Consider the following 144,179-nt stretch of genomic DNA (forward strand, 5'->3'; position numbering starts at 1 on the left):
CTTTATTTCAGGTGAATTTATTATTTTTTAACTAAATAATTCTTGAAATCGGCAACATGTAATGAAATATTTTCTTTTCAGTTAAGAAAATCTGATAAAAACAACTGCTGTAATTATATTGTGAGAAAAAAAAAATTTGGATATAAGGCATCACCTCATTTTAACTATCCGCCACACAATACACGGACATAACTTTGAATTTAAATAAGGTTAAGACTTCGGAAAACTGAAAAATAAAAAATTAAGATGCAAACATTCATATGTTTGTTTAATATACATTTAGATAATGTATATATTTTATTGTTCATGCAAATTAATATATGTACAATTTTATTGCAAACAAGAAATTTAAAACAGGCAAATTCAATGAATTGTGGTCCCCCGCTTTTGGGTCTTGGTGGTTTGGATGCAATGATTTTATGGCATATTATAATCTCCTGTTTATGTGTCCTTCAAACTTATAAAACAGGCCATGAATTAAAAAATGAGAGGCGTTGTCATAGTAAATGTACATGTAAAATATGAAAGCCCTATCTTCTCTCATTCAAAAGTTCTTGGCAATGTAACAAAAAAAAAAAAAGAAAAAGAAAAAAAAAGACTGTAGGTTAAATGTCATTTGAAGTCACGAGGTCGATAACCGAGTACATTCAGAAAGGTTCTGAAACAGGTAATGCAAGTGACATACCTTCTCTCATTAAAAAAATCAGCAGTGTTGAAATTTTAGAAACCTAGGTCACTCTTAAAGGTCAGGGTAATGGGGATAAAATTCACATTACATTTGGAAAGGTCTTGTTACAGGTAATGCACTTGTTAAATAAGTATGCCCTATATTCTCTCTTTCAAAAGTTAGCAGCAATGATAAAAGTTTTGAAAATTGGGTCAAACTTGAAGGTCAAGGTCACAGAGTCAATATCATGGCATATTCGGAGATTTCTTGACATGAGTAATGCACTTGTCAAATTATCTTGTCTCATTCAAAAGTTTTTATTTTACCTATGTTAAAAAACTGTTGAAAAGTAGGTCAAACTTCAAGGTCAAGTTACGGGGTCAAAATTCATGTTACATTTGGAAAGGTCTTGTCACAGATACAGTTACTGTAATGTACATGTGAAATATGGAATCCCTATCTCTTCTCAATCAAAAGTTATGACAAACGTAAAAGTTATATTTAAATTTTTTGAAAAGTATCTCAAACTTCAAGGTCCAGGTCACAGGTTCAAAAATCATAGTATATTTGAAAAGGTTTTGTCACTGGTAATGTACATGTAAAATGTAAAAGACCCGTCTTTTTTCCATTCAAAAGTTATGACCAATATTAAATTTTTTTAAAGTAGGTCAAACTTCAAGGTCAAGGGCCAAAAATCATGGTACATTTGGAAAGGTCTATTCGCAAGTGATGTACATATGAAATATATAAGCTTTCTAGATTGAGAATAGAAAACAAAAATTCCAGCGTTCGAATTCTTTCATGTACGATCTCAAGCTTGATTGACTAATTTTAAGTACAACTACTTGAATTCCTGCTAATCATAAAAACGTTTTTAAGACATAAGTTTCGTATTGAAATTCAAAGAAGTAGTTTGACTTTGAAGCTCAGAAAGAAAAAAAAAATACAATTTCAGAATTTGCGGCTTAGTAGTTAGTTTGCCAAGATTTGGCAAACCGTTATGAAATAGGAGACCAAAAACTTCTGTATTTTGCGATGGAAGTAGTGTATACCTGTAGTGATGAGTCGCACAGCAATGTCAAAGACTGGATTTCAGAGGAGAAGTGTTGCACCTCATTATCAAGCCAAAACGTGCTGGCAGTCAGCAGACAGAAAACAGCTTCACATAAAAAGAAAAGGTTGGCTTAATTTAATCCAAAGTTCATCTCGTAGTCTTTTCAAAGTAAAGAGATAAAAGACAAAATTTAAGGAACATAAAACACTTCAATCTCTCCAGTTTTAAAATTCTGCATGTCATCAATAAGTTGATCTGTGAAATAAGAACCTAATTTAAATTAAATCTTTCACAAAAATTTGATCGATCATTATGTACATGTAGATGCCAATTCAATTTTACTCTACTTCTGTCATCTTTTAATCTACAATAATGGTGAAGATAACAGTGATACATAATAAGAGTGAAACATAATAATATTAATAAACATAATAATAATAATCAATCTCAAACAATCTACCAACAATACAGATCTGTGAACAGGGCACAAAACATGGACCCCTTGAAATTCCAGAGATGGGATCAGTAGCCCTTTTCACAAAAAAATCTTACCATTAATTTTCATTGTAGAGAAATCTTACTATTTTATTCCATTTCACAAAAATTGTTATGAGATACTTATGTGACTTTGTCATAACTTTACAAGAACTCTAACCATCTGGTAGTATCTTATAGTCAATTTTGATTTTAAAGTATAACAGATAAAACCCAAATAGATATTTAACAGAACTTTTTATGCATCATATAATCATGATAATAGCATTTCATATTATTTTACAATTATTGTCAAAAACTTAATTACCCAGTTAAAATGAAATATACTCAAAATATTTACAATGGCAATTTCTCTCTTAAGATCTTCGTATGACCTACTTTTATGTCAGACTTGTCATTATGACATCAGATTTCAAACTTCCAATTACGCTGGACTTTTTAAGCATAATATTTGTTTCACTAACAAGTGTTGAAAACTTTACTTCATTTTTAATCTTATCCTTTTTTTTAAGGATTATAAAGCATATTGAGATTGTTGCTAGGAAAGAAGTCTGTCATAAGTAAAAATCTTAAGTTCAACCTGCTACAAAATTAATGTTTTTGTGAAAAGCACTCGAGATTTTTCGTAAGAGATTCTTAAGTTAAAATCTTATGTGAAAATGGCCACAGTTGCCTTGGAGGAGTAAGCATCCCCTGTTGACCAGTCACACCGGCTGTGTAGATATCATTATATAACTAATGCACAACATGATCATGATGCTTAACTTCATATTATTCCAGGGGACATGAAACTAGCATGACTTATGAGATTGGTGTGTTTGATCTGGATAAACCATGGGAATGGTTCACTGTTACAACTTGTCCGGCTATGGTTACCAATCTACAGTGGGACAAAACTGGAACCAGGTTATTAATCACAGATTCCTCTGGTTTATGTCAAGTGTGGCAAATGCAGGTATATTGTACAATAGGATATGGTAAATAATGTGTCACAATATTTTAAATCTATCAAAAAAAAGATTAATTGATTGATTGTATGTTTTATGTCTCATTCAAGAATTTTTCACTCATATAGAGACGTCACCATAATACTGGTGAAGGGCTTCAAATTTAGACCTTTACTTGGCATTCAGGGCCATTGAGCAGTGAGGGTTTTTTATTGTGCTAATGCCTACCCTGACACGGGGCCTCATTTTTTTTAAGGTCTCATCCAAAGGACCTGCAACTTTCCCTTCAAAGTGCCAAGCGCTTAGCGAAGGAACAGTTGCTACCTATTTTTTATGGACTTAGGTTAGTGGCTGCTGTGTTTGGAACACATGACCTTCCGATCTTGGATCAAGCGCTCTACAAAAAAGAAAATGAAAGATTTATATATGTGTATTTTAAAAATACACATGTACTGTATATAGCTCTGATTTTGCTTCAGTTTCGTTCTTGATCTGGTTTAAGTAGGCCAAACGGGCAAAGTATAGAAATTAACACTGCTGTAGTTCAATAGAAGAAATAAAGCAAATGTTGATATTTATATGGATGACCTCAGATTCAAAAACAAAAAATTACATTTACTTGAGCAGGACTTTTTGGCAGATGTATTACTTAACGTTTAAATTATGTTTACTTGAAGGACTTTCTTGTGAATAAATGGGAGTGTATGGGATCATCCTCACTTCCAGGAGAAGATATTTTGGCTGTTGCTTGGTTCCACACTGGTGTTCAGGTGGGTATTTCAGTGTTTTAAAACAGATTATTTTATAACAATTAATAGAAGTGCATGGATATACAGATTTGAAGGAAATGCTTTAGCCTTACATTGTGATTCTTACTGATATCTTAATATAATTGGTACTTGTTAGTTTAGTATCCTAACAAAAGTGGTAAACATGACAGTCACTGTCGTGATATTCAGAATCCTGGATTTCAAAAATGCTATAAATATAAGTCTTTAATTTTTTCCAGGTTTTATTCAGCCCAGAAAAGAAAGATGCTGCCACTTATGATGACAAGTTCATCAGAGAACGGTATCAGCCATCCGTGTCACAGTTTGGAGGAAAACCTGTAGATGGATGGATAGTGGTTACAGCCAGTGGACTGGTATGTCTTTAATATAGACATATGGGCAAGATTTGACACTAACCTAAGTTCAATAGTCACAGACTAAAACTTTTTTAATTCAGACCAGTAAAATCTATGGTTAATTAGTGCATATGGACCAATAAATAATGTAAATAAATTATCGATGTCAGATTGTAGACAACGTTTACTGGGAAATCCTAAATGTTTGTTTTTGCTTTTTAGCTTTACAATGCATAAATTAATAACATTTGGCTCTGGCACCATACTTCTAAAAAAGATTATTTTTAAGATTAACTTGATATCAAAATATCTTTGTAATTCCCTTGTTTATGATTTTAACAAGTGTACTGTAAACCAACTAATATTCACGACATTTTTTATTCACGATTCTTAAGTTAAGAATACATCTGCGACTACATAATTTTTGCTACTGAGGCAGCTTTCTACATAAATACAAAGGTGAATAATTGGTTCGCGATGATAAATAGTCGCGAGTAAAAGAAGATCGCAAAAATCACAAATATTTCTCGCTCGCGAATAAAAGTTGGTTTACAGTATTTTTTGAAACAAAGCAAATCTGCATTTCATAATTTAATGTTCATCAACCCTCTGTTCATATAAAATTTTGCTTCATTTGCACATATGATTTTCAAAAAGAAATCTCATTTGTAATTAAATACACACAACTTCAGCATATATTGTGGTGCAAAAATTGGCAGTTCAATCTGACAATTTTACAAAGGAACAATAGTCGAACAAGTTATCTCTCTTGTCAGAGGGTCAATGAACCAAAAAACATATTGGAAAAAATACCATCATCATATTTTTCGTAGATTATCATAACCAATTTTCTTTTTCATGAAATTTATTGAGAATTGGGATGAGTATTTTATTAATGGTTTTTACAATCAGGCATGGGGTAATCGTAATCAAGTAATCATAATCGATTGTAATGATTACTTATTTTCAAGTAATCAACAGTAATCTGTAATCTGAGATATTTTCGATTACTTGTAATTTAATCGATTGCAGGCCCCGAGACCATAAACTGAGAACATACTTAAGTCAAAATTATGATTTTGAATATCTTGAGTTTTATTCAACATGCATACTTAAAAAATTGCTGGTTTGTATAATATTTCAATGTAAACATATGATGAAAATTTTGTTCCATTATCAAAATTATTTCAAAAGTTATATTGATTTGAAATTTTGACTTAAGTCTGTTCTCAGTTTATGGTCTTGGGGCCAGGTAAAATTTTCAGAGTAATTATAATTACTTTTTCGATTACTTTCAATTACTTTATACATATATGATTGTTATTTTGGAGAATTGTTTCCAGTTATAGTCGCATGTAAATATCAAGTACAAACCACCAGTTCATAACTTTTATTATGTGGTAAATAAACTACTTGGAAAAATAAAATGGAAATTATACTTCATTCATTTCTGGTAATGTTCAAGCAACTTCAAAGTTAATTTTTACTTACTTCAAAATTTGCAAATCATTTTCATGTTTTCATTCATAACTGTGTCAGTCACTGAGAAGTTATGTCTATATAAAGAGGGGTATAAGTGTATGTTTATCTTGGCTAATTGATTGGGACATCCCTGACTGCAGATAATGAGGTGTGAACTGTGAACTAGATAGTGTTCAACTCTTATAATTGATAGCTCCAATGAAGATTAAACAATATTATTAGAACAATTAATAACTCTCAGAACACTTGTTTCAGCACAGAAAGTAATTGCTGCAATTAGTTTTACTTGGTAAGTAGAGGAATGTATTATGTGTACTGACAATATGCAGCAGCCCAAATACTTTTAAAGAACAACAAAAAATTAAAATAATTTCTGCAACAAAAGTCTATGAATATGGATGTTCAGATCCAAAGTCGAAAGGAATAATGAATTCCTTGTAGCATTTCATTGTAGGAACCATGTCTCCACTCTTCATGGTAGAGAATCCCTCATTAAAGCATAACTGTATTTTAATTGTCATCATTTTAGGTCAAAAGTAAGAAATTAAACCAGTAAAAACCTTATGCACTGAAACTGTACACAATGAGTACATTCAAACTTCAGTGGATATCATTCCATTTAAATATTTTTCTGCTTTGATATTTGAGGAAAAAAATGCTTGGAAGTAATTATATTTCCCTAATTACAATCGATTACAGGACAAAAATGATTGTAATCGATTTAATAATAATCGATTACACAAAATTTCTCTAAGTAATCGATTATTAATCAATTACATTTTCAAGTAATTGTGTCCATCCCTGTTTACAATGAGAATTCAGTGCATTAAATCAACTGCACTGTGTCCATTTCAATTAACATGTAAAGCTAATAATCACAAATCTTTGATACAGAATTTTTTCTTCCTCACAAATGAATATGAAAGGTAGTTCAAAAATGGATGACTATTTTGTTTTCCAGTGTTCTTATCTACAAAGCTTTACAATTGCACAATTTGATTGTGTTCATAAATTGCATTTTATTTTGTCTCGCAAGAATCTTTACATAATCACACTCATCAGTTTCAAATATAACAAAATATGTATATTTCAGGTGGATTGCTGTGTGATAAACAGACAAGAACCTTTCATCACATCCTCTCACAAATCCCTGTCTCTCACCCCACAACGACTCAGTCTAGCCGCCATAGCTTACTCCAACATGGGGGGTATCGTCATTGCCACCAGTGATGGTCAGCTCTCCTCACTGGTCCAGTGCTTCCATGTGACCATACAACTGACCACAGAAGGCATCCAAATCACGAGCAAACCTACCTCCAGTTTGCATATGAAGAGTCGCATGGAATATTCTACCAATGACAGTCAGCAGATGACTGTAATCAATTTAACCTTTATGAACCCTGAGTCATGTGACACACTTATTGTTAGTTGTGGTTGCCATGGTTATAGTTCTATGGAGATTTGGCAACTTGTAGAACAACATACAACTCTTCACCAGCTTTGCCAGTCTGGCCAAGGGATTGATAATGGATTCAAAATTCACAAATGGATGCATCATTCGACTATTCAGCACACATCATACCTGTCCTGCATAGCAACATCAAATCTCCCTGTCAAACATGTAATGGAGACAGGCTTTTCACCATACATAGCAGCAGCTTATAAAGATGGGTCCATCAAACTTATTCATCGACATAATCACCAAGTTCTGCACACATCAACTGATGTATTACGTATGCATGCAGTCAGCAGTTCTCCAGCAAAGAAGTCCAAAAAATCGGTCAATATTACCAACCTTGTACAGACATTTTGTGGGTGTGGCCTTGTTGCAGTGCATGATGGGAAAGTGTCAGTTCTTAAAGTTTACAATGTTAAAGATGGTGCTATTTCTTTGTCTGCTCTCTTAGTCTGCCTATTATTTGAGTACGCTTTAGTCACTGGTAATGACTGGTGGGGAATTCTGCTGGCAGTCAAGCCAGGTAAGTTAAAATTTATCATTGTAGTACTGCACTCATACTTAAAAAAACTTTATGACTAAACTGTAAATATAGATATTATAATGATGACTTGAATCTACATTTCATTATAAGTTTTTAATTTCTTAATACAAAATAATTAAGTATACCAGCAGATATTTACATGTTTCATTTTAAAATCATGCTGTACACAAAAAGTTTCTGTAGTATTTTCTTGTGTTTTTAGCTCACCTGAGCCGAAGGCTCAAGTGAGCTTTTCTGATCAAAATTTGTCCATTGTCTGTCGTCGTCATCGGAGTCCTCTGCGTTGTTGTTTTCGTAAACTTTTCACATTTTCATCTTCTTCTCCAGAACTACTGGGCCAATTTCAATCAAACTTGGCACAAAGTATCCTTGGGTGAAGGGGTTTCAAGTTTGTTCAAATGAAGGGCCACGCCCTCCTCCAAGGGGAGATAATTATGAAATAGCAAAAAATTAATGGCATTATTGAAAAATCTTCTTCTCAAGAACCAGTGGGCCAGGAAAGATGAAACTCATGTGGAATTATTGTCAGGTAGTGTAGATTCAAATTTGTTCAATTGTCCAATATATAGGAAAAATCTTTAAAAATCTCAAGAACAGCAAAGCCACGGTTTGTCATATTTATACGGAAGCATCCTCAGATAGTGTAGATTCAAGTTTGTTCAAATCATGACCCCCACTCCCTTTTTAGGGGTATGTTGGGATCACTTATGCATTTAAGCTTTTCAATACTAAACTGATTTTTCCTTTTTTCCTAGCCACAATGCTCAGGTGAGCAATGTGGCCCTTGGGCCTCTTGTTAATGTTATTGTAAATAGAAAGTTTATATGAATCATTACATTCCAGGAAATATTGAAGCAATTTGCCAGAAGCTGATTGACAATTTTTTTAAACAGTCTTCTGCAATGCAGGAGGCTGTTGCCATGCGACTCCAGGCCCTCAAAGTAGCTCTGTACAGTACAAATTTTTCCAGTCGGGAGAAAGCCTCAGACTGTCATACCAGGCTAGTTTTACAGGCCATCAATGCTTTGTTCAGGGGCCTTCTGAGACCAAAGGTTATTACTTCACAGGATAAGGTGGGTTTATAATTCACATGTGTTTGCATGTTCATGCATGGCTCTTGTACATAATGTGTAAAACATAGTGGAATCTAGCACAAGATTCTTGTTTGTGATGAATTCATAGTGGGCATCGTAATGATTTGGCTTTATCTGTGTTAATTAATTAATGAATCACTGTCTAGTTAGTAGAATATGCCAGGGCATCAACGATAGTTGGAAACGTGGGATAATTTGCATAACGGGCAAAGCCCTGGCATATTCTACTAGCTAGACAGTGATTCCTTATATTTCCATTTTATTGTGAAATAAAATTGTAAATTTAGATTTTAAAAATGTAGACTAATAGATTTAAATTACACGAAGCCTCCCATGTCAATTTCAATAGTCCCCACCCACTGACGTCAAACACAAGACAGCCGCATGAGATTTACACGCATATTAGGCCTCCTCAGCGTCAGACACAAAGAGAGCCGCACGAGAATTACATGCATATTAGGCCTTCTTAGCTCCTGACCTTTCACTTGGTGAAATTTACATTCTGGTAGATGATCAAGAAATCAACTGAACTAACTTTCAAAGAAAAGAAATAGAAATGGAAATATTATGTAATCAATTATTAGATCTTCAGTGGAAATGGAAAGTTATGGAGCTACATGTAGTTTTATAATGAATTAATCACCGTTTTTTTTTGTGTACATGTTAAGCAAGTTTTTTCTGTATTATGGGATGAAAACTCATAAATTTAACAGTAATAAAGATTAATAATTATAATCAAACAATATTTGTTCTTGTGAGAGGATGCTCTGCTTGACCATGCTGTTTTAGTATTAAGCTCATTTTCCCAACTACATTTAAAAGTCTTTCAAACAGATAAATCTTAGTTGGTCCTGTGAGTCTTTATTCTTAGAAAAAGATTACAACCACACATTTTCCAATTTTTGGGCTACATTGTATATCATTTTTAGGAGGAATATGTGGATAATTCACTCATACATGAAAAAAAAATTCTTACACAGAAACATGTATACATGGTTTAGAAAAAATATCTTATGATCTTTACCCTTTTTTAGCTCACCTGAGCTGAAGGCTCAAGTGAGCTTTTCTGATCACATTTTGTCTGTAGTCCGTCTGTCCGTCTGTCTGTCTGTCCGTCCGTCTGTCTGTAAACTTTTCACATTTTCGACTTCTTCTCAAGAACCACTGGGCCAATTTCAACCAAACTTGCCACAAAGTATCCTTGGGTGAAGGGGATTCAAGTTTGTTCAAATGAAGGGCCACACCCTCTTTCAAGGGGAGATAAAAAAGAATTAGTGAAAAATTAATAGCATCTTTTAAAAATCTTCTTCTCAAGAACCACAAAGCCAGGGAAGATGAAACTCATGTGGAAGCATCCTCAGGTAGTGTAGATTCAAGTTTGTTCAAATCATGACCCCCGGGGGTAGGGCGGGGTCACAGTGGAGGATCAAAGTTTTACATAGAAATATATAGGAAAAACCTTTAAAAATCTTCTTCTCAATAACAGCAAAGCCATGATGAGTCATATTTATATGGGAGCATCCTCAGGTAGTGTAGATTCAAGTTTGCTCAAATCATGACCCCCGGGGGTAGGGCGGGACCACAATAGAGGATCAAAGTTTTACATAGAAATATATAGGAAAAATCTTTAAAAATCTTCTTCTCAATAACAGCAAAGCCATGATGAGTCATATTTATATGGAAGCATCCTCAGGTAGTGTAGATTCAAGTTTCTTCAAATCATGACCCCTGGGGGTAGGGCGGGGCCACAATGGAGGATCAAAGTTTTACATAGAAATATATAGGAAAAAATCTTTAAAAATCTTCTTCTCAAGAACCACAAAGCCCTAATTGGTCATATTTATATGGAAGCATCCTCAGGTAGTGTAGATTCAAATTTGTTCAAATCATGACCCCCGGGGGTAGGGCGGGGCCACAATGGAGGATCAAAGTTTTACATAGAAATATATAGGTAAAATCTTTAAAAATCTTCTTCTCAGGAACAGCAAAGCCCTGATTGATCATATTTATGTGGAAGTATCCTCAGGTAGTGTAGATTCAAGTTTGTTCAAATCATGACCCCCTGGGGTAGGGGGGACCACAATGGAGGATAAAACTCTGAAATAGAAATATATAGGAAGATGTCTTCTGATGAAGAACTGCAAAGCCATGATTAGTCATTTTGATATGGAAGCATCCTCAGGTAGTGTAGATTCAAGTTTGTTAATATGATGACCCCAGGGGATAGGGATGGGCCATACTGGGGGATCAAAAATTTTACATAGGAACATATAGGAAAATATCTTCTTCTCAAGAACTGAAAAACATGTTTAGTCATTTTGATATGGAAGCATCCTCAGGTAGTGTAAATTCAATTTTGTTCAAATGATGACCCCCGAGGGTAGGGTGGGGCCCAATAGAGGGATTGAAAGTTTTACATAAGAACATATAAAAAAAAATGTCTTCTCAAGAACAGAAAAGCTGTGTTTGGTCATATTGATATGGAAGCATCCTCAGGTTGTGTAGATTCAAGTTTGTTCAAATGATGACCCCTGGGATAGGGAGGAGCCACTATGGGGGATCAAATTTTTACAAAGGAATGTATGGGAAATTTTTTTAAAATCTTCTCAAGTACAACAAAGCCATTTCTTGTATTGACATGGAAGCATCATCAGGTAGTTTAAAATTCAACCCCCCCCCCCCCCCACCCCTAATCTTTTCAATACTAAACTGATTTGTGCTTTTGCCATGCCAATGTGCTCAGGTGAGCGATGTGGCCCATGGGCCTCTTGTTCTATTTATATCTGTTTTAAAAATCTTATGACAATTTCAGTTACTTTAATCTCTGGAGTCCTGGAGAGAGCTGAGTGTTATATAATATGAAATTTTCAGTAAACTCTGAGTGCTCTATTCTTTGGCATTTTTTCAGTAACCTCTGATTTTTTAGAGTCCAGGAGAGAAGCTGAGTGCTCTCTGTGTAAAATCTACTGATGGTGACCTTGACAAAGTTCTGTATGGCCTTGACAAGGACGAGTTTCAGGTGGACACAAAACGAAGAGATAAAGCTGGAGATGGTAAGATTTGGACTCAGACGTTATCATGATCATATAAGATCTATGCAATATTCAGTAATTCTCCTTCAAAAACTTTTTCTATTTTGTATAGAAGAATGAAAATCTTTTTCATGATAAAGACATGATTTTGTGTGCTATATGCATGGGTTCAATTCAGTAGTATGTTTCCGACAAGGGACAAGTTTCTTCTATGGATACACATATATAATTTTCATTTGTTTCCTTGTCTGTTTCAGTAGTGATGATGCAGTCGTTAAAACCTCTGATCCAGTGGATTGCTGATTTCTGTCTACATCTGCTAGCCTCCATTCCTCTGTACCAGTCCTACCCTACGTTTCCCGGCTCCTCTCTACTGAGCGACAGCTCCCTTCTGAGGACACTGCGAGAACTTCTGGTCATCATTCGGATCTGGAGCACCACATCACCCAGTGTGGCACCTGTGTTCACCACCACATCAAATGTGGACTGCTTAGCTCACCTCTATAAAGTTCTTACTAAAGCTTGGTTATGTTGCAAGGATGGCACAAAGCTAGAATATGATGAAACTCTGCTTGATGAGTGCTGTGTTCTTCCAAGTAAGCTGCTAGTGCCTGCTATGAACCAGAGTTTCAGGCTTTACAGCTCTGGCTATACAGTTTTTGGACAGTCATTTCCTGTCAGCTTTGTTTGGGGCGAATTTCCAGAATATCTTTACAGTCAGAAGAAGTCAAAGTTGATGTATGTATCAGATGTATTGACTGAAAATCAACAACATCATGATATCATCAGGCAGATTCACCTTGGAGTGAATCTGTCTGAGAATGTCCGTCAGTGCTGCCGATGTGGAGGGTTTTCACTGCTTACAAGTGTAACCAAGTCATCCATTATGAAAGCTTGGGAAAAAAGATGGCAGAGACACTGTCTGTGTGCAGCTCACTGGAAGCTATTCACTGAGAAAGAATGACCCCCCCCCCCCCCCCCCCAGTTTTTCATGAGATGCATTGTTATATATTCACAGTTCATGTTTGATTTTAAGCATTTAAGTAGAATCTCAGATTGTGAATAAATTTCAACAAAATATTAACTCGCTTTTGTAAATACACAGCAGAAGTAATTTTTTTATTGTTCACCACTAAAGCACAATAATTGGATTGGCTGCATCTATCAGTCAGTCAGTAAAACTCTTTCAGCAATGTTCAGGCCAGGGGTCTGCAATTTGATAATCAACTTTATGATCATCTTTAATTGAAGTAAAGAAATAATACATTAATTTTTAGCTCACCTCAACGAAGTCGAGATGAGTTAATGCTATACCCCTGGCATTGACTTAAGCCTCGACGTCTCTGTCACTTAGTGTTAGGAGCAAGTCCAGTTCCAAGTAACTATAACTCCATCCTGGGCCAACCTTGCATGGACGATGCATCTAGGGATGGACACTATCAAACTTGCTTCAGATGCTGGATCTGACCTACATTTTCCAGATGAGTGACAAGATTAAAAGTTTTTGGAGTAGGTCCATTTCCAGGTAACTATAACCATAACCCTACCGGGACCAAACTTGCAAGGATGATGCATCTAGGGATGGACAATACCAGACTTGCTTCGAATGCTGGATCTGACCTACATTTTTCAGATGAGTGAATAAGTTAAAGTTTTTGAAGCAAGTCCATTCTTAAGTAACTATAAGCCCTACCTTTACCAAACTTCAATGGATGGTGCATCTGGAGATGGACTTTACATGTACCAGACTTGCTTTGCATGCTCGTTCTGACTTACATTTTTAGCTCACCTGAGCTGAAAGCTCAAGTGAGCTTTTCTGATCACATTTTGTCCGTAGTCCATCTGTCGTCTGTCCATCTGTAAACTTTTCACATTTTCGACTTCTTCTCCACTGGGCCAATTTCAACCAAACTTGCCACAAAGCATCCTTGGGTGAAGGGGGTTTAAGTTTGTTCAAATGAAGGGCCACACCCTCTTCCAAGGGGAGATAATTAAGAATTGGGGAAAATTTGGTGTCATCTTTTAAAAATCTTCTTTTCAAGAACCATTGGGCCAGAAAAGTTGAAACTTATGTGAAGCCTTCATTACATAATGTAGATTCAAATTTTTTCAAATCATGACCCCCGGGGGTAGCGTGGGGCCACAATGAGTGGTCAAAGTTTTACGTAGAAATATATAGGAAAATTCTTTAAAAATCTTCTTCTCAAGAACAACAAAGCCACAATTAGTCATATTGATATGGAATCATCCTCAGGTAGTGTAGATTCAAGTTTGTTAAAATCATGACCCCCGGGGGTAGGGTGGGGCCACAATGGGGGATCCAAGTTTTACATAGGAATATATAGGAAAATTCTTTAAAAAATCTTCTTCTCAAGAAAAACAAAGCCACAATTAGTCATATTGATATGGAATCATCCTCAGGTAGTGTAGATTCAAGTTTGTTGAAATCATGACCCCCGGGGGAAAGGTAGGGCCTCAATGAGGATCAAAGTTTTACATAGGAATATATAGAAAAAATCTTTTCAAGAACAGGAAAGCCATGATTAGTCATACTGATATTGAAGCACCCCCAAGTATTGTAGATTCAAGTTTGTTCAAGGCATCCTCCAGTAGTAGGGTGGGGCCATAATGGGGGATCAAATTTTAACAAAAGAATATACTGTACAGGAAATGTCTTTAAAAATCTTCTTCTCAGGAACAATAAAGCCATGATTAGTCATATCGATATGGAAGCATCCTCAGGTAGTGTAATTCAAGTTTGTTCAAATCATGACACCTCCCTCCCCCCCCCCCAGGGTAGAGTGGCAGACATCTTTAAAATTCCATTTTCAAGAACAGCATCCTGGGGTAGTGTAGATTGTAAATTGTTCAAATCATGACCCCCGGGGTTAGGGCGGGGCCACAATAGGGAATCCAAGTTTTACATTGAAATATATAGGAAAAATCTTTAAAAATCTTCTTCTCAAGAACCAATGGGCCAGAAAAGCTGAAACTTATGTGAAAGCATCCTGGGGTAGTGTAGATTCTAAATTGTTCAAATCATGACCCCCGGGGGTAGGGTGGGGCCACAATAGGGAATCCAAGTTTTACATTGAAATATCTAGAAAATATCTTTAAAAATCTTCTTCTCAAGAACCACTGAGCCAGAAAAGCTGAAACTTATATGGAAGCATCCTGGGGTAGTGTAGATTGTAAATTGTTCAAATCATGACCCCCGGGGGTAGGGCGGGGCCACAATAGAGAATCCAAGTTTTACATTGAAATATATAGGAAAAATCTTCTCAAGAACAACTGGGCCAGAAAAGCTGAAACATATGTGGAAGCATCCTTGGGTAGTGTAGATTCTAAATTGTTCATATCATGACCCCCAGGGTAAGGCGGGGCCACAATAGGAAATCCAAGTTTTACATTGAAATATGAAGAAAATATCGTTAAAAATCTTCTCAAGAACCACTGGGCCAGAAAAGCTGAAACTTATATGGAAGCATCCTGGGGTAATGTAGATTGTAAATTGTTCAAATCATGACCCCTGGGGGTAGGGTGGGGCCACAATAGGGAATCCAAGTTTTACATTGAAATATATAGGAAAAATCTTCTCAAGAACAACTGGGCCAGAAAAGCTGAAACATATGTGGAAGCATCCTTGGGTAGTGTAGATTCTAAATTGTTCATATCATGACCCCCAGGGTAAGGCGGGGCCACAATAGGAAATCCAAGTTTTACATTGAAATATGTAGTAAAAATCTTTAAAAATCTACTTCTCAAGAACCACTGGGACAGAAAAGCTGGAACTTATGTGGAAGCATCCTGGGGTAGCGTAGATTCTAAATTATTCATATCATGACCACAGGGGGTAGGGCGGGGCCACAAATGGTATAACAACATAGGAAATCAGGTGAAGAACAGCAGGGCCAATTACTCAGGTGAGCGTTATGGCCCATGGGCCTCTTGTTTTAACTCCTTGCCTTGACTGCAAATGTGATTTATATTTCAAAATCCCTTTATTATCCTTCAGGTAAGTTACAATTAATGGAAGAGTCATTGCAACAGCTGCTGTTCAATGTGAGCGTGAATTTTGATCACGTATTACGGAGAAATAACTTCCATATCCACCTACAAAACTTTGCTTTTTCCATTTACATATTAAATTTTCTTTGATTTTCCCTTTGACTGTGACATCTGATGATAGTTGAGCAGTTGAGACATAGCTATAAAGCCAACTTTAAAACATTATTTGTCCTCTCCTGACTCAGGATGAAAAAAATGGGTCATTAGGTAGGTAAGGAATATTTTCCTCAGGATGTTTCGCATATATCTATATCAGTCTTTCAATAAAAAAAAATCAGCAAAAGTATCTGTTCTTTGATGAGAACTTAGCTTTAAGTACTGTTATCAGAATATATTCTGTTTATCCTTCTTGGTGCTTATCTGCATCACTCTTAAAATTTACACTCATCAGTCAAACACGAGAGTTCTCTTTTTTTCAATCTTTCATATACCCAAACTAGGCGTTGCATAAAATAATCAATAACAATGAAAAAATTTGTTGAAAAATTCTTTGACATTATTACTGCATTGTTAATTTAGATTCGTATGAAAGAGAACAATCATATAAGAAAATGTGAATGAAAATATTCCATCCAGTCTGTTTTTCAAAAACTTTTTAAAAAATAAAAATACATGTATATTAGAAAATATGTTAATTTACACCTTATTTTCAATACCATAACGTAAAACAAAAATGGACTTCATTTTATTGAATGACATTGCATTGTAGTGCAGTGCAATAAAATGCAGTTAGATTCTTATTATGGTAAACAGTATAAATTCTCTTGCAAACAAGAACACCCACTCATCAGTCAAAAAGGAGTGTTCATTTCTTTTGGATCTTTTATGCATACTCAAACTAGTCATTCAATAAAAAAAAAAACCCAGTAACACGTAACTTTGCAAAAGTCCTTCAACTTAATTACTGATTGTTAATTTTGATTCATATCAAAGAAAACAAATATTTAAGAATATGAGAATAAAAGAAATTCTCTCTAGTCTGTTTTTGAAACCTTTTTCTTTCAAAGCATAAAATGAAAAAAAAACGTGTGTGTATTCAATCAGTTTTTAAATTCAATTAAGAAAAAAAAATGACGAAGTTAATTTTGATTGGACAATTTGGCAGGCATCACAATGTATCGCATTGTATTGCAGCAGAGTGCAGTATGGTACAATTCTACTTGTTTTTATACAAGCACAATTATTTTACTTGTCAATGTATTAGAAACATTCCCCACCATCCACCCTCCAAAGACAGCTTTTATATACAATTTGTCCTTGTGATTGAATGTTTATTTGGAAATTTGCATAATGTAAGTTTTGTTTCAAAGTTCGATAACTCAAATTATGTCCCTTTGAACAACGTAGATAAAACGATCATTGATTTCTCTTTTATATTATGTAAATGTTTAAGCAATGCTAACGAGTAACAGGCTTGTATACTATATATAAGACGTTAGAGAGATATTCACAAATGACCATGTGTTAAAGTCAGAGTAAATAACGGTTACGGGTAATGTCGCGTGTAAAGGACTTAGTGTGAGCGTATCTCACTAAACAAGTACTGCTATGCAGTATTGAAAAGCGTCTTTGATTGTTCTACAGTCATCGGCGCTTTGTTTGAGGCTCAAAATATTCACTCATCAGTCAAACAGGAAATTTTTTTTTCTCCACTGTTTTGCCTAATTATAAAAATTGATCAAGTATGTTTTAATTAGACAACACATCAAGCATTACAATGCAATGTATTGTAGGACAGTTATATTTTTATTTAAAAGCAAAATTAATTAGCTTGCAATTAAAGATCTTCATTCGACATTCCAATTTGCCTCGGGATGTTTCGCATATATCCATATCAGTCTTTCAATAAAAAAAAAAAATCAGCAAAAGTAACTGTTCTTTGATGAGAACTTAGCTTTAAGTACTGTTATCAGAATATATTCTGTTTATCCTTCCTGGTGCTTATCTGCATCACTCTTAAAATTTACACTCATCAGTCAAACACGGGAGTTCTCTCTTTTTCAATCTTTCCATTACCCAAACTAGGCGTTGCATAAAATAATCAATAACAATGAAAAAATTTGTTGAAAAATCCTTCGACATTATTACTGCATTGTTAATTTAGATTCGTATGAAAGAGAACAATCATATAAGAAAATGTGAATGAAAATATTCCATCCAGTCTGTTTTTCAAAAACTTTTTAAAAAATAAAAATACATGTATATTGGAAAATATGTTAATTTACACCTTATTTTTCAATACCATAACGTAAAACAAAAATGGACTTCATTTTATTGAATGACACTGCGTTGTGGTGCAGTGCAATAAAATGCAGTTAAATTCTTATTATGGTAAACAGTATAAACTCTCTTGCAAACAAAAACATCCACTCATCAGTCAAAAAGGAGTGTTCATTTCTTTTGGATCTTTTACGCATACTCAAACTAGACATTTGATAAAGAAACCCCAGTAACACGTAACTTTGCAAAAGTCCTTCGACTTAATAACTGATTGTTAATTTTGATTCATATCATAGAAAACAAATATTTAAGAATATGAGAATAAAAGAAGTGCTCTCTAGTCTGTTTTTGAAACCTTATTCTTACAAAGCATAAAATGAAAAAAAAAAACGTGTGTGTATTCAATCAGTTTTTAAATTCAATAAAAAAAAAATAGACGAAGTTAATTTTGATTGGACAATTTGGCAGGCATCACAATGTATCGCATTGTATTGCAGCAGAGTGCAGTATGGTACAATTCTACTTGTTTTTATACAAGCACAATTATTTTACTTGTCAATGTATTAGAAACATTCCCCACCATCCACCCTCCAAAGACAGCTTTTATATACAATTTGTCCTTGTGATTGAATGTTTATTTGGAAATTTGCATAATGTAAGTTTTGTTTCAAAGTTCGATAACTCAATTATGTCCCTTTGAACAACGTAGATAAAACGATCATTGATTTCTCTTTTATATTATGTAAATGTTTAAGCAATGCCAACGAGTAACAGGCTTGTATACTATATATAAGACGTTAGAGAGATATTCACAAATGACCATGTGTTAAAGTCAGAGTAAATAACGGTTACGGGTAGTGTCGCGTGTAAAGGACTTAGTGTGAGCGTATCTCACTAAACAAGTACTGCTATGCAGTATTGAAAAGCGTCTTTGATTGTTCTACAGTCATCGGCGCTTTGTTTGAGGCTCAAAATATTCACTCATCAGTCAAACAGGAAATTTTTTTTTCTCCACTGTTTTGCCTAATTATAAAAATTGATCAAGTATGTTTTAATTAGACAACACATCAAGCATTACAATGCAATGTATTGTAGGACAGTTATATTTTTATTTAAAAGCAAAATTAATTAGCTTGCAATTAAAGATCTTCATTCTACATTCCAATTTTCCTCGGGATGTTTCGCATATATCCATATCAGTCTTTCAATAAAAAAAAATCAGCAAAAGTAACTGTTCTTTGATGAGAACTTAGCTTTAAGTACTGTTATCAGAATATATTCTGTTTATCCTTCCTGGTGCTTATCTGCATCACTCTTAAAATTTACACTCATCAGTCAAACACGGGAGTTCTCTCTTTTTCAATCTTTCATATACCCAAACTAGGCGTTGCATAAGATAATCAATAACAATGAAAAAATTTGTCGAAATATCCTTCGACATTATTACTGCATTGTTAATTTAGATTCGTATGAAAAAGAACAATCATATAAGAAAATGTGAATGAAAATATTCCATCCAGTCTGTTTTTCAAAAACTTTTTAAAAAATAAAAATACATGTATATTAGAAAATATGTTAATTTACACCTTATTTTTCAATACCATAACGTAAAACAAAAATGGACTTCATTTTATTGAATGACACTGCGTTGTGGTGCAGTGCAGTAAAATGCAGTTAAATTCTTATTATGGTAAACAGTATAAATTCTCTTGCAAACAAAAACATCCACTCATCAGTCAAAAAGGAGTGTTCATTTCTTTTGGATCTTTTACGCATACTCAAACTAGTCATTTGATAAAGAAACCCCAGTAACACGTAACTTTGCAAAAGTCCTTCGACTTAATTACTGATTGTTAATTTTGATTCATATCATAGAAAACAAATATTTAAGAATATGAGAATAAAAGAAGTGCTCTCTAGTCTGTTTTTGAAACCTTATTCTTACAAAGCATAAAATGAAAAAAAAAACGTGTGTGTATTCAATCAGTTTTTAAATTCAATGAAAAAAAATAGACGAAGTTAATTTTGATTGGACAATATGGCAGGCATCACAATGTATTCCATTGTATTGCAGCAGAGTGCAGTATGGTACAATTCTACTTGTTTTTATACAAGCACAATTATTATACAAGCACAATTATTTTACTTGTCAATGTATTAGAAACATTCCCCACCATCCACCCTTCAAAGACAGCTTTTATATACAATTTGTCCTTGTGATTGAATGTTTATTTGGAAATTTGCATAATATAAGTTTTGTTTCAAAGTTCGATAACTCAAATTATGTCCCTTTGAACAACGTAGATAAAACGATCATTGATTTCTCTTTTATATTATGTAAATGTTTAAGCAATGCCAACGAGTAACAGGCTTGTATACTATATATAAGACGTTAGAGAGATATTCACAAATGACCATGTGTTAAAGTCAGAGTAAATAACGGTTACGGGTAATGTCGCGTGTAAAGGACTTAGTGTGAGCGTATCTCACTAAACAAGTACTGCTATGCAGTATTGAAAAGCGTCTTTGATTGTTCTACAGTCATCGGCGCTTTGTTTGAGGCTCAAAATATTCACTCATCAGTCAAACAGGAAATTTTTTTTCTCCACTGTTTTGCCTAATTATAAAAATTGATCAAGTATGTTTTAATTAGACAACACATCAAGCATTACAATGCAATGTATTGTAGGACAGTTATATTTTTATTTAAAAGCAAAATTAATTAGCTTGCAATTAAAGATCTTCATTCGACATTCCAATTTTCCTCGGGATGTTTCGCATATATCCATATCAGTCTTTCAATAAAAATAAAATCAGCAAAAGTAACTGTTCTTTGATGAGAACTTAGCTTTAAGTACTGTTATCAGAATATATTCTGTTTATCCTTCCTGGTGCTTATCTGCATCACTCTTAAAATTTACACTCATCAGTCAAACACGAGATTTCTCTCTTTTTCAATCTGTCATTATGGACAGAGTAATGAGCCCGGAAACATGGAGAATTATAACTCCACTTAGAGACTGTAGGGCATAGTATTTGTCAGTCAATATCTCCAAAATAAGGTCAGAAACCTAATGATATAACCGCTTTAAGATATGTGGGACATACTAAATTAGAAATACACAAAATATGAAAAAAATTGAATGACAAATATTTTTTTAGCTCAAGGTCCTTCTCCTCCTTAAATACTATGTATAAGATTCATCATAATTTAGTTCCTGATTATCTCTGCGATATAACGCTTCCACTTATACAACAAGAAACTCTCAAAATTATAACATACCCATGTGTAGACTGCAAACTTATAAATCAACATTTGTTCCAACTGTAGTTAATGAATGGAACTCATTATCACTAGAAACTAGAAACTCGAGCTATCTTTTTGTCTTTAAAAGAACGATTTCACAAAAAATAGCAGTAGCTCCACCTTATTTCAGTTTTGGAAAAAGGCGTAATAATGTACTGCACACCAGACTTCGACATAACTGTGCATTAAATATTGATCTCTATAGGTGTAACATTATATCAAGTCCATTATGTTCATGTGGAAAAGTAGAAGACACGCATCATTATTTTTTCTCTTGTTCTAATTATACTAAGGCCAGGAAAGATTTTTTCGATAAGTTTTTGATATTTGATAATGTTCATATTGTTGACACCCATACTTTACTGTGGGGGGATACTTCATTAAGTGTTGCTGAAAATGAATATCTTTTTTCCATTGTGCATTCATATATTCAGCACTCTGGCAGATTTAAATAATTTATTGTAATTGTTTATGTATTGCATTTGTACATCACAAATTTTCTTGCAGTTTATAAATTCATGTTATGAGTTTATCAAATTTATTTCTAAAACTGTGTAACACATACTTTATAGACTTCTCATGTAGGGAGAGGGCGAAATAAGTTTTAAGAACTTGTGCCCAATCCCATTGTATATATATTGCAATAAAATATGTTCATTTCAATGTCTTCTTATACGGAATTATAGTAGGATTTTTTTTATCAATAAAGAAAAATATTTAAAACGTCAATTAAGTACCTGTACTGGGTGGTTTGTTGCTTAGCGGCGTTAAAGTATTGATAAACGACCATGGTTTTCATAAGATATTCAGTGGACGTTTAATATACGAGTTAAAGACATCTCGAGCGCTCCGTATATACACAATTCACGGGACAAAAAACGAAAGTGGATCAGATACGAAATAGTGTATGTGGAAGGAACTGGAATAAAATAAGGTAAGTCTTGGATATTGGAACTCGACGTTGCTCATTTCGTCCAAAATAGAAATCCGTGGACTAAGTGGTGCTTAGTGTAACCAGGTAACGTTACAAAAGCGTAGAAAATATAGACTATTGGATTTAAGGACCAATGGATAGATCTTTGAACATAGTTCCTAGATTCTAGTAACACTGAATTTTTTTTTTTTTTAAAAACTTTTTAAAAAAAAATTGGCAAAGATCGCATAAATCAAACAATACTAAAGATTTGTTATGGAGAGCAGACTGGGCTATAACAGCTGATCGATCATGGCATACACCAAGTTTGCAACAACGATTTGACCCTATAAACGACTTGGGGTAGAACTTGTTTTAAATAAATGAGTAAGTACAGTACGAAAGATAGGAGAGAATTTAAGAAAAATAAACGGAGATTGTCTCGATAACTTCCCAAGAAAATAATTCTAAGCTGTCTGATAATTTGTTTTACCAGAGTTAACGAGGCCGAGTCTAATTAATTATTTCTACCCTAGATATTTTGATAAAGTTTCTTGAATGAATTTTTACTATTATATTAATTATTTTAAGATAAAAATATCAAATGTTTACCATCTAAGAGGGTCATCTTAAAAGTTGTCAAATTCTACTATTGGACCGTACGGGAATTTGCTGGAAAAGCGCCAAATTATCACATTTTCTCCATATTTTTTGCATTTCTGATCTAGGGATTTCGTTTTCAGTCAAATACATGAAAGTTATTGTAAAAAGTCAACAAATTGTGAAATTTCAAAAAAGTTGACCATCTGGTTTGGTCTAGAAATTATTACAAAGTTTATTTTTTCCCAATGCCCAATACCTCTAAATTTGCCATATTGCGGCATACATTTTGTATATATCGGCGCAGATGAATTATTTTGGTAAAAAATAACGTTTAGATTGCTGGTATGTTTCTTTTGATGTTCTGTCAACAGTGTTTAATAAAATGTCCATGGACGTCCTGAATACTCAAGCGAGTCAAGCGTCATTCTTCAGCGTCATGCATTGCTTACAGAAGCGGAAAACAGTGACGTCGTGAAAGCCATTTCAGCATTTATTCGTAAATATTGTCTTAAAAGCACATTTTAAGACCCATAAACGTTACAGATAAAGTTCATTTTGTGTTATAATTACAATACTTGGATAGGTGTTATGTTGCAGATACGACTGCATGAAACTAAAAAGCTGCGCACTGGAATTAGACTCGGCCTCGTTAAGCAATGAGGACAATTATAGAGTCAATTCATTCAAATTTATGTCACACTATTGCCTTCTATTTCCTTTTACCAATTGATATTTTTAATACTTAATAGTAACCATTAACATTTGACCTTAAACATTTGCAGTTCTGCACCCAGTTCGATTTGTATTGTTTCAATCGACTTGAGTTTGATTACTGTTCATTATCTCCATACTTCATAAATACGCAATTGTAAGAGATAACTAAGTTAAAATCTATAAAGGTGTTTTTTATAACAGATAATTTTACATGCGCGAATCCATAAATTTTTTTCAGGGGGGGGGGGGGGGGCTAGCGTGCGTTCGATCAGCGTTCGCCCACCGTTCACTCTTCGTTCGCTCTTCGTTCAAGTGAGAATTAAAGTAGAACGTTTCAGGGACGGTTCAGCACAGTGGTTTCAAGAGTTTACAGTACCCGGCTGATGAAGATCCCGGCAGGGGTTACATTTTTTTCTTCCACAATTTTACACTAAAATGCTTTTTTTTTTTAGCGAAAAGCACATTTTGTATGTATTCAAAGAGTATCATATTTATCTTAGACTTCCCATATATTAAATTTTTTACTTGCAAAGTACATACGTTACAACGTATACCTCCTTAAAAGCATATGTTTGCAGTATAATCAAATTAATATGGTGGGCTTTAGGAATTTTTTTCTGTGTGTTTTTTTCGTGGGTTTGGGGGTTGCGTCTGCAAGCACCTGTCGTTTCTGTGTAGGTCCATTGAATGTATAAACTAAAAGATAATTCAAAGTACCCTTTTTATGAAGCTATATATTTAACTGCAATATCCGAATAACTTAAGCTTTTCTCATTTTATCTACTGATTTTTTTCCTCACAAACCAACATGTCCAAAGCAGAATACAAAAACTATTCAGTTAACAAATTGTAAAAAAAAAAAAAAAAATGATATGGTAATTGAAATATTTTCATATTAATACTTTTCCTAATAATTTTTACCAAAATACATTCAGATACCAACATGGCTAGCGGACTGGAGGAGAAGGTGCCTATCAGTGGACTGGAAGAAAGGGTGCCCCGAAAGGCTGTCCATGGCAGAATAGAAGAAGACAAGAAAGACAGCCAGCGAGACAGCAGAATAGTTATTGCTGCCATAGATTTTGGAACAACATATTCAGGCTATGCTTATGCATTTAAAGATGAACTTGATAAGACCAAAAGTACCAAAGAAATGTGCAACGTTTTATCGAAAACATGGCAAAGCGGAAGTGACGCAGGGCTTATTTCTCACAAAACTCCGACTTGTCTCCTTCTCAATCCAGAAGGAAACTTCGACTCGTTTGGGTTTCAAGCAGAGGAAAAGTACAATAATCTAACTAACGATAATGCCCATGATGGCTGGCGGTTTTTCAGGAGGTTCAAAATGATTCTTCTAAATGAAAAGGTAAATTCGCTTTTAACTGTAAACGATTTTTGATTTTGATTTTTTTTTCATTTAAGATTAAATTTGGTTAATGGGATTTATTAGGGGCCACAGAGCTAGACTGTCCCATTACCTGATGGGAAATTAAGTTTTACAGGCCTCTATATTTATGCTGAGCTGCACAGATCAGTTTAACAAATGTCACATTTTGCATAAAATGGGATATGCAGTTTCGAAATTTGTATCAATTTGCGCACCGGATACGTATTATATAAGCAAATATATAGCAAGCACAATGATTTTGAGAAATAAAGGACTCAAAAACAGAAAATATTTTAGGTTAAATTTTTAATTTGTTTCAATGTAAAAATTCACTGCAAAGTGATACTGATACATGTAAATGTCCAATTATAAAAAGAGAACTTCATTCAGATATTGTAATATATATTTGTAGCATCTTAACAAAGACACTGTGATATCCGATGATCAAAACCAGAATTTGGAAGCTGTAACTGTTTTTGCGCATAGCATAAAGTACATTAAAAACGAATTGTGGAAACAGCTCTCAAAGACAGGATACAGTATTGAAGAAAAAGAGATTCAATGGGTACTAACAATACCAGCCATATGGAACCCAAGGTCCAAGCAGTTCATGAGATTTGCAGCAGAGCAGGTAGGGAAAGGAATACGAGACAGTTTTTAAATGGAATCTCATTTTTTTTCACATCTAAATCAAAGGAAGTCGGCTAATTCAAATACTTAAACAAGTCAAAACTTCACTTCTGCAGTTGATCAAAAGACCTTATGTCTTTAAAAGATTTTTACGTAGTTCACTTTACTAAATATTCACTATATAAGTTTTTATTGAACATTCATGATCTTTCAAACTTCACATATGTATACTTTCACCTTGACCCTTTCACCTTGACCTTGGAGCTTGACCTACTTTTGCAAAACTTTAACCTTGGCCATAACTTTGAACGGTTAGTGCTAGGGCTTTCAAACTTCACATATGTAATCCTTGTGACAAGACCTTCCTTTGGATACCAACAACTTTACCCTTTGACCTTGACTTTGGAGTTTGACCTACTTTTGCAAAACTTTAACCTTGGCCATTACTTCTGAATAGTTGTTGCTAGGGCTTTCATACTTCACAATCCTTGTGACAAGACCTTACTTTGGATACCAACAACTTTGACCCTTTGACCTTGGAGTTTGACCTACCCTTGAAAAACATTAACCTTGGCCATAACCTTTGAATAATTGGTGCTAGGGCTTTCATATTTCACATGTGTATTTCTTGTGATAAGGCTTTTCCTTGGGTATCACTAATTTTGACCATTTGAACTTGACCTTGATGGTTGACTTACTTTTGAAAAACTTTAACCTTTTCCATATCTATTCAATGGTTGCTTCTAGGGTTTTCCTATTTCACAGGTATATTCCTCGAGACAAGACCTTACTTTGAGTACCAACATATTTAATTTGCATTTGAGAAAGTTTAACCTTTGTTATTAGTTGCCATACGGGGGCATCAGTGTTTCACAAACACATCTTGTTTAGAACAAGAAAACATGTGTACAAAGCATCAAATTTTAAATGATTATTAGTACATGTATATCATGTTATAAACTTGGATTCGTATATCTAGATAAATCTACTTCTTTCAAAATGTGACATGGAAATAAACGTCCATTTTTAGCAAATGTGTAAATGAATATAGCAAAAAGAAACCCCGACATTTTGGAGCTAATGTTCACTTCAAGTTGTTTCTTGTCATATCCCATACTTACATTTGCACCAGGCTGGAATACCCGGAAACCAGTTGGAGTTTGCCTTGGAACCAGAGGCGGCAGCTGTCTATGTCAAAGAAACTAAAGTGGCCAAAGAATCCTTGTCAGCTGATGAGCACCAGCTAGTTCCATTTAAACCTGGAACACAGTTTATGGTGCTGGATCTAGGAGGTATGTTTTGATTAAAATACATGGGTATAAACGATGAAGTATTTGGATATCAAGCTTAAAAGAAAAAAATCTTTTTCTTAGAGTCTTATTAGTTTAATATCATGAATGCAGAGGTTAAGATATTTAGGAATTAATAAAATTTATGACGTATTTTAAAGGAGGTACAGTTGACATCAGCGTGAAGGAGGTTCTCAAAGACAGAACATTAAGAGAATTGCACCGAGCTTGTGGAAACGGAATGGGAGGGGAATCAGTTAACATCAGATTCTTCGAGTTTTTTGAGAGTGTATTTGGAAAAGATTCCATGTCTACCTTTAAAAACGAAAATAAATGCAAAGCAGCATTTTACGACCTAGAAACAGAGATAGAGCAAAAGAAACGGACTCTTAAATTCGACAGCAAGGACAGTTTGAAAATAAATTTACCTGCAGATTTGATTGAAATCTTCACCAACAATGATAATAATTTCGAGGAACATATCAGTAGTTTGAAAGGTCTGCGCTATAAATCTGGGAAATTGTATATTGATAAAGAGATAGTTAAGAATGTATTTCAACCCTCTGTCACAAGTATTGTAAAGCTAGTGCGCGAAATTTTAGCGGATCGTCGCGTCGATCATGTGAGCGACATCATGATGGTAGGAGGATTTTCTCAAAGTTCTATTGTCTCTAAAACTATAAAAGACGTATTTAAAGACATAAATGTTATTGTTCCGAACGATCCAGACATGGCTGTACTACAAGGAGCTGTTATTTATCGCCATTGGCCGGAAGTAGTACGCACGCGCAGATCACCGTTCACTTATGGTTCTCGTTTAATGCGATTATGGCTCGAAGGTGATGACGTCACCAAAAAGGTAAAACGAGGAAAAGAAGTACTGTGTGGGGATCATTTCGAAAAGTTTGTTACCATCAACGACGAATTTGAAGTGGAAGAACCAGCAACACTTCCTGTTTTTCCCTTGGCAGCCGATACAACTGAAATGGCGATTGATATTTACACATCAACAGAAGAAAATCCGCGGTACACAACTGACCTTGGTTGTGAAAGGCTTGGACGTTTAGTAGTGCAGATGGCCGACACGAAAGGGGGACTCGATCGGCAAGTGGACGTTACCATGACAATGGGGAGCACGGAAATTACGGTAGAGGGCAAAATGATGCCGAATGGAAAACCAACTAAAGTTGTTTTTGATATGCTAAGTTCAAAGTAGTTTTTGCCACAGTGCTGAAGATATCGGATGCTTAAATATATCCGAAAATATGATTTATATAATACTATCCTATTTAACATATTTATTACATTTTCAAGTGAAATACTGTATAAAAGTGAAATTTTGTCACAATGCGAAAGAATATTGGAAGTGCGTCAAAGCTCTCAGTTTTCCCTACCTTTACAAGAGTGTTGTAAAAAAAAATAATCCTTGACCTGTTATAAGATAGGGAAAGTAAACCATCCTGACAGAGACTAAACTGCCAAAGTTTCTCCAAATACGATGAAAAATATTCAATGGCGCTGTGCTAAGTAGTAAAAGACGACTCTAGGAAAAAGTTAATTCAAATAAAATGTAATTGACAGGAAAATCGATGTTTAGTAGTTGGATATGGAATTTATTTCACTCGTGAGACAGGATGATTTGATATTTTCACTCGTGCTTCGCACTCGGGGAAAATATCAAATCATCCTGTCCCAATTGTGAAATAAATTCCATAGCCAAGTACAAAACATTGAATATCCTTTATCTATTTAATTATTTATTGTTTCATTTTTTCCATCCAATTTTTCTCAGTATAAATGTTTATAGAATTTTCCAAAAAGGAAAATTACTCTTTATTAATTTATTTTTTACTAATTCATATTTGAAATATACATACATGTTTATCTTTAAAAGAGTAAATACGCTTTATTTTACTATGCTGCGCGAAGTATTGCGCAATGAAAACCCCAGTCGGCTCCCTTAAATTAATTTTGTCTGTTGAACTTTATTTACGCTGAAGGACTATTCTCTATAAGGCCGTTTTGCGGCCTACAATGACCTTAAATTTTCAAGTAGTATTTTTCCTTTAAAAACTGCATGAATCAGTAGGCTAATGATCCAATTTAATGATAATTGTTGATTGGTTAATGATGCTATAGTATTTGTTATGAAATTCGTCCGTATTAGCATTAGGGTAATGGGAAAACTCAAGAGGGTGGGTGTGTTAGGCAACTCCTACACATGTCATAACCACTTTAAACCAACACCAAAATTTACATGTTAACCTCTTATAAACATAAAAAGTAACTTCATGTTTACTATATTGCAGAAAAATCTAATAAATGGAAGTGAAGGCTATCAGCTTATGTACATGTATATTATTTCATATTCTAAACTTTCAGTTAAAGCACGTGTTTCTTTTGAATAAATACACACAAAAAAAAACGTTTAAGCTATATCCAAATAGTTTGGGTTACCTGAGTGTTGAGAGGACTCAATCTAATTGAATTTCAGGAAGCAACACACATCTTTAGTAGCATTATTAGCTACAGGAACAGCAGCCTTGTCTTAAAAAATGAAATGCCAAGGGTGAGAGGAATTTCCTAAGGTTACATGTGATTGATAATTGAGTGTTGCTTTACGCCATTTTAGAATTATTCACCCAAATAAAGAGCTTATCCGCTTTAGGTGAAGTATCACAATTTTGATTTATGCACGGTATCATTATTTATGCGACCTCCTTTTTAAAGGTAATATCCAAAAGACCCATGACTTTTACTTTTAACGCCGAAAACTTAGCAAAGGCAGTCACTAAATGCCTTAGATTTTGACGCGGCATTGGATTAAAAATTGAATCCTCGGACCTCAAGAGTTCTTCTAAGCGAGCGTCTAACCCTTATGGCCCATTTCGTACATGATTGTTAGTCCATGGATATACTAAAACTTTTGATATGCATAGTGAAAGGAGCTGTTGAAAATCATCCCCGTTTTTATGGAATGCCATTAAAAGGGGGCAGAGACTTGACTTTTATATATACATTTGTGTATTATATTTTAGATAACATTTTTAATTTGATATATATTGTTATACATGCGAAATAAAATGAAATCAAAGCAATTCTTACGATGTTTATTCAATTTACGTACCAGTATATATTTTTGATACATTCAAGCCGAGCATTTGGCTGTCAGAGGTCAGAGAGGCCCGAGAGGTTGCGGTGGTTACTCGGTGGTTGCGCAAGACTTTTGGTTACATGACATAAAGCGTAAAACAGCGACATCTGCTGAAATAAATATGTACAGTATATTCAGGATCTCTCTCCCCCCCCCCCCTCTCTCTCTGTATATGTAGTAAAATTCCCTGTTTAAGGCCTGTTTGCTCATTATTTTCCCTAAAGCCTAGTATTAGTAATCGATTGGTCTATTAAATTGTAATGATAGAAACGCCATCTTAATATGTAAAGAATGCATTGTCTAACCTTAGAGGCAATGTTAATCCCCTTGACATTTAAAATTGTGTCTGAATGAATATTTCCAATAGGCAATTGTTAAATAAAAAATAAACAACTTTGGTCATAAAAATTTGTTTTATTTTCAGAAGCTATCAAAAGCACGAGCCATGATGTGATTCAGTACATATCTATAGCTGTCTCTTTCATCGTTATTTTATTTGCATAAGATTATATCGGTACATGAAACCTTCAAACAATTCTTCTCCGAATTTTTCGTTGAACATGGAGAAAATAAACTCGAGCTTCAATTTCAATCCGTCATTTTGAACTGCAGCTTTGTCAACGGTGCATATTCTATACGTGATGTCCTCTGGTGACGTCATTTCCTCGGTCTGTGTAAAGTAGTCGGATGTTAAAATCCAAGTATCCCTAATTTTCCTCGTCATATTCAGATAACAATATGGAACACTATTGCAATTTTTTAACATGATCTTGAAAATTACTTTTCCCTCGGGATCTTGCTTTTGTTGAACTCCAAACTGACATGAATTTCCATTAAATCTGATTTGGCTTTCTTGGGATGAGATTTCGTTCATTTGGAACGAAAATTCATCGTTGCCAGCCGAGAGCCAGATTTTAGGTATTCTGTATCCCGGCACTGACACGCTGTTGTTCAGTGTTGCTTCAAACCGCGAAACGCCATTTACTGGGCCCTCGGATACTACGAACAGATATAAAGACGTCATTGTAAAATATAAAACATAGGTGATCAAAGATTACAAAGCTCACCTAGACGAATGTATCCCTAGAATGCTTTATCCATGCAATTTTGGTCCAGGTTGGGCTTATATAGTTACTTTAGAATAGGCTTGCTCCAAAAACTTTAACTTGGTCACTCATCTGGTAAATGTAGGTCAGATCCAGCATCTGAAGCAAGTCTGGATGTGTCCATCCCTAGATGCATCATAGTGCCGAGCTTATAGTTAAATGGGAATGGACTTAACTGCTCCAAAACTAATCTAATTACTCATCTGGAAAATGCAGGTCAGATCCAGCATCCGAAGCATGTCTTGTAGTGTCCATCCCAAGATATATTATCCATGCAAGTTTGGTCCAGGTAGGGCTTATAGCTACTTAGGAATGGACTTGCTCCTCAAACCCATACCTGTACGCCAACGCCAAGGACATAGCGTAAGCTCATCTCGACTTCGTCGAGAAAATTATATAACAGTTTGACGAAAGAAAATAAAATTTCATCATTCTATACGCTAGTTTCATTTCACTATAAATTTATTGACTATAGTTATTCCCCCTATTATAAACTTACATTTGCGCCATGTCACTCTGTCGTCACTTTGAGCGGGAGAGGCATTATTTGGTGCCTGCATCAGGATAGTAAAGAAAGCTTTCTTGCCTCCATCTGGCAATCCCTTTATTGTTCGGGTGATTGAATCAAACTTGTACTCCATGTCTCTCGTCGGTCGAAGTGTTGTCCATTCACCCTGATAATGCCATATTCAAAAGATTATATTTGTGAATTTAAAAAAACATTATTGACATACTGCGTCATTTGCAAATTAAAATAATAGTAGAAAACTAGATCATTTCCTGTCGCAAGCAGCAGTGTATGTCACCCCGAACGGACCTTTCTCTGTTTCCAGTTGAAAGTATGCAATTATGGAATAGATATGAAAAAAGAGAAATATTCAGTATGATATAAATGGACAATTATAGAATAGAAATGAAAAAGATTGAATATTGCTAAGTTTAATACGCAATACACGCACTTTGTTGAGTGGGGAGGATGATTGTTCTTGCAAGTTGATGTTTTGCATGTCACAGAACTTGCCATACAAATGTCATTAAAATAAAATGATGGCATATCAAACGTTGCAATATTCGATCTTTTCCATTGTATAACTATATAATATTTTTTTGTATTGTAAAATTTTCCGTTTGTATATTGTATAATTTTCATTTTTACTGTAAAAAAAATCATTTATATTGTATAATCTTTCATTTGTTTGGTATACAGTAAAACAGGCTTATAACGAAGTGCCAGGGAAGGACGATTTTACTTCGTTATAATGTAATTCATTATACCCCTTCAGTTTACAATATACATTTAAAGTCATGGGGAATGAAAATTGCTTTGCTGTAAGAGTCAATTCATTATAAACGAGTTCGCTATAAGCGTGTTTTACTGTTTTGTATTGTTAAAAATGCAAAATGAACATTTCGATTAATACCCGCTGGTCAGCACTGCATCATTCTAAATCATTCGAATTGAAGCATATGTTGCAATTAATTTTAAAATTCATACCATTGAATTGTAACTTGGGCTATAATGAACAGAAAAAGTTTATGAACCTGCAGTAAAAACTTGATGACAGATCTTGGTTCAGAGTGTTATCATAAATACCAACAGGAAAATTATGTCATCGTCTGTATTTTTCTGAACAATAACATTTCATTGAGGATAACAACATGTGCTGCCTCTAACTACCAAATGTTGAAATGTAAGACTTTAGTAGAAGGCAAACCTCGATACTATCAAAGTTGGTATTTATTACATATAATCGAAATTTATTGTTCATTAATATTATCAATTAATTCATTTCCTGTCTACAATAATATTTTTAGTTCTGCTTTTTGTAAGTTATTGCTGGCATTTGAATTGAACATATTTTATCGACAAAAAGACACAAGTTTGTGATCAGATACAATTATTTGATATAATGTCTTCTCAAACACAACATTCTGTAAATTGCCATAATATAAATACATGTAAATACATGCAGTATCAAAAACTGAAATCAATTTCTTGTTTAATGTAAAAGAGAATTGTTTTTTTAAAACTAAGATTTATGTTTTTAAAGGAAAAAAAGACCGTTTTTGTTATGATGAGCTACATTTACATACAGACTTTATTTCTACCAAACAGTGAAAAGTCAGCTTGTATACATGGTAAATGTTCGGCTTACGTTTTGAATATTAACTGTAACGAAACTAATTTGTACATGATTGATACTAGTGCTTTACATCATGTGCGGGTTTAGATGGAATAGAGTGGGTCCAGACCTTCCCGAAATTTTCAAAATTATTACATCATTATACATGTAGTATCAAGGCTTTTTTTTTTTTTGGTTTATCAATATTTTTATAATATTCTTTTGTTCCATCATTCCAAAATTTCTGAAACGGCCACGTAAAGGTTTTTCGGATTTTGACTAGTTGTTTATGGTTTTGTTATCTTTGTTCTTTTTTTTAAGTTGCATTGTTTTGATTTTCAACAATTCTGAGTCGGATTTTTGGGGGTGGGTAGGTTTTGAACCCCCTGAGAAAAAATCCTGGATATGCGCGTGTATATTGTAATATAATAAAAATATGAAGACTTCATGCGCGGATTCAGAATTTTTTTCCAGGAGAGAGGGACTCACTCCCACTCCAAAAATAAATAAATAAAATTAATAAAAAAAAAAAATAATCAAAACAACGAAAACAAAACACCAAAAAATAAATCAGAAGTTTTTGGTCAAGCAAAAAATAAAAACAAACACATTAACAAACAAACAAAAAGAAAAGATAAACAAATTGTCTGTATTCGAAAAACCTATTTAATGGGGCTGGGGCGTTTGGGAATGTAGAACACGTAGTATAGAATAATAATCAACCCTTGGATCCCACTAATAGATACATGTATTAAGAAATATTACAAGTTAACTCATAAAAAGTGAAGTAAATTCGTACCTTAACAAGAAGACAGGAGGCTAGAAATACCACCAACGCACTCAAGTTTTTCCAAGAGAGAGTTTCTATGCTTTTCATGGTGAGGGTCTTTAACACAGAATGATGATGAATGTCAAAAACAGCATTATATATAACATACAGAGTATAATTTGATGGATTATTCCTAAACTTAATGATCAATTAAATGTGCAGTACAGTGATGGGGATTTTCTGTGAAATTATATGTGTACGTTATTTCATTTGCCATTTATTGCTGCTGAATTTTATAATACTGTAATTTACTTAAACTTTATAATACTGTAATTTACTTAAACAATTGGTAAGTAATTTCTACGTTATTTCTCTAAAAATTTATGCTAAAATTTTAACAGTAACACTCACATGGAATCGCACTACTGAGAACATGCAGGCCTGTAGAACGCGGGGGTGGGGGTGGAATATTCTCTTTAGAGAAGTGGACAGGCTTTCGCCTAAAAGCCTGTCCACTTCTCTAAAGAGAATAGGGATGGAAAGGAAGGCTCAGTCCCACTTTTTTCTGAGTATAGTATTTTGCTCTACTAAATTTTCATTTAGATGCTGCTCCCCTACTTTTTTTTTTTATTATATTACTAGTATATTATTTTATTCTTTTGCTTGTCAGATTTTTAGCTTCTTATCTGGAACCGCTGAGTCAATTTCAACCAATTTGGGTAATAGCATCTATGGACAAAAGGGGGAAAAAAATATCGATTTCATTGTCTATGTCCCCTGGAAACTGAGGGATGGGGCAAAACCATCAAAACTAATGCAATCTTCAAAAATCTTTAATTTTCTTTTCATGTGAAATTTGTGGTCCCTGGGTCTGGAGTTCTGAAGTTTAAGGGCGGGGAACTATTGGTCATATAGTGGAAATGCATTTTTTTTTAATCTTAGAATTTCTCTGCTCCTGGGTATTTAGCAAACAAACTAAGTGCATGATTATGACGAACAAGAGGGCTTCTTCCAAAATTATGAAATTCATGGTTCTTGGGTCAGGGATTCTGGTTGGGGCTTTGTTATGATCATGCACGGAAAGAAAAGAAGTTACCTTTTACTATTTACATATTTTAATTAATCACTGCAGGTATAGTGTAGTTAATAGGCATATTGCATTAAAAAAATTATACGAAAATCTTTAATGCATAATAGGACAGTTTTTAAAAAGTGGTATGTAAACATGTAAATAATAAATATTAAATTAACTTACCACAAAAAAATATCTTAATTATATATTTGTACATTGAATATTATTCTAAAACCAAAAGAGGCCAGCGGTATAGGGAATCTGCTGGTCTACAATATGTAACTATATATGTGAATATGTAGTATTGCACGAGCACTGTTGTGTTGTTGAGTTTGGTTAGCACTGGCAGATACAGACAAGCAAACAGACCTCCTTTCTGATCAAGCTGTTGCTGTTTTTCCAGACTAACTATCTTGTTGATCTCAGATCATATCCTATATTTCTCTTGTTTTGAGCAGCATATCTCAATCAGTTTAATTTATTTTGTATGATTTATAATTGAGTGTATTGCCTGTTCCATTGATCCTTTACAATTAAGTTTGTATTATGCTCATTTGATCATTAAAGCCATTAAGGGCCTATTGTATTTCATATACACTGTAGATTTATATTTATGTTCTTTTCCTGTTCGTGGCGTAACATGTACCTGTTTCTGTATTTAAAACGAAAGTAGATATTTAATAACCCTTTGCGTATGGCTGTGTTACACCGTGTATATGGCTTAATTATTAACTTATCAAAGGCTCTTTGAAATAATTAATGGTACGTATTTTGGTATTGTAAGATTTTAGTGAATCATACATATGTTAGATTATTCATTTATTGTGTACATTTTTACCCCACTTTCATTATAGAAATCAGTTGCCACAATCTATTTTCGTTTTATAAATGATTCTGTTGAAAAGCACTGACCCTTTCAGAAATCATATCGTTGCCATAAAGCAGATTATACATATCAAAGCTATTATTTTTACAAGGGCATACTGATACTAATTGGTATTCACAATATATCAAGATCGCGTACGATATACCGTAACCCAAATGATTTGTTACATGTACATTGAAAGTTCGTCTCTACTTTCCTCCACCGACCTTGTAAAACACACAACTGTATCATCGATTCGGTATTTTTGTAATTGCAACGAAACTTCTGACATTTTTTAAGGGACATTGCCACATAAAAGCAGAAGAAAGAAATGTTTGGCAGTTTTTGTTGACACTTTATGAATTTTCCTCTTTATTTTAAATAACCAGTTTAATAATATACTGAAACGCAAAAGAAACGCAACAAGCAGTAATCTACAAATATTTGAACCTTTTAACTAATGATTTTCAAAACTGATTACAGTTAAGTTAAACTCGATTTAAAAGCATCAAAGATTTGATAACAATGTTAAATGATTACCTTTTAACTTTAGAAAGTAACACATGACTGTTAAAACACCCTCCCTTCTCAGCCATTCAATTATAGCGTGGAAGACTGCCATGCACAACAATTGCAGCTTGATCTCCACGATGCAGTAAGTTCATCAATCTCGGGATCTGAGCGAAAAAAATATTCTTTGCCATTTTTAAATGTCCGTTTTTCAGATGATAAAGTCGAATTTTCTCTAACCTAGCGCAGTGTAGTAACACTTGGACTTCCGGTCAACGGACTATCATTCATGCTAATGATACGTATGAGCCTGTTGAGGCGTGTTGTCGTGCATTTTTGCATCTGCAATTCTCCATCAACTTTATTTTCAGATTTTCCAGTTAGAGCACTTGAAATGCGTACTTAAGTCATTTTCAGGAAGCCTTGCCATCTCTTCCGGAAACGAAAGGAGAATTTATTTTGCGAAATATTGCTGAATTACTTGTGTTAAACAGATACAAACCCTTAAAACCCCATATTTTTGTCAAATGTTTTGTTAAATATGCAATTTTTGATTTCTGTTCAGCGGGCTCAAACTTAACTTCGGTTATGGCATGAAAATCATTCAACCGTTAAATTATCGAAACTTACAATGTTGAAGATATCCGTACTTTTTAGATACAAAATTATATCCTTTATATGATTTTCCCCTCTAAAATAGGATGTTGCGTTTCTTTTGCGTTTCAGTATATAAATTATGATAAAAATTCTCAATATTCTATGACAACGACATTCTAATTCATAATCAAACACCAAAAACATATATGTTCTAGACTTTTAACCGGTCACGGTAGCCCCTGCGCAGCATTATGGAAAGGTCAAGAAAAGTTTGCGCAGCATTATGGGAAGGTCAAGGAAACAGGCTACCGGTCACGATAGCTTAATGGTACATGTAGGCCGGGCGCTCGCTTCGTGATCGGGAGGCCCGAGTTCGATTCTCGTTCACCGCGCCGCGTCAAACCTAAGACGAATACATAGGTAGTGAATGTTCCTTCGCCAAGCGCCCGGCACTAGAAGTGAAAGTCACGGGTCTTTCGGATGATACCTTAAAAATCGAGGTCTCGTGTCACAGTAGGTGTTGGCACGATAAAGAACCCTCACCGCTCATAGAGGGATATCGGGGGGGGGGGGGGGGGTTGGGTTCCAGACCCGCCCTGGAATTTGCAGAGTTATTAAATGTATAAACTAAACCAACTAAAAGTGACCTTGAACCCCCCTCCCCCTAGAAAACGCGGATCCCCCTCAAAACGCGGATCTGTGTTGGTATGAAAAGTCATAGGTATGAAGCTTTAGAAGTCAGCGACTACCCCTCCCCCCTCCCCCCCCCCATCCCACCCCTATGAAATAGGTTTTTCACGTTTCGGGAAGGAGTTTATGTTTTTTTTTTTTGTTTTTATTTATTTATTTATTTTTTTGCTTGTCAAGAATTTTCTAGGTTGGATTTTTTTTTTTGGACTGGGGTGGAAACCCCCCCCCCCCTCCCCCTGCACCCTGCAAAAAATTCATAGATCCGCGCCTGGTATAGGTCTAAATTTGAAGCCCTTCACCGGCATACGGTGACGTCTCTATATAAGTGAAAAATTCTCGAATGAGACGTTAAACAACATTCAATCAATCAATCGAACTCTCTCGTCGTTTATGTTTACATTTAAAATGCATGATGTATTCGATTTGCTATTAGCCTGAACAAGAACAGATTGATGTACGTGTTAGTTGTTTGTTGTTTACTTTTTTTTTTTTTACATTTTTTTTTTTTTTACATTTTTTATATTTTATTGATTATATTCTTAATATTTTTTATTCAATAATGCAGGGATGCATGACAATCATAGACTTTAAAAATTGCATGGTTGGTATCTGTTTTTTTTTTTTTTAAGGAAAAGGAAAGATTATAAACCAACACAAGAATATTTTGGTATTTACTAAGGAGTAATATCATTATTTACACTTCTTAACAAGAAATCTTCATAATCTAATCTGAAATGTCATCTTCGGAGCAATTAATATGTCTATAAAACCAACACTTTTTATTGCTGAGAAACAGGAAAGGAGAAAAATATAGCTGGACCGGAAATAGGGCCGGGGACCCTCACTGTGCCCTATTTTACAAAAGAACTTACGACTAAAACCAACATCTACTTTTGCAATTTATTTCATTTCTTACATTGTTTAAATTGTGGTTTTCAGTTGAAAAAGAAGCATTTAATTTTATAACTTTGTTTAAGTATAATCATTTAAAATTATTAATTTGGTGAGATTTTACAACTATTTTATATTTTTAGTCTTAGTCCTAAGTTCTTTTGTAAAACAGGCTCTGCATTTCTGTAGTCAGGTTCTTTAACCACGGAGCTACCCATGTCAAAATCCACAACCCATGTACCCAAAAACACTCTATCCTAAAATTTCACCTGCAAGTCTTGGGGTGGTAAATAAATTTAAAAAAAATGAAAATAAATATGTAATAAAGGAGAAAAATTATTGCTGTGCCATGGGAATCGAACCTGGGACCCCTGCATTAATAGTCAAGTGCTCCAACCACTGATCCACCGAAGCCGACTCCCCAATCTACTCTACCTAACCACCTTTTCCAGGCGCGGATCCAGGATTTTTTTCCAAGGGGGGGGGGGGGTTCCATCCCCGTCCAAAAAAACAAAACAAAACAAAACAAAAACTACGAAAGCCCATTGAGCTCATTTTGGTAGGTAAAAAAAAAATATTTTTCGCGAATAAACGCGAAACTTTCGCGAATAAACGCGCAAAATGAGCTCAATGGGCTTTCGTAAAAAACAAACCTATGAACAATTCAATTTCCCAAACGTGAAAAACACCTATTTCGTGGTAGTGTTGGTGGGGTCCACGTTTTCTGGGGGGGGGTGTCCAAAGTCATTTTTTATTTGCTTCAGTATATACATTTAATATCTATGCAAATTCCAGGGGAGGGGGGTCCCCCCCCCTTCTAGATCCGCGCGCGTTTTCAAATCCTGGTCACGGCACCAATTGTAACAGGGAAGAAGAAAATTTAATTATGGCTGGACCCAGAATCGAGTCCGGAACCCCTGCATTAATCATCAGCCCTAACCTCTGGGCTACCCAGGTCGATACCCACAATTCATATACTTCTCAGACAACTACATTTGATAAACTGTGAAGAGATGTTGATGTCATTGTGCTATGCTAATTATGTGAGTTTTTAAGTTAGTCAACAGATCAGTAGTTGTCACTTGTTAGATATTGATTATTACTTTATAACATTATTCATGTTCATCTGTTGAGCTGTATATTTTTTTTCAATATAATCTGCAAAAAATGGGTTAACACAATTGGAAGTTTATCACTTTTGTACGTACCGTATATAATAGTTTAAACCGAAAAGAATGAAAGAAAAAGTGAGCAAGCTCACATACCCCACGCTCCACCAAAACTCGACAATGCAACACGTAATGAATGGCATAGAGCATTTTAAATACACAGTATAATGGCCAAAAATCTAAGTTGAAAAGTGCCGAAATTCCCAGAAAAAATAAAGGAATCAGAATTTCCTGGTAATATGCACATCTACAAATTGTGTCCTAAATATCTGCAAAGTTTGACGAAATTCTGTGCAGCGGTTTATGAGGAGTTGCGCTGACAAAAAAAAAAAAACAGGACTGACGGACTGACTGACTGACACACTAACTGACTGACTGACGGACGGGTCAAAACATTATACCTCACGCAACTTGTTGCGTGGGGTATAATTACTCTACAATGTATATTGTCTTTTATTGTATTTTTTCATATGTGACAAATGATATTTCCATTTTGGGTTCTGCTTTGGTACTAAATTCGATTTTGTAAAATTGATGCCTAGGGACAAAATATGAAATGAAATAAAACGTCATACGTGTTTATATTTCGTTTCAATTTAGTTTTCAAAACTGTTGCAGTAACTAGCATGGTAAAATTGAAACACTAAAGCACCGTAATGGCTAATGGAAATCCAAGTAACCGTTCTGGAAAAATTATAATAGCTGCCATCGACTTTGGGACAACATACTCCGGCTATGCGTACACTTTTAAATCTGATCTTGAGGAGTCGAAATCAGCGCAAGAGATGTGTAAAGTTCTAACTCATAATTGGCAGTCAGGAAGCGGGGCTGGGCTTATCTCTCACAAAACTCCTACAAGTTTACTTCTTACCCAAGACGAGGAATTTGATTCATTTGGATACAAAGCAGAGGAAAAATATGTTCAGCTGGCCAATGAGAATAAGCACACAGGATGGCGTTTCTTTCGGAAATTCAAAATGATTCTGCACAAAAACGACGTAAGTCTTGTTCTTCAAATATATATACTGATGCAAGTATTGTATTCAAATAATATTCACATATTTTTTTAAATATATATAGTAGAACAAGCTTCAAACACTGATTACTCATTTTTTTTAGGTTCTTACAAAAAACACAACCATAAATGATGACCAGGGAAATCCAGTGCTAGCAGTGGACGTGTTTGCTCACAGCATACGATTTATGAAGAAAGAGCTTTTGAATGAACTCGAGAAGGCTGGCATTGATGTTAAAGAAAACGAAATTCTCTGGGTTCTTACTATACCAGCAATCTGGGATCCCAAGTCCAAAGAATTCATGAGAGTTGCTGCGCACGAAGTTTGTATCAGCGTTATTTTTATGTGTGTTTTTATGCCCCTGGATCGAAAGATCCCGGGGGTATATTGTTTTGTTCTGTCTGTCTGTTTGTCTGTTTATCTGTTTGTCTGTTGTCAACTTTAACCTTGCCCATAACTTTTGATTGGTTGGAGCTATGACTTTTATATTTCACATGTGTATTCCTTGTGACAAGACCTTTTTTTGGGTACCATCATATTTGACCTTTTGACCTTGACCTTAGAGTTTGACCCACTTTTGCAAAATTTTATGAGACTTTAACCTTGGACATAACTTCTGAACAGTTGGTGCTTGGGGTTTCAAACTTCGCTTGTGTATTCTCTGTGACAAGGCCTTCCTTTGGATACCAACAACTTTGACTTTTTGACCTTGGAGTTTGACCTACTTTTGAAAAACTTTAACCTTGGCCATAACTTTTGAACAGTTGGTGCTTGGGGTTTCAAACTTCACATGTGTATTCCTTGTGACAAGACCTTCCTCTGGATATCAACCTCTTTGACCCTTTGACCTTGACCTAGGAGTTTGACCTACTTTTGAAAAACTTTAAATTTGGCCATAACTTTTGAACGGTTAGAGCTAGGGCTTTCATACTTCACATATGTAATCCTTGTGACAATACCTTCTTTTGGATACCAACCATTTTGACCTTTTGACCTTGACCTAGGAGTTTGACCTACTTTTGAGAAACTTTAACCTTGGCCATAAATTTTGAATGGTTGGTGCTAGGGCTTTCATACTTCACATATGCAATCCTTGTGACAAGACCTTCCTTTGGATACCAACCACTTTGACCCTTTGACCTTGACATAGGAGTTTGACCTACTTTTGAAAAACTTTAACCTTGGCCATAATTTTTGAATGGTTGGTGCTAGGGCTTTCATGCTTCATATATGTAATCCTTGAGACAAGACCCTCCTTTGGATACCAACCACTTTGACCCTTTGACCTTGACATAGGAGTTTGACCTACTTTCGAAAAACTTTAACCTTGGCCATAACTTTTGAATGGTTGGTGCTAGGGCTTTCATACTTTACATATGTAATCCTTGTGACAAGACCTTCCTTTGGATACCAACAACTTAGACCTTGACCTTGATGTTTTACTTACTTTTAAAAAACTTTAACCTTCGCCATAACTTCTGAACAGTTGCAGCTAGGGCTTTCAAATTTAACATTTTTTATCTTTTGGCCTGGATTTTGACTTGCATTTTAGAAATTTTAACCTTCGCCATAAGCTGCCATACGGAGGCATCAGTGTTTCACAAACACATCTTGTTTTTTTTGGCATTGGTTGCTAATTTACTAAAAGATTTAATTTAGGTATGTATTATTTCTCTAAATTTAGGCAGGAATCGCTAGCAACCAATTAGAATTTGCCCTTGAGCCCGAGGCAGCCTCTGTTTACGTCAAAGAAATGACGGTCTCAAAGAAAGAAACATCAGGAGAGAAGGAATTGGTGCCGTTCCATCCTGGAACTCAATATATGGTTCTCGATCTTGGAGGTACATAACGTGCCTTTGTGTTTTAGCTATTCTAAATATTAGTTTGCTTCAGTAACTGTTTGATTTTGTTTTTAGGTGGCACAATCGACATTGTCGTTAAGGAGGTTCGGGAAGACAGAACATTACGAGAACTACATTATGCGTGTGGCAATGGTCTGGGTGGTGAGTCGGTGAATATAAGAATTGCAAGCTATTTTGAAGAAGTGTTTGGGAAAGATGTCATGAAAAAGTTTCGAACAAATAATGAATACAAAGCTTCATGGCTTGACTTAGAAACTGAGATAGAACAGAAGAAGCGGACATTACAATTTGATCTTAAAGGCAGATTAAAAATGTCAATTCCACCAGTTCTCCTAGAAATATTCGAGAGTTTGCGTAAATTGAATCCTCGTGAACATTTTAATTCTATAGAACATTTAACATTGAGCAGAGATAAATTGTACATCAACAAAGACTTGATCTATCAACTTTTTCAGCCGTCGGTGGAAAGTATTTTGAATATTATGAAGGAGATTTTGGACAAGCCCCATTTGTATAGGATATCTGACGTCATTATGGTGGGTGGATTTTCTCAATGCCCTCTAATATCTGAGCAGATCAAAAGCACTTTCCATGATCTAAAGGTCGTAGTGCCAAATGATGCTGACCTCGCCGTGCTGAAGGGAGCAGTAATTTATCGGCACTGGCCTGAAGTCATCTACTCACGGCGCGCCCCTTTCTCCTTAGGCGCTCGCTTTGCGCGATGTTGGCTAGATGGAGACGATATTCAAAAACAATTTAAAAACAGAAAAGTCGAGAAAATGTGCGGTGATTGGTTCTGTAAATTCGTCACAAAAAATGAAGAATTTAACACCACCGACAAAGCTATTCTACCGGTGTCCCCCATGGAAGCAAATACGAAATTTGTTCCTGTCGAGATTTTTAAGTCGGACGAAGAAGAACCGCGTTACACAACAGATACTTCTTCTAAGAGTATGGGGAAAGCATTCAACGTGGACATGTCAGACTTGACTGGCGGCCTTGACCGCGAAGCTCACGTCACATTGACCATGGGCAGCACGGAAATAAAAGTTGAAGGACAACAAATACCAAATGGAGTGGTCAAAAATATTAAACTTGACCTCCTAAATGATTAGAACTACTAGATTGTTCAAGTTTCCATGTGTAAAAGTATCAGTTTATGATTGAGAACAGGAACTCATCGATTTTTAATTTTTTTCTCCACTCTTGCATTCAATGTTTACATATATATATATAGAGAGAGAGAGAGAGAGAGAGAGAGATTTTTTGTGTGTGTGTGTGTGTGACACAGCTAGAGTGTGCTGAAAATGACTTTTTCGGGACTTCAAAACATACTGCTGTCTGCATTATATTGTTATTAAAGATTTCAAGAATATTTATTCTTGAAAGATCTTGTTTAACCTGAATTAACCATACATGTATGTGTATTATTGTCACACCCTTTCTTTAAAGGTAAAAAGTGTGGAAATACCTCATTTTTGTATCATAAGAAACCTGTTTTAAATTCTATTGATACCGGAATATTTTCTATAAACGGTATACACTGTAAATGTGAAATGAACATGCACCACAATGAAGTCAATGTAACTGAAAGAAAAAAAAAGCGTTATTGACAATTTAAGTGATGAACAGTTTTGAATAAGCAAATTTTCCATAACAAGGTTATTATAAATGTACCTTCTAATGTAATACATAGAGAATATTACATACTAAAATCCATATAATATGTCATTTCAACCCAAGGGCCAAAGGCTCGAGAGCTAAATACATGTATATGGAACCTGAGGGCTGATATGACATATGATATACATTTTTTTTATTCAAAATACTTAATATGTGAGATCACATAAAGTGTCTTTCTATCTGCAACAGGGTGCTGAAAATAGTTTTTATGCCTCGGTCGAAAGATCCCAGGGGTATATTGTTTTTGTCCTGTCTGTCTGTTTGTCCGTTTGTCTGTTTATCTGTTGTCAACTTTAACCTTGCCCATAACTTTTGATTGGTTGGAGCTATGACTTTCATATTTCACATGTGTATTCCTTGTGACAAGACCTTTCTTTGGGTACCATCATATTTGACCTTTTGACCTTGGAGTTTGACCCACTTTTGCAAAATTTTATGAGACTTTAACCTTGGACATAACTTCTGAACAGTTGGTGCTTGGGGTTTCAAACTTCACATGTGTATTCTCTGTGACAAGGCCTTCCTTTGGATACCAACAACTTTGACCTTTTGACCTTGACCTTGGAGTTTGACCTACTTTTGAAAAACTTTAACCTTGGCCATAACTTTTGAACAGTTGGTGCTTGGGGTTCCAAACTTCAAATGTGTATTACTTGTGACAAGACCTTCCTCTGGATATCAACCTCTTTGACCCTTTGACCTTGACCTAGGAGTTTGACCTACTTTTGAAAAACTTTAACCTTGGCCACAACTTTTGAATGGTTGATGCTAGGGCTTTCATACTTCAGATATGTAATCCTTGTGACATCATCTTCCTTTGAATACCAACCACTTTGACCCTTTAACCTTGATATAGGAGTTTGACCTACTTTCGAAAAACTTTAACCTTGGCCATAACTTTGGAATGGTTGGTGCTTGGGCTTTCATACTTTACATATGTAATCTTTGTGACAAGACCTTCCTTTGGATACCAACAACTTTGACCTTGACCTTGACATTTTACTTACTTTTAAAAAACTTTAACCTTCGCCATAACTTTTGAACAGTTGCAGCTAGGGCTTTCAAATTTAAATTTTTTTTTATCTTTTGGCCTGGATTTTGACTTGCATTTTAGAAACTTTAACCTTCGCCATAAGCTGCCATAGGGAGGCATCAGTGTTTCACATCTTGTTAATACTGTTGCTGTTCATATTACCAGTAATGTCTGTTTACAGGTGTATTTAATACCTGTACATACAGTATCTGTACTGTCTCACTGAACTTAATTTGCATATTAAAATTTAACTAAGATGAGAAAATAATACCTTTTCATTATAAAATATATAGTATCATAATTATAAATCACAAATTATATACATTGTACATAATATTTTATTTGCTTATAAAAATTATTTATATACATTTGTATATTTTTATCCATTTTCTCATAAAATAAAAATGTTTACAAGTTCACATGTAACATCATAAAATAGTAGTTCCTGAGGATGAGACTCACTTCCACAGTAACAATTATCTAATTTCACTCACATTATCACAGGAGCATTCAGTCTTGTACACAAACAATCACACAACATCTATCAAATCAGCCTAGTAGTCTTTAGACATTCCTCTAAACTGTTGTCTTCGATCAAACTGAAATTGAATTAAAAATAATTTGGAATTTTAAAGTGGTATAAATTTTATGTTAGAAAAAATTTAATTGTTACAGGCACTCATTCATTGAATGTGTTTGGCCAGAAAATGCAATCTGAACTGAATCCTTGTGTGTTCTTATTATTATGATAGGTTTTGTGTCCATGGACAAAATTTAATTGATCTGTATTACTCCAGTCCAGCCATAAATAATGGCCTATCCAGTAAATTTTGCACCACAAAATGAGTATAATTGAGAAAACTTATCAAATCACAGGGATATTGGAGGAATTCACAACTTTAAAAACAGGTATGTTTGAAAATGTTTCAGTTTCCCAAATATTTTTGAAATTCATTTTTTTTTCAGATAAATTAAATGTTACTTCTGTTTTATGAATTTGAAACATTAAATTTCATTTTTTTTCTTTTAAATGTTAACTTACAGTTCCATGTTTACATCTATATAAGGAGTAGACTAATGTCTGACAGTGTTCCACATCTGGATGTCGTTCTTTTAGGCACTCTTTAGGTGTTTTTCTTTCCTAAAAAAAAAATAAGAATTGTCCATGTTTCATCACTGTTTTGTCCATCTTAACCTGGCCATGGGACCACGAACGTTTTATTTTACTCAACTCAAATCCGAGTAGAGTAAACTTTATTTTACTCTCTTCTGAGTTTTGTGCCACGAACACTGGGCCAGATTTCATCTGTTCAATTTCTGCTTAATAATAACACAGGTAACAAAAAAAAACTATTGGATAAAATAATGAAAATACTTGGTTACGTTAAGTGCTTGGCTGTTGCTTTTTTAAAAATCTGGACATGATATGACACTAATACTAGTATATATATGTGCATAATGTTTCATTGGTCTGATATAAAATTTTTATCTAATTTTTTTAAAGTTGAAAGGTTTACATATATTGATATGGTGTTGACAGGCAGCTAGTTGACAAGTAAATAAACCAAAAATACTATTTCTCCTATGTTTCAGCCTTCTAGTCGACATTAAACATGTTAAGGGAGCTTTTCCCATCAAAATAAGTTAATACTTGTCTGAAGGCACATACGTGAACAACATGTATACTTTTTTATTTAGTTATAGTTATACAAATGCATTGTCACAAAGAGCCCCTTGTCACTGCGAGCTCTTACAGCAAAGCCTAGGCGAAGAGAAAATCCAGACTTTGCACATTGATCCAAACAAATTTTTTTCTGCAGTAACCTATGGTCCCATAATTGCGAATTGCATCTCGCCACAAATTACATTCTCATGGTAGCAATAAAAGTTTAACAAATAATAAAATCGCAATGATTTAATGGATATTGCAGAAAAAACAGTAGATTTAACACTCTTCATTAAAACTAGCACTGTTCAGGTTTTGATCTGGTAATGCAACTTACATACAGCGTCATGTGACATCAGAGACTAGACGTACCAAAAATCCACATGGGGTTTGAAGATACGGATGTAAATTAAAACTGCATAGGTATCTACGCTCACCCTAACGGTCGCACTGTCAACATATTATAACTTTAGAAAAAGTAATCCACATCAATGCCTACAAGTCTTGTAATAGACATTAAAGGTACACTGTATGTCATTAAAACAATACCTTTTGACAACAATCAGTGACTATCACACATTCATACAACTCTTTTCTCACTCTGTCACATTTTCTTCCCCAGTTTCTCCAGAAGAAGATTGATTTCTTTTCTTCTGTGTTTTCATCAGCAGTTGCCATTCTTTTTTCTAAAAACAGAGGATATAAAAACTTAATGTATTGTATGAAAACTTGAACAGTTAAGTTTAAGCACTTGTACCCATGGTACAGTCACAGGCCTCTGAATTTCTATCAATAATCCGTTATATGATTGATCAGAGTGATATATATACCCCCTCTATATATAAATACATATACAGAGGGGGTATATATATCACCCTGATCAATCATATAACGGCTTATTGATAGAAATTCAGAGGCCTGTGGTACAGTTTATGTCTCCTACACAATCCAAATAATCCAAAACCATAGTTGTATTTTCATCAGTTTACAATGTTCATCTAATACAAAGGCCAAATAGTTAACATTCGGCGACTCTTCTGCCAACTTAGACGATGTCTGACAAACAACAATTGTTGAGGAATTTCGAACTTGGGTCTGAAAAACCACTTTAGCATTAGTTTTCTGATCTGCAGTCTTGTCATCATGTTGACTTTTCGTGTCTGATTTGCTTTTATCTCTGTTTGCTTACAATTTAACTATAATTCACCTGAATTAAAGATTTAGAACATCAAGAAGATTCCGTCAGTCCAAGGGCGCAGCCATCTTGTTCTTTCGTAATCAATTTGTTTGGAAAATCTAGAGGGCCTTCGAAAGATAAATTAATTTAGCCAATCAAAATTAAGATAAAATTAACAGTGATACATACCAAATATTTTTATATTGACAGACAGTGAATAAGTGAGACACAGTTTTGAGAATAGAGGCCTGTAAGTGTTACAGGTACTTACAATTACTTATTAGGAAGAAGAATTTTCTTAACAAGCTGATGGAAAACTGATTAGTAGCAACATGCCGGTAAGAGGTTATTTTGATCTCATAGGGCTACAAGTCATAAATTTACTTCGAATTTTTAGGCCTAGTGAAATGGCATAACTTGAAATCTTTTCTTAGAATCTGTTATCTATAAACACTGCTTAACACTTGATGATTATTTTCACTGATACACATTAATAATAATGTAGCAATTCAATGATGAATGTCACATACGTATACTCCATTTTTATTTGAAGGAGAAAAAGAGTGCTAAGGACTCGGACTGTGTCCAGGTTTGTGTCAGATGTCGGCCACTGAATGACAAGGAGAAAGAGCAGAGCTGTACACAGTGTGTCAAGGTGAGATACAGAATTTACCAATGTCATGATAATTTCATTGTCCATCTTGGGAAGTACATTTGTAACTGGTACGGATAAAAATGTGATGGACCAGACAAGAATTTGAACCTGCCACCTGAACCACTGGTGCTGTACCAACTGAGCTTCTGGCCACCAGTGATCAAACCTGTCAGACCACCACATTCCTACCTCCTTAAAGGTATTCACTCCTGAAGGCACCAATGCCTGGTAAATATTTACCTGTCACTTCCAGGATGTGGCTTGGCACCAAATGCATAACAGATAAGGAGAAAAATGCAATGGACCTGGCCAGGATTCGAACCCAGGCCCCCTGAATCACTAGTCAGGTGCTCTACCAACTGAGCTATCTGGCCACTAGCAACCAAACCTGGCTGATCGCCACACATTTTTGACTTATGCAGATTCTGTATTAAAAATCATTTCAAATTTTCTGATTGATCATAAATTATTGATGAATGTGTAAGTATGACCAATGATTGATAAATGATTTAAGAGAAATCTAAAGGAAAAAAAAAATTGAAATTAAATTATTTATCAATCTTCAACTGTTTACTCTTTTAAACAATTTCTTTATAACTTACAGGTTGATGAAGTGAGAGGTACCATTGTAGTGAAACCTCCAAATGCTGGATCAGGGGAGCCTCCCAAAACCTTCACCTTTGACACAGTGTTTGACACAAACTGTAAACAAGTAGACGTGTACAATAAAACAGCCAGACCTATAGTGGAATGTGTCCTAGAAGGCTACAATGGTTAGATTTTCTTTATGCCAAACATTTATGATCATAATTTTTAGTTAATGGACCTTAATGTAATTTAATTTTAAATATGCTTAATGAGCTTTGAAAATCAGAATCCTTTTCTGTCTAGTTATTAATATTGTACAGTAAATGTTACTTATGGTATTTTTTCAGGAACCATATTCGCCTATGGACAGACTGGTACAGGGAAGACTTTCACCATGGAGGGGGTCAGATCTGTGCCGGAGTTAAGGGGGATAATTCCTAACTCTTTTGCTCACATATTTGGTCACATAGCAAAAGCAGAAGGGGATACTAGGTACATTTATTGATGAATAATTATAGATTTGAAATATAACACAAGATATGTTCATTAGAGTTCAGTTTAGCACAACATCTTAAAAATATAGCAATGAATACATCATTAGAATAGGAATTCCCTATGCATTAATGATTTTTTTTTTGTTTAGGTGCTGAGTATAATTATGGTGAATTATAATAACTGTATAACTGTTTGTTACAGATTTTTGGTCAGAGTTTGCTATCTGGAAATCTACAATGAGGAAGTCAGAGATCTGCTGGGTAAAGATCAGTCTGCCAGACTAGAGGTAATTGTGTGTTTACAGCCAAATTTCTATGTTATGTTGAGTTCCTATGTAATTTTAATAACAGATTTCAATAACAGATAAAACTTATTTCTTTAAGCAATATCTTTTACTGAAGCAGTTTTACATGATATTGGGCTTTAGCATTTATCCATGAGAACAGTAACTATGAATTTAATGCACTGTACATGTAGGTGAAAGAGAGACCAGACGTTGGGGTGTATGTGAAGGACCTGTCAGCATTCAGTGTCAATAATGCTGATGACATGGACAGAATCATGACAATTGGAAACAAAAACAGTAAGTATTGGAATGCTAGAGGGAAATTTTCATCATATGATATAATTCTTTGCCAGTCAGTTTGGAGTTCTTTTATATTATATTCCTTTAATAAAACATTTGAACTATTATAAATAATTTAAAATGTACATGTAATAACTGATCTATAAGTAGGCTTGTCTGCTTCTAGGAATACTCCTCAGTTTATGTTGTATTTCATCAAGTGGATAAATTTGAAAAAAAAAAAATCTGGCATAAAAAAGCTGCAACAATTAATTCACTCTAGTAGAAAATGTAGCTTAAATATGAAATTTTTCTTTTATGTTATGATTGTATTTTATTAGGACATGTGGGTGCAACAAACATGAATCTCCACAGTTCTAGATCTCATGCCATCTTCACAGTCACCATTGAATGTAGTGAGAAATATCCTGATGGTAAACAGCATGTACGAGTCGGCAAACTACATCTAGTAGACTTGGCAGTAAGTAAATAAAGAGTGCTGTGTTTTGGTTTGTGGTCTATTGATAAAGTTTGACGTTACCAAGATAACAATGATACACAGAAAGTTTTGATGTGTTAGTTTATCTATATAATACACATTTGACAGCATTTTGTTTCCATTGAAATGAAAAGGCATCTTGTGTGCTTAAACATTTTGTATGTACTGACCAGAGATTTTAGGGAATTATTTACACAGACTTCTTGATTTGCTAAGTAGAAATGTTTTTAATATAAAAACAAAAAACTCTTGAGGTATTTGCAAAAAGGGGGTTAATGAATTAACAGTGAAAGGCAGTACTTAAATTAAATATCAAAACATTAAATTCAGGGATCAGAGAGACAGGCTAAAACAGGAGCTACTGGACAGAGACTGAAGGAGGCCACAAAGATCAACCTGTCCCTCTCCACCCTGGGTAATGTCATCTCCTCCCTAGTGGATGGTAAAAGTACTCACATTCCGTACAGAAACTCCAAACTTACCAGGCTCTTACAGGACTCACTGGGAGGAAACTCAAAGACAGCTATGGTAAAACTAGTCATTTTAATAATGTAAACAAAGATGATTAAGGAAAGTTACCTGTAGTTAGGATTTATTGCAATATTCAGACCTTTCAAAATATGCAGGTACCCTGTACTTTTACCCTGTTGAAATCATGAATGTAATGGCCAAAATATTCGTTAAAGAAAAATTTGATAACATATTTAATTAAAATTGCTTCCTCAGGTATTTCTTACTTTTTAAAAAGTACTGCCTGTTTCTAATCTTTTTGAAAGCCCTGAATATTATTAACCATTTTATACATGTACAGTAGTTGATAAAAAGAAAACATTTTGAAATGAGTTACAGGAGCAACTACATGTAAATGTGAACTGTAATACTCTCTACTTGAAATATTGTGTGTTAATGACATTGAATGAAATCTTTTAGATTGCAAACATTGGACCAGCAGATTATAACTATGATGAGTCCATCAGTACTTTGCGCTATGCAAACAGAGCTAAGAATATCCAGAACAAGGCAAAGATCAATGAGGATCCCAAGGACGCATTGTTAAGACAGTTCCAGAAGGAGATAGATGAGCTCAGGAAACAGCTGGAAGAAGGTCTGATTTACAAAACACAAGACTGGTGTGGTTTCTGTATTGAAAAGAGTTCTTTAAGCATGTTCCCATTTTATTTAGAAAAAAATGTCAATGTAGTTTGAAAAATTATATTAAGTTTATGACATTGAGATTGACATGTACTTCTTTTATATTGCAACTTATAGTTTCTCTCTTTTCTGAAAATGGTGCCAGATTTGGAGAGATTCAATGTTTTTTACATGTAGGATGTAGCAGACTTAGTTCAGATTTTTTGTCTGACAGGAATTTTACACATGATTAAAAGTTTTACTTTTGGTTAGTTTTGACCCAGTCTGTTGTTTTGTTGCTCTAGGATCAGATTATGAGTCGGGGGACTCTGAGGAGGAGGAAAGTGAGGAGGAGGTGGGGGAGGACGGAGTCGTCAGGAGGGTGAAGAAAAAGAAGAAGAAGCGAGGTTAGTATTCTATACTTGTAAAGTTTCATTGTGTTCTGTTCATTCATATCATTCATTCTTATAGCCAATATATATCAGATACATGTACATGCTGTATGTACTGTAATTAACATGTTTGAAAATTTTGTGTCACTTGTATATTTATATGTATTCACATATACATAAAGTTTTATGTAGATTAGTTTAAAATATATTTCCTGTGTAGATTTATTTACAAAGAATTAGATATTGTACTAATATTATATTTACTTTGAGACACACACAATGGTATGAAGAATTTAAATTATTAAAAAAAATATTTTAAATCATTCTAAACTAAATGCACAATACATGTACATGTGTATGTATATTCCAAAAACAAATTTGACACTACCGGGTATGTAGGAAATATTTTCAATATATTTGAATTTTGAACAGGAGTAGTCGTTCATATTCCTCACATTCATGTATCTGTACAGTAGCTGTTCATTATTTATCACCACAAGCTTTGTTCCTTTTAAACATATAATCATATGTGTGTGTGTGTATTATATCACCACAGGAAAAGGACAAAAAGGTAACAATGTGTTGATTCTGTTCATAAGCTTGTTAGATAGCACATTGCACCTTTACGTGAATATACATCCTTGATGATCTGTTATTCTCTGTCTCAGCTTCAAGATTTCATCCGTTATACAATGTAACAGGTTTCTTGGGCCATGCTATTGAAACATAAATAAATCTATCTCTTCTCTTTTAAATATTATCCCTTATTTTTCCCATTCTGAAAATTTAAAAAGATGTTCAGAGTCTATTCCACATTTCTGAATCTTGATGAACATTAAAAGCACAAACTTTAAAATATCAAAAAGCATACACTGTCACAGTAATATCTTAAGTTTAAGGTCCGCTGCTGTTAAAATACTTGATAGACTAAAAGAACACCTACGTCTTTTTATCCAACATTCTTCAAAGCTAAAATGTACATATGTACACTGCTTTTACTTTCCAAACTAGCATTAAATAACACAAACCAGCTTGTAAATCTATGCCAGTAAGATTGGGTTTATTAAAAAAAATTCACTGTAGGAAAATGTTGTGAACAGACTGTTCATTGTGCAACTGTTGTCAGTATGTGTAATGTCCACAAGGTAGAAGAGCATCTTGATACACAACATACATGTACTATTACTGTACTGTAGTTAAAATTCAAATTTAAATGTTCTTATATACTGGATCCTTCACTATTTTTACATCAATTCAATGCAATTGTCACATTTATCCTATAATTTTTTTGTTTTCAAATATTGGATTTCTACTCATAAGAAGATGGTAAGTTTAGCAACAAAACGTATTTCATTTTGAAATTCATATTTTACTTTTTTTTAATAACATAATACACATATGTGTCTAATGAATTTAAAAAAAATTGAAAACCTTGATTTCCCATTTCGTTTCTTTGAAAGAATGCCCCAGGCATGCATAGTAACAGCCCATTTTGATTTATGTACAGTTTGAGATAAATTACAATGCTGAGATTCTTTTGGATGCAGCTTATTAGTTTTGTTGATGAGAGACTGTAGATTTACTGTATAATATTGTGAAGGGATATTTAAAAATTTGATTCATACTTGCATCTGGTCATAACAGCCATGTTGTTAAAATCAGTTTAATTCTTTTCATTGCAGTCTGTTATATTTGCTTTGTAGCATATTTATTTGAAACCTCATATTGAACATGCCCAAGCTTTTATTTTTGAACTAGATTGCATTTTTAAAGGGGCAAATAACAATTTTTTTGACACAGCCTACAATAATTTGTAGTAAATTTGTTTTTTTTTAATAAAGTTTATGAGCTTGAGAAAATTTAAAAAAAATAAGAAGCATTGTACATCACAGCAACATTGTGTATCTTATTTGTCAAATTTGTTTAGCTGTTGATAATTATTTTTATTTATCTCAGAGATGAATGCCATTGTGCAACATAACTACATACATTATAACTGGACCACTTAGGGGGTTTAATAATTTTTTAAAGATTTTATGATTGGACATCAAAAATAAATAAATAAATACTATAAATCATGTATTATTTGTGAGACTTAGACTTACAAGTAATTTGTAAAGTTGAATGGGAAACAAAGACTTTTTTTTTTACATGGATGATACCCAAAGTAACTTGTTTGTCTCAAGAAAAAAATGAATTTTATTGCCTTGCAATTATAAAGTTAAGCAAAATACATGTATATGTGATTTACAGTGTTGAACAATATACATGTTTATGCATTCAGAACGTAAACACATTTCCAAGGAGAAGATGGCTGAGATTCAGAGTAAAATTGAGAAAGACAGGAAAATTCTGGAATCAAAGAAGGACATGGCCGAGGAGGAGAGAAACAAAGTGAAGGAGGATCTAGAGGAGAAAGAGATGGAACTCAAGAAATTCCAGTAGGTTTATCTGACAAGAAATTCCAGTAGGTTTATCTGATAGGAAATTCCAATAGGTTTATCTGATAGAAAAATTCCAGTAGGTTTATCTGATAGGAAATTCCAGTAGGTTTATCAATAGGAAATTCTAGTAGGTTTATCTGGTAGGAAATTCCAGTAGGTTTATCTGATAGGAAATTCTAGTAGGTTTATCTGATAGGAAATTCTAGTAGGTTTGTCTGATAAAAAATTCCAGTGGGTTTGTCTGATAAAAAATTCCAGTGGGTTTGTCTGATAGGAAATTTCAGTAGGTTTATCTGACAGAAAATTCCAGTAGGTGTATTGGACAGAAATTTCTAGTAAGCTTATTTCACTGGAAATTCCATTCAGTTCATTTGACAGAAAATTCCAGTAGGTTTATCTGACAGAAAATGCCAGTAGGTGTATTGGACAGAAAATTCCAGTAGGTTTATCTCATTGGAAATTCCATTCAGTTCATTTGACAGAAAATTCCAGTAGGTTTATCTGACAGAAAATTCCAATTCTTAAATGAAATTTTAGTAGGACTTTCTGACAGGGATTTCTTGTAGGTTTATTAGGACTCCAGTAGGTTTATTAGAAACATTCCAGCAAGTTTTATTCAAGAATATATCAGAAAGCTTCTGAATCCTTAGATTTATTAAGAAAAATCTAAAAAAGTCTTTTATGGAAATTCCAGGAGATTTACTAGGAAATTTTAAACATATTTAGGAATATTAGTGTATTAAGTATGTCATGAAAAATCTAGTCCAGTCAATTTAGTGAAAATTTGGGACCAAAGTCAAACTAATTGCAACTTAAATTATTTTGACAAAAATGAAATCTAGTAACATATACATAATATTTGCAGTAAAAAATTTGAAAATGTAATGAACAGAAAGCATGATATGGCATGATGTAATTTGCTATGGGAATTACAATGTATTATTATACCTCTACTGTCTAATATTTTCCTTATATTACATAAGATCGTTAGATGTGACTAATTCCCTAGAAATCGTTATGAATGGCCTAATCCCCATGTGTTAGTCAAGTGAGCTAATCCCTGCTTCGAAAGCTAATTCCCAGTTATCCGTAATCCTCTAGATTTTACTTTTACATTGGTATGATATGTGAATGGAATAATCACCTTGTTAGTTCAGTGAGCTAATCCTTGCTTTAAAATCACACTATCTGAATCCTCTAAATTTTATGTTTGTATCGGTAAAATAAAACAGTTAAAATTATATCATTGCGGGAGTTAGCAAGGTTCCAGTTCCCCTTGACCAGGACTATTTCCCTTGGCTTTGCCTCAGGAAATAGTCCTTGCCTTGGGGAACTGGAATCTTGCTAACTCCCTCAATGATATACTTTAACTGTATACTATAGAGAAGGGATATAACTCTGTTAATTTTCATCCCATGTTTTGCTGGAGTAATTGAAAGAAAATTCCTGTTTTTTTATGAAAGCATAATCTAATTAAAAATTTTTTGATACAGTTTAATAGATCAGTATAATAATAAAAACATATCCATAAAGATTTAGAGACTAAATTTAATCTGTGTTTGATAATCTCTACCCTAAATTTTATTATCATGAGGCTAAGAAATGCAACATCACTCTGAAGTGAGCTTAAACATCTGTATTATTTTGTTTTCTTTAAGTATAAAAGGTTTTTACTGCATCTATAAATGTCATTATACACAATTATACATAGTTTAATTCACTTCTTCTTTCTTCAAGATTGATAAATGCTTCAGAATTATAACCAAAATTTACTAATTGACAAGAGTTATGCACCTTTCCTATAGTAATTTTCATAGAAAATTTATGAACCCCATGTAATGATTTCCCCTCATCTGATTTTGATAGGTTTTTTAATTACATTTATTTTGTGCATTCTAGAGTTTATTTATGACAAAAGAAATTGTGTTGCAATTAGTTTGATGTTTCATGATAAATTGACTGGACTAATCAGCACATTTATTAATTTCTCAACATAGTACATGTACATGCATATACATGTATATTGAGTACTGACACCATAATCAAATTTTCATTAAACTTTTCAAAATGTGCTGGACTTTATATTATTTATATAAAGGTAAAATTTTAGTATAGTTAATATCAAGCATCAGCTTCGGTATCAACTTTCAGTCAAATTATTAGGAAAAGTCAGTGGATGCATCATCAATTATGAAAGAATTTCTTTGCATAATATGCAGACTTTCTCTGCGAACCATCTGTCTTTGAAGGCTTATGAGATTAAGTAAGTTTCATTAAAATAAAAATAAATGAATAAAAAAAAATTTATTTAGAAGATTATGTAAATTTTTCTTTCAGAGAAGAACAGGATCAGCTGGCAAATAAACTAAATGCTCTGGAGAAGAAAATTATAGTGGGAGGAGAAAATCTGTTGGAGAAGGCTGAGGAGCAGGAACGGCTGCTTGAGGAGTCGGCCAAAGAGTTGGAGGCCAGGAAGGCCAAGGAAGAGGAGCTCCGAAAGGCTCTGCAGGAAAAAGAGGTTAGGCACCATATACCTTAAATATTGTAAATCAACTTTTATTTGCAACTCATCAGTTTGAAATCAATTTGCAACTATTAATTTGTGCTTCTGAGGAAACATTTTATATCAGTACACAATAAAATAGTCGGCTTGTGGCAAGGAATATACACAAGAGACTAAAGGAAGGTCTCGAAACTTAAGGATACGTGTACAGTGTGAATTTCTCACATAGAAATGAAAGTTAGTTTACAGCAAATTATCTTCACTAAAAAGATAGCATGTCCCTTAAATGTATTAAAAAATGTTTGTAAGTGTACTTTCGATTAATATCAATTAACACCATTCATCATAAATATTAGATTTTGCCCAATAATAACTGGTATGTATCCATAAAGCATGACCACACTAGATATAATTCTAGTGTAGCCACTTATTACGCTACTCAGTAATAAATACAGGTTTTTTGCATATTTGATATGACTGATGTCTCAATAACTGAATCAGCTTCTCCAGGGCTGCAGGGCTGATACAGTTCTTTATTGCACACCTATTTCTTTCATTAAAATTCTCTTGATAAGCTAGTCAGTGTTTATTTATTTGTATTTGCTCATAATAATTGATAGACATACTCTTTTCCATATCACACCCTGGATCTGCCCTCGACCAATATCAGTCCTTGGGCCTTAGGCCCTCTGTCTGATATTGGTGTCTTGGGCTGTCTCAGGATGTGATATGGGAAAAGGGTGGGTATTATTCTCTATTTTAATAAACTCAATTACAGCAAGAACAAGTAGACATTGAGGAGAAGTACAGCTCACTGCAGGAAGAAATCCAGGGCAAGACCAAGAAACTGAAGAAGGTGTGGACCATGCTAATGCAGGCAAAGTCTGAGGTGAGTGATTTTCCCATATGCATGAATCTCAGTGTTATATTTCTGGTATCACAAATATTTGAGCTTACATAAAAAAAAAATCACAACCCTGAGCAATTTTATTTTAATTTTCAACTCAAAGGAAATTGAATTAACATGGTGTATTAAGACAGCTGTATTTATACCTTGTATTTCAGATAGCGGATCTACAACAGGAGCATCAGAGAGAAATGGAGGGTCTGTTAGAGAATGTCAGGCAATTAAGTCGAGAACTCAAACTACAGATGACACTCATTGACAACTTCATACCTCCAGAGTATCAGGTAAATGTAAACATCAGACTATGCAGGCTTATACACTACAACCAGAGTATCAATTAAACACTAGCACCAGAGTATCAGTTAAACACTAGCACTAGAGTATCAGGTAAATGTAAACATCAGACTATGTAGGAGTATACACTACAACCAGAGTATCAGTTAAACACTAGCACTAGAGTATCAGGTAAATGTAAACATCAGACTAAGCAGGAGTATATACAACACTTAATTTATAAAGAACATCTACATGTAATTAATGTGCTGTTAAGAATGTCAGATTACACATTAATGTGTGTAGTAGATCTCAGAAACATTTAAAAATATTGATGGAAGAATTGACATGTATGTCTGGATTTGTCTCTAAATATAATTGTTCCTTGGCCAGAACATTCCTTTTAAGGCTTCTTTTGAACAAATGAAAATGCACAAAAAAATACATAGAGTTACACACTATACCTACTTTATAACTCCATTGGAGATGCATCATAATGAGATCCTATGAATGAAATATTTCCTCTTTTCATCATTTAATTACTGTAGTCTTTTGTATTATAAGGACATGATTGAGCAGAATGTGACATGGAATGATGATATCGGGGAGTGGCAGCTCCGATGTGTGGCTTACTCCGGTAATAACATGAGGAAACAATCACCACAGCCAGAGAAGGACAAGGAAAAGGTAGATCTCGGTATCTACAAGGTTAACAGCTGCAGTTTGTTGTTGAATAGTAATACTGAGTAGTGTAGACATTGAAATAAAAGTTTTTTTCTGATGTTTATTGTTGTTGACAGAATCAATTGTTTTGCAGATGTATGTCATTAATGATGAAAAAAGGCATTTTAGATAGGATACTGCAAAAGTGTACAATCATGTGTTAACCTTTTTCTGCCTTTAGCTTTGTTCTGATTACCGTATGTTTTTTTCTTGCAGTATTCAGCACCAGACCTCAGTAATATCTACTTGGCATACACAGCAGAAACAGCTGAGAAAGCTATGGAGAAGGCACTGCGACCAAAGTCATCCAAATCAGCCAGACCAAAGTCCAGTCGGCCCAAATCCAGTCGACCAAAGAGCTCTAAAAAGTTAGTCCTCAGCAAATCTTCTCACCAAGTATTGTAAACCAACTTTTCTTTGTAGACACTGTACATTTATTTTCATTCTAATTTATCATTCAAATTCACATACACCATTTTTGGGTTGTAAACTTTTAACATTTTGAGCTTCTTCTCTGAAAGTGCTGCACTTCAGCATCAATGGATAAAAGGAAACAAAAACTAGATTTCACAGTCCCAGTCCTTCAGGGGACTTGACCATAACAATTATGCAAGCTTCACAAATCTTCCCTCCAGTAACTTTTTAAAAATGTACATGTATACATATACAGTCATGTAATTATAATTATACCAATCTTAATGCAAATGAAATTAAAATCTACAGTCATCAAAGATGCAGTATAAGGTTCATAGTTATCAAAATCATTGTTGCATGTTTTCAGTAAGACAGAATGTTGTTGAGGGTAGGTAGGGGTTGGGGGTGTATCGTGACTGTTCTTTGATGTCTTTACTAACATTTTTGTCCATTACTGAAACATGTTTATGTGATATTTTAGGAAACAGAAGGAGGCCAACATAGAAGACGTGATACAGTGACTTACAGCAGCCTTGTGCACACTGATCATCATTGAGTTAGCAATCATTATTGGACTTTAGCCTACTACTGAACTCTAATAACAACTGTTGTGAAATCAAGTTTCTGTGCACATTGCTTTGCTTCTGTAGCCAGCAAGTTATACAATGTATTGATTTTTCTACTTTTCTGAGAAATCAAATTAGTGAAGTACCTGTGTAGATCTGCAAAACGATGAAGTCTAACGTTTATGAGTTTTTATTTATTTATTAAGTATTTATGAGTATTCATCGATGTTTACCTTTATATGTGATATTATTTTTGTGACTAGTCACAATCTGAATTCCATCCATTTATTTTTCTTATAATTTATTTTTACATGTATTTGCTTTTTTTTAATACAAAGAAATGTCTTTTTTCTGTATAAAATTAGTTTAAAGTAATTCCCAGATCTCTGTTAATTTCCTACTAAACTGAAAATGTCTTATTTTAAATTTGATATAATTAATACTTGAATGATAATCTCTATAAATTGGTTGTGAAGAGTTTTATGTTTATAAATTATGATGTGAATACATGCATTCATATATGAAGTACAAAGAAAATAAACATTTATTTCTTCCCATTGGCATGAATTCTTAAATAAATTATTAAAAAAAATGTATATAGCTGTCTTTATTTACTACATGTTTGGTTAGGACTGATACATGTACATTGTACATGCACTTCAAGATAGCTGTATATTTTTGATCTATTGAAAATTAATACATGTACATGTATGTCAGTTCTGTTGAACTTTAAATTAAATGATTAACTTACCAGAAGAAAAAGCCATACTGGGTACTCTGGTTTATCTTTAGTTATCATGCTAGAAAGGTCAAGATCACAATTGTGGTGGGTATGATATCTACAGGAAGAGGGTCATTTAACTTTCAGTTTTAAATTGCCAAAAGTTTGTAGCTGAATAGAAAAACAAGTCAAGGTCACAATTACATATTTCAACTGTTTTAATGTGATGTTAGGAAGGAAACCTTAATTTTTGACCTTTCAAAAGGTTAAGGACTGAATATAAGTTAATCATATAATATAATGTATACCATTTATGCTTATTTATTAGGGAATTGAAAGTCAAAGTTCAGCAGTATGTAACTCCATGGGTTTCAATTAATATAAATGTCTGGAAAGAAAGTAATTTCAACAAAGTGAATAATTAGGCCCCCACTGCGTTGGTGTTCTGTAGTGATCAGTCTGACTGTCCATCCATCAGTCCATCCAATTTCTTTTTGCAGAGAACATTTTTCTCTCTGCTTGGCCTAGATGAACTCAACCCATAGAGTGCCCATGGAGATCAAATATCAAGGTTAAAAAACATCTCTTTGTAAAATCATTGTCTGGAGCATATTTTCTCTCACCTTGAGCCCAGTTTGGCTTAAACTTCACCCATAGAGGGCCCATGGGTAGTGGGTGTTTAGTGGCCTTGACATTTTCTAGATAAAGTCAAGGTCAGAAAATCTTTGCATAAAATCCCTGTCAATAGTTTATTTTTTTATCTCTGAGGTCCAGTTGAACTCATTCTTCACCCATAGAGTGTCCATGGGTTGAGGGTGTTCATTGACCTTGAATGAATTAACTGGTGAAAGGTCAAGGTAAGAAATTTCTTTGTGTTAAATCCTTGTCTGGAGCATATTTTCTCTCCCCTTGGCCCAGTTATGCTCATACTTCACCCATTAGAGTGCACATGGGTTGACGGTGTGCAGTGACCTTGAACAAAATTTTTAGATGAAAGTTCAAAGTCGAAAATCTCTTTGTGTGAAATCCTTTTCCTCTCCTCTCTCCTTGGCCCATTTGGACTTGTACTTCATCCATAGAAAGCCCGTGGATAGAGTGTGCATAGTGTACTTGAGCCAATTTTCTAGAGGAAAGGTCAGAAAACCTCTCTGTGTAAAATCCTTTTCTGGAGCATATTTTCTGTAACAGGCCCCATCTGACTCAAACTTTAAACAAAGAGTGCCCTTGGGTAAAGGTATAATGCCCTTTGTTAAAATAGAGCTCTTAGGGATGGTCACCAACTCAGCTAAATGATCTATGAGAACCCCAGATTTTTATAGGCATTGGTAGCATCTGATAAATAATAAATATCCAGGCTGATAAGCATTACCTTACATGCACTGACAGACGGAAATGTCTAAAGCTTCAAATCCACCATATAATAAATCATTTTATCAAACAAAACAAAACAGTTTTTGTGTTACCGGTTTTTATTAATCTTTAACAGAAACAAATGTAAGGACATAACAAGGTACTTGGTCTAGGGGTTCTAATGTTAGAAGGAATATAAAAGTTAGGGAGTGTTGTCTTGTTCACACCATTCAGGAAACTCAGATGTAAATAATACAGGATACATTACAAAGTGATAAGATATTCTTTGATGTACATAATTATACAGGACAGTTTTTATTTTTAATGTGGGTGTTAAAAAAAATCCTGATATCCCACAGACTTTGTCTTCCCTGTACCACAGCATATAAAATGTAATATTGAAATATATGTCAGAGAATTTAATGTATTTTTTCAACTTACATTTAATATACTGGTTGCTTTCCACAAAGAATCTTATAGAATTTGTTTTTGTTGTGATAAAAAATATTCTTATAACTTTTTTCATTTAAAAAAAAAAAAGCTGTTTAATTAAACTTCCAAAAAAAAAATTCTCTATAGATTTTTTTAAAATTGCACAAGAACTATCTGTCTAGACTAGAAATACTATTTTACCCGTAAATGAGTTATTTAAGGAATAACTGTCTAATTTTTTGGTTTCATGATGTGATCAATCGATTGGCTTGAGTGATAATTTGCATAAATGCCGAAGGCGTTTATGCATAAAATTATCACGCAAGCCAATCGATTGATCATCTTCATGAAACCAAAAAATCTGACAGTTATTCCTTATATTTACATGCTCTTGATTCTGCAAATTCACGAGCTACAAGACCCGCTTCTGTCTCTATTTTTCCCGCCCCGCATGTGATTCTTTTTAACCACGCCTATCGATGAATCAGTAGATTTATGTAGAAATAAAGTATTTTTACTATTTGTAGTTTTATCTCGGACAAAGACATTGGAAATGTAAATATTTCGTTATAAACATCTCGTTATCACAGGCACTGTGCAATAAATCTATCTACAACACTTCTATGAACAACCTGTGCTTTTCAATTTCGGCGATGACATTAAATTAACTTATTAATTTTGTGACAAATTAAGACATGCGACTTAACCACACTGCAAAAATGAGATCTGTGAGATAAAGGGTGAGGGGTGGGGCTGTACACAGACATGGTGACGAATTGACAAACGTAAAGTAGTAAAGTAAAAAGCATGACCAGAATAGTGGAAAGTTTCGAACATGATTTGTGGCAGTTAAATGTGACTGTATAAAAATTTCTATTGAATTTCAATATACAAATTTTATGAATCTGGAAGAAAAGAGATTATAAAAAATAATACTAACTATAACTCCATAGCTTTGGTTAGATTTCTTGATGAATCAAATACATACAATGTAGAAGCTAGTACAGCTCTGCTATGTATAGAAATGTCATGAGCAAAATAAACTGGAATTTGAGTATCTGCAAGATACAGTGCATTTTGAGACAATGAAGTTAAAAATACTTAAATCATAGTTCCACATACATGTAGTAATACCTGTACATAACATTATACACTGTATTGATTATTATGCATTTCTTAACCATATACACACAAAAATTGTTATATATATTCAGTCTCTATCTAACATTCTTACAATAAGCAAGAAAATATAAGGAGGCAGGACATTTCTGAATAAGAAAATCATCCCTGAATTGACATTTCTGTAAATATTGATGTCTCTCTTCCAAAAAATTTAATGACAAATATGCCTAATGCATAGTAAATACTGAAATATTTTCAGAAGAGAGAAAAAAATGTTTTCAGAAGTATCCTGCTGTTTTGGGGAGATTAGCAAGTACAATTTTATACATGTATATATATCTGTACAGGTAATTATGAAATAATGTAAAATTACAATGCCCCATTTTTTCACAATTAATTACACAATTAAATGCCTTCTCTTAAAACAATCACAGTTGTATTACAACTTTTTAATCATTTATGAACGTACTTAAATCAATAATTCAATATTAGATTTAACCACTGTGCAAAATATTAAAAATATATAACACAGTTCAAGAATAAGCAACAGCTTAAATGGGTTCCTTTGATGTTTTTAAAATTGAAATCATTAGCCAACATGAAATTTATTTTTGAAGCTAGTAGACACAAAAAGAATTCAGATTAATATTAAGACTAGCTTCTGTACATTTGCTCTCCAAAATGGAACCATGTTTGAGTTAGGTACATGTACATATAGTAAGTTTAGCACATCTGTTAGACGTGTACATACTGTACTACGTGTACAGGTCTATGTAAATATTATGACTTACTTACATTATGGAAAGTATACAACTCATACAAATGATTACGATACTGTTGTACAGTTAAAATCAATATATTATACATAATTATAATTACTTAATTACTAGCCATATTTACACACACATTGTACTTGTTTATACAAAATTATACAGATCTTAAAATCTGATCAAAGTATTCTTTTCTTCTTTTTAAAAGAAAAAAAAGACCTACCAGTATTTGGAATTTTGCACACCAACTCATGTGTGAAGCTCTTTTTCAAACTTATAAATATTTTCTTAATTTCCATTATAACATCATTATTATTATATAATAATTATAATGAATAACTTTATATTAACCATTATTTGATACAAGTTACTGTGCACTTTATACTACATTGAATCACAATTAAAATATTCAAAATGTACATTAATCATAAAAATGTTTAACACTCCCAAAAAAGGTTAAATTTTCTATATTCTGATTGTCTATACATTTACCATAAAACATCACACGATAGGTTAAAGCTAAAGTTGACACATATTTTTTTTCTGTTTAAAAAAAAATCTATGCATCCTCAGCAACTTCTTTTTCTTGAGTTTTGAGAGCGAGAATGAGCTTTTCTATCAGGAATGATAACAGTTTGTCTAGTGGATCCATGAATCCTCTCTGCATCCATTTTGGAATGGTGACTCGAGCATGAGAAAATCCTAGCTTCTGTAAGACATAGTCCACTACCACTGTGTCAATTTCTTTACCTTTACTGGCCCAGTGCAGAAGTCTGTAAAATATAAGTTGGCCATTTCTATCTCAAATCTGCTTTGATTCTTACTGTACTTTAGAGAAAGCTTTCTAAAATTATTTTTGTGCATTAGGTTCATTATAATTTGCATATCATTCTTTTGAATGAAAATTAAATGCAACATACAGTCATGTAAATATATTTCACATTATCAAGAATGCAACAATCTTGTAGTTTGAATTATGTTCACATTTCATTATGCCATGAACTTGCAAAAAGCCTTATCATTCATAGTCTCTTACAACACTTACCTGACTGTGGGCTCTAGATGCCAAGTATTACATTCGAACACCCTCCAGTCCTCCTTCAGAGCAGATGTGGGGTCTGTTATCCTCTTTCTCTCTGTTTCTGGGGTTCGTGGAGATTTAGAACTTGTTCCGTATGGAGGTTTAGTCCCTAAAAATTGTTTTGTAGTCACTTTTAATCTATAATTAACCAAGTTTAAATCAACATTTCACATAATTTTGGCTACAGCTGGCTTATAAAGTGTGTCAACCAGTTGTGAAATATATTAAATGCCTTTTTTTTAGTAGAAAGCTTTATGTTTGGGTAATTTTTTTGAGATTCTCTAAATATGTAAAATAATGGTAAAGTTTTCATGAAAAATAAGAAAATACACTGTATTTTTAAGGATAAGCACCAAGTACATATAAATACAACGCTACTGTCCAAAGAAAGTAAAAAATACATATTTCAAATTATGAATGGAAATCTGAACATTCTTTTTTTTTTTTATTAACCTTAAAATCAAATAAGCCAACAGATGGAGATGTCTTTACAGAATGTTTTGACACATTTGTCTACCTTTATGGAATGTTTTGTCACAGTTGTCTACCTTAATGGAATATTTTGTCACAGTTGTCTACCTTTATGGAATGTTTTGTCACAGTTGTCTACCTTTATGGAATGTTTTGTCACAGTTGTATACCTTTATGGAATGTTTAATCACTATGTCCCTACCTTTGTCCTTCTCCTTGATATACGACAGAATAAGGTCATGAAGGAACAGAATGACCTCTGCATCCATGGCAACAAAAATATGATCCTCAAACTCTGTGACAAAACTGCACTCCACAACAGGACGAGGGTCTGGGAATAAAAATGAAATAAAATGTTGATAATCAACAAAAAGAAGTATGGTGACGATGATAAGAAATAATTCAATTTGCTTTCAACATCAACATTTTTTTTTTATCCAACTACATGTACCTGTGTTTTATTGTAATGTTTAAATGTTGAAATAATTTAACCTTTTGAATTTGAGCTTTTATTTCATGTCTATAATTTGGATTTTGGATCATACAAAATTTACAGAGAGCAAATTTGACTTCACAGTTGAAAAATAAAAATATTTCTTTTCTTTCCAATTTAACATTTGCATAAATACCATCAGGTTTTGGCTCATGTTGAGACTGGTTGTGAATGGTTTTTAGCTGGAGTTGGAGAGAGGGCAGGAGAAAGATCATCTCTGTGTCGTGACTATAGGCCTGTACCTTCCTGATCCGACGCGCTTCCAGAGCATCTTCTTCATGAAGCATCTGTGGGAAGCAGTCAAGTCCTGAAAAATACATAATTACATGTATTTGACAAATCTGGCACAAAGTTACATGTAGCTATTGACCAGAGAGACTGGGACTCTATATTTTTATTTGATGTATTGGTACTGCCATATATTTAATGTACAAGTACTACTGTGGAGAGAAAGATGCTTTTTTCAAACATGAGGCTTAATTAACACCACCTAGGATCTAGCTATAAATTTTTGAAGAGAAGTGTATGAGATCTTATCTTGAGGGAGGTTTTCATTATTTCTACCATTACCTAAAAGGATGGGGGGAGGGGTAACAAAGCTCTGTTGCCCCTACCTTTGATATCAGATGTGGCTAGAGTGTAGTGGAACCATTCCTGGACACTTGTGAAGGAAGGAGGCATAGAGTGGCCCCGACTCAGCATACAGATGTAGGCCATGTGCTGCTCCTTCGTATGCTGTGTCAGGTCATGCCCAATGTAAAAGTTCAGATTCTGGATCACATGGATTCCTGGGCATAAAATAAACATGTCAACCCTGAGTACATACGCACAGTGTAAATACTTTACTGTAAATGCTCTGCATTTTACTTTTAAGATACAGTCAAACCTTGTTATCTTGAACTTGATGAGACCAAGAACTTTGAGATATCTGAGGATTCAAGATATCAAGGGTAAAATTTTTAAAAAATATGTGGTTGGGACTTCCAAATCACTTCGACATATCTATGGTTTCGAGGTGTTAATATTCAAGATACCGAAATTCAACAGTACTACTTTATTGGTTTGAGCCATTTTTTTATAAACTGTACAATGCAGGCTGCTGATTTCAGCTTCCAATGGCTCTAAAGGATCTGTTTTTTCTACGTAATTTCTGACTTACCTCCTTCAGGCAGCTGTTGAGACTCAGTGGCAAATATTATGTAAGGTTCATGCATTGTAAATAGAGCCCATGACTTGGCTTTGAAATTCATCCCATGGAAACAGGCCAAGGTCAGGTTTTTGCCTTTCAAGGTCATGTTCCCACCGAGTATTGTGCCCTCCTTTGGCATCATGCTAGGCAGCATAGAAAAACGGCATCCAACCACTAGTTCTAGAGCTCTCTGCCAGTGTCTGTGGTGCCGAATGTCCCATATACCTAGAAGAGTGATATTCATGCATGTATGTCAATTCTGACATTATGTTAAACAGTTTTGCACACGAAGTTTCTGAAGCTACAAAAAATTTAAAGTTTTCAAATTTTCAAGCAAAGAAGTAAGTGCCTTTTCTTGCGAAAGGGATAAAATTCTTCTCCAAAATAATGTGACCATTTCGCAAAAAGCACCAAAAAAACTCTAACTAAATAACAATAAATGATCTTACAATCAACATCATCAGACATTTTTCTGCGTTCACTTCCTCTCTTTGCTCCTGACTTGGGGCCAAGAGTCATCAACACACGCCTGCTACTAGTAAATTGGTTCATGAAAAACTCTTCTATTTTGGAGACCATTTTAATGATATCTGGAGTGGTGGAGCGAGAGATCATCATGTGGAACTGTTCCCAGTGCAGGTCGCCATGAGCAAACAAGATAGCAGGCCTAAATAGAAGGCAATCATTTCATCATTCAAATACATTTTACTGCAGCGTATATCTTAATTACTTATGATGTTTTTCTTTCATGCTTTTAAAGTTAACTTCTAGGAGACAGAGTACACAAAAAATTTAACTTACACCATAAAAGTTTAATTAAACCTTAAAATGAATAAAATCTTTTTTCATTTTTTTTTTTTCAGAAATGAATGATGTTCACTATTCTATATACATGTACTAACTTGACTGTGTTTTTCCTTAAATATTTCATTTTGTAATATGATGTACCTTGTAGTGGCCAAAGGAGTGTCACTTGTTGGTTTATCTTGGACTAGCCATTCATCCTTCAGAGCAATTCTGAATTCATTGAGTCGAGCCATCAGGACACTGGAGCCCATGTAATCCATACGACACTCAATGGTGTACAGCGAGACTCCCATACTGTGTAAGGGTTGCTTCCCTTGTTCAGGATCTTCATTAACTTCCACTGTTTTTAGAAACATTATGTTTTTATATGTGTTTTATTTAACATACTTTATAACACATAAGAGAAAAAATACCAATACATATACTGTACACTTGAATGAGAAAATATACATAAAGACGACCTTGCCTGAATACCTGTTTTGTCTTATCTCTCATTCAGAATTTAACAATTTAATGCCTATCAAATTCGTCTTTGATCAAACAAAAGCTTTTATTTTAAAAAATTGTACATGTAATTAACAAATTTACCGAAGAGATTAAGGTCATTGAGGTCAATGGTTCCTCCTACTACTCCACCCCGAGAGTCAAAGTGGGAATTCCCTGTACCGGCGGTGATCCTCAGGTCACGATGACCGTTACTGTGAATGGACAGACTCCCCTGACTTTTGATTTCCTGTGTGGTCCACCTGAAAGACAAGGTTAAATTAACAACAAGAAAGTCTCCACAGAATTTAATTTGTTAATCAAATGTTCTTAATATTTTATGTATGTGTTTTTAGATTCTCATAAGTATGGTATCATATAAATTATACTTGTCCTTGAAATCAGGTTAAGAAATGGATGCCTTCTAGCATGTATGTACATGAAGTAGTCTACATCATCTGTTTTAGATTTGGCACTTTAAAAATTCTCCAAATCGATCACCATGTAATTCGCCTGAATTTGACCTTGTAATATGACCTTCAGAAAATGCTACATGTACTTCACAACCTCCCTTAGGTTGTTCTATACAGTCACTAATAAATTTACATCAAATTAATGTATTAGAATTGATTTCAAATCCTGAATGATTTAATGATTTTGATTTTTAAAGATACACTGAAAGCATTTCACAACTTAGGCCATAAGCAACAAGAGGCCCAAAGGCCTTGAATCACACTTCTGATAAACTGTACAACCTATCACTTCTATTTGAAGCCTTTAAGTATCCTGTATATTAGATAAAGCCTTGAAATTCCAAAGGCAGGTCATCATGACCTACATTTTAGATGAAACACTCTGAGAACCCAAGATGATTCTGAGCCAATTAGTACCTGAGAGTAGGTCATGGTGACGTACTTATCACTTGTCAATCTCTGAGGACCCAAGATGCATAACTAAGTTTGATGATTCTAAGCCAATTAATACCTAAAATATTTTTAGAATTATAACCATAAAATTTCAAAAGTAGGTCACAGTGACCTACTTTTCAGATGACATACTTTGAGGACCCAAGATGCATCGACTGAAAAAACTTGATGATTCTAAGCTCATAAGTACCATAAGTACCTGATATATTTAAATAAAGCCCTAAAATTCCAAAAATAGGTCACAGTGACCTCTTTTACAGTCAACTAACTCTGCGGACCCAAGATGCATCAACTGACAAAGTTTTGATAATTCTAAGCCAATTAGTACCTGGAATTTTTAAGTAAAGCCATAACTTTTCAAATGTAGGTCATGGTGACCTACTTTTCAGTTGACCTACTCCAAAGACCCAAGACGCTTCAACTGACAAAGTTTGATGGTTCTAAGCAAATTAGTACCTGAAATATTTAATTAAAGCCATAAATTTTCAAAAGTAGGTCATGGTGACCTACTTTTCAGTCCACTTACTCTGAAGACCCAAGATGCATCAACTGACAAAGTTTGATGATTCTAAGCCAATTAGTACCCAAATATTTAATCATAGTCATATAAATTGAAATGTATGTCACAATGACCTACTTTTCAGTTGACATTTTTGAGGAACCAAGATGCATCAACTTACAAAGTTTTATAATTATAGGCCTTAAAATGTCCAAATTATGCCTCTAAAATGCTTTGAAATTGAATGCCTGCAAAGTTCAAAAAGTGGGTCACTGTGACCTACTTTTTAATAAATATGTTTTATGGCCCCAAGATGCATCATCTTACAAGATTTAATGATTCTTAACCTCTCAGTATTCGAATCAATGACCTTAATTGTTTTGAAAAAGATTAGCCATAAAATTCCAAAAGTAGGTCAAGGTGACCTACTTTTTAGTCAACGTACTCAGAGGACCCAAGATACATCAACTGACAAAGTTTGAATATCATAGGCCTTATATTGTTCAAAATATGCCTCTAAATCATTTTGAAAAAGAATGGCCGCAAAATTTTAAAAGTAGGTCATCATGACCTACTTTTGAGTCAACATGATATGAGGTTCTTAGATGCATCAACTGACAAGATTTGATGATCCCAGTCCTTATAGTAAGCAAAATATCAACATTTTAATAAAATGTAATTTTTGGTCAACTTTGAAGTGACCTTGAGGCTGCACCCTTTGCCCCAGGGTGATGCCTTGAACAATTTTTAATCTACAACATATCCTGATCCTTTTGTGTAAGTTTGGTGATAATCTGCCCAGTGGTTCTTGAGAAGAAGATTTTTTAGCAACCAGTACGTTTGTTTCTTTTTTTCCTTATTATCTCCCCTTGTTTAAGGGTCACAACCCTAGTTTTAGTATAAACGGGAGCCCTTGGGTCAAGGATACCCTGTGACAAATTTGACAAAAATTGGCCAAGGGGTTCTTGAATTATGGTCCATATTCTAAAAAGTTTATGCACACCACACAAATGGCCATAGCCTTTGGCTCAGAAGAGCTAAAAATCATATTTTGTTGAGTATAAATAAAGATTAGCTTATACAATACATTTTAATTATTTGTTAATTAGTTCAGTACCCTCATTATGCCTTACACAGTGTTTCCCATGACATTGCTCATGTTGACATGTAAATCCAACTTGGCTAGATTAACAGCAAAGAGCACCAAGGTCTCCCAGGAAACAGATTTTGGTGTCACATGACTGCTGCTATGGTGACTTTTATGTCTCCCAGTTTCTGATTGGTGGAGAAGAGATTTGTGCTTCCCAGGAGTCTTTGCTGTTGAGCCTGGAGTTCCTGTGTGAGGATAAGTGAAGGAATCCTGGGACATCAAATCGGTAGGGGACTGTGGCATGGAGGCTAAAATTTAAGACATCAAGATTTTATTTTAGGAAACTGGAAACAATTAGAAGATGTAAGACAGTCACATAACACAACAACCATGTAAATGTAAAAATAGTAAATATACATGTATATACATGTAAATTACTGTAAAATCACTTGTTTTTGTGGGGTCAAATTTTAGTGGTTTTGAGGAAAAAGTATTGGTTTGTAATTTGATTTCTTGGGTGAAGAAACATATTGAAAGCTTAACACTTTGAGAAGGACAAGAATTTGTGGGTCTCTCCATACTATGAAAACAACACAAATTAAACCCTGAATATTAGCGATTTCACAGTTAACATGTGTAAACCTAATTAAAAATCTACACTGACCTTACATCAGAACTTGTTTATACAAAAATATAACTGACATGCACGTATACACAGTGTATCTTTAAATATCCAAATTTACTGAAAAAAATATTGAAAACTACATATCATGACATATAACAGAAACTCAACATATTAAAAAACCATTTCTTTAATCCAATTTTTGAGCATTCAAAGTTAGTTGATATGTAATATAATACATCATCCAATTTTTTTTATAGTGATGCCTGAAAAGCTAAATATTAAAATCCTAAGTTTCATAATTTTTAATTTTTGCTATAAATAGAAGGCACTGATTGATGCTGATACAATCTTACTGCAACTGAATTATTTTGCTAGAAAATACATTTTGAAAAATCATGTCACATGCATCTGAAACTTTCAAATTCAGCTTTATATAAGAAATCTATATTTTTAAGCATATTTTCAGAAACTTTTATTTTGCATTCATGTGCTATTTAGAATTTTTTTTTAACTACCGTATATACTCGCCTATAAGTCGGTTATTTGGGAGTTAAACTTTGGTCCAAAACTCTATGTCCGACTTATAGGCGAGTCATAAAATGATTGGTATTTTAGAGGGTCAATCCCTCTAATATAAGCTTAAAGAATGCAACCGACTTATAAGCGGATCGACTTATAGGTGAGTATATACGGTATAATGACACATACAAAACAGATGTTCAGATTCTAGATCTATTTTAATCTAATCCAGTAGATCATACAGTCATATATACATTATATATATGTATCAGACATGTGTTTGACATGTGCATTAAAATTCTGATTAAGGGCAACTTAAGAGCACCCAAAATTTGCTTCAATCTGAAATGTAAATTGATGATACATATTTTTCTAAACAAACTATATTTATATTGATATTAAAGACACCAAACCTGTTCGCACAAATTTGCTGTCAATCTGTTGTTTAAGGTCAGAGCTGAGTTGAACTTTGATCTTGTCCCCTGAGGAGCTTCGCCGATGGTGACCGGGGATCACAACATTCAGGTTGTTGGACTGGGAGAGGGAGGGGGAGGAAGTAAAGAGTTTAGAGACGGGGCCCCTCACGGGGCTATCCCCCTGGGAGCTTCCGGTGGAGGTTGAATCAGATTCTGTAAAGCATCACACAACAGCAAAGCTAAACATAAAAGCTGAAAGGTGTACAATCCCTGGCAAGGCTCGATAAACTATTACAAGATTGCAGTCAGAATTAAAGGTTATACATTCAGGAAAGTTGACTGAATTTTTTTTTGTAGCTCGATAAATGAAAGGTTTGGAAAGCCAAGTATACTACTCTGTAATAAACTGCATATGACAATATCATATAATTATTATGTAAAAAAATGAAGTCAATAATTTTATGATTTATTTTTTCAGACTTTTTTTTTTTTACTATTTTTTAACTTTCACTGAAGAAATATTAAAAAAGGGTGTACTTGGCACTAAAATCTTAATTGAAATCAGCTTAAATGACATATAAGGAAGAAGGGGGGGGGGGTGTAAGTAATTGAGAGGACTTTCTAACTGTTAGAATTATATATAAGTCATATCTCACTTCAACACTTAGAACTTGTTACTGTGTTAATACCTGTTCCCAGGAACTGTACACATATCAAAGGAAAACATTGCTTTCCAGAACTTAAACTTCATAGAGATATTCAGAAATTATATCTAAGTGAAACTGAATATAAAACTTCTCATGCACAAATTGAATAAATCTCTAATACATTTTTTAACCAAATTCAATTTGAAAATGAAAATTATAATGCAACAAGCAAATGATCTAGATCTAGCAATTGAAAAAACCAATTTGCATAATTAAATGTAGCAATGAAAGTCAACAGAAGAGGAACAACTTCCAATACACAACAAAACATCCCTAACTCACCGTCGTCTGCCACATGGATGTAACTTTCATCTCCCAGAAACATACGCCTGGCCAGACTTCTGTTGTACCAGGCTTTAGGGAAGGAGAGAATTTCTGACAATCGCCTCATGTCGTACTTAAATGCTGCAGACCCAATATCACAAATAGCTACAAAATGACAAAAAAACAGGAAAGTTATAAACTTCTAAAAAGTGAGATTCATGCTTGCCTAGAAATCATGAACTTTATAAATAATCACATAATAATGCTGTAATCAAAATTTTATTCACATATAAGAAATATCCATAAGTTTTTCAACTTTCTTTCACTTAGCAATGCATGTTTTTTTTTTTTGGACTGCAAACAATTTATATGATTAAAAGTATTTTTATGTTGAATATTTCCATTAAAAAAAAAAGGCAGATGAGATCAAACTTTCAAATCACAAATACATGTATGAGTCGTCAAGAATAACAGGTAGTTTACAACACTGCATTACTTTGAAATCTACTGTGCAATTCTTTAAATGGTTTTTAAACTTTCACAACTATGAAATATAACAAACTGTTGTAAATGTTAACTGGATTATCAGTTTTTATATGCTACAATTATCACCAGCTCTCTACCTGAGAACCTGACAATGTTTGACTTGGCCTCTTTGTCCAGGGCTCGTAGTTCTATTTTTCGACTTCTCGAGATGTTGATCTTTACAAACTCGACATTGAGACTGAGCATGTCACGTCTAGTTTGTTCTGACCATGCAGGTTCATTTTCCTGAATGCTTCCTTTTGAAAACAAAAATAGAGAATGAAATACAGTAAGCTTCTTTCAATTGTTTCATGGACATGTTGTCCATCTCAAGATCTGTACATGTAAATAAATGATAATTAAAAGTTACTTGTATTCAGGTTTAAATATTCAATATAAAATAAATATAATTCAATTTTGATATATGCATGTAAGGACCTTAGAGATCTTCAATAATCCTACCTAGGTTATATCCTGTGGTTGTGTTTAATTTTCTCTGTACCCCTCCCCCATAAGGATGGAATATATACAGGGAGAAATCTGACATGGCTCCAGTGAAACTCAGACCCCCTGTTGACATTGAGCTACCATCACCTGAAGAGTTTGTACTGCTGGCCCGAGGGCGTGCATCACCAAGGAGACGAGATCCACTCGGGTTCCTTTCTCTCAGTTTTGATGCTTAAGTATAATACATGTACATGTATATTAGAAGTGTTCAATTTCAAAATAATGTATCAAAAGTATTCAGTTACATCAGAGTTTATACACTTTTTTGATGAAAAGTATCATTAGAGTACACCAACACTTGAAATTTTTACCTCATGCAAAAATATACAAATAGTAAATACATGTACATGTATCAAAGACAGATCTCTGAAAGCTACCTTTAGATTTGAGAGGAGGTGTACCCTCAGCTAGGGAGGTATCAATATCAGTACTCTTAGTGGAGAACACCGTCTCTAGTGCTGGGACCTTCAGCAGACACTCCACACGTGAGCTGGGCAGACAGTTAAAGCGGATGATGGAGGGCTCCACGCGGATAAAAACTACCACATCCACAGGGAAAGATGTCTGGGTTACCATGGTACCCAGTGAACTGTAGGAGGTTTCCATTTCTTCATGATCTTCTGCTGAAAGTAACCATTGAGAAACAACATTTAATGTAGTATATAATGTCATTTTATAAATAGAGTTGAACTTGAGTACATAAAACATCCATATGTAGAATACCATGGATATACACTGTATCAAAGTGAGCTGGAAAGCCCACCACTTTTTCTTTATGCAAATTATCCTCAGATATCTTGAAGCCCCCCCCCCCCAATCTTGTTTGAGATAACAAGGTTTGACAGTGGCACTCTCATATTATGGCTCTATTTTTATGGCATTTATATGTACATGCAATATTGTTTTATGTTCAGACCTTTCTTGTTCTGCTGCAGCATGGTGACACCTATGGGAATTGGCTCCAAAGCTTGTTCCAGAAAATCCAAAATACATGGGCTGATGACCATTTCCTGAAGAGAAATAAGCAAAACTTAGAGCAGATTAATACATGTAAATTATTCAATGATGGACAATTATGTTTCACAATTTTTTTTCAATTCAGGCATCCAACCGGAAGTACATGATTGTACAGATGTAGATAAAAATCTAAAGAAACTATCAGATAGAGAGAAATAATTTGAAAATATCTAAAAGAAATCTTCTTGATTACATAGTTTTAAAAAAGAGTTTTGAAAAAATATAATACAAATATTGTAACAAATGCTTGAGTGGAAGGTAAACTTTCCTTTCTGTATGCTGACACTTAACAGTAAGAATAAGAATTCAGGAAAAATAATTAGTTAAAAAATAAAGTGCCCCACAACAGCATGATATGCCCGTCAAATATTGTTCAATTATCATAAACAGTTTAGGGTGCAAGAAAATCATGTCAACCTTAATTCAAAGATTTCCATGATTCCTTATAATATTTGATGTTTATACATTTCCTGTAGTGCAGGCACTAATTATAATAAATTTCTCAACTGGTTGTGTTAGACCTTGACAAATGGCCATCTGCAGCCCCCCCCCCCCCCCCCCCCCCCAGTTTTTTTGTCTAATTCCCAAAGGATACAGATAAGAGCTGCTTAATCAGAGATGCTCTAACAGAAATGATTGAAGCAGCTAGCCTTCCTACATTGAACTTATTAATTAATCTTTAACTGGATGCATGCATGTCCATTCATTACTCCCAAGGGATGAATGGATCTGCACTATCTACTTTAATAGCCTGTACTGTAATAAAAATGCATATTTATGTCATTCCTTTGAAAACCGAGATTTTTTTTTTAATTTGTTACAAAGATTTATAAAAAGAAACAAAAACTTGTGTAATCTTGATGCAATATTTTAAATAAGGTTACTGCATGACTCTTAGATTTGTAGGGACTATCTACCATTAACATTTTAAAAAAAAAATACTTGATGATTTTTTTTTTAGATTTAATGTCAGACTGGTTTTAAGCTGCAGTTCATATTGACAAACAGACAAAACGACATGCCCCCCCCCCCCCCCCCCCCCCCCGGTCTAATTAGTTTTAATTACTGGTATGTTATACAATATCAAATTAGTTTATTATACAATATTAAGTCAGTTTTCATTACTTTTCACCAAATTCATTTTAAAAGTTAAAAGGCTAGCCAACTAGATTCATTTACCAACACTGATTCCTTTGCCCAATTCCCAGAAGATATAGATAACACCTGCTTGATCAGAGATGCTCTACCAGTTTAGTTCCTCACACTAAAACTTATTAATTTCTCTCTAATTGACATGTAATTTTCTGTTATCAAAATTCTCCTTGACGAGTGCCTGATGATTACACCCATGGGAGAGGTGGAATTTCTCTTATAACATTACATTTGTTATAGATAGCTGTAAAGTATATACATAATGAAAAAAAATAAGTATTTTCTTGATTTAACATTTTTTAATAAGGATATTGCAACATTCTTACACTTTTGGGGATTGTGTAATTGAATAGTATAGAGACACAGTTTTTAAAAAAAATTTCACTAAATTAAAGGTCACAGTGACCTTGAAATAGGTCACGACACACCTTCTACCTAAGATGCATAAATTGGCCAAGTTTGATGATTCTAAGTCCAGTAGTTTTCTAGTTATGAGCCGGACAGGATTTTTCCATATTTGGCCATAGCATCTTAATTAAAGGTCAGAGCAACCTACTTTTAATGCGCAACACACCTTCTACCCAAGACGTATCAGCTGACAAAGTTTGATAATTCTAGGCCTAATAGTATTAAAGTTATGAGCCGGACAGGAAAAAGCTAACAGATGGACGGACGGATGGACATGAAGGCTATAACATAATACGTCCCGTCTTAAGACGGGCGTATAAAAATTAAAATAGTTAAATAAATGCAGATTATTCAAGCTATTTCTGTAATTCCATATACTGTTCAAGTTGCATGATTTGTGTGTCCTTTCCACATAATATTCTAAATGACCAATCAAATAACAGAAATAATCCTGCCCTCTGGTTACAAAATAAAACAACATACAATTAAGAATTGGATTGAAGAAAACAAAAAAAGAGAAGTTTCTGGAGTATGAGGAAAGGAAATTCTGGTTTTCATCTTTAATTATTCTACAAACCTTCTTTATCAAATCAGATCTCTGTAATAATTATCAGTAAAAATAAAAAAAAAAAGATTTAATCAAAAGTTTTATGTCAAAAACATTAAAATATCTACATGTATATTAGTAAGTTTAATTTGAATTCTTTATTGTTAGTAATGACAAAACAGCTTTGGATTGGGATAACTTCCAGGAAATTTGAGTACCGCTTACATATGATTGCATCATTTAGTTTTCAATAAGTATACCTGTATCAATATGCAGTACATACATGTACATACATAATTATGAATATTCATTTATTGACCGGGGTCGAGGGCAACATGCGTTTTGTAAGCCCCAATGCAAGAACCAAACTGCAAACAGTTTGGTTCAAGGGATCGACAAAACGCATTTTGCTCGAGACCTTAAGACAGTACGGATTTATATAGGAACACATTTTTAAAGGTGTAACAATATACATTTAAACATGTTGAAGAAAAAAAAATATTACTAACAGTAGACTGTATTTAATATCACTCTTAAGCTAATAGTAATCTCTACAATATTTAACAAAATCACTCTTGGGTCACAATATCAGTGCATATGATACATAATTATGTACAACTTACCTCTGGCAATGACTGCAGTGACAACCAGGCATACAGATTAGCTTTCTTGACACCAGACTTCTTAGATGGCATGGATGATGTACTCTCTCTAGATTCTAACGACTCCAAAGTAAAATGGGGTTGAGGACGAGGAGGGACCTTTATAGGAGGGGGAGGAGGACTGCACCTCCTCCTCAACATCACCTCCTCCTGCTCCTCATCAACTGTCACTGTTACTGTGGGGAAATGAGAGGGAGGCCAGGATTTCATACGAGGGACCGAGTCCTGGTCTAATGGACTCGGTTCAGGAGAGGGTGATTTTCTCTTTCCTGTTTCCTCCGATTCAAATGAGTCAACAGATGACTTAGACTTAAGTTCTGAGTCACAGCTGTGAGTTTTGGAATTATAATGCACCTACAATGGAATGTTAAGGTTTTTCGGCAAGCAGAAACTCTGTAGGGTGCATGAACATACTTTTTAAGCCCTTAAAATTCTTCCAAATCTGAAAATAGCAACTTTCTATAATTGTTAATTCCAGTTTATTATCACAGACAAAATGAACCTTACTTTGAGATCAATGCTGGGTAAGAAGAAGATCGTATCCTCTATCTGCTGAACATGCTGGGCTGTCTGGGGCTTCTTCCCTGGGGCTGACATAGGGGTGGAGGTCATCTTCTTCTTAGATGTCGGGGACAACATGGGGTCAGGTGTCTTCTCTCTCTTTTGTTGTCTTTGAAAATCAAGTATAAACTCACTTAAAATGGTTAACCGTAAAAGACCTGTATAATATATTGCTAGAACAAAAAATACTGCCATTCCCATATACTTGTACTATTAAGTTCACTTTCATTTCCAGAATGTTACTTGTAGATTAAAGTACCCTATCTATTAAATTACACATGTATTTGAACCTAGATTTTTCATACATGCAATACTTGAAGTTCAACTGATTCATTTTATCATTGGCATTAATATTATGCCGACTGTATAATGTACATGTATTACATGTAATGAACTTCATTGCAACCACAATGTACATGTATATCTACTGTAAATAGGGAAATTTTTGCCCCCATTTTATTTTTGCCCTTTTCACTCTACTCACAGGTGGGCAAATTAAAAACGAGGCAAATTCAAAAAACTCAGTACATGTATAATTTCTTAAACAGAATTGTGATTGGGCTAATTTAAAATGTGACAATATTGTTTGCAAGTGTGAACAGGCAAAAATAACATGGGGCGAAAATAACCAAGGAACCAGTATTAAAGCCTATATACATCTTTGCATAATCTTTTATTTTAGAATTTTTATGCCCCGCCATGAATATGGCCAGGGCATATAGTGTTTGTCATGTCCGTCTTCCGTCCTTCTGTCCTTCCGTCACACTTTGCGTTTAGCTCTGTTCAAAGCTCAGTTTCAAAGAAACTATCCAAGATATTTTTATCAAACTTCATATGCTGATAGATATTGATGAGAGCTATGCAACTGCATCAACATTTTTTGACCTTGACCTTTCCTTTGACCATGACCTCACTTTTCTTAAATTAGTGTTTAGCTCAGTTTTAATGAAACAATTCAAGATATTTTTAACAAACTTCATATGGTGATACAAACTTATGAGAGCTATTCAACTGCATCAATATTTTATACCTTGACCTTTCCTTTGACCTTGACCTCACTTTTCTTAAATAAGTTTTTAGCTCAGTTTTAAAGATACCATTCGAGATAGTGTTATCAAACTTCATATGCTGATACATACTGATGAGAGCTATTCAACTGCATCAATATTTTTTGACCTTGACCTTTCCTTTGCCCTTGACCTCACTTTCCTTAAGTAAGTGTTTAGCTCAGTTTTAAAGAAACCATTCATAATATTTTTATCAAACTTCATATGCTAATACATACTGATGTAACCATTTCAACTGCATCAACAATTTTTTACCTTGATCTTTCCTTTGACCTTGACCTCACTTTTCTTAAATTAGTGTCAAACTTCATATGCTGATACATACTGATGTAAGCTATTCAACTGCATCAATATTTTTTCACCTTGACTTTCCTTTGTCCTTGACCTCACTTTCTCAATTTTCGTTAAAATGTTGCATTACTAATATACTATATATTCATGTCCTATGGACATATTTCTATTTTTTTTTAGTTTTTGCTATTATAAAAACAAATAAATTTATTTTTACTTTTTGTTTTTTTTTTTAAATTCAGTAATTAAAATAACCTTACTTTTTAGCTGTGTCCTCTTCTTTGACTTCCTTGGGATGCAGCACACATTTCCCATTGTCAATGAATACCTTGACATCCAGTTCAAAGTCGATGTTGGGTTCTGGGGCTGTGGTGGACTTTGATGACGACCCCCCACTCCCCAGACTGGGGGTCAGTGTGTTCTGTTTACTAGAAAAATCCAAGCTTTCCATGGAATTTGTCCTAGATGAAGGAAACAAAGCATTTCAGAGTCTGTAGAATATTGTGCAATATATTTATAATATAGAACTTTTTCATTTTTCAGTATGATTATACAATTTCATGATTGTTTTATCTTTCATTTATCATAAGAAATAAGGTCAAAGTTTGTTTGCAACTTGGTTTAAACGAATACTCCAGAAGGTCAGATACCTTGGTCAAGGTCACAAAGAAATTATTTAACTCTGACTAAACAGTAATTAAAAGTGAAAGTGTATCATATACACAAGTAGCCAAACCCACACAAATTTTTACTTACTTTTCACCCTCTTCAAATACTACATCTCGTGTGAGGGTGCCCTTCCCCTCCTGATCGTCAGATGACTGGGACGATGACTCTGAGGATAAGGAGGAGGAGTCTGAATCTCTGACCGCCCATCTCGGGGACCTTTCATCTAACATAGGACTGTTAGAGTACTGGGAGTAGGGCTGGGACGATTTAGACAACATGGAATCTGGAGTCCTAATAAAATATAATAGCTAGGTTATTTCATGTGCATATTTAACTTCTCCACAGGTGCATCTGCACATGTACTTAAAATTTCTCTTTGCTATACAGTCATATATTAAATGACTGCCGTCATGAGAAAAGGGCCCTTAAGGTCAAAATTTCACAAATTGACTTTTTGGTAAATATTGATAGCCTGACTCTTTCTGAATGCAAAAATACATAACTTTTAAAAATATCTAATTTTTTCACTACTTTATGATCATTTTTGTAAGGTGCATCAAAACAACGTTGACGTTATTCCTTAAGACGTAATGACGTCGCGAGCGTAAAATTGAGTTTTAAATTATTTAAATAAACTTAATAATACGTACAATTGTATAAACTCTAGATGATATTTGATTTCTTCATCCAAGATACTTTGAGTTTGTCAATATAAACCCTGAAGTTGCCTTTGTTCTAACATGTTTACAATTTTAGAGGCAGATCCAGTTACATGTATTTCGAAAAAGGAAGGGGGGAGGAGGTGATAGTGGGGTTCTAGACAGGCCCTAGAAGAGGATTATGTTCATTCGGAAAAAAAAAAATGCATGCACTGTACAATTCCATACCAGGCATTCTATTCTAGCTCAATTAAAAGAAAATTGTAGCACTTGTACACTAACATATAGAAAAAATCTACACAGTTCTGGAGTAAGGAAGATCCAACCCAAACAAAACCTTGCATATTATCTGTATCAGAGATGAATTATAATGGACAAAATATCATGCCACGATATGTAAAACTGTTTCAAAAAAGTTTTATCCGTAGTACAGTACCAACCAGACCCAACCTGACACAAAGCAGTCCCAGAGCAGTTCCACAGCGGTCCCAGAGCAGTCCCAGCTGTCCCAGAAAGCAGTCCCAGCAGTCCCAGAAAGCAGTCCCAGCAGTCCCAGTGGGCGGGGTTAATTAATTTAATGGGCGGAGCTTACTCAGAAATGAGATTACCAATAAACAATGTAACTATAAAAGGCAGTTGAAATTGATGATCCATTTCTTTCTGAGCAGTATCAATTCTCATGCGACAGTCATTTTTTAACTGTTAAGAAAATCACACTACACGTATATAGAAACATATAATAAATATTGAACAAAGAAGACGTTCACACCTATAAATAACATGAATATTTAAACACAGTTTTGTGGTATATTAATTTTTCACCAAAATAAATCAATTTCTAAATTACTGTGATTGATATTGGTCTCCATATTTTTTTATTTTTTATTTTTTTTTTTTTATAGATAATTAAGCTTGAGTTATTTTTTTCTATCAAAACTAGCTTTAAATAGGCCTTATAATTATAGAGCAAGGTCGATTTCCATACTATACTCTGAATGCAAATTTCTTAAGTACTGGAGCTTTTGAAAAATTCTTTGTGTATTATATTTCAGTCATGATTATTTTCACTGACTTGCCAATTTAATTATCGTTAAATTATCTATGTAACAGAAAACAATAATACTTTTATTATATAAACGTTTGAGTGTACATCTGTAAATCACGCAAATGGAACCCTCAGATTATGTTCAAAATTAATTAATCCCGAAATAAATTTATACACATTTATTGAAACGAAGATTTTTTGCAGTACATAGATTGAAATTAGTGTCATTGTTCACCAGCATGTTCAGTGATGTGTAACACTGATACCCAAGTAACATGCATTGACTTTCTGCTAATCATGCCCGAAGGCGATTGAAACTTCAGGTGTTGACACCATTTTATACATTTGTATTGCTTTTTATTAATCGGCCAGGAAAACACAAACAAAACAAATAAGAAATAAGTCACAATTCCCAATATTTTAAAATGTTTATAAATTTACTCTATTAATTACTTGTTTATAAATCAAAAACAAATTCATAAATAAATCCCCCAATAATTGTTCACAAATATAATTTTTTAAATGACTGAAGAATGGTAGAATAATTTTATTTCATGGTCATTTAATAAATTATTAGGTTTTATTTGAGGGCGGAAAAAAATAGCAAAGAATGCTCTTTTTTAGCATGCATATGGTTTAAGCTTTTTAAATTAAAAAAAAATCCAGTACAGTACGTCCCTCTAAATGTCTCATTGTAATGACAAGTTTGTTTGTTTTTTCGTTTGTTTGTTTTTAAATAGTGCTAATGCAAACTTTGAGTACATTCCGTAACTTGACAGCATTAATCAATTAAATAGGCCTCGATATTTTTTTTCAAACACCTGTATTAAAGTTTTAATTAGCATTAATTAATTAAATAGGCCTAGATATATTTTTTTTCAAACACCTGTATTAAAGTATAATTTAAAGGATAAAAGTAATCTCCTGACTTCCCTTTTAACTACTTTCATTTTTTAAAATTAATTCTAGACTACAATTGTGTAAATTTACAGCCCCTGAAGACATTTAGTAATTACATGTATATCTATCTCTACTTATTAAAATGTTGTAAAAAATCCTTGTTTTTTTTTTCATTCTTTATCTTAAACACCTCTCTGCTGAAAGTAAACAAAACAACAACAGGGAGCCTGCAAATTCAGAATACACAAGGGGCGGAGTTATCATGTCACTCAGAACCTTTTTCATGCATGAGTGAACAAAGCAGTCCCAGAAAGCAGTCCCAGGGACTGCTGGGTCTGCTTTCTAGAGCAGTCCCAGAGCAGTCCCACAGCGGTCCCAGAGCAGTCCCACAGCAGTCCCAGAGCGGTCCCAAAGCAGTCCCAGGGACTGCTTAGGTGTCAGGTTGGGTCTGGTTGGTACTGTACGTAAAAATCACATATTAAAATATATGTTTTCTACACATATTTCCAAGCGCATTTTCTTTTGCTGAAAAAATTAAGTTTTTATTGTTCATACAATTTTGTTTCTGCGCCTGCCTTACTTACGGAGTAGAAACAGAAAATAGAGGCACAAAATCAGGTCTTAGGATTGTCTCATAAAAAGTTTAGCCCGTGCATGAAAATTGATACGTGTGTCAACTTATTTATCTTTACAAGTAAATCACACGTTATATGTATCAATAGCTGTTTTAAATGCCTCTGTCCTGTATTTTTTTTCTTTCTTTTCTTTTCTTTTTTTACCTTTGCTACAGTGTATCTTTAATCATTACTGTGAAATTTCAAACATTTTCCTCTTCTCAACGTTACTAACATTTGTACACAACAAATCAAACATTAGTATGCAGCAAATGGTACGTTTCTTAAAAGAGTTCGCTACTGTAATTTCAAAATGAAGTTTCTGTAATAAATGTTTCTAAATGCGATTATATATTAATTCTTACCTGCCAAGCATAGAAAAATAACCGGCAATCACCTGTAGTATTTTAGCTTATAAAGGCTGAAAGGTGTGTGCGTGTGACTGTGCGTATTTTTTTTTTTTATCCATTTCTTAAATTCCATTTATTGACAAAAATTAAATTCTTCCTTATATATTTCACAGGCATCAATGTTTTTAAAAAAGAAGTAAAAGAATTTATTAAACCTCATTATAATTGTTCAATATAAGGCGTTATCTGATTGGTTTCAGACAGTCAAGTGACAAGGCCATAAATTTTTATATATCCCTGTCGTTGTCATGCTTTTTGTCATATTCAATGAATTACACTCGGGAAATATGATTTTTCTTGACTAAATAAATCCTTATATTTCTCAGACCATCATGAAATAAAAGTAGAATGCATGCTAGGAATTCATCGTTTGCAATATTTTGAGCTGGCAACTGAAATATAGTAGTACAGAGAAAGAAACAAATATAAAGCTATATTTTCAATAGTTCGTGTTGTAACTCTCCGGTCATCTATTCTAATTTCCTTGTGCAGATCAAATAGCTACAGATCAGCAGCTACGAAGTTGTATGTGAAAACTATTTCGCTCAAATCATTACCTGTTCTATTTTTTTCCCCCATGATGTAGATATCTTGATTGCCTTTGTTGACCTTGCTGTTGATGTTAATTTAATTGACAATTTGAGAATTTTTATATCATTTTGAATCACACCCTCGACCACTTAAGCTTGTTACTTGTACTTTTTCTACCAAAATTGTCGTCATATCGCCATTTATCCAAAGTAAATTTCTTGACAACCTAATCTATTGTTTCTTCTGTTTCATACATTTTTTCAAGAATAAAACTATTAACGAAGTAACGTTTTTTTTCCTTCTTGGGGGGGGGGGGGGAGTTTTCCACCTTAACTGTATTTAATTCCTAAACAGAATGCAAGTTCAATTTCTAGCTGACTTTCATCAGATCAAATTAAAGAAAATAGAAAAAAGTAATTGATATCAAAGAATAATTTTTTTCGATGTTAATGATAACAATGTACTTCAACTTTTGTTGTCATTTTATAGTGTAAGTTTTTATACTATGTACACATGTTTATTACGCGCGATTTCAAAACTTACAAATTTACATATTTTTACCAGAGACATACGCACATCATTTTTCTTTGACCTTAAGGCAGTATAATCAAAGGGGAGAGGGGAACCCCTAATTTTCCCTGAGAATATTCTCATCGGTGCTGTTAATTATTTATGAAAAGGCCTTTCGCCACATACACACCCCTTCCATTGTAAGTTGTGATAGGAATAACAAAGAACTGCGAACGATACCTACCTCAAAGTCAAATTTCAAAAGTTTACAGATTTGAATGATTTTTCATATTTGTATAGATATCTATGTGAAGTTTCATAAAACATAACTTATTTGGGAAAACAAAGAGAGATAACTCTTTAAATTTGGTAAAAATAGCGTTTTTCACAATAGAAATCAACGGAAAACTTAAAATATTTTTAAAACATCCCCCCCCCCCCCCCCCCCCCCCCCCCGTGAAACAAAACTTCCTTTTTATGGGTTTTATGAATTATTATTTCACAAAATCCTACCAAAGCTTTTATTGTTTCACGGGGGGGGGGGGGGGGGGGGGGGGGGGGGCATATGTTTATATACAAAAAACTTTATATACAAAAATCATTTTATTACCAATTTCAAATGAAATTACATTTGAAATAAGGTCATTTATCAATCTTTTATCTTGAATTTTACATAAGTTAAACATACGGAAAGATTTAAGGGTCATTTATCCATATCCATGCGTTTTTTGAAAATCTACCGATTTTTAAGCCTGATTTCATTTATATGTTTGGATTATGTTATACAGAATATTTACACAGAAACCTGAATAAATACATGTACTAAATGGTAAAAATGTTATTCATTAAAATTTTCCGCTTCAGAATTCGTATGATTTTATTTTTTTCACACCAGGAAACCCAGTTTTATTTCATTCTCTACACGTGTATAAATTTTCTACAAAATTTCACTTCCGTGTTTACAATACCGCGACTTTGACGTCGTTTTCTGAGCATTGTGACGTCAAAAGATAAGGGCCCTTTTCTCATGACGGCAGTCAAATACTTTTTCTGTGTTATACATAGAAATACCACAGTATGTACATGCATACACTGCATATGCATATACTGCATTTGTCTGTTATGAATAGCCTGGAATCAATATACATGTATTTTGTGGGGTTCAAATTTTGTGGGTTTGCCTTCCAACTTACTCTGGAGGTGAATATGCCACTGAGGTTCCAAACTGGACTTTACTAGGGAGGGTTCTGGTGCCCTCCCATGCACTGTTTCTGTTATAAATGTCTCTGTTCTGAGAGATGATCTTCTCGTAATCAAAAGCTCTAAAATGGTAACAAAATTTCATCATGGTATCATGTTACTTTTTCAAATTTATTTTGGAACAAACTTGCATGTTTATCATTTCTGAATCAGTACTTTTTCAATACTTCATGTGCACTGTATCTACAACTGTAACAGTTACTGTACACAGAAGATTCTGGTTAAATTGTTACCCTTTTCTTTCCATTCTGGAGCCTCCATAAGACTTGGATCTGATGTGAGGTGGCCTATTGCCTATACCTAGCTGATCTTTCAGAGCTGAGGCCTGTTTAATTAAATACTGTACATGTATACAAAAGCATAGTTTAATTTATCATTTTTATTATATGTCTGAAATATCAAGAAAGTAAAATATGTGTAAATATACTCTGTACACTTTCATGAACTAAAAGTCAATTCTCCATGTGAAACTCAATCAACATGCACATACATGTATGTAAGTAACTGTTTAAATTAAGAACATTTACATTTTTTTGTCTTTATCCTTGATATACATGCATCAATTGATTGGTTAAAACATATTCATAAAATATTTAAAACTTACAAGAAATACCTCTAGAGTATTATTAAATTTATCACTTACCTCCTCATTGTACATGTACTAAGTCTTATACTTTATGCTATTAAGTACTCACCCTACTTTCACTTTGTTTCTTGAGTTTATTCAGCATCTCTCTTTTAAAATCCTGGAACACTATGGCTTTCAACTCCTCCAGCTTTCTTGACTCTACCTCAATAGTTTGTAAACTGGCTCCTAATTGACTGTGTACAAAGGAATACAGACATTTAAATGATAAACAATACGTGACTTTGTACATATTGCAAAATCAGAAACATACATGTACAGTATCTTAGAGACCTACTGGCCATAATAAAACATGCAAAATTATATATTCTACTTTTTAAATTTATTTTATACAATGTACACAACATATATTTAATACTTTGTCTCTCATCATTTTTGCGTTAGATCTGTACAAAGGAGAATCATCATTAAAGGTTCTGCTTATCAAAAGAAGTTAAAACTACATGTAATTTGTCTCACTTGAGGTCCTGAACAACTCTAGCTTGCTCATTCATCTCCTTCTCAATGAGTCGGAACCTCAGTTTGGGGTCCATTGTGGTGTCATACACATAAGCCGGGAGTGTGTCCATCATCTGACTCGGTCTTCTGATGGACGCCATCGACTGAAATTAACAACCAATCACATGTCAGCAAAGAATTCAATCTGTCAAATATCAGAGATTGTTTTTAATTCAATTTTTAACCACTGTTCACATGTAGCAAATATTAAGGTTGAAAAATATCATGCTAATAAAACATTCTTCACAGTTTATTTCAACGATTTTATCAACTTATGATCATTAACTAAGGCTCAAAACCTCAGAAGGACTGTTTGGAGAGAAGACATGATCCGATCGTGCATCAACTTCATCATCCGACAATTCTTCATCTGCTTCCCCTGCCAGGGCTGTCAGAGTTTTCCCTAAAGCTGACAGACATTTACCAATGTTGGTGTTCAGATGTACAGCTATGCCCTGCATTTCCCATCTGACATTCAAGATCCATTTAGCATTACTGTTGGGGTCTAAGGTAAAAATATCAAAATTAATGTTGAAATGTTGCAGTACTAATATATCATAACCATGTGTTAAATTTGAAAAATGTTTATTTTTCAGTATATGTATTCCAAATAATTAATATCATCATTTGACAATTAAACAATCTTAAATATACCTATTATCAGCAATATCTCCAATGTTTACCTGAGGTTTGCTTGCTGATCGTCCTTGAGCATACTTCATATGTCCCCTCTGGAACCACACAGGCATTCATTACAGGGTTCTCACAGGGGTCAGGCTTCCAATCATCCCAAGAGGTCTCAAAATCATCAGCAAATCGCAGACAGAATTCTGTAAATCATATCAGTATTATCATTCACACTGACAAGTCAATGCAGCCTAGAAAACTGTAGTTATGCTAGTTGTTGTTCTATGATATTGCATACATGTATTTATCAGAAAGCCACAACATTTCAAATTTATTTGCATTTCTTTATCATGACAGGATTTCTGACCTTGAAATCTGCCCTTGCTGACCAGTGATCCGGAGGAACAAGCAGAGATCTGAGTTCCCTTGATGGTCAATACTAAAGCTGACCCTGGCTCATTGTCCACGAAAACAGTCTGTGGGGTGGCAGGGTACAGCTAAAAACACAAATAAGTCAAGACATGAACATGTACGACACATTTACAAACTAGATACAGAGAAATTATTGCCTCCTTTTTTTTGTCCCTTTTGTTCTCATCTGCAATGGATTAATTTAAATCAGGATGAATTCAAAGAAGACCGAGTTATCACTTAATACAGGACAATTATTGGTAAGATTATTTGTCCATGCTAAATTCAAAAACATGACAATGCAGTTTGCTCTCAGATCAACTTTTTTTACAGAAAGAAAGCAAGAAACCTACATGTTGTAACATGACTTTTTTATTATTTACAGTCATGAATTTTTAAAAGAATAATTAAAACATACATTTCTATCTTGAAAAAAAAAAAGAACCTGAGAGACTGAGGTAACAGGAACACATATCCCCATATCGTCTACAGTCAGCTGTAGGAAGAGGGTGCTCAGAGAGGCAGGGGACACAGCGGCCTTCACGGGAGGAATCCTGTCAATCACCTGTCTGGTGGCATTTAACACCTACAGGTAAATACAAACATCCAGTAACAGGGAGGGTTTATATCAAACATTTTATTTGATGCGGTCATTTATCAAGATTCAAATAAACCTCCCTAAAACTGAATTGTATATAATTTTTAAGGAAACTAAAGGGTACATTGTAAATGATTATATTCATACCTCGGTATTTAGGGCCATTCTCTGTTCTGTCCAGTATTCATATGCATTCTTGTAGTTCAACCAAACCAGCACAGCTGTGGACAAGAAAAAAAACCCTCAATAATTCCATTTTGAAACTTATTGACAATACATTTAAATTACAAAAGACATTCAGTAAATATTTTAAAGATAATTGCTCTCAAGTAAAGTATTCATTTATGATCAAACGGATGATCAAAACAGAAAAGTCTCTGTTCTTTGATTTACAGATACATGATAGTACTCAAAGACAAGACTACTGAACACATTGATAACTGTTGTGGTAGACAGCTCACCTTTATCAAATGCCAGTGGCTGAGCCAGTATGATGGGTCGGGTCAGGGTGATAAGTAGGGCCTCCTGGTCCTGGGCAGCTCCCGGAATCAACTCATCCTACAATCAATGTACACTATATTGTAAAGAACTTAATCCTTAGTATCTCCTAGCTGATGTAGATCAGAATCAAGGTTATACATACTGAGCAAGTGCATTAAAATTATTTAAAAAAATTAAATCTTGCTACCTGTAAAGCATTTCTTATTCCAATTTTTGTCTTGAAAAATGCCATAGTCTGGAATTCAGGCTCAGCTTCTTCAAACATTGGGTTCTACAAAATATTTTTCAATCATAAAAAGAAAACAAGTTATAGAATGCCATCTTTAGTTCAAAACTGGTGGCACATCCAGCACATGATTATATTGACATGATTGTATGTAAGAACTACACATGTACATAAAATTATTCATATATTATGTAGATGATACTATTGAAATTGAAGTGTTGAATGTATGTTAAGATGGTGACTGACCTTGATAAGTTGACCCAGTGCTAAGTTTAGGTTTACTTGAGCCTTAATGAACATTTTTTCATTAACTTTGTTTGCTGAAAAAAAGTATCTCACATGATTGATATTAAACAATATGACCACAAACAACATTCTTAGACAGTAAATATTTTAGTAATACATGACATTGTATTTACTTAAAGTACGATGAACTTTTTGAACATGCTGAATTTTAAAAGTACAGAGACATTACCCTTTTGTTTCCTATCCTCTGTGGCCATTAACACTCGGTTGGACACCTCCAGGTCAACAGACCCCGTCTCTAACCTCACTGCACTCGATGTGGGAGTGGTGGCCGTAATCTGAATTCCCTGTAGGAGAGAGAAATATTCTAAATACAAGAGCATGTGTGTGTAAATGATAGAAGTGAACTACTGGAAGAGATTGTACGTCAAACAGAAATGAATAATCTCTGAATTTCCCCTTCATAAGCTCAAAGTATGAAGGGAAAAGTAAACATGTTTATAATAAATTGATGCTTATAGTGAAGTGATTTTTCATTCCCCATGGCTTTAAAATATATTGTGAACTTAATAGATATAATGAATTACATTTATAACAAATTGGAAGCAAAATTTCCATCTCTGGCACTTCGTTATAAGCTTGCTTTACTGTAAATTTACAGCACTTTCACAAATTTTTATAAATATACAGCGTGATACTAACCTTGAACCTGAAGCTGAAGGAATAGAGGAGATCCTGGGTGGTTGGCTTCTCTTCCTCACCCCCCTCCCACAGGGGTACAGGCTGGTCTGACCCTGACACTTTCTGTACCAACTCATTCACTTCCTTAATGAGAAAAACACTGAACATATAAATATTACAACAAATGCATATCATTTTAAACTTTACATAAACATCATTGTTACTTTTAGTATACTTGGAATATTTTAAAGTGTGCATGTACTATGAATTATGAAGGACAATGTACAAATATGTCATCAGTTGTATACTGTAGATTCCTAAATATATGTGAGGAATAAATTATCGCGTAATTACGCGAGAAGCACCACTTGCGAAATAAAATTACTCGCTTTATTTTTATGATGCTTTAATGTATGTAAAATCTCTAGATAAATCACGAATTCGCGAATTATTGTTCTCGCGATTTGACGTCATTGGGCCATTTCGCGATATTAAGTACTCGCATAAAATAAGGAATCTACAGTAATGCAGACAGGGAAATTTTTGCCCCTTACGCCCATGTCGCAAGTGAGCAAATTTAAAATGGGGCAAATTCAAGAAAGCATAAACTCTTTAACAAAACTGTGTCTGGGTGAATTTAAAACAGGCGAAATTTTTTAATTTTAAAAGAGTGAAAATAACACAGGGTGAAAATAACCTTGTATACAGTAATAAACACTGGAAAGTGTTCAAATCAATTTGTTCATATGCCTGTTTAATACCATGAACAATATATTTTTTTTTTACACAATACCTTCATGAAAACTTTTTGCACAAAGACTAAATGATTGAGAAGATCAGTAGTCAGACTGTGTTCCAGCATTCCTATCTCTGCCACAGCATGTAAGAAGTCTCCCTCCTTAAGGACCAGCCCCTCCCCAAGCTTGTCAGATGGGGTCTCACTCTGCTTGTGGGGTCGGTAGTCAGCGTACATGTGTATGGGAGGTAGCTCTATCTCCGCCTCAGAGGGAAGGGAGGTTTCAGTTGTCTGCACCTAAAACATGATTTCAACATCATGACAATTTTTTAAAAACAATTTCTTTTTTATACATCATCTGATTTTAATCACCTAGCTAAGGTCAATACATGAAGAGTAGATCAAAGCATCTATTTTGCATGAGAACATATTACGATAGATTATATGACACAAATTAAACAAGTTGTGATATGTAATTTCAGTTTTAAAATCACTTAGTCTTCAAACTCTTTGCATTAAGAAAGAGCCTTAGATTAGTAGAGAAAGAGTTGTAATTTTGACATAAAAAGAACATGTACAAGTTTAACAAATGTATAGTTTCAAGTGAACAGTTTAACTTTAAAGTCATGTATCAAGAAGCAATTCAAAGTGTGCACAAGAAATCAGCGACTACACTGTACATCTGCATGAACAGAATCGATTAGAATTCTTACATCACACTCCAATTAAAAAAAAAAATCCAGTTAACAGTCAAATTGAGTATGCATTACATTGCTTTATCATCTTTGGCTTTTTCTAACTTTGGCAAATTACTGCTAATATATGTATCAACTCATGTATTTTGAAATGCTTAACACCTTGAACACTCATTTCTACTGTAAAATTATTAGACTAAAGCAGTGATGAAGCAAGCTTCTGTTCTTTTTGTTTTGGAATTTGATCAAATGTCTGTTCTTAAATTTAAATTTCTGTTAAATTAGAAAAAAAATTCTAATTTTTTTAAGCTAAGTAAACATAAAATTTAGATTTTATCACATTCTCTGCTTTTTAACCAGTGTTATCATATGCTAACATAAAGTCTAAATTTCATCACATTCTCTACTCTTTAACTAATCAGAAATCATTTTATCATATTCTCCGCTTTTTTAACTGATAGAAATCATTTCTGCAAGAAATACAAAGAAGCAGCAAAGTGTCTTTCAAGAACTGAAAATTTTGTGTCAGCCATACTTTTTCACCAGATGTGATGTCACCAAGGTGAATTTACACTGTACCTACCTCTCTGTATAGATCACCCCGCTATAGACAGGATTAATATTGAGTATTAATATAGTATAATTACACAAAGAAAATTTACATAAAGCAACAATTATCAAAAATAATATTTACAACAACACTGATGATCATAACAAAGACACTGATGATGAAAATGGAGATTAATATGATGTTTATGATGACGAAGTTGGCAGCCACGGTGACATACAAATTCATCAAAAGGGAAACAGTAACAGAGGACAATGATTTTGACAAATTGAACCTTAAACATCAGCTGGCAGACAATGCTCACAAACAAATAATAAAATTAACATTTATTTAGTAAAATGAATATCACCTTGGATTTAAAGCTGAGTTGGTGCTTTTGGAGATCCATTGTAAATCGGGATTTTTTACCAGTCATTCCACTCAGGGAAACAGGGCCAGTCTGGAAGAGAATAATTAATAACTTGACTACATTTACCTTAATTAAAACTGATGCACAGGTAATACATCCCAAAATTACATCACACTTTCAATTATTAAATTGAAAATCAATCTTATAGTATTGATAAAATTGTCATTTTTTTCTTTGAAACTTAGCTTAAAGGAACTTTCCAAAGAATTAAAGTTGAAATTGTAGGAATCAAGCATAAAAAAATACATAAATGTATGATTATCTAATATCTTCCCTAACCTTGTGTTGAGCTTTAAGAGAGGGTAACAGAGAAGCCCCTGTGATGAGGCCTTGAAATACGGCCTTGACATGGATGTGGAGGAATTTGGGACGATTGAGTTTTTCCTCCTCTTTGGGCGGGACCTTTGGTTTACGGACAGGTTCACCAGTACAAGTCTCTGCACTGCTGACTTCCTGAACAGTCTCTAAATTTCGACTAAAAACAAATTCAAATGGTTATCATTTTTATAGAGTGTCAATTACACAAGAGACATCAAGAGACAAAATTTGAACTTGCATATAACTACAATATACAGTACTTTGCACGAAATTAAAATAGAATTGATAGGAAGAGATTTCTGAATACAAAAGCTGATAAATAAAGTTTTTGTCAGTTACCACACAGTTTACATTTTTGTCTTACAAAATCAGCATGATCGACATACTGTTACAACAAATCTTTCCTTTCCTTTTTTCTATAATGCACTCTTGCTATCTACATGTCTTTTAAACAAAATATTTTTTCTGTCACTGATCTGCCCTATAGAATTATTACCTTGATCTAGACACTGGTCTTCTGAACTCCTGTAATGTACTGGAGATTTGCTTTGAGCCCCTCGTCATCATACCGTGGAGAACCACAGGGTGCTGTGGAATATCCACCTCGATCATTCCTACGGAAATCATGGCAGAGTTATGTTCCTTGCCTCTCCTCAAAATGGTTGTATGTAGAGCTTGGGTCTTATCAATGTTAACAGTGACCACTGTTCTGTAAAGACATCAAAACATTCATGTACATGTAGTGTCATGTGCATAATAATGTACTAAAATATTTTGTGGACAATCAATATTTATTTCAATTTTCTAAAAAATGAAAAACATACACATCATAAACAATGGATATGTTAGATAAGTTTTAATTTTAGGTGAATTCAAATTTTCTTAGAAACAACTGCATGAAACTATTTAACATAATCAATAATATATTACTCACTTGTTATGCATCAAAAGACACATGACTGTAATTTTTTTATACATGTAGTCGGAAAATAGCTCTTCAGAGCTAATGTTCCTTGTTGATTTACCCATTGGCAACTTTAAATAAATATTATCTTATCTTATCTCACTTGTTATGCATCAAAAGACACAATCATTAATTTTTTTAACTCACTTGTTATGCATCAAAAGACACAATCATGTCATTGTTCACTTTGTTTACAGTATGCACTGATAACCTCACACATTATGTAATTTATCAACAGTCTGTTTTAAATGAAAGGTACAAACAGTATGTTAGATTCATGTAATCAAAATTAGAAAACTCATTAAACAGTTTTCTTCATAAATACATGTACATATTTCTAATAACAGCAAAACACATTGTTAAGGTATCAGTAAATGAGTTGTTTTTTTTTAAATTCACTTACAATTTTTAATAAAATTTTGAGAAAAAGAATACCATTGGATAGAATTTACATAATTTTCCCCTTTGAAGATGAAAAATGCTATTCTTAGTAACATTGTTTCAGAGTCCAATTTAGTGTCAACACAATTTTTGGGCAACAAATTATTTGATATACATGTATATGCATAATGTTACATAAAAAATATGAAGTTGATAAGAGAACCTTACTCCCACCACACTTTGCATGGTTTTTCTTGTAGACATACTCTTAAGTACATACAAATCATACTTTTGAAATAACTTTTTAGCTATTCGAAGAGGTAATTATTCATTGGAGCATAGGTAATTCACAAACATGTATAAAGCCATTAAACTTTTGTGCACTTTTTCATGTACTCTTTGTTCAAATGTATATACATGTATATACATTTAATTCTAAACACACCTGTGTTGCCTATGTCAAAAATGTACATGTATCAATCCGCTTGATGTTACATTTCGAATTCAAATATGTACAATCTGAGGTCATTATTGAAGGAGGAATTGTCTTATCTTCTACACCTGAACTGAAAACTATAAACTAAATTTTTATACAATCAAATGACCCGTTACAACCAAAATTAAATTATTCTTATATGACTTCTTTCATAATTTATGTCAAGAATTGATAAGAATGACTTTTGGTATCTGGCAGTAACCATGATAACATAGTTAGGAAACATTTACTAGTAGTATCATGAAAAAAAAACCCACTGGCAGTTAAAACAAAGTTACATAATTATACATACCTAGTACATGTATAACAAGATATCAAATTGAATGTATTAGGCTGAAAATCTAACTCATGTGAATTCAATGGATTTCACCACTTATATAAATGTAAGTCAATTTACACTGTCTAATCTAAAACACAGTTTTTACTTACAGTTTAGATTTGGGAATATGCAGAGGTCTAAGTAGTTAATAACACATATTTATAATACATGTATATGTACAGTGTTCTTAAGAAATTATAAAATATAAGCAGAAATTAATCAAATTAAAGAAATAATGCAATACAAATAATAAAACTAAATACATGTATATAATGCTTCCCTTTATCTGTAATGATGCTAATGTGGTCATCATTCCAACCCCCACCCCCATTAAAAAAAATTCTAATGTTTTTTCTTACTTCATTTCTGGGGGAATCCCCTCAAACAGCTGTACCAAGGTGTGTCCAATGTGAGCTGTGACTGAGGATTCTGATGACTTTCTCTGGACAAAACCTACAATATTCATGTAATAAATTCAAAATTCTTATCAAATGACTCTCAAAAGTAATTCAATGTGTCAATTCATGCAAATCAATTCTGCATGTTCCAAACATCAAAGGTGGGACTTTAGATATTAATAAAGTTGGGATCACTGACTTATTTTGAGGTACCTGATATTACACATATCAATGTTTGTAATGCCAAAGATCTACAGTACTGTAACTCATACATCTAGCTCTTACATGCAAACATACCTAATTTGAATATACTGTAGATACACATTTTTCCATGTGAAACTAATTTACGCTATGAAGGAGGTCACAAATATTCAAGGAAAAATTTGTCACAGTGTACTTATAGCACACTTGAGTCATATAATGGCAATCCAAGACATCTGCCTAATTTTCAACTTGATTGAACTGATTGAACAGAAATTTCATGGAAATATGACCCCGTGGAAAAAAGGCATGTTTAATTTCAATTTCAAGGCAAAATTTTTACAAAGATATTAAGAATCATTTATCATCAATCCACTGTGTAAACCCACCTTTCACTTTTTCTCTGTAAGTGCCACTGGCATGCACATTTTTCAGTTTGGCTTCAAGCTTCAGTCCACTCAGAACTGCCAGGATTTTAACTTCTTCTACTTTAGCAATGCCAAACACAACCAAAGGAATTGTTTCTCCAACATAAATACCTGTGAAATATCACAAAAGTCTGAATGATTTACTCATTGTTTAAGAATGTGGCATTATTACAATGAGATGGAACAAGTAGCAATTCATATAAATAGGAACTTTCAAGACCATTTAGTGAATTCACCCAATGTTTATGAAATAACCACTGTTTAGAATGACTGACAGATGAACATATTAACATCTGTTCTGCTCAGTTGATGACACAAAATTGATGGGGGTTTTTTTTGTACAAAATATAAAAATACATAATTTGAAAAACTGATTTTATTAAGACCAGTTTCATTAAACATTTAAGTTTCCTTTACTGATTATCTCCATAAGAACTTACTTTGTTTGAATCTGGCTTGGGTGATAGATTGCCTGGCTTTACTTGGTATGCCAATGTTCTTTTCCTCCTCATTTAGGTCCTCAAGCTTAGCATTATTTCCAGTCTTACTTTCATCTGAGGGCACTTCCTGTGGCTCCTCCCCTTCCTCATGAACCTCAGCTTCTGATTCCTCCTCGATGACTGGTAACTTTGAGGATGGCTTCCTCTTGACTGTTTTGGGTTCTGGCATGGTGGAATACAGTTCTAGCAAATGATACAATGTTTTCCAGCATTTAGGAGTAGTGGCATGGATCTCATCAATGAAGGTCTTCTCTGTTACTGCAGGTGAGGATGTTTCCTCTATATCTATTGTCACCGTCTCACTGAGGTTCAAGGACTGAGGAGGAGTGAGGACACCAGTTGACTGGCTCTCTGTCAGTCCTCCTCTTTCTACTCCTCCTTGTGAGGACTTTTCCTCCCTTAAGGACTTTTCCTCCCCTAAGGACTTTTCCTCCCTTGGAGATTTTTCTGATTCAGTTTTAGAAGTATTAGGCTTAACAGCAACAGACTGCTTCACACTAATGTCTGGTTTCCATGTACTAGGTGTACTGGGAGTTATTTCTGTTGACACTGGACTGAGTCCCTCTGACATGTTAGAGGCCTGGGTGTCTGCACTAGAGCTAGATCCTTTTGATCCCTGCTTCCTGTGAGTTTTTGTCCACTCACCAGTAGAATTACTCTGTTTTAGTTCATTACGAGTTTCTTCCACATTTTCAGCCATTGTAACAAACTGGTGTATAAGCCTTAACAAAGGCATATCCACATGCTGAGTCACTGAATTACAGTTGATCATGAAATTCACTTGCAAAGTTGTTGGTTTAGCTTCTAGTTTGTGCATGGCAAAATTAAGCTGACAGTTTGGATCGAATGTCTCTCCTGATTCTTTGCTATCAAAATCTATCACATCCTTCATTCCTACACTGACACAGAAGTCATGGCACATAAAAGCTGGCATCTCATCAGTCAGATTCAATAATTTTGTCCGATGTTTCTTACTTTTCCCTTTACCCTTTCTTTTTCCAGAATCCGAAATCTCAATCTTAAGGTATTTCAGTTTTCCTTCTAAAGACAGAACTCCACCAAATTTTTTCATCATTGCTGAGGGTCTGACTCCTTCAACATGCAGACCAACACTTTGCAAGAATGGTTTGAAAAAGCTCTGTGCATCAGCCAATTGCATGATTGATGTCAAAGAATTAAATTGCTGGTCTGTAAGATCCAGCTTACTGTCGTCTTGACTCCAAGCACTTCCAAAAGCATTGATGAGTGAATCATGCCTCTTCATTGTAGGATTATCATCATAGGGTTGCTGGAATTCATCATCCCTTTGCATGGCCATCCAGTGGTACAAATCACTGATTTTATCCTCTCTGTTCTTTAAAATAGATGCCTTTGGTAATTCTACTTTCATTGGGGTAGCAGGTGGAGTTTCTTCTAAACTGGTCAGACTTGCTGCTGCTGAGTGGAAACTGTATGTACTTTCATTTCTGGCTATGTTTGGTGTCTGAAGGTTAGCACTAAGCTTACTAAACAACGTGGGTTTTCTGTCTGGTGAATCAAAGAGGCTAGTTGTTGGAGGTGTCCCTGAGGCAGATTGGTGAACCTTTCCCAGAATTTTCCGTCTCACTGAAGAATTTCTGCTTTCTGCTTCTGGCTGCTCCACATTCTCATTTAAACTCGGAACAGATGTGGAATGGTGGACAGACCTCTCCTCAGACAGAAGTAATGAGGCATGCTCATCCACCGTATCCATTTGTTCTATTGTGCTCTCTAGTTCAACACGCAGGTCATCATCTCCATTAACAGGAAGAGCAAATTTCACAGTGTAAGGTCGGACACTTTTCCTGTCTTTAAAATTGATTTTAGACATCTGAGGCATATATAGGAGGTTCTTCCACTGCCTGGTGAGGGCTAGGATGCCTTTCTGGATTGTGATGAGCTGGGGGATGGTGTCAGATACCACCGCCTCCTCCACTGGCTGTGTTCCCACCTTGTTGAGGTACCTCCTTAATGCTGTTAGCAGCTGGCATGAAGGCTCTTCCAGTAGAGTTGAGGCAAGAGTTGTCACTTTACTGTATTTGCTCTAAATGATTCCAAGATTAGATTGTTATAAATCAGATTTCATAGAGATCTTCAGTTATTCAAATTCAATAAAAGTTCTGTGTTTTTTTTTTTTTACAATAATGTATTCCTTCATAAAACAGAAATGGGGACAGACTTCATCCTCAGCAAATCTCTGAATGAAAACCTCACAAAACTGTTTCAACCAATGTACAGTTACCTTTTTGGGTAGTTTGATTCCTTCTACCTCCAGGGCATTTGTCATTATGCAGGCAATGACAGAACTTGTTCTGTGGGTAAGGGTCAAAATCATTGACCTGATCTCTGTCACCAAACGGTCAGCTGGGTTCAACCAGGCATTAATGGCAGTTGTAGCAGTACTGAGAAGATTCCAGTCTAGCCTATGAAAATGTACAGGGAGATTTTTATCTGATAAACAATCATGTACACACATGATTTTCATGTGAAAATGAGTTTCATGTGAAAATTCAAATGAATTTCATGTTTAACTCATGTGCAAGTTTTCATGTTAATTTCACGTTCAAGTGAAAATTTAGCTGAACATGGAAGAATTTTTAATGTGATTCTTGTTTTGTGTGATCACTGTCTTTTCATGTTAGGCTCACCTGCTCATAATTATACAATAATGCCATTACTTCTTACTAAGGATATACAAGTACATTTACCGTATAAGTTGAATTTTTAGCGAGATGCAAATTTAGCAATTTAGCCATAAAAATCAGTATAAAATTTTAACGAGAAGTAATTTTAGCGATTGGACAATATCTTCCAAGATAGCCTTTCCTCCTTAGTGCTGAATGAATTGTTGGCAATATGCAATTTAAGCGATCCCAACACCATTGCTAATAATGCCAAAATTGAATCCTTGCTAAAAATTCTGCTTATACGGTAGAACAAATTACAATATGTAACTGATTCACATGGATCTCTAGTGCCGTACCTTGTAAAGTCGACTTTGCGTTTGATTGAAATGGGTGGAGGAGCAGCAAAGTTGAGCCAGATGGTATGTAGTTCTAGTATTCCACTGGAAGCGTCCCCCTTCAGATCCTCATTTGTATGGGTGTCTCCCATACTAGAGCAACTTGATGGAATGGATACCCTGAATTACAGAAAACACACAACAATGGATACCCTGAATTACAAAAACACACAATTGTTAAGATGAATATTATCAAAGATGTTAACAATTATCTGAAAGGGAGTTCTTAACTTTCTCAGAAACCAAATAATATGTACTTTTTTTATATGTACAAAAAGAATCATTTTTAAAACAGAGATTGTTCATGTTTATGTTTTATTTATGCCTAAACTTTAGCTAAATGCTGTATTGTACATCACACAAATATTAATGAGAATACTGCTTATTCCCAAATTGGAGAAATGGTGTCAAAACATTAAAAGACTGGTGCCACTAAAGGAAACATCACAAGAATATAAAATATTGTCAAAAATTAAAAAAAATGATATCAGCAAAAGTTTCAAGTAGTTGGTATTCTACTTAATATCAAACAGTTCAATGTAGAGTTCCATTTAGCCCAACTACATGAAACAAGAATATGCAAAACTTTTCCCCAATTTCATCACCATGGATGCCTTCCAAAGACACAAGTCCTGAAGACAATAAACAAATACATAAATGACAAAATTTAAAATTTTCATTTGTTGAGAATCTGATTTGCTCTACCTTGAATCCCAAGAGTGAACAGACGATACATCTGTAGCATCCTGCCTTTTGGGAGGATCTCGCTTTGTTGGGGAATCTTTTTCCTTTCTATCACCTAGATGCCAATTAATTTCATGCTTTGTAGAGTTCTGAATATCTTCCAATTTCTTGGAAATATTGTCCATTTTCCTTTGAAAATCTGCATCAGTGATATCTTTAAACCCCAGTCTCCTAACAGCAGTGGCTTTGATTTCTTCTAATCCGCATTCAAACATTATATACCCAATGCCTCTGTCATGACTGTGATAAAATTCTCTACTTTCCTGTCTTCGAAGTTTTGGTGGCCTTTTCTCTTCCTCAAAACTGCCCTGTTTGAAGAGTCTGGGTAGAGTTCCCCCTCTTCCCTCACTGTCTCGACTAGTCTGTCTGCTAAATGAGGAGTGTCTGCTTGGTCTTGATTTTGGAGAATTCACCACAGAATCTTTCCTGGCACTACTACTACGCCTTATCTTCATAAACCCTGAAGCTCCTGAGATTGGGAATTCATCAAATTTAAACAAAACTTTTGACCTGTGCTCAGGGATAGCTGTCAAATGAATGTCATCCATATAATTACTATGTTTTAGAAGTCTTTGTAACTGTAGATGAATTCTGGCTATCTTCAGAGTCCCAACATCCTCTTCTCGACAAACCTCCGTTAGCTGTTTCTCTGCCTGTCTCTCTGTAAAATTGATTTCTGTTGAAGTTCTTCCTGGCCTCTTTTTGGGGGACATCTGTGGGTTGTTGACCTGAATGGAATCTGTCAGTGTTTTACAAGAGTGACTATTGGACAGTAACTGACACTCCACATTGTCTATACACAGGGCCAGAAGGGAGACACAGGTCAAGTCATGAAGATTATCCAGAGCTGAGAAAGAGATGACCTCCTCTACTAATCCAGCTTGTAAAACACAAATGTTGATCTGAAAATAGGACAGAGTGCATAATTAATATATAAAAATTGAAAAAAAGATACATGTATATCTGTATGAAAATTGTACATCTAGGACAAAGTAACAATATGTGTTCCGAAGCACTACATGTATATACAAGTATAATGTTTCTGATTTAGAATCATTAATATCATCAATATCAATTGAAATTACTGGATAATGACTTAATCTATCTAACATGTACATACAAATCCAAGAAACATGTAATTTGTTCAAACACTGCACAGATACAGCAACATCTAAAGAACCCTTGGAGCTAACCAACCGAGGGCATTTTTTGGAGTTAAGCACTTATCTACCTTAGAGACTGTGATCAGTGCCTGTATATATCTACCTTAGAGACTGTGAGCAGTGCCTGTGTATCTACCTTAGAGACTGTGAGCAGTGCCTGTATATCTACCTTACACACTGTGAGCAGTGCCTGTATATCTACCTTAGACACTGTGAGCAGTGCCTGTATACTTGATGTTTTCATATGTCCCTCCTGGTTACGACTCTCGGTACTGAATTGTCTTTCCGGAACCAGCTTCTCTGTGCCATCCTCAGAACTCTTCTCTTTCTTAAGTCTATTTTGCCGCTTCAGTCGCTCCAGGCACTGACTGTGTAGACCATCAATGATGGAGTTTGGATGAAGTGATTCTAGAGTTGGTGTCACTGCTTCAGCATATCTAATTTACACAGAAAAAATTGGGGGTTATTCAGAAAATTCTCAGTATAATTTTAACTTATAAACTTCATTGGATACGGGATAATAATAATGTACCTTTGGAAAGATTCTAGGAAGAGTGGTGTGATAGTTATGTCCATTGAGCCATGAAGTTTGACCACCCCAGTTGTAATAGAGGCATTCTCCAAAAGTGTTTCTTCTGCCATCACCCCTGTAAAACACATTGAAATGCATGTACATTTATCAAATGAATATTAATTTAATTGATTTCATTGTAGGTACTCTTATTTTTCTAAATTAAAAACTACATGTACATTAAATATTACAATTTCTTTACCATGTGGAACATTTCCATCTGTAGCTGTCCATGGATCTTGTGCATCAGGAATTGATTTCTCTTTCGTTGTCATTAGTCCTGTGGAGAACCCTTGTCTTATTCCTCTGAAATGTGGTAGACAAGCAGGACTATGTATGAATTGCTGAGACTGACTAACTGAAGACAGGGAGTATGCTGATTGGTTGTGCTTCATCTCACCAGAACCATGGATTGGCTGAGGAGAGGACCAATCCTTGCAATCATACTGAGTCAGGTGACCTGAGTAGCAGTTCATGAGTATTGGAGATTCTGTGATTGGTTTATTCACTTGGCCATGTAAATCAACCATAGAGAAATTCTCTAAGAGTTCTTGAGAGTCTAATTCATCAGAATAGTCACTCTGTTCTGTGGCGGCAGACTCAAAAGACAGTGTTGAGGCTGTTGTGGATCCGCTTTCCTGTCTTTCCACCAAAGGTTTTGTGGATGGCTGGAAGATAACAGTTTCATTGGATGGATCAGTGTCTACTGATCTTAGTGTCTGATCTTGACTTTCAGTGGATAAGATGCTGTTATCAATGCTGCCACCTGACATAACAGTGGTATTCTCCAAATTGTCTTCCTCTGCAGAGTAATACCTCTCACTCTCTAAAGACACAACTGAATATGCCTTCTCCTGTCTTAAACTCTTGGGTGAAGACTTTGATGCATTAGATATTGATGTTCTAGATGACTTGACATCCTCAAAATCAACAGATAGTTTCCTTCTTCCTCCAAGTATTGGTGAACTTGTGACACTAGATGTTTGTTTACCAAATCCTTCCTCCATGCTACTTAGCCTTGACACCAGGCTACGAGTTTCAGATATTGGACTGGTGAGAGAATCTTGTTGAAATGTATCTGATCCAGGACTAACTGTCTTGTCCGAAGAGTCTGTTTTCACTGAATCTACTTGATCTTTAGTCCCAATATCACTAGCTTGGTCATGATCCACTTTACTTACAGTAGGTGTGGAGCCAGCTTGACCGAGGCTCAAAGAGGGATCTTCTATCACAGTTATATTAGTTCCTGGGGATTCTGGAGTTAACATGTCACTCATGTAACCTCTGGTGAAAGTGAAATTCTTACATGGTGAAAGTTCCCCATTATTGGGTAGAACTTCAAATACCAGCTTGTCTCTGACTAATAAACTCTGTCCAAAACCTGGATCTTGCCCCTGAGGAGAAACCTGAAGGATTGCCCTGGAAGATGGATCTTTGGATTTTCTATGACTGAAAAATCCTACACCATTTCTATTACTTCCAAAGAAAACACATCCTCCATGACACCCACACTTGCCCACAACAGTCGGCTGAACTTTCAGTTCACTTACTGGCCAAAGAAACCACAATCTTTTTGTTTTTTTGTCATGAATCCTCAAGAATTTGTCTTGAAGAGCATGGAAGTCTGGATTAGGTAGAGCCATAGCAGCCTCAGCATCTAAAGGTCCAAATATTAAACTTCCAGACTCCAGCCAAAGTTCTGGATGGGATTCATCGGTTTTGAGGACAGCGGATGAGATGAACTGCCGCAGTGAAAAATTTTCTATTCTCCCTGTAATGCCTGCTCTTGTGTTGGTACCATGTAAGTTACAGGTGGACAGTTTCACTGTACTGACCTAAAAAAAAAGAACAAACATAAGTAATGCCTATACATACATGTACATGTATCTTAACTTATTCATTATATACAATGTACATTATTATGTATATGTATCAAGTACATATAGGTTCAATGTAAATTAACCATCCATGTGATGCCTTTCATATAATACTGTACTAACTGAAATCTCAAATTTATTAAAGACAAGTTGAGTTTTATGCACAATAAAAGAAATCATTCTTAAAAAAGGACATTATTATGCTGCAACTGACCTGGACATTTAGGGCAGTCCCAGTCTCTACCAGGCAGAAGTTGACAGAGTCTAGGGATACTCTGACCATCTGGTATTTGATCTCTTCTGAGGTTGGACAAAGGAAATTGTACTGAGGCAGCATTCGACACTGGGGCTGGGGTAGCATGTGTTGACAGAATCTGTAAGGGACAGACCTCTCCATGCAATTCTCTGGATCCTCCACCAGCATGATGAATGTTTGTATAAACTCTATCAGATTCTGGAGCTATATCAATGATAATAGGGAAATAAATACAGTATATAAAATTTATGCAAATCTATCAATTTTTTAACAGTATTACATGACAATTAAATGTTCATTTTCATTAGATAAACACAGATTAAAATACATTGTATAAAATTCAAAATCCTTGTAAATTGAGAACCCTTAAAGAGACACATATAGATTGCTAAAAAACATAACTTAGTCCATTTTATATTTGCTTAAAAAAAAAAAAAGAGATGCTAAATTCATTAAAGATTAATAATTCTTTGTTTCAATAAAAAAAAAATATTCATATGAAGAAAGTGAGATAAAATTTACCTGAGGAGAAGTGAGCTTCCCAGTCAGGTCACCAATAATGGCCTCTACTAACCAACCATACTCTAAGGTCTCACTGTCCAGGGGCAAGCCCTCATGGGAAAACATGGCATGACCTCTGACCTGTAACCCTGACAACCCAAGGTGACCTTCATTTAGATGCTTTGCCCCATTATCCCTCTGAAACAAAATGATGTAGCTTAGCTCAGTAACAGAGTAAATCTTAAAGAATCCACTGAAAATACCAATTTTGTAACTCATTCAAATACATGTATTGTGTGTGTATCAAATCCAAACATCAAATCAATTCAATACAGTATAGCTGTATATTTTTACTAATCAAAATTCTTGCTAACTGCTGCAAATACTGCTGGATAATAGAAATGTTGAATTATGAACAAGTGTTCTATGTAATTTGTCTGTAAGTTCACTGTGCTGACCCATATAGCAAGAAACTGTGCTTGACTGCAAGTTCATTGTCTTACCTGGAATGTGTCCTTTGCAATAAGGATTGCTGGAGACAAGAGAAGTTGTAGTTTTGTTTCCTTGTAAGCCTTGTCCATCTCAAAGCAGAGCCTCTCCAACATGATGCTTGGACAAGGCAAACTATCAACATTACAGTTCTACAAAGATATTAACTTTTGTTTATTTCTCAAGTTTCAGATGTTCATTTTGACAAATTTTTAATGAATGCACACTACATTTATGTCACTCAATGCATCTAATAAATATCACATATAATTTTTTCACATGACTATCCATCAAAGATTCATTATTGCATTGCAGAACAAGGAAAGATAGCAATTATATTGCTGCAACTGTTATATAAAATATTGTACAAACCCCGTTATCTCGAACTCGATAGGACAGAGAAAAAACTTTGGGATATCCAAGGATTCCATATATTTAGGGTAAAATACTAAGAAAAAGTGGTTGGGATTTCCAAATCATTTTGGCATTTCCATGGTATCTGAGATATCGGTGTTTGAGATACCAAAGTTCTACTCTATATGACTACAAAATCAATTCAGGATTACATAATTATATATGTACCTTCACCAGATGTCCGTGAACATCATGTATAGCTAGAGACACAGTGACAGCAAAGGGACGGTAGTATCTCTCATCAAATGGCCCTGGTAAATCACACTCCTCTACAAACAGGGGACCCACATTCCCCAGTCCCTCTTTTCCTGGGGTCTGGGAGCCATCCTCAAAATCTGTAAATTTCTGATCCTCTCCTAAATAATTTTCCTGCAAAACAAATAATACTCATATATGCTATCATTACAATTAAATATTGTTCATTACTTCGAAAAAATACTACCTATGTCAAATTTTTACCGTAACAGTATTATCAAAGTATGTTGACAATTTAAGTTAGTTACATGTATGGCATGTATTTCAAATATTGTGTGTTCATCAAATGTCTGTCTTCTAATTGAGAGGAAAATAAAAAAAAAGACAAATAAATTCAAAACCTTGACATGAAGGAAATTTCTTAGAAGTGAACCATAAACACAAAGCATGGAAGGTGCTACTTCTAGTTCCACTGCAATCAAGTCTGATTCCATCTCCCCAGGGTCAAAGTTATCCGGTGGCTGAGGGTGAAGGTATTTGGAGGGACGAAGGGGGGCCAAAAGGGACTCCTCATCCCCAGACTGGGGGACTTGTTGTAGTAGAACAGGCATGGGATGATAGGTATAACCAATACTGATGGCAACATTAGAGGTGGTCCAACAGTCAATCCAACCATCACTGTCAATGAGATGATAATCCTTAGAATAAAACTTACAAGTGCCATTCTAAAACTACTTTGAATTCATTGTTGCTAGACTGACAGGAAGAATTCTCAAATTCTTTTTTCAGATGTGCTGTGATCTGGCTTATACAACTGTGCCAACTGCTTATGAAGGATTGTAAACATATCATGAGTTTCACTATCGAATTGCAGATTCATTTGGGCACCAGCAGTATTTAATATTGGAAGTTTGATTTTACTCTAATTACATATGTAAATCTTCTGATTCCTCTTACACACCCAAACACAGTTACTACCAGTATATAGGATCTTATCAAATCCCTTTTTTTAATCTTTCACAGCCATTAACATACATACATAATACATACATACAGTGTATATACATGTACATACATATAGTCATATAACTTTGTTCAAAAGAGATCATCACTTGTACAAGTAACATAGAGTTTGAACCTTTTATAATCTTTCCATCTCATTTTACCTGGCCTGTGTCATTCTTCTCCATTGCTTTTTCTTTGTTCCAAATGGATCTTCTATGATCTGTCCATTACGATCCATCAGTTTCATGTTTTTAGACAGAGCTAGTAAAACATGGCGACTGGTGTTGTTTTCTGGTAGATACAGGCGACAAAATGCCGTTTCTCCCTAAAACACAAAGACAACAAGTTGAAAACCATTTTAAAAAGGAAATTTTCAGTACATGTATATTTAACATGATTGTTCATATAGGGAATCAATCTTTCGTAACTCAAATTTAATAAAAGTATTCCATACAATGGCATTATGAGGGAACAGTTTGTTTTAATATCATAATTTAAGCAATTAATTTTCAAAATATTTTGCTACAGTAACTAATGTTTGTGAAAAACATCTTAATCTTTTTAAATCAGGAAGTTGTATATCCTTAGAAAGCATACAAGAAGTGCAACAAAAACCACACTTCCAACACAAACATACCTTGAAGACTAGTCCAACATGGACTGTTTCTGGTAGGAAGTCATCATAAGGCAGAATCAGAGACATGTCCAGCAGGTCACCACAGAAAGCGATGTGAGCTAAAATCACAAAACACACAATTGTTAGCATGTACAAAATACATAAGGCCTAATAGTTTATATTTGCTATAAATTTTATTCTCTTAAACCATTTTCACAAATCTCCTATGTTGATACCAGTAACTGACCATTTTCTGGTTGATGAGATGAGGTGTCAATCCAGTTGTATTCATTGGTCAGTAAAATCAGCTCAAACTCTTTTATCTGTAGGTTTATGGTCCAGGTGTAGGGCACAAAATGATAAATGTCAGGGACGGTCTTCACCGACCAATCATTGATCAGGTCTGTTAGGGTGTAAACAAAATTCAAAAGATAACAAAAGTACTCACAATCCTATCCTTCCCAACCCCCCAACTTAATTTTTTCATACAAGTATTTTATTTTTCTTAAATTATTCTCATATACATGTATAAAGTTTTTGTTTGTTCCTATATACTGGCATATATACAGTCAACCTTGTTATCTCATATTCTATGGGAATGACAAAAACTATGACATATCCAAGGATGTGAGATATTGGGGTTGAAATATGTAAATTTAAAGTGGTTTGGACACACAATTCACTTTGACATGTATACATGTTATTCAAGATATCAAAGTTCTAGATACTGAGGTTCAACTGTATATTATACATGTATATACATGTACATTGTACAATCATACATTTCTTTTAATCATAAAGCTGAATGAAATAACCTTATTGTAAGTGTAACTTTCTTATTATAAAATATTTATCAAATGTAAATGTACATACCAGTGAAGAAATGTTTGTGTTCGAATATCAGACAGACAGTAGTTTTACAGGCAATGAAGTCACAGGTCCAATCCTGATGGCCATTCCAAGTTATTGGGTAAAATGCTTTTACTGTGAACTAAAAAAAACACAAATATTTTTCTAATATTCCAGAAAAAAGAACCCTAATTTTCATTTTTATATGTTCTCTAGCTAGCTGTATAATAAAATTAGTTATATGTAACTGGCCACAAACTCATGATAAAATCTTGATTATCTAAACAAATCATAATGATAATAAGCATATTACATGTAACTCCAGTCCTTTCAAAGCTAAAAATTTGTGGTTTTAGTCAACTATAATACTGTAGATGTACCTCAAATGTTTCACACTCCACCAGTGACCTGTATTGAAGACTGGTAGTGGCATCCACGAGAAGTAGCTGACCATGAACTGTGGTGGTGTAACCCTCAGGACTGGTGACCCAGGGAACTGTGACCTCAATATATGACCCCTGACCTGTGCCCATGTGAATTGCCTGGGTTTCCTGTTTGAAGAAACCATCAACATTTTTTAAAACATGAAAAAAAATTCAATACTGTCATTTTTTTTCTTTCCAAATGAATAAAATTAAAGAATCCGTCCCTTTCCCTTCATTGCAAAGAATTCTTTGTTTAAGAAATTAAAAGTATGGTTTATTTTGTTAATTAAAATAAGACTCACGGAGTCTTTTGTGAATAGAATGTCCACAGTGGAGGTCTGCATTAGGTTAATCATGAACTCAAATTTCTTATAGTTTCTGTATTCCCCTGGTTTGGCCTCTTCTGTTGGCACCATGTCTTGATAGTCAGCTGGATAGAAAAACTTCCACAGCAACTCCCTGTAAAAATACAGCCCAGCATAAGGTCTCTATTACATTAATCCTTTTTTTTCCATTGGCATGTATTAAATCCAACCTTGTCAAAATTAAAATATAATGTTAAACAAAATTACTTTCAAAATAATGTCTCTTCTGTGGTACCTTATAAAATACAGACTAACATCAAGTTCTGTTTAAATACAGTTTAATATCCAGTTTAAAATTACAGTCTAAATTTAGTCTCAAATCAAACAGAATATAAACCAATGTTCCACATCAAAATAGCTCAACAGTAATTACCATCCCTATTATTAAAACAAAATCAAACCATCTGTTCCAGTCAAAAATACAGCCCAACTTACACAGCAATTAAGCTTAACCTTGTTGCATTTTAAACTTACATATCACAATCTACATTCCCTCATTTTCTAAAAGATATACATTGTCTCACAATTAAATATCAAGAAAAAAACCATATTCATTAAAATGAATTTTGTTACAACTATTCCATTAAATATTTGCTTTTGTCAAATTCACCAAAATTGAAAAGTTGTCTACTTGAATATCATACCTTTGTTTATCTACCCATGGACCATAGTTAATGTCTGTATTTTTTCCACATTTGACATCCATTCCAAGACAAGGATAAGTCCTGCGAACAACAGTCTCTCCATCAGCTAGCTCTACGCTCTCTGGTTCATAAGGAACAATACCTACAAAAAAAAAAAATTTTATGTACAGAAGACCTTCAGATATCCGGACGCCAAATATCCAGACGCTTCAGCTTCTGGATGCTTTTTTCTCAGAGCTATATGGAAAACATGGAGAATATGGCATTTGCCATTTAATTCAAATGCTGTTATAGAAAAATATATGACAACATGTAGATAATATTTTTAACAAATACCTGGTTCATCCATATAAAAATGTACATCTATCTTTCTAGTCTGTAGAACAATAAATCCTTCTCCCATGTACCGAGGTGCTCTACAATTAATTAGAAAGAATTTTAAAGAAAGCTAAGAAAGAAGATAGTGCAGAATCTATTTCAATATATCCTAGTTTCATCTATCATGTTCATGTACAGGCATCTTGATACAGTACTGTAAATTTATTATAAGTATCATTGAAAATCAAGTAGACTGCTAGGACCAGTAAACATCGCTGTACATATCCTTATTCATGAAATTTTTTTAATCTATACATCTGTTCTTTTAATTTTCAAGTACATGTATAAATTTACATTCAGTAAGAACTCTAAAAGATCAAAAGAGAGTTCAAACTGTGTAGAAGACTTACTCATCAAGTGGCCCTGTGTATTTGTTACTTTGTACAAACATGAGTTTAAAATTCTCTGCTCTACCAATGGCATCATGCATAAACTGGTCAAACGGGGTGGAGGCTGGCTTTGTAGTGTAGGTGAAATGTCCATCCTCAAAACTGAATATCAGTGAGTGGGGAACTAGGTGATTTCCAAAAATAATTCTTCCCTGTAAAACACAAATTTTTTTTAAAGTCATTTTTTTCTGACTGCAAAATTTTCAATAATTGCTTTTTTTATGCCACTTTGCCATTAAACTTCATTCATATGGCACAAAAACAATGACATCAATTTTGAAAGAGAAAATTCATAAAGATATCATGAATTTAGTTAAAATCTTAACGAAATAATGTCTAATTGTGAAAGTTACTTCATAATAATTTGATGCAACTATCACTTAAGATATCAGTCACTTTTGTTCATTGTATTCAATATTCAACAAAAATGAGGTTTGAAATATCAAAACTTAGGGTTTTGCACAAATGCCAGACTTGCTTAATGTGCATAGACTTACCGACGACATTTCTACTTTGATTACTGGTATGAGATCTCTCCAGTTTACATTTGATAACCCTGAGCCACTGGAATTCAAATACAAACATCATCAATATATTATCTCACATTTTGTTGTCAATTTCAATTTTATACCTTAATCTTAAAAAAAAAAATCTGAAGTTATCACTCAATCATCTGATTATTGTGTGTACTTCCCTAAACAAATATTTTTATTATAAAAGATATAAAATCTATGTTCAGTACATAGACAAGATAAAGTACTAAAAAAAGATTATTCATGTACAATGGACATAAACACAAAAGTCATGTAACCATCGATTAATTCTGTATTTGGCAAATATAAACTCAATTTTTTTTTTATCATTGTTAATGGTACTTTTGTAACAGCTGTACACAAAATGCACATTAACATGCAACATTTATGTATTTTCAATAGGGAAAAAAGTCAATAGTGTTGGTTTTATCAACAGGTCTGAGGAAACTAAAATTATTCACTTGTTTTTGGAAATGGGAACTTCCTGCACTGGGTCACTTAAATCTGCAGTACCATCAAATAATTTATCAAGTCTGTCATATGTGCCTGTTTTATTGTAGACGTGAACTTGGAAGCCATCTAAAAACATCTGAACCCTTGTTTCCATATGTGATAAATCTGAAAAAAAAGACATTGACCTTTAAGTACTTCTGCAAATATATAAAATATAATTTCCAGCACAAACTGTGCAATATATGCACTATTTGTTACTAACAGGAAAATTTTATAAAAACAGGAAAATTTAACAGACAATGAATTGATGCATAAAACCACCGATGTAAATGCACAATTTTATAATTATATGCCATGGCAAGCTTCTTAACATATGTTAATTAATTTACAAAGGAACTTCTGAACAATTCAACATACAAGTACTTGTAAATTAACATACCTTCATTAAGATCTTTTGGGATATACTTCTGCCACCATTTAAAAATAATCCATCCATACTGTATCCGTACAGAGAAATCCTCCGTTATGTAATGGAAATCTCGCAGCATAATTTTCCCAGACAACACAGAGAAGGAAAATGATCCTAAAAAGTTTCATAAACAAGGATTAAAGATTGATTAAATTTTTTATATTATGTTTTATAGCTCAAAGCATATATCTGATAGGATTCCATTTAATGAATACACGTACATGTATATATAGAGGATATTCAATGTTTTTTAGTTGGATATGGAATTTATTTCACGAGTGGGACAGGATTTTTTGATATTTTCACGAGTGCGAAGCACGAGTGAAAATATAAAAAAAAATCCTGTTACACGAGTGAAATAAATTCCATATCCAACTAAAAAATATTGAATTTTCTGTTTATTACATTTTCTTTGATTTTCTCTTTGCCTCTGACTTATCTTAACACTGTGCCATAGGCTGTGACGTCATAGTTGAGACGACATAGTTAAGGAATTGTGAGATTGAAAACATTGTAACATGGATTTTAGCAACATATTTGGGAAAAATTGGCAGTTTTAGTCTCTATCAAGAGGTTTAGTTTACTATCTCTATCTTATGATGGGCCAGAAATCATTTTTTATTTACTTTGATATCCATTCACACTGTGAGAGAATATCACTTTAGTATCCTTTCACACTGTGAGAGAATAACACTTTTATTCAATAAATAAATCACAGTATTTCACTGTTGAAAATGTGATAAAATATTATAAAGAAGTGTTGTGTTGTCATTAGTTTATTATCCAACATATGATTTCCTTCTACTCTTTCTCATTGTTTTTGTATGATATTGCATGTATATACATGTATAAGATCCTTAACTAATTCTTTGATTTAAAAAATAATCAAAAAAAAAATATATATATTGATTATCATTCTTAGAGTTAACTGTAAAATCTTATTTCTCTTCAACAACTTTCACAACAGTTTATTTTATAAAGACATGAACTTTCACTTATATATATATAAAAAGTTCATAATCATTTTAATTCTGTGAATCATTTGCAACCCACAGATATTTCTCAGCCAAAACCATTTTTTAAATATAATTTATTGTGCACTTAGCATAATTCAGAAATTTCCCTGATTACAGTAAATCATGCAGGTTTCACAAAGGACCAAATATTTGTCTAGCAACTATAAATTTAGAAATTAAATGATTTTCTACACTTGTATTTTAAAAAATAAATATTCAGAGACTGGGTGTGGCCTTTACAAACAATCTCATTGTCAGTATTTATCCAAAGTCTGTATCCCTTTATTTATGACAATTGATTTATTTTACACACTTTAAACCTGACCAAGATAATACAGAAAGAATGATGTTATCATAATATTTAGATAATCATTACAACACTTTTCGGCAATTTTTTTTTTCAAATGCTCTAATTTACCCAAGTTCGACCTTACAGCAACAAAAACTAGGTGGACCAAACAGGGTCTAAATGAAAATTTACAAATCATATCAAAACCATGGCAAAAGGCCTCCTAACCCCCTTCTCTTCCATAAATTGGGCCTTTACAATGTAGATTTTACCAAAGGCCTAAATGGGATATTTGTTATTTCCAGTATATGCATGCAATCCTACAGTACAGCACAAAGTATAATTTGGAGAATTTTATTGTATGTTATCTTGGAAAATTGTTATGCTACCTGCAGGTGAAAATTGTCACCTGTTTTACTCCATTCACCATACATGCCAACTTTCCCTATTTAGGTGGGATCCTCCATATTTTACCCTATGATCCTGCTTCCATAAAGCAAAGTTGCCCTAATATACCGATTTGAAAAATTTCACCCCTGACAAAGAGCACACAGTGGGTGTGACAGGTTGGCAGGGGATGCTCACTCCTCCATGGCACCTGATCCCACCTCTGTTTTTGGAGGTCTGTGTTTGTTCTGCTCCCGATTTGTATTGTTTTAATGGACTTTTAGCTTGAATACTCTTCATTATCTCCATATTTCATTTTCACCCTAAAATTTCTGAGTTTAATTTCAAATATTTACATTTGCAAATGTTTTCTCTTATATAACACTATTTGAACAAGGCGTTTTTACACCTGTGTAAAACACGTTCGTCATGTGATCATAAATTGATTGTTTAGTCATAAACGATCTACGTAATTTCATAGTGATGTCATAAGTGATCGACATGTTCAACACATTCGATTTAAACCGTTGAGTTTTGAAAAAAATAAATCATTTATGAGTTTAAAACTTTAGTACCTTACTATTTGTAATAAATCAGTCACAAATGTAAATATAAGTAGTAAGGTATCATTTTAAATGTTTTATCGGGATGTAAATACGAGTTGGCATGTGATCAAATCTACCATAAAGCCCTTCGGGCTTTATGAGATTTGATCACATGACCAACCCGTATTTACATTCCGATAAAACTTTTAAAATGATACCTTTTTTCTTAAAAAATACATGGGATTAACATTTATACCGTGTATTACATGTATTACAAAATGTTGCAAATTTAAAGCTTTGAAAATTGTTGTTACGTGCAAAATCCTCCACGGGGATTTTTAAAAGTTGGCATGTATGATTCAGACCTACTCGAACAGATTAGGTGAATTGGACAACTGCCATGGTATCACTTGAAAAATATCTGGCCACCAAGTATTACATTTGAAGAACACAAAAATAAAGAATAGAAATCCAATTGATAATGGCTACGTGCATGAGCTTGAACTATGATTTTTTTTAAATGTCACTTGCCTGAATAAAGGTGCTTATTAAAAATTCAATATTATACACCTATTAACTGGCTATGAGGACAATAGCAAGTTAATCATCCCCCAAGACAGCGACTTTTTCCTGAGGCGCAGCTGAGGGAAATAGTTGCTGTCGAGGGGGATGATAAACTTGCTATTGTCAGAATAGTCAATAAATAGGTGTTTTATTATACAGAAGCCGACTTTACTTAATTTGTTACGTCACAAACCAGATACGTCACAATACAACAACTCATATAGTTTTGAGATGAAAAACGAGGGAAATGAAATGCTTCCGGTGAATAGTTTGATGACTATTTCACCATGGGCAAATAGCACAAAAACTATTCCACGGTAGGGGCTGTTTAGAAAAAAATAAAACATTTATTTGTCATACTTTTATGTAGAAAAAATTCACAGAGGTATAATAATGCCAGCTAGTACCCAAAATTCACTTGCCCCGGGTAACAGGTAATGGAAACTGTCAGCCCTAAATAAATAATTTAAGGCGCTTTCTCATTCAAATGTATATAATTATGTAATTTGATTTAATTTAATACATACCAAACTTAATATGCCCATATTTCACAAACTTGTTGACAATCACGGTAATAATCAAACCAAACACTCGTGAATTGTAGAGGGTGATATAAACAACCCAGGCCTGGGCTAGAAATATGGACAAGAAAAACACATAAATGGATGAAGATGGAAGATTGTCCTGAATGTCTCGAATGAAGGAGTCATGTTCATTTGTTTTGTTAATAGGTGTTTCCTGCAAATTCAACTGGTCCGACTCCATGTTGGTATTTTTAACCTTCTATTTGTCTGGAGTGCATACTTTTACTGTGTTGTATTTGATTTCTTTATAATTATCTTGTGCTTAGAATGGTAGCGTTCACCCGCAGATGTCCACATCATACTGTTCCAACGCAATTTGTTTTATCTCGACTTAGATATATACACTGCCGGGTATTCGATGTTTACTGATGAATTACATCGCAGAAATTCCTTGTTATGCAGGTCATATTAAATATTTGCATTTCCAGTGATTTTTATATATTTTCATCATCATTTTCATTACGTTTGTTCTATCATAAGACATCAGGAAGGTTGACACTCTTTTCGTTCATCGATCCTATCAAAACCGGAAGCAAAACTGATGAAAATCTCTGTAATACAAAACCTGACAGGAAAAATCAAATTGTTCCGAGATAGAAACAGTCGCGACCTGTGTTTATATTTATATCAGGTAGAATTTATTCAAAAACGTCTTCATGGAAAGAAGAAGACTATTGCTTTGACCTTCAATTCAACATTTAGATATTAGTCTAGACGAACTCTAAAAACGGCGTGAACTCCGAAAACGAAGTCTTTGGCTCCATCATGCATTGTGGCAAAATGGCGTCCGATATAAACAAACGATGGATTGTCGTTCGCTTTCTCCAAATATAGGGGTGCATGATGGCTGTATTTAGTGCATTAGGACTTTATTTTAATTTTTGCTGAATGGATATAATTATATTTATTAAATTATTTTATGGATATTGACTTATTTATTGCTTCAAACTCTTGCATAGTAGTAAATCGGATATACGACTGCCGGTAAGAATTATTTTCTTATTTGATTTATTGTCTCCTTGATTTAAATTTTATGCTGTTCCTACAACATAGGTGCTTTTATTTGTTTTTGAAGACACTCAACTTGTATTTATTTTAATTAGAAAATGCGTGTTTTTCACCACGGGGCAGAGATATTCACAGGTTCATTTTTAGAAGACATGTTGTGACCTTATAATTTCTAGAAGAGTGGTTTTTAAAGATTTCATATTGATAGCCAATAGTTTTAAAAATGTTTTCATAATAATATCTGTTCATTGGTGATAAAAAATCGGTAAATAACGATGGTAAGAACTTACGCGTTCAATTCAGATGTCTAACACAAATAAAAATACCGGAATGCTAACTTATGTGTAAAATTCAGTCAAGTTTTTAACAGTTACAATATATATTATCCCATTTTGCATATATATCCCTTTTATTATGCATATTTACTTCTCAAACGTATCATTTTCTCTGTAATTGACCTGACTTCAAACGTCAACTTTGAAAGTAAATATCTCCTTTTTTGCAAATAAAATAAAAATTCTGACAAATACGATCTCTTCCAAAGTCTTTTATTTAGCATTTCTGAGTACTGGCATAATTGCCATACTTTCCAAAACTTTGCACAGACAGTTTTTGTAGACCCATCATTTTTGCCGAAAAATCGCCATTTTTTGTGCGTGTGCGCATGCGCGGACTCTTTTTCATTTGCATGTGGCGACCGACTCTCCCAACGAAATTCTATCGTTAAATTTTATTAAGCTAATTTACAGTTGTGCCCCCCCCCCCCTTCAATGAGTTTTAATAGTAGTATTATACATATATTAAAAACAAACCTAATTTACAGTTGTGTCCTCTCAATAAAATTGCTTGTTTATCATCTAGTAGTATACGGTTATGTCTGCTCATATAATAAACGTCTGATGATCTTTTCGTGTCTGTCCTCCAAAACCGACTGCCAAGGGTCAAATACCCCCGCTCCCCCAACAACTCTTCAGAGACATGAGAAAGTCAAACGTTTTAAAAAAATGTTGGCGTTGGCCTCAGTCTTTTCAATAACTTCAGCATGTTCAGTAGTCAGAAATATCTGACGTTTTCCAGGCTTTTTTTTTCACGATTTTGATATCAAATCGTTAAAAAGAAGCCAGGAAAATGTAAGATATTTCGGACTACATGTTCAGTAGTTACCAAAATGGCTCGAGGTTAATTAAGTAAATTCTACAATTTACACATCCCATACAGAAAGACCCGTTCAGGCTTCAGTGTTATACCACGGACAATTAACTGGACATCGGTGTGCAGTAAAGTATAACCAGTCAACAAAAATACATGTACATCAAATCCTTTGAGACCAGGGAATACACACGGTGAAATGATTTAGAATCATACATGTAGTACACTAACGATCAAATGCAGATTTTTTTTTCTTACATTCATGTTTAAAGTGAAATAGATTACAGTAAAGGAAGATAAAGTTTGCAACCTGTATGTGTGAACAAATTAGCATGTAGGATTAGATCATGCCCACGAATTCTTTATTTTTGGTTACCAATGAAAATTGTAAGACATTTTTTTATTAATTGTGTGAAGCTGCTGACATACATGTACATGTACAGAATATATAAGTAAAAGTTGTGATGGAAAGCGCCGTCGGTGGTCCAATGTTCTTAGCGTAAACGTTATATATACGTTGCAAGTTTTTTAGTTGTTATTTTGGGAATATAAATAAAAAAATTTGGTTTTTTTTTTTTTGGCAAATTACTTGTTCAAAAATGTTCAATGTAATCATTAAGAATCATTGGTTAACTTAACATTTAATTCATATTCAATTAGCCATTATTGTAAATTTTTACGATAACAGTAGGTACCAGACTTAAAACACTTCAACTTTTAAATAATGATTTCATATATATAGTTCCCTTCGAGAAACATGTGATGACTAAAACTTAACTTTAGTCAAATCGGAAAGGTGAGATAAACATAGAAGAGAGGGGTAGAATGAGAGAGAGACAGATAATGTGTGTTTGAGAGAGAGAGAGAGGTGGTGTGAATGAGGGTAGAGAGGGGAGGGACGGAGAGAGAGAGAGAGTGAGGGGATGGGGAGAAGAGTAATGTGGGAGAGAGTGAGTAAAGAAGAGAGGAAGAGAGAGTCAGGAGAGAGAGTGTGAGTAAGGCAGAGAGAAGGGAGCGAGAGAGTGTGTGTAGGAGAGTTAGATAGGAGAGGGGAGAGAGAAAACTGACAGTGGGGTGAGTGGAGAGAAAGAACGTGAGTGGATGGATGAGGGGAGGGAAGAGTCGGAGAAAGAGAAAGATAGAGCGAGTACGGAGAGAGAGGTGGGGAGGGAGAGAGAAAATAAATGAGTGAGAGAGGGAAAAGAGTGAGGGAAACGAGTGGAGTGAACGAGTGGAGAGAGTGTGGAGGGAATGAGAAAAAGAGAGGGGTGAAAGAGATGGGAGGGGAGAGAGAAAGAGAGTGGAAATTGACTCACTCTCGCGCACTCTGCCCTCTCTCTCACAATCACTATCTCTCCACTTATTCTCTCTCTCTCTCTCCCTCCACTCATTGTTGGAAGGAGTGACAGAGAGAGAGGGAGAGAGAATGAGTGAATGGAGCGAGTTAGTGGAGAGAATTGGGAGAGAGGATAGGGAGAGAGTGGTTGTTGAGTCAGTTTTGAAGAGGTTGGAGAGAAGGGAAGGGAAGACAAGGAGAGAGACAGTGGGGAGAATTTTAAAATGGTCAAAACATAGAATCTGTCTAATTCGCTCACTTCATTTTCTCTCCTCAACTCTTGCGGATTAGACAGATTCTATGCTTTGACCATTTTAAAATTAAAAATAACCACAGAATAAGTTATGTTTCCCAGAATTTTTGAAGACAATCCGAGGATCAGATCATTAACAGTATGGCACTGTCTGCGTAAAAATGGCATGTTTTATTCTCTATTCTATTTCTAGAAACGTTACCAATGATGATATGTTGTTCCTGATGTGTAGGTTAATGTCCCAGTTCCTCTTCTTTCCTCACAAGTAATGGAGCCGAGACCCAAAGGGGCTGAGGCCCATTACTTTAAAGGAAAAGAGAGGAACAATGATATAGACATACTTATAATCCACTGCTTTAAAGACTCGCCATTATTGTTTGTTTATATATGATATAGACATGTTTTAATTAAATTAGGGATGTACTCGACTATCGTTCGATCATACCGACTATCGACTAAAATTTCTTTAGTCGGTTATTCGTTAAAAATGTGTTACCTAAACGTAATTTTAAATTCAAGGTAATAAACTTGGATTTGCCCATTTCATTTATATTCAGATCAATGTTCTCGTAAGTATAACTCAGGGTATGTTTTAACTGTTCAAAGGAAATTATTTGTATGTCGATTTATGTTTGGGAAATATGCCTCCCACATCTAATTTTGGAATACTTTAAAAGATTTCAGGATGGAAAAACAGGTAAAAGTGCGTTATCAAGGTTATGTGAAACTGGACTTGTATTCTGCAGTGGGACATCAAATATGATGTATCATATGCCGAATCCGTCAAACATACATGTAGTAAACAAAGTCTTTAATTGAAACTTTTCTTTAGTAAGTTCTCCGCAAAATGCCAACAAAAAAAAGCAGAGCCGGAAATAAAAAATGTTGCTATCACAAACATGATTATCAAGGATTGTTTACCACTGATTGTTGTAAATGGAGAGGACGTTCAAGAATTGTTTGGTTTTGTAGATTCAAATTGTGAAGTTTCAACCTGCAATGCCATAAGATCTGACGTGATGCAACTATTCATAAAGAATAATTAAACAGCTGTTACAAAATTGTAAATACATGTAAACTGGGGGACAGTTATGAGCGTAATTAAATGGTGTTTCTTTCTAATAGCAATATCATGCATTCTTTTTAAGATTGTATTGATAATTTGCACAAAATCTCATAATTAAAATTTATCGCAAGTTCTCTCTGTTTTCATAATTAATAAGAGGCACGCTTTAATTGTTTACCAGTCAACAAAGGTCACTGACAAGACACGTAGAAATGGCTTCAATGAACGAGTACATGTAGTATCGTTATGAAAAGAAAGGACAAATGCAAGCATTTGATATCCTGCATTTAGATAAAATGTGCAGTAAATATCATATTAATTTTGAAATCAAATGCATTGGATAAATGTAGATGTATAATATTTATTGTACTACGTAAATGTTTACGAATCAGAAATTCGTTGTATAATGGTGATAGCGTAGGTTAAATATCGTACAATAGTCTATAAAAGACAAATAGTGAAAATGACATGAAAAATTAATTTAAATTTCAACGAATATTCGACTATCGTTCGACTAAAGCCGCCGACTATTCGACTAAGCTGTCCGAATAACATTGACATCCCTAAATTAAATAGATTCACATTTAAGCAATCTTAAGTCTTAAATAGTACGGCAAACTGAGTGTTTTAAACCCACTCGACACCGATCTCGGTAGCTTGGTATGGAGAATACCCGACTTTCATGGTGAGGATACCGGGTTCGATACCTATCATTTTCATTCTTTTTCTTGCTAAAACATAAAGAACCAATGCACTTATGGGCCCCGATAAAAGGTGAAAAAATGAAGATTCAAATTAAGCATAATTTTTAATCTCACATCATCAATTGATATCTAAACTATAAGATTCAACAAAGGACAAGGTATAGTAACGGCCGAATCTGGTCCCTTATTTGATGTAAAAATCAGACACAGTTAAAATTGTGATAGTTTGTAGTTAAGAACTTAAAATGATGACTCAAATAGGTTCGGTACGACTTCTTCGGATTTGGGGTATCTATAGGCATTTATTGATTGACTGATTGTATGTTATTTTACGTCCAATTCGAGATTTTTGCACTCATATAGAGACGTCACCATATACCGGTGAAGGGCTTCAAATTTTGACCTTTACTCGGCACTCAGGACCATTGAGCAGTGGGGGATCTTTATCGTGCCAACGCCTACCGTGATACGGGACCTCGGTTTTTAAGGTCTCATCCGAATTACCCGCAACTTTCACTTCAAAGTGCCGAGCGCATGGCTAAGGAACAGTTGCTACCCATTCTTTATCGACTTAGGTCAGTCGCGGCCGAGATTCGAACTCACGACCTCCCGATCACGGAGCAAGCGCTCTACCGACTGAGCTACCGTGAACGGTTATTATACATATATCACATGGCTTCGAGGGTGACATACCAGAATGTTTGCCCCAAGGTGACAGGAAAGTCCTGGAGTGTTATGTCCAAGGCTTTCCTGTCACCGAGGGGCAAACATTCTGGTATAGTCACCCGAGAAGCCATGTGGTATATGTTATATAACATTTTTAAAATTAAAAAAATCGTCTAAAATTGATTAAGTTTAGACAAATAATCCAAAATGCTTTCATGACGTTAGAATTATGCTCCGTTGTTTACATTTGCTTAGCAACCGACGTCATTACATCTCGAACCCGAGCTACAAATGCGTAACATAAAAACACGTGAAAGTGATCGAGAGGGTGTTATAACCGTTTCCGTCGGGAGACATAACTGTTTCCGGCGTGTGACATAACTGTTTCCCGTGTGATTCAGCATTCTTCAAGGTTTATAGTGAAACATTACATATGTGATATAATAGGAAAACTTATTCAAAAATGTTATATAAGCAGTTTAAAAATCTCCAATTGTTTAAACCAATGCTGATTTAGATGACATCACTCTTAACGTGATTTTAAATTAGAAATATCTACCAGTGTTTAACTATTACCGACAGACAAGGGTTTGGTAATATATTCTGTATTAAAACGGCACCGAAAAAGGGCCCACTCTCTATTGCTTAAGTGCACTCCTCTATGATTTTTTAGTTATAAAAAAAACTTAGCACCAAGAGTAATAGGAGGAGGAACTTGTACATAATATTTAAAAAAAACCTGTTCTCCACTTAATTTGCAATTACTATTCATTCCCGAAATTGATGGAGCGCTCAAACTAAAGAATGACGTCACAAGTGCATTACTTAAGGTTATTCAAGCAGGATAACACTCATCCTCATCCGGAGGTTTTCTTACATTAACAGAATATCAACTGTATATCTTCTCTATCACCGTATTTGCACGAATGGTGCATTTTTGGAATGCTTTAAGACTTAAAACTATAGTGTTCCTTTATAATACATATTAACTAATGCCTTTATATTACATATTAACTAATGGCTGTGATGGCAATCAGAGAAATTCCTATGAACATAAAATCCGCACTTTAATACTGTTAGGTCGACGCAGTTTTAACAATACAGATAACATTTACAGAAACAGAAACACGTCTGATTTCATCAGCTGCTAGTCCAGCGAGTCTGCATACGACATAGCAGGTGTGCGAACAGAGAGTCACGTGTTCCTGGGGTGTTTGTTTGTTGTTTAACGTCCCTCTCGTGAATTTTTCACTCATATGGAGATACCACCACTTGCCGGTGGAGAGCTGCAAAGTTTGTCCTATATTTGGCACTTAGGGCCATTGAGCAGTGAGGGATCTTTTTCGTGCCAACATATACTGCGACACGGGACCTCTGTTTATACGGTCTCATCCGAAGGACCGGTCTCCACGTCCTACAGTGGGATTCGAACCCGCGACGTAAGGATCAACTCCTTACTTCGCGACTCTAGAGCAGACGCTCTAACCACTGCGCCACGCGGGCGACCAGGGTTATTCGTACCCCGACTCCAGACGTCCACCACGTGGTCCAACTATGACATTCACTCTACACTCACACATCCGGTCCTGGACAAACACCCAGGACAGTCACAAGCATGACTCCGCCGCAAACGCTCTATCCTGGAAAAAGTAAGCTCTGCATAATCTCCTAATACGTTTATCAGGTAAATAAAAAACACTTCCGGGACCTAGATATCCCGGACTGACAGGTAAGTAAGCAACTATCTACATAAACCCCCTCAACTGGGACCCCAAAACATCCTAAAGTTCTGGAAAACCCTTCCCGGAAGCAGGGCGACGACCTCTCCCCTGGCCGCGGCCACTTGTTAATAAACTTCCCCGATGTGCTTATAAGTCTCACCGGGTGCTCTACCTCACAAGGTCGGTCAGGGCTTTCCGACTCAACCAACAGTCGGTCGGACGGTATGGCGCGTACTCCGAATAACTGTACCTCGGACATCTCCGACACTCGCCACTCACTCCGAAAAAACCCATTGGCCAGTATCAATCCATAACTTGACATATATAACATAACATATCCATAGCTCTGGCCCCCAGAGAAGCTACGGAGATACACCGGTACAAACGTCAGGACAAACATCCCGCCTAACAACGTTACACAGTCCTGAGTGGGCACGCAGCCCAAGCACACAATAATGTCTGGATTTAGTTCCCCTACTAGCTCTTGGGTAAACTGGGCATATCTGGTTGACTTGACCTTTCCCTCAACCGCTTCCGGGTACCCATGCAAGGACCTACTTTTTCCATTGGATGTGGGTTTGCTCAAGTTTTCCCTTACTTTCCGGGTCCCAGAACTTAAATCTGAACCCGTGGCCCCCAGCGGCTTAGCTACATCACACACAGGAGAACTGTCCCGGTATCGGCTGCGGGTTCTCCAGACAACTTACTCTTACATGAGACTAGCCATTTCGAGAGTTGTTTGGACTTGCATACACATGTATTTTCCGCTTGTCATGGTGCATGACCTTGACTTCTCTCCGAGACTTAACGGCGAGTACCGTGTCGCATTTAGCTTTGATAATGACACCTGTACCCTTCCAGATAGACTCTTTCTTTCCGGCATTGCGGCGCCAATACACCATATCTCCGACCTTGAACTTACGAGTAGGAGTACTCTTAATATCGTGAGGAGTCTTCATTGCCTTAAGCTTCTGCGCGGATTTTAATTTCCGACGTGCAATTTCATGCGCGCTCTGCACCTTCTGCTCGAGATTTCGCACGTACCTGTCTACCCAACCCTCCTTTTCATTTTAAAAAGAAGCGGTGGGGCAAACATTAAGGTTGCTGGTATGCTACTTCTGTACCCAGCATTAATAGGTTCAATGTAGCGCTTGCATGCGAGGTAGGGACAGCTTCCCTATCACAGTTCCGGCTTCCACTGTACAATTGCGATCAATCATGCTCATTACACGCAGCATGGTTGTCTTTCCTGCGGTATTGTATGTCTGCGAAGCTACTTCACCAGGCGGAAAAATACTGGCAGGCTCTAGTATGAACTCTGGCATAGTCACATTCAATCACCTGCTCACTCTGCGAACTGTCACCGCATCGAGTACTGACACTGTCGCTTCAGGGAAAAATCTGTGTCTATGCCCCTGCCCCTTAGTGTTCCCGCTTCGCTTAAAACTTCGGCACCAAGTGCACGGAGAAAATCAATCCCCAATAACATTACATCTTGTAAAGGGCCAACATAAATCGGGTGTGCAAAATCGAAATCTCCGATACGTAAGTTGAGACTTCCGTGATACTGGGCGGTCATTCCTGCCCCTCGCCAGCTAGCCTAACATTGGTGTCCCTTAACCTCGAGCTGGGGCCTTATGGACCTATATACCTCCCCCGAGATTATCGCAATGTCGGCTGCTGTGCCTATTGTCGATTTAACTCGCTGGCCACCTATCTGTGTAGGGATACGCCACGCACCTGAACCCATACATTGACTACCTGACCTTACTGATGGTATTACATATGTTGCATTTACATTCGGTTCATAAAACTGTCAGTATGCTTGATACAGAGAAAAGGGGACGCCAATATAGGTTTTTCTTGCGCATTGTACAGTAGCGTTGTAAAAGCCCTGGTTCCTGACACTCGTAGCAGTCAATGACCATGAAGCACGAGAGCATCCTTAACTTACCGACTTGTCCCTGATCCCTGGGATTGTAGCCCCCTACTGCCGTCACCCAAGTCACTGGAGTACGTCTGATACTGCCTGTCTGAGGCCCGATCCTGTGACTCGCCACGGGACTTCACTCTTACGGCACTAAAGGATCGATCACATTCCCTCGGCTCAGTGCATCCCTTACAATCATCACGTCCACTGTGATCGACGTAAAGTTCTCGGGACTTAGAATCCAAGTTCTGTCTGTAACGACCTTGAGACGTAGGTATACTGCGGTCATCTCTGCGATCTCTAGACACGGATATCACGCCTCTGGGACGACGGGCTACCGCTCGGCGACTTATCTGTTATGTCTTAACGCGTTTAATCGCTTCTTCTGGAGTGCCCGCGGGATTATTAATTAACTGCTGCCCCGCCTCGCCATCAATGTACCCAAGAGCAAAACAAACAATTACCTAGCTGCTTTTGAAAAATCTCTTGCGAGGTTCTGCCACCATAAAAGACAACATTAACAGGAAAATTTCCGTATTAAATGAAGATACAAATAGGTTCAAATTTTCCCCTTAACGCCAGAGATTCGGGTAAAAGTATTACACAGGAAACAAGAGACCAATGGGTCACAACGCTTACAGTGGGTCATAGTATGTCTTGAAAAATGGTTTTGTTCAAGTAGATAAACGAAACCCTTTATTGTGGTCACCCAAAAAGTCTAATTTCAACAGTTTGAATTTACGGAACACTTTAAAATGACAATTATCTTTTTCTTGTGAATGTAAATATATTTCTGTATACTTAGTCCCCCAGTGATGGCCCATTCCTTGCTCCATAAGCCTAATAGAAACAAATATGCATCTACATGACATGTGGATGCTCGACGATTTGATTAATCATGAGCATGCAGAGATGGACAAATATGGAAGTCAGAGTTGTTTATGTCGAACATGCTGGAATCAAATTTATCACACTTAAACTGATTAATCATAATAGGTTACAACAACTTACCATGATAAATGGATAATGTTTACATGTTGTCTGCTACAAGAAGCTCACATACGGTGTAAAGTTGTGTGGTAATGATTCTAAATTTAAATTTGCGAAGGGCATTTGAAAATTTCTGAGAACTGATTGGAAAAAATAATATTTACATCAACTGCAGGAATATCATTTCCTTTATTTCTTATAAAAACCATTGCCGTTAATCAAACCATAAACCACCTGCATACAAGGGCTGTTCCATCAATTAAGCATACAATGACAAACACATCTATAATACAATATTTAACATATTTAATTTACTTTGAATTTTTTTTAAGATATAAATATAACAATAAAATGTCTTTGTTTGTTTGTTAGTAAGGGAATTAACGTCGCAGCTATTGCAGAAAAAATTCACATAACCCGCAACAGCTGCGACATTAATTCCTGTACTAACAACAAAAGAAAGTATTTTATTGTTTAATTAACCGTTTAATGGGAGTTAATGAGCTTTGTATCATTGAAAAGACCAGGACAAATGTACACATACTAGTATTGTGACGTCATTTTGCAATTTTTATTACGAAATAACCCCGAAAATGACTTCAGAATCCCGCCTGTTTAACATACTGACCATTAAAATGACATAACAAGAGACACAATTTCAACGAAGTAAAATTTTAAAGTCAACTTTTGTTCATTACTTAGATGCATGCTAACGGATACAATTGCCAGTTGGTAGAGTGTTTATAAAGACTACAGTCTATCATATGAAAATATAATCAGGAGCTCTTATAGTTCTGAGTTGGTTTAAGAGTGTGTTAAACATAGCATGATATCGAAACACGCGCACCGTCAGGGTAGCTCAGTCGGTAGAGCGCTCGCTCCGTTACCGGAAGGTCGTGTGTTCGAATCACGGCAGCGACTGACCTAAGTCGATAAAAAATAGGTAGCAACTGTCCCCTAGCCAAGCTCTCGGCACTTTGAATTGAAAGTTGTGGGTCTTTCGGAAGTGAGGCTCCGTGTCACTATAGGCGTTAGCATGATAAAGAACCCTCATTGCTCAATGGCCCTGAGTGCCGAGTAAATTTGAAGTCCTTCACGGTATATGGTGACAGTCTGTATATGAGTGAAAATTTCTCGATTGGGACGTTAAACAACATTCAATCAATCGAAACTTGCGCTAAATATTGGGTAAAAAAGTCATTGCTGTGAATAATGACAAAGTTGACAATCACATGACAATAGTAGTCGGTGTTGCAAAATTTTCTGCCATTAATTCGTCAGGTGTTTTAACCAATTTTAGGGGAACGATTTAAGCTCAAGAGAGGTTTAGCTACACCATATTTTCTCATGACCAAAAGTCTCTGACGACACTGTAGCTCTACTGGATTGTACTTATAACAACGGAAGCTAAAAGTAGCACTTAAACTTGAAACTTTGCAACAACAATAAATAAAATAATGATCCTTGGTTTTGTCTCTTTTTTTGGCAAGATTTGTTGCAATCATACTAAAACTGTAGGAAGAGTAGCCTTTTAAAAGAATTTTACAGAAATTTCGATTTTAGTGACCATGGCAACATCATTCAACAAAATCAAAAAACAAAAAAGTCGATTCTGTATCTCAGTGTAGTCTACTTGTAAGCCAAGTTATATTGAAATCAGACCAAAACTGTAGGAGGAGTAGCGTTTTGAAAGTATTTCAAGAAAATTTCTATTTTAGTAACCATGGCAACACCATTCAACGAAATAAAAAAAACTGATAAGGAGAATTATGTATCTTAATTTAGTCTACTGTGTGCCAAGTTATATTGAAATCAGACAAAAACTGTAGGAGGAGTTGTATTTTGAAAGTATTTCGAGAAAATTTCTGTTTTTAGTAATCATTGCAATACCGTTCATTGAATTCAAAAAACCGATACACAGAATTATGTATTTTAGTGTAGTCTAATTGTGTGCCAAGGTATATTGATATCAGATCAAAACTGTAGGAAGAGTAACGTTTTGAAAGTTTTTCACAGAAATTTCTATTTTTAGTAACCATGGCAAAACCGTTCATTGAAATCAAAAACCGATAAAAAGAGTTCTGTATCTTAATGTAGTCTGCTTGTGTGCCAAGTTATATTGAAATCAGACCAAAACTGTAGGAGGAGTAGCATTTTGAAAGTATTTGAAGAAAAATTCTATTTTTAATAACCATGGCAATAGCGTTCATTGAAATAAAAAAAAAAAAATCGATACACAGAATTATGTATCTTAGTGTAGTCTAATTGTGTGCCAAGTTATATTGAAATCAGACCAAAACTGTAGGAGGAGAAGCATTTTGAAAGTATTTCAAGGAAATTTCTAATCAAAAACCGATATAAAGAATTACATGTATGTATCTTAATAAAGTCTACTCCTGTGCCAAGTTATATTGAAATCAGACCAAAACTGTAGGAGGAGTAGCATTTTGAAAGTATTTCAAGGAAATTTCTAATCAAAAACCGATATAAAGAATTACATGTATGTATCTTAATAAAGTCTACTCCTGTGCCAAGTTATATTGAAATCAGACCAAAACTGTAGGAGGAGTAGCATTTTGAAAGTTTTTCAAGAAAAATTCTATTTTTAGCAACAATAGCAATAGAAATCAATAATTCGGTACACAGAATTATGTATCTTACTAATCTTAGTGTAGTCTAATTGTGTGCTAAGTTATACTGAAACCAGACCAAAACTGTAGGAGGAGAAGCATTTTGAAAGTATTTCAAGGAAATTTCTATTTTTAGTAATCATGGCAACACCATTCATGGAAATCAAAAACTGATAAACAGAATTATGTATCTTAGTCTACTTGTGTGCCAAATTATACTGAAATTAGAACAAAACTGTAGGAGAAGTATCGTGTTTTGAAAGTATTTTAAGAAAATTTCTATTTTTAGTAACCATTGCAATACCGTTCATTGAAATCAAAAAACCGATACACAGAATTATGTATCTTAGTGTAGTCTAATTGTGTGCCAAGTTATACTGAAATCAGACCAGAACTGTAGGAGGAGTGGTGTTTTGAAAGTGTTTTCCAGAAATCTCTATTTTTAGTTATATTATTACAGTATTATACATACAATTATTATTTTTTTTTGAGTCGGAAGTCAAAAGCAATACGGATTTTTTTTTTCTCGCCGAAGTTGAAATAATATGAAAAAATAGAAGAAAAACAATCTGGAAGAAGACTTACGAGGGATTATCAAAAAGTTCGTGGACTGAGTCGACAAAATTAGTACTATGTAGTCTGTGCTTTCAAAACTTATAAGGAACATAAAACAACAAAAAATAAAGAAATTTAGAAAATTTTAGCTTGATACGTTCATTATTTGCCAAATTATTATAAAATGAAAACGACATTAATTATATGATCACCCGGCGCTGTCTCCGTTTAGTTTCATGGCGTCCGACAACGTCGTTGTTATTCAATGTCCGATTCTTCTACCTCATACACTTACCTTGATGAGATTCCCTGGAGATGAGTAAGGACTTAAACCCGTCCTGTTTATATGACTTTACAATGTCATGAACAGCTACTTTCATAGCATATAATATTGCAAATGGATTTATACATAAGGAGAGATCCTCGCTTGATTATGCCAGCATATTTTGCTTTTTGAAGTTCATAATTTATCATACATGATCAACTACATTTTTTGACGTGATTGACTTTTCACACATTGACTACAAATCGACATTAACTGTGCATCCCTTTTCTCGCTGAATCCATTTTGGCATTAAAAAACAAGTACATGTACTCTAGATGCATTTTATTTCTCTGTAGCCAGTTTAAAGATTTCATAGGCCTATACCAGTTTTTTTAGGGACAAAACTTTGTAGAATGTTGGAAAAAGAAACCCCTCTCCCTTTTTGACGTCATTTTCAAGCCCTTAATTGTTTGGACACTCGAAACAAAATTTACGATAAAATTTCATAGAACTTACAGAATGAGGTAAAAAATGCATATTTTACGGAACAATAGTGTCCCATCACACACTTGAATTAACGGGATTTTTGGATGTCAAATGTTCATAACAAAATAGTTTTTCTCAGTAACACTCAGGTCGAAAAAACGTCATATTCGAGGTTGCGCCGCCTGGACATACCATTGCTTACAAAAACATTACTAATTTATTAAAAAATAAAATTTATGATTTATGGTTTATTCTTTAGATAGAAAAGATGATGCTAACTAAATATTTTAAAATTCATTAATGTACCTAAAGCAGTTTTAATTTTATGGCGCTAGTCCACGAACTTTTTGATACCCCCTCGTAAGTACGTTTTATTCATAAACGGTAATGGTTCTGTTACTCAAGATACATTGTGGAAAACTACGTATCGTCACACTTCAGTTTTAAACAGAATTTTTTTTTGTTTAATAAGTGAACAGCTATATAATAGGCAGAAAGTCCAACTATTATATAAATAAAAATATTTTATAATGTCTATGATAAACCATACTAAAAGACACTTAATGACCAACCATATGAAATAAAAGATGGAATTGCTGATTAACAGTAACATTCTTATAGTGTACTCTTACTCTAATGCAAATTTTCTTTGAAATGCCTTTTCAAAGAAGCCTTTGACAGCCCTATTCCAATGTTTTTATGTGGATAAAATAAACGGTTTTTCAGTATGCGTAACCTAAGGGATTCTGACGTCATTTTCGGAGTTATTACGTAATAAAAAATAAGAAAGTGACGTCAAAATAAGTGCATATTTTCCTCTTTTCAATGATATCAAACCCATTAAATTTCGCTAAATGGTTAATATTTTATCAAACAGTTCTCAGAACTCGTATTTCCTAAGTTTTACTTTCCAAATTTATTTCCTAATATTTACTTTTACTTTTTTTTTAAATAATTAATAAGTAGTATTTTAATAGTCTTGTGTACGCATTTACATTATTTAGGAAATCTTATTATGGATGCAATGATCAGATTACATTCAAGAAACATTCCAATGAATTCCATTTTATAACCCTCCCCTTCATCATTTCTTCTAAACTTTTTTTAAAATGCTAGTTATCAAACATAGTTTAGCAGGCAATGTGATGTAAGCTGTTGCACTATGAGTTCTCAAATTTTCGTTACAGTGGCGGTTCAAATGTTCTCCAATATCATGCAAAAAGTATACGAGTCTTGCCGATTAATATTTTTTCCCGGATGATACATATTTGTATTCATTACTATAAAGGTTAAAAGTATTATGGAGCATTTCAAGCTTTGTTTAAATATATTACACAGAGAGCTGGGTTACTTAAGCACTATGTAGCTCTTAACAAAACAGAAAAAGGATTAAGATCAACATTAACCTAAAGAGAGAAACGTTCCTACCATCACCAACAGCTGAGAGTTTAAAGTCTGTACGTAATGATACAGAACGAGTTACTACAAATGAAAGGAATAAAGATTAATTTACATGTATATGTAAATATACATGGTAATTTGGATAAGATCTTTGGTTTCAGAAGTGTAAAATTGCCTTGGCAATACTGATTTTGAAGTTGAAAAAAGAAGCTTGCAATTGTGACCAGAGGACAGCAACCCAAACCATTATCATTTGAAGAATTTCAAGGTCACATGATTTTTGTCCAGACAATAGTTTTGGAATAATTTAATATTACTTTGCACGAGGGTTGATTATGACCAAGGGATATATAATGTTGTGAAAAAAGAGCATTTAGACAATGTCAAAGTCAGAAATCAAAGTGTCAAAGTATGAAGGTCTCAAAAGTTAAATTTTCTAAGAGAGAAAATTGTATCAAGGGAACATCAAGTAGTCTTACTTGGTTTCGATGAGGCCAAGGTGACGTGGCTTAGAAGTCATGACATTGTAAAGGGTCATACTTTCAAATTCAACACACCTAAGGGCATTGAATCAGAGGTGTTAACCTTTGAAGTACATTTCAAACAAAGAATAAGAATTTACAGCATATATATTTATTTGTTAAGCTAATTTTAAATATGCATTTTCTTTAAATTGATCTGCTGAGGTTCCATTTAGGACACATCCTATTCAGTGTAGAATCTCTGCCCCCAGTAGATGAGTGGGACTCTTCACAAGAAATTTAAAAAAAAAACAATAATTTTTTAAACAATCTATTAACAAATTATAACTATAGTTATTCTACAACATCTAAGGTCAATTTAAAGTGTTTATATTATAAGAATCAACAATAGTCTCTCAGATGTATCTTTTAAACATTCAAATTTATTTAAGTCCCAGAAACTTTAGAAAACGTCTTCTGATACCTCTTTTTGTGGGAGGAGATTTCCTGAAAAAAAAAAACTGTTTAGACAACTTTTTTCAAATGTGATTGTAAAAAAAAACAGTCATAATTAAAAGATGTTTACACATATTTCTATAACAATGCCCATTATTAAAAACTTCATTATACATACCGGTACCTTTTCTTTGACAGGTACATGGTAATCTTCCAAATTACCTGGAGAGAAATTTGGGAGGGGCATGGTTTCTTTTTTAATTATATTCTAAAACAGAAAAAGTGAGAAACTTAAGTCTTTAGTGCTTTAATGGGCATGTTCTAGAAAACTTAATAGAACCAGTGTGTATTAAGTATCGCCTCTATACACAACGAATGAAAAGCTTGACTGAAGTTTACCTGGGAATTGTCTTTAAAGAAGTCCACATTGAAGAGAAAGAACTTGCGAGGAACAAACGAATCGTCACATTCTTCATCTGTAATTCTCGTTTTCACCACAGAGTTGAAATTCTTTAAATATAAAATAATAATTTTAAAAAAATATAGTCATCTGTAATTCTCGTTTTCATCACAGAGTTGAAATTCTTTAAATATAAAATAATAATTTTAAAAAATATATATACTCAGGAATCAGGATGTTAACCATATGAAGGTTTATTCAAACATTTTTTATATAAAGGTATTTTGTAAATATGTAAATTATCTTGGATTCCTTGTGTTTGTTTTATGTTGGATTTGGTCTGCTGTTAATATGGATGAAGCTTCTTTTAAGGAAAGATTTTTTTAACAGCCAGAAAAAAATAAAGCAAGAATCATCAATATTTTGATATAATTATTGATGTATGACTCATCCTTGAACTAACTTCTTTTTGGAACTCTTTTTGGAACTTTTTCTCTATCCCTTTCGATCATTTTTTTTGGATATGCTCCTGTAGGGAAAAAATAAATAAATATATGAACAAGGTATATCTGCATTCAGCTGTTTGTCTTTACTTTTGTAAATAAATTTGAAACTGATTGTTTTCGTTCAAGTGGCAGAAGGGCACAATCAAATGAGAGTTCAGAGCATAAAGGTTTACTTACTCTCAAAATTTCCCTTTGAAACTTTTCTTTTGCAAATATTATTATAAATTATTAGTGATGTATTCCTGGAAAAAGTAAGAGGATACCATATCAAGGGCTAAATCATACTACCTTTCACCTTTCTTTACACTTGATCAATTTTTTGGTAAGTTTATCATATCATATCATATCATATCATATATCATATCATATCATATCATATCATATATGTAATGACGGGGTTCGTTTGCGAAATGAAAGATATTGTAGTTTTATATAATTTATTGGACGTCTATTGGGCTCTTCATGGGCAGTGACTACAGGGACATGAACTTTCACAGGAATGGGGGATGAGGGCTCTACAGACGCACAATCAGGTGTAGACACCCTATCAGGAGTGGCCAATGAGTTACATATAAGCTTTTCAGGAATAGCTTTAGGAACAGAGGTCTTAGGATCCTGGAAAGACATTAACTCAAGGAAAGACAACCTGAAAAACCCCACTCGAACAAGTCCGATGGGTCCTCCTGATGTAAAGAGGTGACAGAAGAAATATCAGAGTAGATAGGAGGGGGCGGTCTAACTGTTGGTCTCACAGTTGTTTCGGGTAAGTGTCCCATGGCTGCAGGTTTCTTTTCTTCAGTGGTAGGTTTACATTTCTTACTCTGATGGATAGTTTCTTCATGTCTTTTCAGTATTTGGAACAGAATAATAGGAACAGAAGACTCTGTCTACATGGACATTTTTCATGTGCCGAGAAAGCTTGTGTCTGAAAAAGAATCTCCGGCCATAACATCACATTGATGTAATGGTTCTTCACAGGGAGCGGAAAGGTATGAAGTTCCAAGATATCGGTGGACACTAAAAAAATGAAATACAAAAGTTTACCACCATTCACGGTAGCTCAGTCGGTAGAGCGCTCGCTCCGTGATCGGGAGGTCGGGAGTTCGAATCTCGGCCGCGACTGACCAAAGTCGATAAAAAATGGGTAGCAACTGTTCCTTCGCCATGCGCTCGGAACTTTGAAGTGAAAGTTGCGGGTCCTTCGGACGAGACCTGAAAAACCGAGGCCCCGTGTCACGGCAGGCGTTGGCATGATAAAGATCCCTCACTGCTTAATGGCCCTAAGTGCCGAGTAAAGGTCATAATTTGAAGCCCTTCACCGGCATATGGTGACGTCTCTATATGTGTGAAAAATTCTCGAATAGTACGTAAAACAACATACAATAAATCAATCAAGTTTACCAACACAAATTTACATGTAAATATTTTAATCTTTGGTCAGAGATATTATTCTTTTATTGGGCATTGGTCCCCTGGGCACGGGTGTTTCTGTCACTGGGTGGTACAAACCATTTTTTCTTTCTCCCAAAATATGGTTTCAATCTATTTACATGTACAAATTTTGACTTGGAAGTTAAAGTATATTTAATTTCGAAAAAAAAATCTGATAGATTTGTAATTATAGTGTAGGGTCCCTCCCATATTTACACATATGTTTTGGTGATTTTTCCATTATTATTCGCTGAGTTTAATAATAAAACACCCTAGGGAAAAAGTTTGATCATTGTCTTGAGGTCGTAATATTTCTTTTGTCTGTCACTAGCTTTCAAAATATTCTCACGAGCACCTTCATGCACATTCCACAGTTTTGTTATAGGGTCTTGTACATAATCGGACAGTATTTTACGGTCTTGACATTTTCCATACAACAAATCAACCGGTAAAAGCAGGGCTAATTAGCTACTAATTTAGTCGCCCTGGTGCCTAAAAATTATAATTGGCGCCTAAAATTTTTCTTTAAGTCGCCTATTTGGCGACCATTTTAAATTGATTTGGTGATCGTCAAATAACCGAACTACAAACATTTTCAACTTTTTTTTTTATAAAACGCAGAAAAGAAGTTTTAAAGTTAGCAATGGACTTGTCTCTATATATTGACTAATATCAGTTTTTAAGTTAGAGCCTAAGAAAAAAAAATGCCTGGCGACTAAAAATCTGCAATGGCGACTAATTTTTTTTTTTGCTTAGGAGCCAGTGAGGGTGATAAGGAGAGGTTCTTGTTTGGTCAATTCCAAGGATTTTACCGAGTTCTTTAAAAAGAATAAACTGTTATTGTCTCCCTTGGTCAGAATGAATTTGTAAGGTAAACCATAATGACAAATGAAATCGATCAAGAAATCGGCAATGGTACTTGCTTCCTGATCTATCATAGGGTAGCTTCTGCCCATTTCGTAAAATAATCTGTAATGAACAATATATATTTGTGTCCTTTCTGGGTTTGGGGCAATGGGCCCATTATATCAAGAGCTATTCTCTAAAGGGTGCACCAACATTGTATTGGGCCATAGCTCCTCTAATTGGTTTGGAAGAGGGTTTACGCTTTTGACACACAGTACATTTTTCAACCCATCTCCTGGTATGGGACAAATAATCTGACCAACAGAATCTTATCCGAATTTTGTTTATGGTCTTGGTTACACCCAAGTGACCTGAAAGCAAAGAGTCATGCAACAAAGTTAACACTTCACTCTGCTAACACTTTGGAACCAACAGTTGCAGTCTATCCAAATTTTTTATCAACATCCTTCTGTATAAAACACCATTTATAATTTCAATTCTTTTCCACTGTGACCAATATGATTTAAAGGCTGGGGATAGGTGAGAAATTTCCTGCCACTTGGGAGGTTCATATTTGTATTTTTCTTTCAGGGAGAAGAGATGTTTCAGAACAGGGACTTGTCCATGGGCTTTTGAGAATTCATCATTGGACTTGGACTGGAATAAAGAAAGATTACCGTCTTCTGAAACTAGACTAGATTCCACTGTAGACACTACATTGACTTGATGCTGAACGTCAACAACAGGAAGTTTGGGTTGACACATGGGCAACAGATTCACCGGAAAAAGTGATTTTGTCTCTCGTTGTTTCTCGCAAAATTTCAAGAAATGCATGGTCGACGAGACATACCATCAGCATTATAGAATGCTGTTTTCCAAGACAATGCCGAATGTCAAAATTGTATGTATCAAGAACTTGGATCCACCTATAGCTAGCAGCCGACCGTCAGGATTTTAAAAACGTCGCAGCCAGCTGAGAGCATTATGATCTGTTCTAACAAGAATTTCGTATCAAATAAACAGTAATGAAAATGCTTAATTGCTTCAACAACAGCTAAGAGCTCTTTTCTGGTAATGCAATATTGTCGCTCATGCTTAGACATGCTTAGACACCTGCTAAAAATGCAAAACCATGTTCTCCATCTTCATGAACCTGGGACAAAACTGCGGCCAATGGCTGTGCCACTAGCATCGGTATCTAGTATAAACAACTTTGACATATCTGGGTAGGACATTATAGGTTTTGTCATTAAAGCTTGACCCGTATTCATTTTGTGTAAAACACAATCTGTTTCTCCCAAATCGTCTTTAGAGGTTGACACACTTGAATAGTTTCGCAAAAGATTGCACACTTTCGTCAATTCTACATTGTTTAGATTATTTCTACAAGAACCAAGAACAACTTTGATATGGTCGGGAACAGACCCATGTTCCTGTGGTACCTTTGAAAGGTCTAGGTTTTTCAAAGTATGCGCATTCATTCCATTACAAGATTGATTTTAAAATGATACTACTTCACTCTCAAGAACTATCTCACATTCGGTCCTAACCGTATTTTTGTAAATGGTTTGAGGGGTATCAAAAACAATGACAACACGTACAGGTAGTTCATATTTTTTAGGGTCAAAAACACTTATCTCTACTATAATTCCTTTCTTTGACACAGATGGACTTATACCTGTAACAACAACTGTTTCCCAAGTATCTGATCACCCAAAATTCTCGTTGGAATTATCATTTCGTTCGACGGAGGTATCACTGCATTTTCAGTCGACGACAGTTTGAACAGGGTCTGAAATTTGCTGTGAAGTCTACAACTAACCGATTCAACTTGAGCGTACCCTCACCAAGTTTCATTTAACAATTATTGTCACTCAGGAAATCATATCCTAGTACCGCGGGTACCTCAATACCGGCTACTAACATCCTATATCTATAGGGTTTACGATCAGCTTTTATCGTAACTGAAACATCTAAGCACTTCAGCTATGTCCAATTTTCGTCCTCGAGGTGTATTTCAGAAATACAATAATTCATCAAAAATAATTGGCACTTTCAAAAACTCAATGAAACCTTCATTATTTATATTTAAAAAACGAAGCAAAACTTCTGAGTGCAACTTGACATGATATGCCAAAGAATTTTTTATCCAAAAAGAAAAAAAAAAAAAAGCTGTTTTGAGGATTTTCAGATGATACTTCCCCAGAAATTCGCTATCCTATTGATTATGGCAGTGCACTGAATCACTTATAATTCAACACTGATGTATCAAGATTCATCAGGATAATTTTTGAAAAACATGAGAAAAATAAACTTAACATTGATAGAATTTTCTTCATTTACTTTCTTAACATTTTAAAACCGTTTAACCTACTGCAGTAACTTATAAAGCTTTTCGTTTTCTCAAAAATGTTCTGATCTACATTTATTATCAAATGACTTTATTCAAAGATACAATAGTTACATGAACAATCTTAATTATCTGCAGGCTACTGTAACACTTCTTTGATTTTAGATAATTATTACTGGCTCATAAGACCCATTACAATATTTCAAACACACAAATCACACATACACGTAAATAAAGAGCAAACTTTGCATATTCTAAAGTCACGTGATTGTAGCACCGGGTAGTGCCATATCGCACGGGTATATTTCTGACTTGCGCATTGAAGCCGAAGAACACTCTGTACGTGTTTATTTTATGTTGTATAATTATATGATACATGTATAACGTTGATTTCTCGTCGGTTTAAAAAAATATCGAAACCAATCCAGTCATAGCACCATGAAAATGCAAGCATCTGATGTACACTAATAATCCGTGGGTGAACACAAAATGAAACAGCAATCTTGATCTTTGTGGCACTTCTCAGTAGCAGATCCTGGGTTGTCTGCCCATGGGTTGAAATGCTTATCATTTGTCATGAAGTAAACATTTCATTTACTACAACAAGAAGACCATATTAATCATTATTCAGTATATAATTTCACTCTCAAACTTGTTGATATTGTGCTTGTTTTGGGTTTGGTTACACTTAAAAGTATCATCATAATCGTCCGATTTATAAGTTCGTAATGAATACATTATTACAGATTAAATAAGTAAGAAAATTTTTCTTACCTTTGTAATTGAAATGCTGCTCTATCGTACAAATGTCAGTCTAAAATTAAAAAGAAATGTATTCAACTTCACTAGAAACCTATCCATTGACTGTAAATGGGATACATGTAGCTATTTCATCTAACCCGTGACAGGAATTATTCCCGACACGGAGGGCTACTCCGAGAGGAATTGTTACCATCAAAAGTTTGATTAAAGAGCTATCCGCACACATCCAGTGGATATTTTCCATTAAGCGTTTTATTATACTAAAACATATACAAGTATTTCCAAAAGGATAGGTAGCGCATTTAATTTTATACCCGGGGTATCGCTTTGTGGAAGTCCAGCGTTAAAGAAATCGCAACCAATTGTATTACAGGAAATCAAAACTGACCTCAAATTGAATGATTTTTTTAAAGAGGTGGCTAGGACATTTTGTACCATGGGCTGTAGCATTGCAATACATTGGAATCTTCAGAGTATGGAAAAATAGTTATTTTACCTCCTAATATCTCCATAGGAAACATTTTAATAGAAGTATAACTATAATCCATAACAAATACTACTCAGTATGTACTTTCACAAAAATATGAAAAAGAATTTTCAAGCACAGCAAATACCATTTCTCTACACACAATTGCACAACTAATCAGTGATTTATAAGCACTATAAACAAACGTAATATATACTTTTTGTTTGACATTGATATTCGTTCGTATGACCCTTTGGTTGAGTGGCATGACAGATCTGCTATTTGTGTGGATCCAACGCATTTGCGGTATTGTTTGGAAGAGTTTCATCTGAAATAAATGATAATAATTTAAAACTTATTAAGTATTAATCTTGACTTTTTAAAGTGTTGAAAAAAATAGTTCGCTTCTCTTTTTAAAAACTGGAAGTCTATCTGCATGATCTGTTAATTACATTGTTTAGGTCGAATTGAAATGGAAACAGTCTATGACACTTTTTTTTTGTTTTTACTGTTGAATAAATACTCATTCAAGGCAAATCGTTGAGGAATATCATTAAGACTAAATAACACATTTTTAAAAATTGCCGAAATTAAATAACAATTTTTCACAATAGATTTAAAGGTGTTGGACCTCGACAGAAGCACGTGCTAAAATCTCGAAAAAAAAATCAACAACATCCAATCCATTATTCATTTTGTAAGGCGAAAACTGTACACAGAAGAAATGTCACTAGTCTGCAATAGACAGTGACTTCATTATCTGGTCTTTTTCCTGTTATGATTAATCTGTAAGATCAACACCCAAGGGAGTAGATCCTCAAGCAGAAGAAATAACAGCAAAATTTTCCTGTGACAAAAGTGAATATATTTTACGAATTTAAAATAAAAATTCAAAATAACGACGGCCTCGGTATTGCGACAGATACACTTATACATTCCAGAGAGAATTTTTTTTAAAATCTTTCATTTTGTAATGTCATTACGATAGAAAACGTGACATGCTTTGAACTCAAGCAAAAATTAAAGGGGCCTGGACACAGTTGCTTTGTTTACAGTTTAAAATGTCTATTTTTATTCCAAAAAAAAAATAATAATAACTTCAGTTTAATGATTTGAACTTGCATGAATATACTAAGAATTAATGGAAACGACATTCTTCATAATATCACGTCAAACACGTATGTTTGTAAAGAGGACACGAGCTCTGTTGTGTTCAACTTGTTTAGTCTGCAGGCATCATTGAGCACGGACTGACACTATTGGTGAGTTGGTTTTGCTTTCTCGCATATCTACTCTGAACTTTCTGGATTAAAGTTTTTATATCTTTCATTAATAACAACAAAATTTCCACTTTTCTTAAGTTGTGTATGGATAAAGTTTACTTTGTGAAATTGCAAGGATGTGTGTCAATCAAACGCGTCCCGAAATTCGTAGTTTTAATAATTTCTAGATAAAAGATGTTTCTAAACATGCTTTTAATATATTTTGGTGTAAAATGCTCTAGCAAATATATATATTAGTCATGTTATGTACAAAATTTTAAATCTTTGTCCCAGTCAATTTTAAGTGGTCGTCCTAGATTTTAAGATTTCATTCGAATGAACACTGACCTTCACTCAATAATGTCCTGGGTTACTTTTACCTTTATAAATAATAAGAAAGCATGGATATTTTGATTTCTTTCGCATTTGGTTAAAAAAATACCTGGTCTGTGGATAAGTAAACAGGTTTGTTGTAAATAATCCAAGTAACGCTTTCTTGACATCCGGGTATCGTAAGTGATCCTTCATACGTCATGTATTCCGTTGTGTTGGGAATAAGGTCATTAAGGGTAAAGCCTATTATGTTGATTTTATTGCCTGTAACAATGCAAAAATACAAAGAGTAATAATGTTGAATATAAAAAATAGTATATATCAATCTTTTATATGGTATTCTTCATCAACTGGTGAAATTACACATTCCCTCTTGATTTTAAGTCATCTCTGAAAATCGATTACTAATTGATACAAAGAGTGATTAATACCTTTTATTGGTATATTCTTTAATCTCTTTGTTATCAGTTCTAGCGGATAATTAGATTCCAGGCCTATCTATGAAAAAAGTTAGTTTAAATTATGAAACATAAGTACAAAGCATTCAAAGTATATTTGCAGCTCGGATTTGATAATCAGTTTTTGACGTTTTCAGCAATGATTTGTCATAAACTTGCGGCGTGTGGTGTACTGAATTTTCTTTAATTTCATTTTATCTCCAACTTCTGTTGAGAAATTGTGACCTAGCAGAAAAATTCCAGAAAAGTGAGCAGAGGATAGCTTGTAATAACTGCATTGATGAGAAACAACCCGTGCTTGGGTCCGCAATGTACATGTATATGAATATGTTTAGGACATCTTTAAAAGAAAGATTGCTTGCCCTTTCCCGACTCAAGATAAAAAATGAGTAGGTGGCTAAGATTTTTTTTTTTAAATATGGGCTTGAATATATAATAAAGATCAAGTACTTGTAGACTTGCAAATACAAAAACTGAAATGGTTATTGACGGATATGAAAATTGCGGAATGATAAAAAACAAATAATTGTTTCCTATTGATTTATAAATTGCGCTTTTTTAAGAATAACAGGTTATGTAGTAGTACATAAGGTAGTAGAGATTTAATTAGAATTAGAAAAAATACTCATCTGAGAGTGAAAATACATATCACTTTCAAATAAGAAACATCTTTTTGTGATTCTTTCATGTTGAGGAAAATTAAGTATATCTGGCCAGTTATCCAAAAAATACCCCTTTTCTCGAGTACCACACACCACATACAACTCGAAATGTGATAAGACCTTTTACTTAGTCTTGATCTTAGGTACCTCAA

The 144,179-nt window shown here is 34.4% G+C and overlaps 7 protein-coding genes across 11 annotated transcripts in view; 3 read left to right on the plus strand and 4 right to left on the minus strand.

Moving 5' to 3' along the window:
• Positions 1–1,645: 1,645 nt before the first annotated feature.
• On the plus strand, positions 1,646–12,981 carry LOC133191925 (mediator of RNA polymerase II transcription subunit 16-like). The gene is made up of 8 exons (XM_061327687.1): positions 1,646–1,845; positions 2,997–3,171; positions 3,841–3,933; positions 4,173–4,307; positions 6,865–7,750; positions 8,615–8,844; positions 11,792–11,918; positions 12,155–12,981. Exons 1-8 carry the CDS (start codon positions 1,703–1,705, stop codon positions 12,859–12,861), a joined length of 2,496 nt encoding a protein of 831 aa, XP_061183671.1. The 5' UTR covers positions 1,646–1,702; the 3' UTR covers positions 12,862–12,981.
• Positions 12,982–22,407: 9,426 nt separating this feature from the next.
• On the plus strand, positions 22,408–44,481 carry LOC133191923 (heat shock 70 kDa protein 12A-like). Its single transcript, XM_061327684.1, has 8 exons — positions 22,408–22,426; positions 24,658–25,088; positions 25,522–25,740; positions 26,872–27,033; positions 40,655–40,972; positions 41,094–41,312; positions 42,675–42,831; positions 42,907–44,481. Exons 2-8 carry the CDS (start codon positions 24,666–24,668, stop codon positions 43,965–43,967), a joined length of 2,559 nt encoding a protein of 852 aa, XP_061183668.1. The 5' UTR covers positions 22,408–22,426; positions 24,658–24,665; the 3' UTR covers positions 43,968–44,481.
• LOC133192556 (uncharacterized) lies at positions 30,577–34,291 on the minus strand. Its single transcript, XM_061328549.1, has 3 exons — positions 34,211–34,291; positions 31,788–31,962; positions 30,577–31,181 (listed from the first exon to the last, which is right to left on the minus strand). The coding sequence occupies exons 1-3, from the start codon at positions 34,286–34,288 to the stop codon at positions 30,670–30,672; spliced, it is 765 nt and encodes a 254-aa protein (XP_061184533.1). The 5' UTR covers positions 34,289–34,291; the 3' UTR covers positions 30,577–30,669.
• A 1,451-nt stretch (positions 44,482–45,932) lies between the features above and the next one.
• LOC133191929 (cytochrome c oxidase assembly factor 5-like) lies at positions 45,933–63,029 on the minus strand. 3 transcript variants are annotated; one of them, XM_061327695.1, is made up of 4 exons: positions 63,018–63,029; positions 47,784–47,920; positions 46,611–46,709; positions 45,933–46,167 (listed from the first exon to the last, which is right to left on the minus strand). In XM_061327695.1, the coding sequence occupies exons 2-4, from the start codon at positions 47,910–47,912 to the stop codon at positions 46,123–46,125; spliced, it is 273 nt and encodes a 90-aa protein (XP_061183679.1). In that variant the 5' UTR covers positions 47,913–47,920; positions 63,018–63,029; the 3' UTR covers positions 45,933–46,122. The 3 variants fall into 3 exon arrangements, with proteins under 3 accessions (XP_061183679.1, XP_061183677.1, XP_061183676.1); XM_061327693.1 differs by lacking the exon at positions 63,018–63,029 and adding an exon at positions 48,442–48,521; XM_061327692.1 differs by lacking the exon at positions 63,018–63,029 and adding an exon at positions 48,432–48,459.
• LOC133191926 (kinesin-like protein KIF3A) lies at positions 48,647–60,937 on the plus strand. Of its 2 annotated transcripts, XM_061327688.1 has the most exons (18): positions 48,647–48,749; positions 48,965–49,066; positions 49,671–49,839; positions 50,002–50,146; positions 50,351–50,435; positions 50,627–50,732; positions 51,056–51,195; positions 51,544–51,741; positions 52,144–52,318; positions 52,650–52,751; positions 53,293–53,307; positions 55,021–55,177; positions 57,518–57,698; positions 58,462–58,572; positions 58,749–58,874; positions 59,428–59,550; positions 59,803–59,954; positions 60,482–60,937. In XM_061327688.1, the coding sequence occupies exons 1-18, from the start codon at positions 48,744–48,746 to the stop codon at positions 60,519–60,521; spliced, it is 2,133 nt and encodes a 710-aa protein (XP_061183672.1). In that variant the 5' UTR covers positions 48,647–48,743; the 3' UTR covers positions 60,522–60,937. The 2 variants fall into 2 exon arrangements, with proteins under 2 accessions (XP_061183672.1, XP_061183673.1); XM_061327689.1 differs by lacking the exon at positions 53,293–53,307 and having other exon boundaries at positions 60,482–60,899.
• A 2,486-nt stretch (positions 63,030–65,515) lies between the features above and the next one.
• On the minus strand, positions 65,516–117,660 carry LOC133191930 (bridge-like lipid transfer protein family member 1). The gene is made up of 65 exons (XM_061327696.1): positions 117,418–117,660; positions 114,060–114,203; positions 113,629–113,785; positions 113,132–113,198; positions 112,596–112,786; positions 112,204–112,283; positions 111,868–112,009; positions 111,161–111,317; positions 110,814–110,984; positions 110,458–110,575; positions 109,832–109,987; positions 109,606–109,703; positions 109,130–109,293; positions 108,365–108,641; positions 107,937–108,137; positions 107,369–107,506; positions 106,887–107,063; positions 106,323–106,568; positions 104,434–106,066; positions 104,193–104,307; positions 103,863–104,097; positions 102,459–103,399; positions 101,715–101,873; positions 100,974–101,154; positions 98,654–100,775; positions 98,175–98,324; positions 97,546–97,639; positions 95,523–95,735; positions 94,988–95,183; positions 94,649–94,738; positions 93,094–93,333; positions 92,322–92,444; positions 91,849–91,966; positions 91,620–91,693; positions 91,335–91,418; positions 91,108–91,204; positions 90,794–90,867; positions 90,494–90,634; positions 90,005–90,134; positions 89,694–89,840; positions 89,310–89,515; positions 88,972–89,114; positions 88,562–88,688; positions 88,100–88,191; positions 87,800–87,928; positions 82,025–82,228; positions 81,529–81,729; positions 79,857–80,019; positions 79,311–79,703; positions 76,480–76,573; positions 75,941–76,186; positions 75,519–75,734; positions 75,155–75,313; positions 74,550–74,696; positions 73,558–73,773; positions 72,044–72,308; positions 69,591–69,748; positions 69,144–69,342; positions 68,645–68,862; positions 68,166–68,420; positions 67,621–67,794; positions 67,143–67,313; positions 66,716–66,844; positions 66,007–66,151; positions 65,516–65,734 (listed from the first exon to the last, which is right to left on the minus strand). The coding sequence occupies exons 1-65, from the start codon at positions 117,653–117,655 to the stop codon at positions 65,521–65,523; spliced, it is 14,943 nt and encodes a 4,980-aa protein (XP_061183680.1). The 5' UTR covers positions 117,656–117,660; the 3' UTR covers positions 65,516–65,520.
• A 22,492-nt stretch (positions 117,661–140,152) lies between these two features.
• The window catches only part of LOC133192557 (putative carbonic anhydrase-like protein 2), a 22,949-nt gene continuing 18,922 nt past the window's right edge, over positions 140,153–144,179 (minus strand). For both annotated transcript variants that reach the window (XM_061328551.1, XM_061328552.1), the window contains exons 6-11: positions 144,175–144,179; positions 143,339–143,405; positions 143,017–143,171; positions 141,530–141,640; positions 140,859–140,898; positions 140,153–140,681 (exon numbers count right to left, since the gene is read on the minus strand). The exon at positions 144,175–144,179 is cut by the window's right edge and continues 91 nt beyond it. In XM_061328551.1, the coding sequence (XP_061184535.1) occupies positions 140,659–140,681; positions 140,859–140,898; positions 141,530–141,640; positions 143,017–143,171; positions 143,339–143,405; positions 144,175–144,179 (401 nt within the window). In that variant the 3' untranslated portion in view covers positions 140,153–140,658. The remainder of the gene's footprint in view (positions 140,682–140,858; positions 140,899–141,529; positions 141,641–143,016; positions 143,172–143,338; positions 143,406–144,174) is intronic.

Source organism: Saccostrea echinata, unplaced genomic scaffold, assembly GCF_033153115.1.
Source record: "Saccostrea echinata isolate AGI-Se365-2 ecotype Australia unplaced genomic scaffold, CSIRO_AGI_Sech_v1 ptg000025l, whole genome shotgun sequence".
Lineage (NCBI taxonomy): Eukaryota > Metazoa > Mollusca > Bivalvia > Ostreida > Ostreidae > Saccostrea > Saccostrea echinata.

Coding starts and splice junctions, on each gene's coding strand:
- LOC133191925 (XM_061327687.1), top strand. CDS start 1,703: ATGGAAGTAGTGTATACCTGTAGTGATGAGTCGCACAGCAATGTCAAA. Junction 1,846..2,996: donor GCTTCACATAAAAAGAAAAG/GTTGGCTTAATT, acceptor ATATTATTCCAG/GGGACATGAAACTAGCATGA. Junction 4,308..6,864: donor TGGTTACAGCCAGTGGACTG/GTATGTCTTTAA, acceptor TGTATATTTCAG/GTGGATTGCTGTGTGATAAA.
- LOC133191923 (XM_061327684.1), top strand. CDS start 24,666: ATGGCTAGCGGACTGGAGGAGAAGGTGCCTATCAGTGGACTGGAAGAA. Junction 25,089..25,521: donor TGATTCTTCTAAATGAAAAG/GTAAATTCGCTT, acceptor ATATATTTGTAG/CATCTTAACAAAGACACTGT. Junction 40,973..41,093: donor TGATTCTGCACAAAAACGAC/GTAAGTCTTGTT, acceptor CATTTTTTTTAG/GTTCTTACAAAAAACACAAC.
- LOC133192556 (XM_061328549.1), bottom strand. CDS start 34,288: ATGAAAAGCATAGAAACTCTCTCTTGGAAAAACTTGAGTGCGTTGGTG. Junction 31,963..34,210: donor CCTCCTGTCTTCTTGTTAAG/GTACGAATTTAC, acceptor TGGCATTATCAG/GGTGAATGGACAACACTTCG. Junction 31,182..31,787: donor CAGAGTGACATGGCGCAAAT/GTAAGTTTATAA, acceptor ATCTGTTCGTAG/TATCCGAGGGCCCAGTAAAT.
- LOC133191929 (XM_061327695.1), bottom strand. CDS start 47,912: ATGGCAACTGCTGATGAAAACACAGAAGAAAAGAAATCAATCTTCTTC. Junction 46,710..47,783: donor TCACTGATTGTTGTCAAAAG/GTATTGTTTTAA, acceptor TTTTTTTTTTAG/GAAAGAAAAACACCTAAAGA. Junction 46,168..46,610: donor ATAGATGTAAACATGGAACT/GTAAGTTAACAT, acceptor ATTCAATTTCAG/TTTGATCGAAGACAACAGTT.
- LOC133191926 (XM_061327688.1), top strand. Junction 50,147..50,350: donor AAAGCAGAAGGGGATACTAG/GTACATTTATTG, acceptor TGTTTGTTACAG/ATTTTTGGTCAGAGTTTGCT. Junction 51,196..51,543: donor TACATCTAGTAGACTTGGCA/GTAAGTAAATAA, acceptor CATTAAATTCAG/GGATCAGAGAGACAGGCTAA.
- LOC133191930 (XM_061327696.1), bottom strand. CDS start 117,655: ATGGAGTCGGACCAGTTGAATTTGCAGGAAACACCTATTAACAAAACA. Junction 113,199..113,628: donor GTTCCCATTTCCAAAAACAA/GTGAATAATTTT, acceptor TTTGAATTCCAG/TGGCTCAGGGTTATCAAATG. Junction 112,010..112,203: donor TTTTTATATGGATGAACCAG/GTATTTGTTAAA, acceptor TTTTTTTTGTAG/GTATTGTTCCTTATGAACCA.